The 129,977-nt window shown below is 41.7% G+C and overlaps 4 protein-coding genes and 1 long non-coding RNA gene across 5 annotated transcripts in view; 3 read left to right on the top strand and 2 right to left on the bottom strand.

Moving 5' to 3' along the window:
- The window catches only part of LOC133954194 (uncharacterized), an 8,788-nt gene extending 933 nt beyond the window's left edge, over positions 1-7,855 (top strand). Inside the window, exons 2-4 of the long non-coding RNA XR_009920759.1 lie at positions 2,067-2,167; positions 5,936-5,986; positions 7,080-7,855. This is a non-coding gene — a long non-coding RNA (uncharacterized LOC133954194). The remainder of the gene's footprint in view (positions 1-2,066; positions 2,168-5,935; positions 5,987-7,079) is intronic.
- Positions 7,856-20,956: 13,101 nt separating this feature from the next.
- Positions 20,957-56,745, top strand: LOC133954520 (sphingosine kinase 1-like). The gene is made up of 5 exons (XM_062388981.1): positions 20,957-21,395; positions 34,075-34,224; positions 42,325-42,419; positions 42,847-42,962; positions 52,615-56,745. The coding sequence occupies exons 1-5, from the start codon at positions 20,981-20,983 to the stop codon at positions 53,501-53,503; spliced, it is 1,665 nt and encodes a 554-aa protein (XP_062244965.1). The 5' UTR covers positions 20,957-20,980; the 3' UTR covers positions 53,504-56,745.
- A 1,104-nt stretch (positions 56,746-57,849) lies between these two features.
- Positions 57,850-90,516, bottom strand: ube2o (ubiquitin-conjugating enzyme E2O). Its single transcript, XM_062388562.1, has 23 exons — positions 89,878-90,516; positions 72,293-72,352; positions 71,770-71,880; positions 71,385-71,482; positions 71,200-71,263; positions 70,624-70,767; positions 69,920-70,029; positions 69,523-69,673; positions 69,356-69,413; positions 68,942-69,104; positions 68,237-68,392; positions 67,035-67,189; positions 66,620-66,732; positions 66,328-66,456; positions 65,785-65,874; positions 65,398-65,695; positions 64,615-64,982; positions 64,318-64,498; positions 63,751-63,887; positions 63,191-63,394; positions 62,350-62,407; positions 61,164-61,998; positions 57,850-60,782 (listed from the first exon to the last, which is right to left on the bottom strand). Exons 1-23 carry the CDS (start codon positions 90,292-90,294, stop codon positions 60,755-60,757), a joined length of 4,128 nt encoding a protein of 1,375 aa, XP_062244546.1. The 5' UTR covers positions 90,295-90,516; the 3' UTR covers positions 57,850-60,754.
- Positions 90,517-92,301: 1,785 nt separating this feature from the next.
- Positions 92,302-95,172, top strand: aanat1 (arylalkylamine N-acetyltransferase 1). Its single transcript, XM_062387315.1, has 3 exons — positions 92,302-92,680; positions 93,197-93,351; positions 94,151-95,172. The coding sequence occupies exons 1-3, from the start codon at positions 92,533-92,535 to the stop codon at positions 94,454-94,456; spliced, it is 609 nt and encodes a 202-aa protein (XP_062243299.1). The 5' UTR covers positions 92,302-92,532; the 3' UTR covers positions 94,457-95,172.
- A 477-nt stretch (positions 95,173-95,649) lies between these two features.
- On the bottom strand, positions 95,650-123,255 carry LOC133953404 (inactive rhomboid protein 2-like). The gene is made up of 19 exons (XM_062387314.1): positions 123,090-123,255; positions 117,906-117,984; positions 112,390-112,539; positions 110,919-111,070; positions 110,258-110,441; positions 109,112-109,333; positions 108,513-108,641; positions 108,158-108,267; positions 106,860-107,078; positions 106,408-106,519; positions 105,822-105,896; positions 105,060-105,221; positions 104,644-104,729; positions 104,455-104,518; positions 104,247-104,341; positions 103,533-103,608; positions 103,357-103,457; positions 102,764-102,917; positions 95,650-97,936 (listed from the first exon to the last, which is right to left on the bottom strand). Exons 3-19 carry the CDS (start codon positions 112,525-112,527, stop codon positions 97,505-97,507), a joined length of 2,511 nt encoding a protein of 836 aa, XP_062243298.1. The 5' UTR covers positions 112,528-112,539; positions 117,906-117,984; positions 123,090-123,255; the 3' UTR covers positions 95,650-97,504.
- Between the last annotated feature and the right edge of the window lie 6,722 nt (positions 123,256-129,977).

Here is a 129,977-nt window from a genome sequence, read left to right as displayed (position 1 = left end):
TATTCCCGTTGTGAAAGGTTCTTCTGTACGTGACAGATTTTGGGGATTTTAAATACAATGACATACTTTCAGTTTGTCAATGTATTTAAAATCCCCCTAGATTTTTTCCCCCTCTGGGGAATAACATTTCACAGAATAGGTACATACAACAAAGCCAAGCTTTTGTTTTGACATTCAGAGAGAGAGATGGAAAAACATTTCTTTTTTTATCAGACATACAACCATAAAATAACCCTGCTGTCTTTTTAATGGATTCTTTCCACACTCAGCTAACAATGCCTAATTAATTTAATTACATTTATATATAGGCTAACTCTTTAACTATTTTTGCACCACCTAAATGTAATTTGAGAATATTGTAGTCCAGACATAATGTTCAACAACACATGGACACATTTTCCCATAGTACCACATTTCTCATCTATGATTTGTGTTTATTGTAAATAAGAAGATGTTACTCACGCGCCACCACCACCACGATCAGCCCACACGACACAGAATCCGCCACACTGGATCCACCACCTCGACCCCCGGTGCGCGATCAACAAACCGCAATCCATGGTGCGGCCACAGAGGCCCTGGATCTGCGGGTGATAAAGCAAAGGGATTCCGGGTGAAGGGGGATAGGGATGGAGAAGAGGAAGGAGAAGCTGGAAAAAGAAGCTCCGTGTGTCATGTGTCATAAAATAGAACAAGTAACGTTCTGCCGCACTAATTAGCTCTAACTATAAGCTTTACCAAAAAGGAAGGTTTTGAGCCTACTCTTAAACGAACAGATGGTGTCTGCCTCCCGAACTGAAAGTGGTAGTTTATTCCACAGCAGAGGAGCTTGATGGCTAAAAGCTCTGGCTCCTACTCTACTTTTAAAGACTTTAGGGACGGCAAGTAGGCCTACAATTCTGGGAGCGGAGTGCTCTAGTGGGTTTATAAGGTACTAACAGCTCTTTAAGGTAAAATGGCGCCATATTATTAAGGGCCTTGAAGGTGAGGAGGAGAATTTTAAATTCTATTCTAGATTTAACTGGAAGCCAGCGTAGCAAAGCTAACACAGGAGAAATGTGCTCTCTTTTCTTTGTTCTCGTCAGCACACGTGCTGCGGCATTTTGGACAAGCTGTAGAGTCTTTAACGACTTACTGCTGGAGCCTGATAATAATGATTAAGTTATGAATCTTAGTAATCTTAATATTACATATTATGTTTTCAAGGTATCATATTGTTACTATTTAATAAATACCAATACAATAGTTATAATATAAAGATATGATATAAATGTGACCTTGATAATTCTAACAAGACTAGGAATCATGAGAGCAGTCTGCAGTAAATCCAGCTAGTTAGCTCAACAGGTATAGGGATTACCTGGTATAATGATTATGCATGTTATTAATATCATCCTTTGGGGACAATGAATGTCTACATTGTTCATGGTTAAAGTTCATTTAATAGTTGAGATACTTTTGGTTTGAGCAAAGTGACCCGAATAGATATGATCCATAGAGCCAAGCCACAAGTGTGTCTTTAGAACTGGCAAAATATTTGTAACATTCTTAAACGTGTATTTATCATTTATGCAAAAAGTTCCTGTTTGCTGACATGTACATCTACAACTGAATATATGCGCCCTGGCCAAGTTATCAGTCCAGCTCTAAAAACTAGTTCAATTTAATCTCTCAAAAGACTCAGCAGTTCATTGTAGTGAATTTAAAATAGAAAGGGCTCCTTGAGTAATTGTTATAATCAGCCAAGTCCTGCTACAGAAAAGTCATAATGCAAAGAACCCAACTTCTAAACAGGGGAAATGAAGAAACATACCCTGAAACCTCCCCTACCCCGCAAACACACTGTGATAAAGTGTGACTCATAACTCTATTCTCTCCATTCAGCAGCAGATTACTGTCCCTGACTCGTTGATAATCATTATCCCTCCATCATCCCTCATCACCTTCCCTATTGTTTCTCGTTATCTTCTCTCTTATTAAAATTTTCATAATCTTAGTAATGTTTAGCTCTACCCACTCTCCACTCCGCTGACCTCTCCCTAACCTCCATCACTTTCTCCTCTCAGCTTTCCAAAAGGCTTGGGGGAGAAGGAGGCGTCCCGGGTGCAGCAGAGCAGCAGAGACTCTGAGAAATGAGGCTCAGTGTGTTACCAGGCATCCATCACAGGTATACAGGATAATAAATATAGTGTTTACTATTTTTGTGATGAGGTTGGAATGTCAAAGTCGACTCTGGGATCTGTTGATTGTGGATTAAAACTCTGTTTTCTTTCAACTACTTGATCACATCACTCTCTGGTCTTTTAAAGTCTGAAAAATGTTGATTGTTGAAGAGACCAAGGGGTTGCTTTCTCATAGCATTAAATAGACTGTCAACCTTTTATTTAAGGATATGTAGTTATAAAAGTGATTCCTCTGTGCAATAGAGACATACACGTGAATGTTAGAACCTGGTTATGTTTATTTGATAGAGTTTCTATTCTTGGCAAAATAATAAAATCATCATCCATTTGGTCAGTACAGTTATACTGGTGCAATGGGTGAATAGGGTGACTTAACACTATGGGCAATCCAATGCAACCCTGTACAACAGCCCCCTTCCCTTTTCAGCTTTACTTGAATTAAGAACTGGAAACCAATTCAGGAAGAGACAGCACTGCAAGGGTAAATAAAAAAAGAAGAAATTCAATTTAGTGTGTGTTGTCTTTGGACAATTTCGTGGGTATAACTTTTGGTGGCTGTAAGATGTTGATTATTTTGTCCAGTCCCTTTTCTTTATAATTTTTTACCTGATGCGGGGATTCTGCGTCTGTGTATGTGTCTGCAAACTTAACTTGTGGTTTCATGGGGTGAAAAGCAAATCCTCATTAATTAAATCACTTTAGGTTGAAAACATTATGCTTATATTCAGTTCCAAAATGTAATTAGCATTATTACTTGAAAAGATTTACAAGCTCTTATGTTCAGAAAACACACCACTTTCCTAGTATTGCTGCAGCTCCTCTTTTCAGCCTCTGTCTGAAATGCTTGGTTTTAGCTCCTGTCTCTTTAAGGCCACCCTCCTGACAAAGCTCAAGCTGCTCTGATTGGCCAGCTGCACAACTCTGTTGTGATTGATCAACTGCATCTAGCCCATTTGGGAAATTGTGGGCCTCTGCTCATGTTTGACCTGGCTTCGATGGTGGGCGTGCCAGGCTAGCTGCTGGGAGTACATTTGGCTAATGAGGGGTATCATGTTGTCACATGACATCGCAATGATGTGGAAGTATCGGCTGGACTAGTGATGAGGCATTTAGGAGCTCCCTTTAAAACAGACTTTGGGCTTCTTCATTTTGCAGACCTTTTATAGACACAACAAAACTATATGGCAAATGAGAGGAAAGAAAAAGAGAAAAACGTTGTTTCCTTTAAAGTAAGGGCATGTTTTATGGTTATGCAAGTGGTGGTTGTGGTTAGGGTTAAGTATTGTATGTCCTCTAAAGTGATAGAAAGAAATAGTTTGTTTGTATTTATAAGCCTGGTTGTTATTTGTCTAATGTTGATATTTAAACATGTTACCTGAGACTTTGAAACTGAGGCATGAAACTGAAGGTACATTTTGCCACCTGAATTGTCTCTGACATCTTTAGGTTTTACACAAAACATCTGAGGTATTTTTGCTAAAACTTAAATAAAATAACAACGTGCACATTCATAACAAATGCACAACTGAGGAACTTCTAGCTCAAATATACTGACGTCCCATTTAGACACGATGTGAAAAAAACCAACACCCTGCACACAGGCCTTCTTTTGTCTACAGCACAATACCATAAAAACAGCTCCCATTTATCAGAAGCACGGCAGTGAGAGGTCATGGAGACTGAAAAATGTATATTTTTCAGCCTTTATTGAACTGATAATGGGACTGGGTGATACCACTCTCTGCTAACCTACACAGTATCTTACCGTCAGGGGGATTTTTATCCTGCACACAGTGACCACCCACAGTTCTGCTTTGTGTTGAACAGTATCAGTTACTAGAGTTGAGTTTCATTAGAGGAAACCGAGTTGGACACTTGAGTGGGTGGACGTTGTCAGTGTAGTGACCCGGCACACAGGCTTGGTGTAGGGGGGATATCATGGCTGGCAGGGGAGACAGCCGGGCAGCTGATGCATGTTTGCCGGAGCATTGGAGGGATGTGCGGGAGTCAAGCATAGAGAAGAGACAGCACCACAGAGTAAGACGCTTACTGCACACGCAATGGCCCGAACATTGTGCGGCCTTGTTTTCTAGGAACTGCATTTCTTACAGCTTGTGCACATTCAAGTGCGAACAGGCTGAAGTCAGAGCTGCGTGGTCTGTGGCGTTTTCTCTGAGCGCAGTCAATACTAAGTCATTTAGACAGTCTGTTATGGGCTATTCTATGTACAGCGCCCCTGGGTAATTTCCAGCTGATCAATCAGTAGGAGTGCACATTTACTTATCTCTAAACTGCTGTATCTCTTGTGTAACAGCTCCATTTAGTGTCTGTACGTTTTTACAAAAATGAAAATCATACGTGACCTGAGTAAAACATAATGAATAATCACTGCTGCACATACCTGTTTGACATTTGAGTCCAATTGCAACTGCTGTACGATGTTTGCTCATCACATAGATTTTTTTACCCAAAGGAATAAACATACATGTATCTCTAACTCCCTCATGCTTTGTTATAGATAGTTAATATCAGACCTGCATAATAATATGTACTAGATTATATAATAATTAGCGAACTTAGTGAATCCATTAGCACAAATTATTGTGTTTATTAAACCATAGTGATTATGAGGCGACAGCTCATCTTGCATTGCTAACAGTACATATTACAAAAAGGAGGACAAATCTGCCCGTCGGCAAAGACTCATCTCCAACAGGGTGTGTGTTTAATTATTTCCTGGAAAGTAAACACCCAAAATAGCATAACGTCTATCCATCTGAGTAGCTGACACGCAGAGATCATGTTATCCATAAGCTGACATGGCTGCCACACAAATTATTACATATTGATATAAAACTACCCCCTTGACTGTTTTTTAAAATCCCTTTTATAAAACCAATATCATGAAATATTCAACATGTAAGACATCATCACGTTTAGTGACATTGGCTGAAAGATGACAGGGTTCCATGACAGAATCAGGGGTTCACCAAATATCTAAGACAAAGTATTAGAACCACTTGAAGAAAAGTAAATCAGAGATTTTGAGAATAAACTCACAATATTACTTTAATGAATAGAATATATATTATATCTTATGTCTATTCTCGAAACCTCAGAGGAGTTTTTCCTTAAACACACTACTAAGAGTTTTTACCTGGTTATGAAACGGTCTAATTTTAATATTGCTGTCTGTTATATGCTCAGTATTATGGTCGGGTTGGAGCAAACAAAACACATTACAATTCATATTGCAGTTATCAATTATACAGCAACAAAAAGATACATTACACATCCTACAAAAGCTGTCTGTCTTTTACTCCTTCCAAAGCTAATGTACATTCTGACTTCACCAAAGTTGTTATAACAGGTGACTGTGAATACACAACAGTTTCTTGCAGGGGCTTTAATGTGGCACCACTGCTTCGTCTTAAACATCTGTCCAGAAGTAAAAGACAATTTGTCTTCATTGACTTTTTAGGCTAGTCTGTGTGTTATAGTTGTTACATTTATTAACAAAGACTAAACTCAACTAAACTAAACTAACTTCCACTCTGTTGCAGCAAGGTTGAGTACTTCCTGGGGGCTTGATTAATATTTTACAAACCAAAGTGTGAAGTGGCCGTATTTACTCAGAAGTGGATCTGCTGTGATCAAAGGAAGCATGAGCCAATTCAACTTTGCAACCTACCTCTCTAAATGATGAAATACTTAATATGTCCCTTTCCTTTAACCCCCTCTCCTCTACACAGATGTGGGTTTTAGACGTAGAGGCTGTCCTCAGGTCCATGGCAAGACAGCTGGTGAGTTGATCCAAGTCCAACAGGGACCTTATTAGAGTATTTTTCTCTTTCCTCCTGTGTGTTATATAGGTTTTAGTAAATGTAAAAGGTCTGAAAGTTCAAGAGCCCAAAGTCTGGGATAAAGGGATCTCATGTCCGCAACAGAAAACGCTGAAGTGCCCAAAACACCTCGTCAGTATCTCTGCATTATTGTGATGTCATGTGACTGCATTTGCATTATGCATGCCTAGTGGGTTGTCTGGCACGGCCCTTAACTAAGCCAGTTAAAGCCAGAGCTGACCTTTCCTACACGTACTTGAATATGTTGCCCAATCAGAACAGACTGGACCAGCTGCCCAATCAGAGCAGACTAGGCTTCTTCATGAGGAAAGCGTTAAAGAGACAGAAGCTAAAACCAAGCATTTCAGACAGAGACTGTAAAGAGGAGCTGCAGCAATGGACAGTGTGAGGACAGTGATGTGTTTCTGAACACTAGAGCAAGTAATAACCCAAAATAAAGATAAGAACCTGAATATGAGCATAAAATGTCTCCTTCATACCTTTTGCTATATGATCAAACTAATTATCAAATGCATTATAATATACTGTAGTATAATGTTGGTGTGTCTTTTCAGCTAACAAGTCATGGCGTTTCACTTATATTGTGTCTATCTATAATTAATGTGGTTTAAAGAAAGTGAGCTTGAAAGATTTCACATTATTTATCATAAGTTATCTTACTTAGCTGTGATCACAGGCAGCCTAAAGCCTTTGATCACACTTGTTAATTTTATGTTTTATTTATATCACATATTTTATGTAACAGAACTGTAACAAAAAAATATCAAAATACCAAAGAAGTTTAGTCCTTGTTTCAATACACTTTTAGACAACATTTCAGTAACATTCATTTCAGACACAAATTAATTTCATCTTATCAATTAAAACAAATAGTCTTGAATTGAAGCTGTAACAGGGTCATTACAGCTTCTAATTACATGTTGGCGTTATGTAGAAAATCCTTTTGTTAAAAGATTATCAGGTAGAGCCTTATTTTTCTGGATTTATATATTTTTTCATGAGCAATGACCTTAACACATTCTCTTGTCCACAGAGTGCTTATCTGGCCAAATATCCTCAGTGTGAAAGTGGAAACAGTCCAGTGCGTCCTTCTCCATCATCTCTACACCACAGCAGGTCTCACTCCAATGATCCACAGAGCCACTGTTAGATGTTGATCAACTATTTTACAGCATAACTCGTGACAAATTACAGTTTATACGCCCAAACAGACACACTGGTTTTGACCAATTGTTTTAAATGCATCAAATAACACTATGACAGTGATTTTGGGTGACACTGGCTTTGTGTCATTAACACCAAAACTAAAACAGACAACTTTATTTGAAGCCAATTTTCTTTGCAAACCTCACTGCCTCACTGACTCATGCAAGGATGATGATCTTCTCTGAACTAGAAGGTTGATTGGAGAGTGCACACTTCTGCGAAGGCTAATGGGAATCACCATGTTAAAGAAGGTGAACAAATAAATTCTCGGTTCCAAAAATGTAAACAGATCTGCTCCAAAATGTAATCCTTTCTTTCTTAGGAAGTATGCCCCACCCCTCAGCAAAATGCCATGAGAAGCGGTTTAGTTTCGAGAAATCCTATTGACAGTCACACAAACAAATGGCCATGAAAACAAATTCTTTGCTGAATGTAATTATGCTGTTGTTTGACCTTCAGGAAAGGAAGGTACCTCACACCAGAGTGAATCATTTCTCAACTGCCTCATGAGGAATGAAAAGTAGTTTCCACCTCCAGGCTGTTAAGCATTTTGTCATTACCCTGCTGCCAGACTAGAAATAAACAAGTTTTCTTTGCTTCGTTCATTGTCGGTTATGTCTTTATTTTGAGGTAAATCCACTTCCACACACAAAGAAACACGCCACCATTGTTATTCTTTTATATAATTTGACATTTTACTCTGTGCATGCTGATGACACCTTCATTCCTTTAATCATCCAATGAAATGACAAGCACAGTCATATAAAGTCACTATTTGGCCCCTGTGTGCAGGATTCCTGCAATCGATGCTGTTTTTTATGTCTTCTTATGAGCTGGATCATTTCCTTTTCCGACAAATGTGATCTTATTATTTCCTCTATGATTGAATCCTTGTTGATATTAAGTCTGTTTTCCTGTTTGTTGTCCCGGGGACACTAGTGTGTGCATTCAATCTACATTCCACTGGCACGACACAGGATTATTTTTGAAAAGGGACCAAAAGCATGATTGTGACAGGAATACGGCGGAGTGTCATGCATCTACTGTATTAAGATCTCCATTATTGTATATGTCTCTGTTTGTCGTAACTGTGCACCAAATCCTCCAGCCACAGTAGACGACTGGCAGAAGCCGAGGAACTAATGTGCCTAATATGTCCTTTGGAATATGCCCATGCCAAGTGTGCACTCTGAATCCGCCTGTGTAATCAAGGCGGTGTAGGGCACAAATATCTGCAGATAGTGGCGGCAGCACTTCCACGTCTCGCTGTTGCCTCCTGCCCTGATGTCCCCATCTGACTCAAATTACAAGGTGAGAGCGGGGCTTATGTGTGCTCCCCAAAGTAGAGCAGCTTGGGTAATGAGTCTGGTCTTCCTGCACACTATGGCAGAGCATGGGAGTTAATCTAATGATGGGGGAAAGAGAGCTATGATCCCTAATGGCCTCAGACAGACAGAGGAGCAGGGATGTAGGGACTGATGGAGACTCTAATACAGAGCTCACTTTCTTCCCCAATCATTGGCAGCACTGTCATACTGCTTTGATATAGAGAGAACCCAGAGTGAGGACTGGCAGGACTCAAAGAAACAGAAGTAAACGTATTGGCTCTTGAGAAGCTGATTAAAGTCGAGCAGATGGATGCAGGTCATTTAAACATCAAGTCAATATTGTGAACTGTTTTAAAGTTACCTGTTATGAATCATCATAGCCAACAGGCATTGTTTAATGAATGCATTCATGATACTGTGCCATACAGCAGGCGTCAGCTATGAGGTTTTACCATTGGTCAGTTTTGCCAGTGTTAGTTAGTTAGTTAGTTAGTGTTAGTGGAAATGTACATATTTTGTTCATATATATTAATGAATTAAAAATCTAGATTCATAAAAAAGTTTTAGGACAGTATCTGAGGTCAGGCGTCATTTCCCCTAGTAGGTGACTTACAGCCTATGTTATATGCTCTATATAGCACCGTGGACATGTTTTGATGTAATTTCATACATGATAAACAGTTGCTAGGTATTCAAGATTGTCTGCTAAGGATGGATTTGCTTGCTAGCGTCCTCCATTTTCTTTACCAAACAAGGTATCATTACCGGCTTACTGATACACGGTCAAGCTGAAAGTGAGCGTCCTCCCCTGGATCACGAGGATAACAACTTATAGACGGTCTGATGTGCTTCTATATTGTTAATGTGAATTTGAGCAGGTCTTCACGGTTCAAACATGTTCGCCCACATTCAAAGGAATACTAACATTTTGGCTAAATGGTGACAGCGCTATCAAGTATAGTTATTCGAGAGATATTTAACCTATGAAGTAGCAGATGGACCATCATTGTCACCCCAGAATAATTTGTATCACATTACATTACATGTCATTTGGCTGACGCTTTTATCCAAAACGACTTACAATTAGTGTGGGGGCCATTTTTTTAGGGGTTCAGTATCTTGCCCAAGGACACTTCGGCATGCAGATGGGGAAGAGGGGATTGACCCAGCAACCATCTTGTTGGAGGACAACCACTCTACCTCCTGGGCCACACCGCCCACGCGAAAACTGTAGTTACTTTTACTTCCCTCTCTTCAAATGTTGTAATCTTTATTCTCCCTGTGGTGTAACAAGTAATTTGTTGATGTGTCAATTAATATAGGGTATAACTGAAATAAAGTACGATAATTAAACATTAACTAATCTCATCAACGCTTAGCGACTTTAACGTTAGCGTGAGCGACAGGAATTAATGATACACTGAGCAGTAATCAAATCATGGTGACTCATGCATGAGTTATGCTTGACATAAAGACACAGCACTGCCAGCATGAGTTTTGCACATTTAAGTAATGTGTGTGCATGGTATAGCTGTAATGTTAGTGTGATATCCTGATGACTGCTCTGTAATCACTCACAATAATTGAATGATTGTGCATATTTTTTGTATAAAATGTGGAATATCTTCTATATTAGCTTCCCTACACTGACTTTCTGTTAAATCTAGAATAGAATTTAAAACTTTCCTCCTCACAAAGGCCTTTAAAAAACACATAGTACAACATCACCCCCCTAGAGAAGCCTGTGTTGTCCCCAAAGTCTCTAAAAGCAGAGTAGGAGCCAGAGCTTTCATCTATCAAGCTCCTCTCCTGTGGAATCATCTCCTAGTTTCAGTTTGGGAGGCAGACACCCTCTCTACATTTAAAGAAGGCTTAGAACCTCCTGATAAAGCTTATAGTTAGAGCTTGCTCAGGTTTGTCTTGAACCTGCTCTTAGTTATACTGCTATAGGTCTAGAATGTCAGGTGACACATGACACATGGAGCTTCTCTTTCCTTTTCTCTATCACATCAATTTCTCATCAATACATGTTACTGACTCGATTTCTTTCCGGAGTCCTTGTGCTTTATCGTTTGCGGATCCAGGATCCAAGCTGTGGCCACATCGTGGATCATAATGATGGATCGCGAATCAAAGATCGTGATGGCAGCTGATTCTGGTGGCTGCTGTTCATAGACTCATAGAATTTCCACCAGACTGCTTGATATACAATATGTCCACCCATACACTCCTGATCAAAATCTTAAGACCAGTTAAATAATTGCATGAATTTGCATTTTGCACTGTTGAATCTTAGGAAGGTTCTAAGTAAAGTTTCAAAATGCAAAAAGAAGAAATGGGAGCAAGAGCCCAAAAGTTGTGAGCAGGCAATTTATTGAAAACAACAATTTAACTGAAGTAGGCTGTTCATCAGCTGATTAAAAGTTTAAGACCACAGCTAAAAAAAAACAAAAAAAATCCTAAAACAGAAATTAAAGTGTCAAAAACTGACTCAGTAATGAGTAGCTCCACCATTATTGTTGATCACTTCAAATATTCGTTTTGGCATGCTTGATGCAAGTGTTTCCAAAAGGCTAGTGCGAATGTTGCGCCAAGTGGTGAAGATGGCTTCACGAAGGGCTTCCACTGTCTGGAACTGAAGTCCATTTTTGTAAACTTCCCTTGCCATCCATCCCCAAATGTTTTCAATTGGATTAAGATCAGGGGAACATGCAGGATGGTCCAAAAGAGTGATGTTATTCTCCTGGAAAAAAGTTTTGGTCAGACGGGCATTGTGAATTGGAGCGTTGTCCTGCTTAAAAACCCAGTCGTTACCACAGAGACGAGGGCCCTCAGTCATGAGGGATGCCCGCTGCAACATCTCCACATAGCCAGCTGCTGTTTGACGTCCCTGCACAACCTGGAGCTCCATTGTTCCATTGAAGGAAAAAGCACCCCAGATCATGATGGCGCCCCCTCCACTGTTCCACGTAGAAAACATCTCAGGTGGCATCTCCTTGTCATGCCAGTAACGTTGGAAGCCATCAGGGCCATCAAGGTTTAATTTTTTCTCGTCAGAGAATAAAGCTTTCTTCCACCTTTGAATGTCCCATGTTTGGTGCTCCCTTGCAAAGTCTAAACGGGCAATTTTGTGGCGTTGAAGATGTTTCTTGTTTTTTAAGCCCTTCCTTCAAAGATGCCGTCTGATGGTTATTGGGCTGCAGTCAGCACCAGTAATGGCCTTATTTTGGGACGAGGATCGTCCCGTGTCTTGACGGACAGCCATTCGGATCCTCCGGCTCAGCGCCGGTGAGATTTTTTTGTTCCATAACCCTGAGGATCTTTTAAGAAATGCAAAATGAATGACTTACTGCGTCCAACCTCAGCAGCGATGGCACGTTGTGAGAGGCCTTGTTTATGCAGTTCAACAATCCTACCACGTTCAAAGACGGTGAGCTTTTTTGCCTTTGCCATTAAGAGATCTTAACAGTGTGATTACTTGACAGGAAATGACATGGAATCCAAATTTTTGCACAGATTTTGGCTTTTGATCAGCTGATGAACAGCATATTTGAGTTAAATTGTTGTTTTCAATAAATTGCCTGCTCACAACTTTTGGGCTCTTGTTCCCATTTCTTCTTTCTGCATTTTGAAGCTCTACTTAGAACCTTCCTAAGATCAAACAGTTAAGAGTTTGATCAGGAGTGTATACACCATTACTGACACTAACCTCAATTCATTTACTTTCCATTATGTTACAAACCGTTTCGTCTAATCAATGTTGTAAATACTGTTGTTTTGCTGAAGTACTCAGCATCTCAGTATCTTTTACACTTCTGTTTGTCCTGGGAGAGGGATCCCTCACATGTGGCTCTCTCTGAAGTTTCTAAGATTTTTTTCCCCTGTTATTAGTTTTTTTGTGGAGGTTTTTCCTTACTCTTGTTGAGGGTTAAGGACAGAAGATGTGAGACAAACAGTGACTTGTGACTATGGGCTATACAAATAAAAAGTGATGGATAGATTTGATTTAATATAGAGTCAGATGGCAGTGTGGGCATCTTTGTGTCGAAGCAACATCTCTGTTCCTTTTGGTGCCTGCAAATAAATTAGCTTCTGAGGTAAAGTGCACAGTGATGGGAGCGCCTCATAATCAGCAGCAGGTTGATACAGCAGCCTCCCGCAGTGAGAGCCAAAGTCTGACAGGATTCCACTCAGAGACAATTAGCACACACCAGCAACAATCACAGCTAACAACCAGCCCCCTCAGACATACACAGTTATAAACACCTATGCACATGCACGCAAGCACACACATACACACAGTCTCGCTTTCTCCAGTTTTCTTTTACAGGTTAGGGTTTTGTTGGGGGGTGAGTGGGTTGGAGAAGCTGTGAGGATAACAAGGTGTCCCCTCAGCAAGCATGATACAGTATGTTTGTTCTCTTCTCTCAGCACCACCAGGGCACCACTTCAGGAAATGAGAGGTGATATACAGAGCAGCCACTTCTGAAATGTCATGTACAAGCATCATGAGACCTGACCCTGCAGTTGACACTGTGGTGGAGGAAATGAGATGATGGCGCCACAGCAGCGAGCAGCCTGATGCATTATGGCCAAAAATAGCTGATGCGCTGCATTAAAGATTTTTCACAGGGAAGAAAACCTTACTCAGTCGACATTTTAAGACCTTTGCACACTAGATGCTTTTTGAGTGGTAGTTTGCAGGCTATTGTTATTCGTTTCACCTGTATCCAGTCAATACAAACGTTCACATCAACAATGGAGTATGATGTTTTAATTTTTTAATCAAAGGTGGATTTTTCCAAGGTTGTGCCTCTGACATGTACACGTCTAACCAATCATAATGAGTTGTTGTCAACATCACATCTTGAAGCAGCAGTAATAGAAGAACAACAACTTCCTCCTCCTCCAGTCAGATATAGGATTTATCAACATTTATTTATTATATTGTCACTTCAAAAGGATAATGTAGCTAGGATCAAGCTACAGTCGACTGTTACTCAAGAAAAAACTATGACCTTTGTTCCAGCTATTGCACTAGTTAATCAAACTGTCCGATGGACAAACGTGTCAAGATGAAAAACATCTTGACACGTATGTCGTACAGTTTAATTTCCAAAACCAGTAAAAAAGGATCTCTTCATCAATATTAGTGCACTATGGAAGCCCTTAACAGACATGGAATCATACATTATATTTCCTCTGTTTTCCCGTGATAACAAGTTCATTTTAGTTGTTATCTTGTGCTAACGAGATAATGAACTCGTTAACAAACCTTTCTTTCCAGAGATAACGGGATAATTAATTTGAGATCACAATCTAATATTTGTCAGTCAACGACTGATGGTCATTTGAACACCAATTTATACGGGTAAGCCTATCTCTTCATTCATTTTGTGCTTTATAAATGCTTTATCCCGAATCAGATTTTGAGTAAAATATTAAGTAGTTATCACAGGAACACATAGGAAATAAAATGTATGATCCCTTGGTCGTTTAGGGCTTCTGTATTGCATCTCAGTATTACCACCAAACTAAAAAAAAAACACAGGGGGGAAAACTTAGAAACCTCAGAGAGAGCCACATGTGAGGGATTCCTTTCCCAGGGTAGACAGAAGTGCAATAGATCCAACTTCAGGTGAACATTTCAATTTGTAACAACATTCCCAAGAGCCTCACCTTTATGTTGCAGAAACACATGGATAGGCCTACAGGTCAATAAATGTCCGACAGTGTACATGGAGGCAGTTGACTGCTGCATCCCAACAGATTACACCATGTACAGCACACTTGACTACATCTCAGCAAACACAGCCCCAGGACACGTCAGTAAAGCCCACTGGCAGCGATATACAGTTTATATCTACAACCACGCTGCATTTCAAGAGTTACATGGACTCCCTCTAATCGAGTCAGGCAACTTGGTTCAGTCATTTTGCAAGAGTGCGTATCGCCCCCCGTGACACAGATCAGTGCTCATATCATCATTCTAATCAAGTTGGCCCCCAAACCATGCTCCAACAACCAGGCCATGAGAATGGAGGTGACCTAATAAACCACGTCTACTTATAATGAGGAGTGATTCCCCCACACTGCAGAGGGAGAGGTCTGGGATTTACCCCTGTCTCATCCTCTTTGTATGCCTTCAGTTCAACGAGTGACTCAGCCCTCTGGTTGTCCCGTGGCGGCGGCGTGGCAGCTGAGAAAGTGTTCACTTAAAGATGGCGTGGTGGGTCCTACAAGCTGCTAATCTTCTTTTTGTTTGGGGTGATGTTGACATTTTCGGCTTCTTTTGCTGCAGGTCAAACAGGTTGCAGGTGTGAAGATATCTGTCCTCTTAATAACGCCAAGATACGGTTAATGTGACATTTTTAATTGATAGTTTTTATATGCATCATCCATCCACCCATTATCTAAACCACATCAGGTCATGGGCCAGGTGGAAGGAGCCAATCTCAGCTGACATTGGGCGAGAGACCGAAGTATCACAGAGCAACATACAGAGACAAAAGCCCCTCCCCCCATATGTGACATTTCTGTCTCAAATAAGTTTATCAATGGACAAAAAAAGTCCAATTAAATTAATGAATCAATCAATCATTAACATTTCTACTAAGGGTTTTCTGGTACCACCACCTAAAATGTGAATATATGATAGATGTCAATTTGGATAACGTTGGGCTCTGGACGATTAGTCAGACAAAACAATTTAAATTAAAGCCACAAGCCGCATTTAAGGGCCCTCAGTGCATATTGCCCATGCCAATTCAGAACCTTTATGATCTTTGGGTTCTTCACAAGGGAGCAAAAGGTTTTGTTGTGTGAATGAATCTGCATGTGTAGGGGTTGGTATTTAGTGCCAATCGGCAAATGTTAGCATGCCAACTTGCTACATAAAAATGAACATGAAGAACAACATACCTGCTAAACATCAGTATATCACATTGTGATTCTGTGGGTTCAGTCTAATTTAGAATCACACTTTCAGTTTTCATAGAAGTTCTAGAGACGGATTTTGCATGAAATTACAGAAAATGCTATAATTCTCCATGAAGCAGCCTGGCAGTGACAACTTTATTAGTTTTAGATGACAAATGACAATATGCGGCTGAATATTTGTCATGCTCGTCACCATTGGACCTCTCGTTTCAGAGCTTGACATTCTTTCGTTTGCCAGCCAGAGACAGGTTTGCATAACTCTTATATAATTATGGCAGCGCCTTGAAACAGGGGGTGGGCATCTGAAGAAACAGAGCAGAATTAAGGGGCAACTGAAGGAGAGCCGGGCAGAGAGGCGAAACCTTTCTGCGAGCCATCAGTGCTAAGTGACCCAGATGGGGAATCTGTCATGTTGTGATGCCAATGCTAACTAAATGCTGAGGTATATGACATTCCTTCCTCCCACTCAAGTTATCTGTCAGGGTGAGTGTGTCAAGGGTGTGGGATGGCAACGGGCTCAGCAAGTCCCGTGTCTATGCTACATAAACACATATGAGGTTAATGTAGTGACTGTATTTATATGCACTGAGTTGACATCTGCGCTGCGTCTTCCTAACAACTGATAATGGCTGCTCATCAGTTATTAAGCTTGTGTCAATAGTCTCATGTTGAGGAGATGAAACCAGATGGTGAGGAATGCCAGTGACGGCAATTAGTGCAAACTGGGGCACGTGTGCAGAAAGTATGCAGTGAGAATCCGCTTGCTTTCATTGCCCCTCCGAGATGAAACCTCTCGAAGCTACACGCTCAAGCACGTACGGGGGAGTGACAGCGATGTCTCCTAAATCCCGATGAAAAACACCATATGTGGGGACGGCCCACTTTCCCCCCTTCATGGCCAGGCAGCAATAGAGCTCACAGCTGGAGAACGGTGGAAGTCTACTGTCTCCATTCATGGCTCCTCTCCCACTCCTCAGCTGTGCCACTTCCAATCAATAGCGTTTAGGTAATCAGCATCTACCCTGCAGTTTGAAATGAAAGGCCTCTTTTGTTGCCAAGCTGAGCAGTGTGTAGAAGGATCGCACGCTGAAGAAACATGCATGTTTTTCAGAGGCGTTTTCCTTCCATTGCAGCAAATTACATAATGTGTTCATGTTTGAAGTGAGGCCTGGAGAAACGCTGCATTCACAGCCCAAGCAGGAAATAAAGGCGATGCCTACCTAGCGATCTCCTGGTGTGATTTGGATGCCAGTACACTTTACACGCACAAGGCTTGCATGAGAATGAGATCATCTTGTTTCCCCTCTGGCTCCAGGTGTTTACTGGGACCACTAATTCCCATCTGCATATATGCTTACCTCCTCCTCCTCCTCCTCCTCCTCCTCCTCTCTGTGGACTGTGTGCCATTGCCTGGAGGTGAACAAGAATGCAAAGATGACTTTCATTTGACCAAGGAGAAGTCAGACAACTTCTTTCTTATTATTTCTGCTCTGATACATTGCTGTTTCAGTGATGAAGAAAAATGATGTTACCAGTAATTAATTTGATAATGGCACTGATGATAAAACACAGAGATATGGTTATAGTGCACAATGTACCAGTCCAGGAAAAGTAATCAAATCCTTGACTAGGAATAGAATAATAGTTACAGACAAAGTGCCCAATGGAAACAAAAAACCCTGATATTGTTGAACGTACATGTGGTTTAAAGTTACAAGTAGTGGAATGTGCTGACATTCAAGATTCTGTGACTATATATTAAAAAGAAATCTTAAAATAAATTGTACTGACATAAATCTTTTAGTTTTTTTACGTAAAATACAAAAGTTATATTGATCAATTTAGCAAAGCGTCATGTGTAGTGAAGCTGTTCTGCATTTCTGTTTGGCTAGAGTAATTGAAAATACATCCTGAGGTTGTGGCAGGATGCGTGTGAGCGGCATATTTCTAAATCCAACAGTGACATCTGCTGGTTGACCAAAGCACCTCCTCCATTTACACGATAACTATTATGTTGGTTTTCTATGGTAAAATGATCAGCAAAATATGTTTGGAGTTTTGACACCAATATATAATTATCCTTTTTAAGTTCTAGTTAATGTTCTTAAAATAACAGTTGGTTAGGGAATCCACTGAATATCTGTAATTGTAGTGAACTTTTAATTCAATTAAATAAACAGTAGACTATTGTAACATACAATATACATATTTGTGTAGATGTGTTATATACAAATTAGACATACATGCACAGTATATAATTAAAAGCATTTGCTGTTTTGAAGATGATGTTTCTGTGCGCTGCAGTAGTAGTCGTTCTTCTGGATTCATTCATCATGTGCAGCTGGATCCCAGCACATTCATATCATCATGCCAATCTGAGGGATGAAGCTGAACTCAACTGCAAATCTTTGTAAATCATCACTTGATAAAATCATGATTTCCATTCCATTCATGCATGCTAATGTGGAAAACTGTGTGTAGTGGTTTTCAATGACATCTTTAAGGACACTGACATAATGAAAGCTTTATCACACTTTTTTTCTCATCCCAGTTCACACTAATCAAAGTGTATACGTAGTCATTTATCACTGGCAGGCGCACTCTTTAATGATCTGAGGTTATTTGCAGCTGTAGTTTCTGAAAAGATTTTATATTTAATATGCAACAGTCATCTCAGACAAAGTAAGACTTACTTACTTGTGTCATTCATTTAATTTCTGAAGTGAATTTAATTACTGTCTATTCTGATATATGTCAATTGAATATTTAGGAAATAGGAAATGAATGATGTAATTTAGATTTGTACTTGTTTATACTGTCTTGCGCAGTAATACATGCAATATATAATATGATAATACTAATACTAATCATTATTAGGGCCCGAGCACTGACAGACACTGACAGACAGTGAGGCCCTATTGAAATTGTAAGGATTTTTTTTTTTTTTTTCATGCAAATGAATTGACTTTTTAAGGGCTGTAACATGCATTGTATTTTCTACTTTACTACATATATCTGTCGGCCTTACTTAAAAGATACTTTTATATTTTTGGATTTTAGACACTGGATGATTTAACTGGCTTTCAAAACCTATTGTTAGAGAATAACCCAGTAGTTTCCAACCTTGGCTTCTGACGCCTTACAAGAATCACATTGTGGGACACATTTAATTTAATATAATTCTGAAAATTCATGCAAAACCTTCTAGTTTATATTCGGTGATTAAGGGTCCCTCATTACTCATTAATCAAATCAAACCTCCTGCCTACTGAACTTTTACTTTGAAGGTGAGCTGTCTCTCCATCCCCCTCTGGATGTCCTCGTTCAAGTTTAGCTTCTCAGGTTGACTTCCACTTCAGGCACAGACCAGGTGAGGCCTCACTACTGCACAAATCTACTACAAAAACAAATTCCTGGATCTTTGCTGCTTATTTTCCAAACAGTCTGCTGCTGCTTTTTTCCATGTGATGTCCTGAGGCTGCCCCCTGCTGTCCTTGCTTGTTTTGTGCAGCTTGTCCATAAAAGAAAATCTTTATTATCCTTCAAGGGCAATTGGATGTACAACCAGCAATAAGTGCACGACAAAAATAAACCAATATATACAATGCAAATAAAACACAATATAAAAACCCTATAGACTAAGTTGCAGGGGAAATTTAGCTTTTATTTAATGTGGTAATCATATAGTACTGATTTGATTGACTTTATAACAATGCAACATATTTAGTATTATATGTGTTTTCAAATTGAATTGTGATATAATATGTAATAATATAATTGTGCTGACAATCAAACACACAAATCACATACCAATGCACAGGGGTGTAATACATAACCTACCTAGTCTAGGCAACTATTTTAGCATGACATTATTGGGTACACCATATTACAACAGCAGATTAAATATCACCATAGGTTTAATTTGATAATTTCATTGTGCAAAACTAGGCCATTGTCCAAGTGCCACTGTTACTGCTCTTATTGATACCTGTGTTTTCTTGACAGTCAGTGTCGGCTGTTACTTTACATTACATTTCATTTAGCTGACGCTTTTACCGAAAGCGACTTATACACTAAGTGCATTCAACCATGTGGGTGAAAATCCAAAACAACTGTGAAATAAATCCCTTATTACAGTAGTATTACAGTTGCTCATGTTACTTTGTTTGCGTTTATAGATTCACAATTGAGTTCTCCTTTCACAAGCTTTCAGAAAAGTTCCATAACAACAACCATAACTGTATTCTGTCATGGCAGAAGAAAACCCTCTCCATCGAGTTATTTGTCGGTTGGTTTGTTTATTAGCAAGGTTATTAGCACAGATTTCCATTAAACTTAGTGGAAGTGTTGAACGTGGGCAAAGAAAGAACCTGTGCAATTCTGGAATGGAAAAAGGGTCTATTCCAGGATTTTATTTCACCATCTTTAACATCATGAAATAAACCTTTTGTTTTTAACTTTTTACCACAGGGAGGCAGCATACGGCCTCTTTTGGACGAGCAGCGATAGAACCACAGTGAAGTTAAGTTTCATCTGCAGTCCATTGCAAATGCGTCAAGCCACCAAGAGACACCAACAGTCATTCTGGAAAATTGGGCGACCTTGAAAATAAAAGCATGAATTTGTCAATTTGCGAATTGATCTATGTTAATTATGGCAGTATATGTAAACTATATTAAAAAAGACAGTTTGGAAATGGACTTTGAAACAACAAGAACCAGAACAACAACCAATGAGCAACCTCTGAGAGGCCCCAGGACTCCAGTGACTGTAAATACTATATGGCTTACAATGCTTCAACTAGTTTCTACTAATTTAATTGAAATCCTTTTTTGGAACATGCATCAATAATTCTAAATATCCACTTGCTACAGATTACATAGATAGCGGGAGAATTGACTTGGTCTAATTGGGATACAGCAGCAAAAATACAAAAATGTTGACATGTAAAGTTTATTATTCTTACAAGGTATTATCTTATCTTATTAAACTATTCTGGTTTATTAAAACACCTAACCAAATCATCATTTTATTTGTTTGTTAGTTAACAGTATCAGGCAAAAACTACCGGACAGATTACCATGAAACTTGGGGAAAGGATTAGGTGGAATCAGGAATCAGCTTTTAACATTCTGATGAGGACCTGGCTAGATCAAGTGGACCCTGGATTTATTTTTCCCTTTCTTTAATACTTAATATTAATAGATTTTCGTTGATTTCTCAGATAACGATTCCTGGATCTTGATGAAGAAAACATTCATTCCACATGTCAAACTGCTGTTTCTCCGCGCACTTCTCTTATTTTGAAATGTAGCCGGAAAAGGTGCAGTCAATTTCTCCACCTTGTCACCGTCCCAGCAGCAGACTGTCAGTGTCAGTCCGCTCCACTTTGCTCGCATCCTCCAGGCGGGGAGCTATGTGACAGTGTGGCCGCGTCCTGGTCTCCCTCAGTCCGCTCAGGATGGACCAGAGGAGCGCTGAACCGGACCCAGGCTGCCCGGTCACGCTTTACGGGGAATTCACGGCCATCGGTTCCCGAAAAGTCCGGTGTGCCGTGAACCTGACCGAGAAGGAGCTCATCGTCCAGAGGCTCCCGTCGGCACCTGTCGGGCGGAACAAGGTGGTGCTCAGCCTGAAGGACTGTGTCGGCTGCCGGGCTTACCGGGAGGATGACGGTGGGGAGCCGGCCGCCTACCTGTCCGCCTACTTCTACCCGCTGAAGCGGCGCTGGCTGAGCTCCGGGGTGTCGCGGCAGAGAGTGGAGCACCGCTTCCGTCTCACCGCGCTCCAGGACCCGGGCGTCAACCTGGAGGAGGCGGAGAAGTGGGCTCGCGCCGTCCGGGAGCGCTCGGGACGGCACCAGTATCTGAGAGACGGTGAGTGGTGGGTAGCAACGAGAGGGAAGAAGTTTCCTGTTAATACAGGGACGATGAGCGGAGGACGCACAACACTCAAACCACAACACACACAATGCAACGTTTCATCCTGATTCAACTGTTTCCTCAGGAGAACATTAGAAAGACTGAGGACACTTTTACACACTGTGAAAATGTTTCATTTCCGGGGAAAGCCAACTGGTGTGATGGTTTCTCCTGCTCTATGTGCACTGCAGTAATTAGTTCACTATAAATGCTAAACCCGCAATAATGAGTTGATTTATCTTGATTATTATTTTGGGTTAATTGATATTTCCATGGCCTGGTAATAGTTCCACTTTGAGCAAAAGTCCAAAGTCTCACACTTTATATTTTGTTTGGCATCTATGACAGTATGACATTTCATACGGGATGTTCCAGGGCTAAACTTTAATTTTGGACATTTCATAGCTGAGGTTTCACTTAAGACATTTCATAGGTACATATATGACGTTTCATAGCTAAAGATTCATATCGGACCAAATGCTGCTGAAGCCCTACTCACACCAGAATCAGGTTTCTGAATCGGGTTTATCACCCAAGTAGGTTTAAATAGACATGGCTTTTGCTGTGGTGTGTTTGACAAAGATATGTCTTAGATCTGATTTACTATTTTTCTTATAGAGGGGAAAACCCTGGCCCCTTTTAACTCACCTTGAAATTTCCCCTGACTTCAAGATACATTTACTAAACTAGTGATTATACGAGAAGTTACAGTGGCACTCTCCTTAAGAGATCTAGCTGGAATAAGATCCAAGCCAGTTGCTTAATTTGTGGGTAATGTGGATAGACATGTCCTCACCCTTTCCTCTGAGACAGGACTAATCTCCAATATATCCAAGGTCATTTTAAAACCAAACAGGCAGCGACGGTTGTACAAAAACTATAAAAATAAGTAGCAACCTTCCATTTGTCAAAATAGGTCTTATCCTCAGTGACCAATGTTGACATTTTTTTTTTTGAAACTGACTAAACTAAAGTCTTAAGTATGTAACTAAAGTAAACTCTTACTTAGATGTAATAACACGTCCGTTAAATCTCAATCCATTCCTTCTGCATACAAAATATATCACTTTTAATACCACCCTTTTCTAAAAGTTGGTCAATCTGTTGCTTAGGGGGTGTGTAGCAAACACCAACAATAATGGGTTTTAGTTTTAGGGAACAGGAGTTCTAACCATGCTGTTTCCAAGGCACCTACCTGAAGGTATGGCTCACGGATTGAATGATAGCTCGCTCCTGATAAACAAACATACCCCTCCTCCATTTCTGTTGCGACCACACCTGTAGATGAAGTAACCGGCGAGCTCCATTTCAGCGTCTTGAGTGGAGCTGTCAGGCCATGCCATTGACCCTACAATCGCAGTAGCTTGGGAAATAATTGTTGGGTGCTTGATCTCGTCAAGCTTATGTAGCAGGCTCCTTGCATTTGTAAGAAAAAAGTCCTCTCCGGTTAAATAAAACATTAAGTTCCTTCCATGGATCAGGTGAAACATCCTCCAAGCAGCAGGTCATCTTCTCTGTAGTACTGTCAATCACATCCGAGGGAACGTCTGAGCCACTCGTCACTACCGAAACACAAGCTCTTTATGTCAAATTTCCACATGTTATGCGACGAATATATCACTAAAGTCACAAGAAACAGCACAACAACAACATTAACACACTAATGTGAATAGTGTGTTTCCCGAGAATGGCTTTAAAAGAATTTTCAGATTAACTTTGTCCTTTAAATAAGAAAATCGAATTTGTAGCCAACAGTATCAATATGAGCCTGGAAAGTCATAGCAATAAGCCAGATTCTGAGATAAGGAATGCAGTTTTGCCAATTTAGCTTTTGGTCACCTTTTGTGCTGGAGAAAGTATTAGTATTGAATTAGTATTTCTGTTTGGTAACCACAGAGTTTGAATGCAGTTTGGAGCTAAAAGTCTGATTTAAACAAGAAGCAATTACATACATCTGCAAAACTTAACATTAGACAAGTGAAAAACACAGGGGAGTATTAATTCTACTGAGTTCACGTCTAGCATATGGTATAGCTGGTATAGAACTGTATAGACGTGCCTTTCACCTGCTGCTTATCTGAATAGAACAATAGGACTGGTGTGGTGTCCAGAGAGTGTCATATATCAGTAAACAAACCACATTTACAATAAAGACACCTGAGACACAGGGCAATATTACTGGTGTTGAGTTCATGTAGTGCCAAGAGGAAGAGTCACTCCACTCTGGAACTTTCTGTAATTGGAGATTTCTAAAGATATGTTCTCTCATTAATTGTCGACCTCACAAAGCTGTCCTGGCTGGGTGAGAAAAACAAACAAACCAAAAACGCAATTCTATGCCTCACACAAACTTTTCCTCTACACTGTGACCCAGATAGCGTTTCTTCATTTGCACAAAAAAATTTTAACGAGAGAAAATATGCAGCCATTCTATACCCTCCTGTCAGCATCGGAGGAAGGAACACAAGACTTTTAGTAACCCGAGACAGGATTATTTGCTTCGAGACATTGTTGTTAGTCAGCTGCCTGGGACCTAACCTCAGACAATGACCCAACACCGTTTCTGTAATACACCTCTAAATCTCAATCCAGTATTCATCTGCAACTATTTTTGTTAGATCTTGTTAGCCTGCACATCGACGTAGTTGCACAACTAGAGTATATTTTTCACACCTGTCTGTGTGTATGTGTGTGTATTTACTCAACAATGCATGGACAGATTGCTAAGGAGGGTATCTCCAAAGGACAAACTAACACATGGTCTGAAAACAAATTGCCCTCGATATCTGCAGTCCATAGGGATAAAGAGACAAGATAAAGCTTATATGGACCAGAATATTATTCCTTGTCATATGGAGTCGTCAAGAAGTCGTTTTGGAAATGGCATCACAATATAAAAAAGATAGCATTGCCTGATTGTGGTATATACAGAGTGCATGCAGCGTCTGTATCACCAAAATTAGGCTTCTCTTTTGTAGCCGACAACCCGTTTTTTCAAAATCACGTTCAGGAGCTCTGCATTCAAACCATTAGTCTAAATGAGGTCAGTGCCGTCCACCTGACCTCTCCATCAATACTGGTGTGTGTGCCATTTACCTGATTCAGAAAACATCAGTTTTCTCCAGATCCATTGACTTCTGACAGCTAGAAGCCTGCTGATAATGGTTTCTGATTCTTAACACGGCCGTAAAAAAATAGAAGACTAATACAGTTTTGGATTGAGATGTCTGATATAAAGAAGGCATTTCTAATACTCTAATCTTGACACCTCCAAGCTTTAGACAGTAGGATCGACTCAACCTTTCTCTTCATGGTATCAGTCAGTTTCAAGCATCTTGAAACTGACTGATATCATTACAAAAAACTTTGTGATGAAATAAGCCGTCAGTTTGAGCATCGCTTGGCTGCCTGTGGCCTCCTCTGGCCGGCCATTTTTCTATATCTTTCACACTGACAGGACGCAGACCACAGACTGGGGATGCAATACAAAGCATGGGGACATTTAAAAGACAGTTTTTACTGACAAAGGTGTGAAACGAATAATGTGCCTGCTTTGTCTGTCTGAATTTTTTTTGCAGATTATACTGCATGTCAGGGTCAGCTGTCTGTCAGCTCGAATGTTTGTGAGGGTTTCGAGTGCAGCTTTTAACAGAAGATTTGAAGTGAAAGAAGGTTTCACTTCATCTTCTGTCTCTTTGCCTGCTCTACATCTGTGTAATCCGCCTTGTGTGTCACAGTTCCTATTAATTTCACCCCCGCTCTTGACAAGTACAATTGACAGTTGAGATACATGGCCTAGTATTTCCTAAACACTATTGATCCAACGGTTTCAATAATTGGATTGGATTCATCATTATCATTTGTCAAGTGATAGCACCAGGCAGATAGAGAACCGGCTCTGATTAAATCAATCACTCTGGTTTGACATCTGGTCATAGAACTGACAGTGACAATGAATTAATTCACATGACCAGATAATGATAAATTAATTCAGGTATATATCTTATTAGTAACTCAACACCTGGCAAATGCAGGCTCAGTCACAATCACTCTGGTCAAGCATTAGCATTAGCAATTAGTAAGAAAGTGTATCATTAACAATTTGAAGGCCACACTACCGTTATGATGAGGAGCCATTGTGACATTATTTGTAAGTTCTATGTCATCTAATGGGTCGATGAATTCAGTAGAAGTAGGATCTGCATTATTATGAAATTCATTTGAATGTTAATGCCCCTTTTTAAACTATTCTATTATTAGTGATATCTAGACTATCCAAAATATCCCTTGACACCAACGCTGCCGCCTTGTGCATCTGGAGGGGGGGGGGTGGGGGGTTGTCAATCATGACGTTTCACCCAGTGTAACTATTCAAAACCAGACTTACGAGCACACGCTGTTGTGTTAAAGCTAATTAACTCTAAAATCCAAAGTTGTTGTTGGGATTCAGCTTGTGTGGGAAAGTCTGTCTTTGGACAATGTGGTGACAAAATTCAAGCTCCCCTTCCCTACTGTCAGAGAGCTGTAGGTGCTGCTTGTTCTTCCTTGCTGCAGTTACACTTTCTATCGGACAGACTGGAACTGGGCTGAGTTTGCATAGTTTCATAACACAGTCAGTCTTTTCATCATCTCAGATTCAGTTCAGATTGGGACACGGTCAATTTATAGTTTCCTCAACCATTTGAATACAGTGCATGATTGAAATTCTGCTTTCAACCTTCTGCTTTCTTGTTTGCTTCCCTGTGAGACCTTGCTAATAGTAAAAGTGTAAAACCATGGAAACAGCAGCGATGAAAGTAAGATAGACTCACCTGCTCAACATCCTCAGGAGACCAGTGTTGCTCCTTTTTGGCAGCGAAACTTAAGCTTCTCTCAGCCAAGTCCATGCTATTACTAATACATTACCTCTGGCCGACAGAGAGGTGAAACTGGGACAATTGTATGTATGCTTTGTTACGCACAATCTCAGGAGTGCAAACAGAAAGAGCAGGTTTATATTAAATGATCTGATCATTTGATTCTTTTAATATTTCTCTCACCAAATAATCCCTTTTCATGGATGTTTGAACCTGATTGAATTGTCAAATATTTACATAATTCTGTAGAATACAATTTGATCCACAGCCTATAGTACTGACTTTTTCAATCTACCTGTGTGAGTGTAAGGAGGCTATAACAGATGAGTAATCTGGTTAGTGATGCAGCTGATACCATTCAGGATCACATTCGTTTTCATGATCAATGAAACTTCTCGATTTGCATACAACCAGAGTTTCTGCAGGGTCTTAAACAGTCTGAAGTTAAATAATCAGAGCTTAAGGACTTAACAAGTCCCAGTTATGTCCAAATATTATGTTAATATATTAAGCTCTTGGTAGGTTTCGGCATATTATATTGCACTTTAACTATTTTTTCTAATGTTTTGGCAGCATGGATGGTTTTGGTCATGTCTCCTTCTCAAAGACATATATCAGCACGCTGTAGAACTACAAACAATGTTGAAAGGATGCACCTACAAATACCCTGGCTACAATACCTCCTACCTCTTCTCCATAAAAATGTGATATAACCAGGTTACAATTAGAATATCAACACAGTGCCTTGTACATTTTCTTGCGAGAGGTTTTTGTGTGCGTGTGGTCAGGAGATAGCAGCGGTCCTCTCCTCCCTGAGGACTAGACTGAGATGGAGCGTGACGTACTATCCAGACCTCGGATCCAGCCTCCCTGGAGCCGTTTCTGGCTCAGGGGGTGCACACTGCAGCTTTGTGTCTGCAACGATGATGCCCCGCCCTGTCTGTCTATCATTAATAAACTGAAAGACTGGAGGAAGTGGACGAAAGCTGCACACTCAGACTCTGCTTTTTGTATCAAAATATCTCCATGTGAAAATCAATGTTGACTTTGTGTGCATTATAGCACCAAAGCATAAAACACATCCAGTGCACACCCAGTTTGTGTTCTCAGGAACAGCCTCTATGATACGCTGACAACAGCAACAACCACTAAATGACCATTCAGCCTATAGAGCAGCTGCTTCAGAGAAGGTTCCGTGGTAGAAGAACATGTGGTTGTGGTTGTCTTATGGTGGAAAGTCCATTTCCTCCACACACACTGGCACTTACTGCATTTTTTTATGTGTAACGTTTGCAGCAGTGATCTCATATTTTGCTCCCACAGCTTATATTTGTTTGTACTGAAAACTGCATGATTAATACCTTTTTTACACCAGAATTAGCAAGTATACTTTGGCTTTTTCAAAATAAATCTGAATAAACAAGGTGATCAACTCCTTTCCGATTGCCAGCAGAAAGTTTGCATGTTTTTCATCCAGTGCGTCATGTTCAACAACACGAAGGCACCGAAAACTCACCTTGTGTCATCATTTTTTTACTGCTGAACACAGCCAGAGCCGATAATAACCCATGTCTCCAGATTGATTTGACCCGGGAGAGAATTCACGTTTCAGACATGTTAGTGGGGTTATTGACCAGTTGAAAAGGGTCTCAATAGTTTCAGGAAGTTAACTCACAGTTGAAAATGCCAACTGATCTGATTTTAGATGAGAAAGTTATAGTTCAATTTAATATACATCTTATGTCAAACATTAAATTGGTGGCTGACTTTTGGAAAGTTTTTGCTTTGGATATTTTGGTTCATGCAGGGGCCTAACCTCTCCTCCCTAATCTGACCCGGCAGCCTAAAATAACCGTGAGGGACGCACATCGTTTCACTGAGTGGCAGACGGTGGTTACATTCTCTCCTGTCTCTCAGCACAGGGCTTAGGATACTGCAGGGACAGTAACACGACAGGCCGCGCAGGATGATTTTAATAAAAACCTCAATGTCGTAAACTCTCCGCCTTTCTTTATATAGATCGACAGCAGGCTAACCACCAGCACCACCTCCTCCTTCCACACCCTTTGTGGTTCTGGCACAGCAAAAAAAAAGTTGGGGTGTTTTTGAGCAACTTCTTCACTGTGATTTACAAACAGCAAACAAACAAGAGTTATCACCTTGCTGGCCTGCGAGTAACTGCAGTTTGGTTTTGTGGGGTGAGGGTTCTTTAATGGTTCCAAAATATTTTTGCATGATTTAATCATAATGGCATAAATATAGTGTAATCAAATACAAGTAATGTATGTGTATCACTTCAGGTCATCATGTTCACCATCTATATACAGTATATAAACTTAAAATGAATTTTTTACTACACAAAATGTGGTTTTAAAGTGTTTGACAATGTATTTGTCAATCACTATAAGTGGTGAGGATGATGTATAAAGAATGCTGGGTAATAAGTGGCAGTCTCTTATGTACAATTTCCAACAGGTGAGATGTAATATCTTTTTATGTTCAGATATCTGCTCATAACTGCTTTTACAGTGTGTTATTTTAGCCTTTATTAATCTTTGTCAAATCTAATTTACTGGCTGTGAGGGTACAGGAACCCTATATCAATTAAATTGTATTTGGCACCAAATCACCACATAAATGATCTCAACGTACTTTACATAGAAACCCAACAGTTCCCACAAATAACAAACACTTGGCCACTATGGAGAGAAAAACACTACCTTTTAGCAGAAACCTATTAAAAGAACCATCTGCCTCGACCGGTTGGTGAGATTGAAAAGAGGGGAGAGAAGAGAGAGAGAGGCAGAAACGTAACCCGTTATCTGCTGCATGGGAGGGCCCCTGGAGCGTTGGAACATGGTGTTTATACCGACCCTTTAGTGTATTTTTAGTATAGCGAGCTGCATGCATTTCTGGTCTCAATGGCCAATCACAACCAAGTTAATTTGCGTTACCTACTGTAAAAGTCGTGCACAGCAGTTTAATCAACATGTAATTAGCCCCCACTCACTTTACCCCAGCACTTGAGTCCCAACTCTGTCAGTCAGGCAATTTTTTTGGTTTAATCTATGAAAATGTGTGAATGTTTGACCATGAGTTGCTGCATCTCTAAATTGTCGTCACGAAGTTACAGCTGTTATTTCGGTCTAGTGGCAAAACATTGTGCTGCTGTCAAACAACAATCCCATTTCTGCTGAAAGGGAGATGTTTTCAGGAATTCAGCAGAGCTGGCCAGATGCAGATGCTAAGTTACAAGATAACATGGACACAATGTAGAACAACTCAATAGTTTAAGTCCTCTTCAGTGCCTCCAAATATACATGAGATGCAGAGTGCTGTATATTAGAGAGTGTGGCTTTTGCCCTCAGCTGGCCTGTGACAAAGAGACGGAACGTATCTGTCATTTTACAGAGGGCAGGGAGAACACCAGTACCAGGTCGAACACATGTTAATCCATTAATTCCTTTAATGTGGAAACTGGATTCCCTCCTAATGGGTGTTTGTTAAAGCTTAAAGCCCACATCACTACTGAGCAACACATGAAACTTAGGAGCAGACTTCATGGGACCCTGATCTGTAGGTTGGTATGTGGCCATGAGATGGGAGTCCTCTGTTGCTCTGCTATAGGTAACTTTATATATAAGAAAAAAAAGTGTTTTAAGATCCATTTACTACTTATAAAAAATGTTTGCACTCTCATTTTTCAAAATCCTTTCAAATTTGTTACATGTGTTAATTAAGACTGATCGATTAGCTGGTTAGATATGGGTGTTCAAGGTCACAGTGGCTTCACAAAACAGTTGTTTTGCCTCTTGAATATAATATCTCCGGTCTGCTTATGTGGAATTCATTTAAATTTTGACCAGTTATCACTTGGAAAGATGAAAGGATTAGTATTCAGTGGTCAAGGTCATGATGACCATATGACCAACAAAAGCAATTGTAGATTGAATCTGCCCTGTTTGACAAAGACATAAACCAGCAGTGGGCTAATTCAAATTCAAATTTTCCTTTAAATTCCCTATAACCCGGATCTGGGCAGAGTTGGGTTGGTCTCATCTGTGTTGCAAATGAATGCCGGCTGCGTGCTGTGTGTCATGGCCTCGGCGAAGCGTTGTGAAAGCCTGGTGATTCTGCAGTTTCTAGAAAAGTCAGTTTGTCCAAGATCACTGCTTTGTTCCCTAATGACGGTTACTGCTTGGTCATGCTGTGCTGCTTACCCTGATTTACAGTAAAGGAAGTTGAGAAACACAAAATCCTGACTGACGGATTCATGCACAGGTCATCAAAGTGAGTCAGTGTGAGTCGTCAAGCAACAATGATGCTTCGGAGAGAATGAGTGACCATACAAGATCATGAATTATAATGGTTGTATTTTACCCTTGTCCTATTTCACTAAAAATGTTTGGTCATTAATGTAAATATCATCCATGCATCCATTATATCCCTTTTATCCTGAGGGTTGATTAGCTGGAACCAATCCCAGCTGACATTGGTCGAGGTAGAGAATCGCCAGTCCATCTCAAGGCCAACATACAGAGACAAAAACCATTCACAATAATATTCACACCTGTGGTCAATCTAGAGTCTCCAATTAACCTAACCCCAGTCTACATGTCTTTGGACTGTGGGGGGGAGCCAGGGTACCAGGAGAAAACCCACAAGGCAGAAAGATACAAGGAGAACGTGCAGCTTTGCACAGAAAGAAAGTGAACCGGGATTCGAGCAAGAAACATTGAGTTAATATCATGGCACTTCTGTATATATAACCAGAAAGGCACTCAGTAGAGCGCATACCTGCAACAGTCCCCTTATGAAACCAAATTTAAATTCACTAGATCCAGATTTCTATTTGGATGCACACACACACACACATTCGTATACATCAGTCCCCTATACATGCCATGAATTATTCGCTGAAAAATCAATAAAGGTTGATGAAAAATGTCTTAGTTTGCAATGTTAAAGAAAATGGTATAAAGGATCCTGGATCCGTGCCCTGATCAAGAACTGCACCAGAATGTATTGGGTTCTTTCCTTACGCGTACAGCTGTTCAATGTGTCCAGTAGATGTTTTGTATTTTTACTAAGAGACAAACTAATGCAGATGAAAACAATGTGTCCTTGGCGGAGGGAAAAAAAAGTAATACCAATATAAATCTTTTCTTTGGTTGTGTTGAGAATTGAACAAACGTAAAGCAGTCAAAGAAAGTTGCTGCTCCACATGCACCCAGATAGCTATTATAAGACGGAAAGTGTGTTTTTTCCGGCTCCTGGGTTTTCCCCCTTTCATTTAAGTTGTCATTTCCTATGGCAAATACCTCAGTAGTGATTATTCCATTAAGATCTGGGACAGTTCCCATGGTCTCTATCTATCTATCTATCTATCTATCTATCAATCTATCCATCCATCCATCCATCCATCCATCCATCCATCCATCCATCCATCCATCCATCCATCCATCCATCCATCCATCCATCCATCCATCCATCCATCCATCCATCCATCCATCCATCTATCTATCGATCTATCTATCTCTCTATAGATCTGGTAGGGTTGTAAAATGGATTTCCTCTGGGTTTCCTTTAATCTGCTGTATGTTTGATCCAGAGTGAGGAGAGACGGGTAGAAAGATTGTGGCCTCTGGAATGTTTTGAGAAGGGGAGGGCAGCACACAGGAAGTGGCGTGGGTTAGATATAGCTAACAAGAGCTGTTGTGTGGGTGTTTGGGCAAAAGGACAGCAAGGTCAGGGCCTTGCCAGCTGTCATGGCAGCTGATTAATGAGGGCAATTTGTTGGCATTTCAGTTTTTCTGATTTTCAAATTGTTTCATTTAAATCGATGAACCTGTTTAAATCGTACAAGAAAATGTGAAATTATTTATTTAGCTTTTTAAGGTATTCATAATTTTTATTTACAGTTTCTGAAATATTCTGTAGCAGGTCTGAATTGATTCTCGGTCATCCTGATGTTTCACCTCTCATCAGGAAGATTAGCACCATGTTTATACTCAAATAAATTACTGTCAGTTCTAGCATAAACACGTCAACAGTTCTCTCACTATCTCATCATACTACTAATGATGAAATGAATTCCACGGCACGTGAACTGAAAAGCAGGCTCAATAGAGAGATAGACACAGAGATAGAAAACCTGAAATACTGAAATGCAGCTCTCTGGAACAAACATCATTATTTGAAGTTGATATGAAGTGTTTGGAGTTAAGCCTAATAATTAGAAGTTATCCAGGATCATAATTGAACAAGAAGCCGGGGACACTGAAAAGTTCCTCTCAGGTCGAACAGACTAAAGTTGCGTTAACATTTTTCAGACCTGACCAACTGCATTCCATCAGTATCACTGGAACGGCAGCAACCATTAAAACCCAAAACCTGCCACTTAGGATCTAAACCAGTCAGAAGTGTTTAAATCCTGCAAGCGTATTCACCTAGGTGGTTCACGCCCATAGTTACTCAGTTATTAGCTGTCAAACCTGTTTGGATGGTTCACCTCCCTTCACCCTCCTCCCTTTTGATCGTTGAAAAAAGATCAAGCAGGCTTTTTTTCCCCATAGTTTTGCTACTGTGAGTCAAATGTGGCTGACGGCTTCTTGTCACACTTGTTTCCAGCAGAGAAAAGAAAGAACATTGTGAAAGCAGTGTGTTCTCACAAGAATCAACATTTATTACAGGAATCGTAACCTATGAGATACCATCCCCTTAATTTCCTGCTTCCCTCCCTCTCAGAATGACCAGTTTCCTATATGTATATTTCTTTATTTCTATTTTATATAAAAGTGTTTCCTATAATATTTTATCATTTTGGTAAAGCACAGTCTTAATTTATCTTCCTCAGGCGCTGTGGGACAGAGAGTCTAGCCCAGCGGCTTCCTCTCTTCGTTAGGCCCCTCGCTGTGTGTGTGTTTTTAAAAGATCAGTATTTGTCAGATCTGTGTAAACCTCTGAAATCTATTCGAGCTCCCAAGAGATTTAAAAAACTTAATTTGCATTAACCCTACCACTTATCTGCTCATCCATCTTTAGAAGTATAGAAGTGGCAAGAAAGCATTAAACAGAGTATAAATTATAACACAGTTGACCAGGCAAACAGGACTGCTCGTACTTGTCACCTCCAACAATATGTTTGAATGAAGGATGTTAATTTTGCTGGTAGTTATACCATAATGAAATAACAGGGTCGACAAAAGTGAATCTGTTTATTCAGTTTCATTCATCAAACAGAAAGACAACTTCTGGCCGAACTCACAACACACATCAGACACACGCCTATCTGCAAACCAATCAATGTCGAGTAAAGGTAGATGTTGCCCATGCAGGTGATGACAACAGGAAGTAGCTGTGACATACTTGAATCAACTCACTGAATTACAATATGAAACCAAAACTAATTGGATCTAATGTAAAACATGCAACATAGAAATTAACCACATGGTTTCAGTTCAAGGAGCAGAATTCCAGGAGTGAAAAGATTCCCTCATCTCCCGCTCTTCTGTTCAGCATTTAAAGATCGGCCTCTTTGTCTTCCTGATTGACCTCCTTCCTAATTTAAAAGGCAAAGTGTCTGTAGCTTGGGTTAAGGGCGCATGTGACTCACTGAAGTAAACTCATTTACTGGCAATGAAAGGAGCTAATCCCTTTTTTAGTCGCCTTACCTGTGTTTCAAAAAACAGCGTTGAGTAAAAGAAATGTAAGACTAGTCGAGGCGTCCGATTTAATGAGATGAGCGTCTCAAGCTCTTTCCTTTCTCTCCTCTGCAGGGTTGATGGTGTGGGATCTGGCTGATCCGGGCCGAATGATGCTGCTCGTGAATCCACAGAGCGGGAAAGGACAAGCGCTCAGCCTGTACAACAACCACATTCAACCGATGCTCAACGAGGCCGGTGTCCCACACACTCTGGTCATAACTGGTGAGCTGACGTACTCACTACATACACACTCCAGTTTCAATGTATTTTTGCGCTTCTCAATGACCATATGGTAATTAGTCCGTAGCCACCGTCACAATCAACATTGATCATCATATAATAATTGATACTTTTCTTTAATTGGATTAAACTTTCTTCAATGCTGAGCTGTTCATTCATCCAGCCCCTCCTGATAATTTGGTCTTAAAGGGCAGAAATGACGTTCCTGTGTATTTGTATATGGAGCGGGGAAGTGAGACCTGGACACACATTCAGAATGCATTTCAACGCCAGTGAGCAGATGAACCTAACTCTGTCCACTGGTGATCAGATTTCTCAGGACAGATGTTAATACCAGGTCTGATCAGGGCCATAGATACACAAACTAAGAATACACTCATTATTGTAAGCAACAGTTACATCTTCCATCATGTCCCACACATTTTCTCTCCCAGTCCCAGTGCCCCTCCTCTGGTGTAAATCCCTTGCATGCTCTCCTGCTGTCACTGTCATTATGCTGATCAACTGCCTCTGATCCATATGCATGCAGAGCTTTTATGCAATCGATATGTGTACACTCAGTCAGACACACATATGGATAGAGACGCATCCGCAAACACGCACATTCACACACAATCCCAATTTTCCAGGAATCGTAAAGGTATAACTTGTGACGTGTTCATAGTCGTAACGGTAATCTACATACACTGGGTGGTGATGTTTATATAGCGCATCACTGGTCATACTCATTCCATACTGTTAGGAGGACAGATGTAAATGCCCTCAGCCGGATCACGTCGGTTACTCTGAAGTTTTCTTATCTCCTTGTCGTTTATTTTAAAAAAATGGGTTTGCTCATAAATCACTGCAGTGTCAGAGAGAAAATACAACTTTCATCACAGTGGGAAGTGAACACACTGAAAAAAGAGGGCAGAGAGAGAATCACAGAGCGGAAGACAGACAAAGAGGCATCTCACAGGGGCTGTGCTAAAAAACACAAAACCCGTGCTTGACAAGATTTCTGAGATGTACTTTTTGACATGTTAATCCTGGAGAATATATAAGAATAGATTTAATCCTCAAATCAACATCTGTGAAAGAGCACGGCCATTCAGGGTAAAATTTCAGCAACAGTAACACAGAATCTCCGACTATGTTTGAGTATTTTATTTATTCTAAAATAAATCTTTCTCTTTAATCTCTCCAGAATGATTTAATCCCAAAGTAATGCCGCACCAGAAGAATATTAAATGTTTGTTTGGTTGATGTGTAGTTAAATAGCTCCTCAACAATCCTGAGTTTAACAGTCAAAAGAAATAAATATATTTACACAATTTGATCGAAATTGCACATTTATCTATCTGTTCTAAAGCAACTGTGTTAAATCTGAAACCTGCGGCATTTGTGATCAATAGAACATATTAGTATTATGTCTTCTGAGTGGGAGTTAAAGTCTGGAATGTTTTCTGTTGAGAAATGTTGATGGTGTTGGTTGGGTCACACCCGTCTTTCCCATCTTCCATTCTCCAACCTGCAGTGAAGACTACTTTGTTTGTTTGAGGATTTCATTATGTTGTAGAGGTGTTGAGCATATTCTAGTTTAATAACGTAATATCAGTCAGTTATTGATTAGTTATAATATGTTAGATGATATATGATTGGCAATAGATTTCCAAAACAGCGTGTCTATGTCTTCTGTTGTGTGTCGTTCACATCTGTGTGAGGCATATGACTGGAGGATGCTAACAGAAATAGACAGACTCATTATAGGATGCTGGGCTGTGTGGCAGCTGTGGGCAGTGCCAGGAGTGGAGGACAGATGAAGAATGACTGCTCTGCTGAGAGGCTACATTACAGACACCAAGAGAGAGTGTGCGTTTGTTATTGTGTTTGTGTATTTGTTTGAGTAAAGAGGGCACACGGATTTCAATGCTCAAGAATCCTGATATTGATCTGAACGTCACATCAAGCTCGTCTTCCTCTCCTGATTCCTCAAGATACAGATACCCTCGAACAACCTCTCTGTGCTACTCTCTTTTTCCTCATGTGTTTTATTCTTCTGTTCAGGTCAACAGACCTAATGCAACCTTTAAAAGAATAACTCTCGGTTCTTATACTGTGTTGAAAACCCTTTCCGTCCCTATGAGGATAATAATTAGATAGATTTTACAAAATATTTTTAAAATAATTTGCTAAATAATGTCACATTATTGTGATATTAAGTGTCAAGAATTCTCTTTGCTCCTGAGTACAGTTTGTCTTTATGAGAAGACATTGACAAATATTGGTACAAATCTGAGGTTGATCAGTTATGTTTATAGTGATAATTATTGATTGTTTTATTGGAAACATTTTGGATAATGTAGGTACACAAGTCAACAAAATAAAGAACAGGTCTAGTCTAAATATTTCATATATTTTTACCCTGGTTAAATATCTCCGATATCTTGACTTGTTACTAGATTAGGCATATTTATCTGCGACCCTGAACGTCTCACTGACCCCAATTTAAAATCTCAGCAGTACAATAAGCATTACTTGTTAGTCTTTATGACAAAGAAAGGAATGAATCGTTAAATATTTGTATTGAAAACTTGAATTGACAGACCGAATGGTTCAGTCCAACTTCCAACTGATGAAATTAACAGAATCAAGTTTGGAATCAGGTCCAGGAAAACTCACTGCAGTTTAATTCAGATGGAGCAGTTTCTGCCCTTCTCTTTAATTTAATTTTTTTCATATAGCATGGCCCAATGGCAAATGTGGCCCGTGAGACAACACAAGGCCTCTCATGAAAAATTAGATCTGGCCCACAAATGCCATAATTTTTTATATGCAGCAGTGAAGCGTAAACAGTGCGTCCATGTTTCAAATTTTACATCTAACAGTTCGGCCTAAAATTATAAACAGCGCTTTGATTTCCCATGGTGCACCTGGCAGAAAAATTTCTCTTTCTTAACCATAAAAAAACTAGGCTGATGTGGAGCAAAGAAAGAGGTTGAGTGAGTGTAAGACAATATATTATTTAACTGGTATTAGATCTGTACTTGGGTTTGGTCCATACTTAAAGTCCAGGCATTGAAATCAGGAAGAAACAAACATAAATTTTGTTTGTTTCAAAAGGGCAGCTGTGTTTATAGACATGTTCTTGAAATCTGGCTTTTCTCTCCGCTGCCACTATGTGACTCAAAACGATCGTAATTTCCAGTACTTGCTTGTTTAATGTGGTTGTTACCACTTCATATTGTGTGAATATACTTCCAAATGTTTAACCATGTTGTGATCGTAGGTACTTTCCCCAACTCTCAGGATAAAGAACAAATGGTTTAGTTTGTTTGTTTAAAGTCTTGGTAAATATTTTCATATTGAGGACAGTGTCAGAACAGGACGTGTCGATTGGTTCAACCCACTGGAGATGTTTTTTTACTGAAGTTTTCTTTTTTCTACTTTAGTCTTAAACAGCAGGTTAGTGGCGAGAAAGTAGATTTCCTTTTTATGACAAATCTATGCATGAATTTTATGAGAAGACAACTCCTATTAAGGCTTCATCCATATTAATACATTTTTATTTTAAAATTGTCTTTCTTCACATTTCAGCTCAGTAATAATCCCCGTGCCTACTAGCACTCCTCAAAACGAATATCACATGACCTTTCATGTACAGTGCACTTTTGCATTCATCGCTTACAGACAAGGTGTGACTGATATGAACCAATCAGGAAGCGAATGCAGTTGACTGAGTCATCCTTTCCAAATATCTGTTTTTTTTTCTGTTCACACTGCAACACCCAGGAGTTTTCAGACCAAATTTTCAGTTTTAGGTGCTTGAAAACGATGGCGGAACTGTGATGAGTTTTTAAACTAAAATGTTATAGTGTGGATGTAGCCTCAGACTGGATTAATACATGGAGACTCTGGAAAAGTGTACTGAGCAGCTGGTGCTCAGAGGAAATGAAAGACAGGCAATGATTTCACTTTAAACCAGCCATTTAGTCTCTCAATTGCCAAATAAAGCCAGTCTGAGTTTGTTATATGCAATTGATGGTCAGGTTATCTCAAAGATATTACAGCCTTGAGGACGACTGAGCTTCAGTTAGAGACTCATAACATAAGTACAAAGTCACTGACACATAAGTAACAGTATTGTCAGAATAATTCTGGGTAAATACATCCAAACAATCATTGAAATGTCAGCGTGAGGCCCATTCAGACCTGGTGTGTTTGTGTATGTGTGTGTGCATATACAAATATGTGTTTATCTGTCTACGCCCACAGGCCTGTGAAATGTCAGTGTTTACAGTGGATCACAAAACACACACACGCGTATATATAATCTCCTGCTTTCATGCTGGTGAACGGTTGCTGCTTGAAAAGAACCTCTGCTATGATGTGTGACGGCTGGTTGGAGATTCTTGCTGGATCTTCCTTTAGCACAGCGACGTGAGGTCAGCATGAGGCCAGGGCTTCTTGTTACCTTACATGTCCTCAACCTGCCATGATGTAAACATTAGAAAGCTGCAAAATGTAATGTCAGGCAACCTAAGTGGCTGTGGCAGAATGTCATCCATCCAGAGACGGGTAATGCTCAAGATTTCCTACACGTTAAAAAAGTTTTTCCTCACCACAGTTCTTACCAAAGTTTTGCTCATGAAGGAATTTAGGTAAATTATCTCACATTGTGGGTCGAAACCCACTTTATGTTAAAAGCGTCCTGGAGTAACTTATGCCATGATTTGGTGCTGTATAAATGTCTTCGGCTTGACTAACTAATGAAGCATTTAATATGTAGAAAGAAAATACATTTGGAGCTGAAATCATTCCTCATCTATTTACTCGCCTTGAGGAGATTGCCCTTAAATTAACAATAAAGCTGCTTTCCGACATGCACTGAACCCTGGAAAATCGGAATTTATCCGGGAGGGGCTTTGTGCGAGAAGTCCAACGTCTGAGTCAGAGGCTCTGGACATTTTCTGGAGTTCTCTTGGGAGGGTAAGTCATCTCTGCATCCTTCTGAGGACATTTTGAAAGCACCACAGTCCTGAAGCTGTGACCAGAGGCCAGTAATGAAGCAGAGATCTGCATGACTGTAATGACTCAGTCACAGTCCACTGCTTTCACCCACAGGGAGAAACTCAGCTGGACAAAAGAAAATCCTCCCCTCATCCCTGATATTTATTTAACCACATTGCTCCACTTTACCATCAATCTAACTAATGAGTGGAACTGCATACTAAAACTGCTGTTAGCTCCCCTCCCTCCGCACTGCAGAGCTCCTGCTTTGTTGCTGACTGGGGCCCTTCAATCCTTTTAGTGCTCATTCTCTGCATAGATAAGGGAAGCAAAGACGATGTGACTGGACTGATGAGGAGGAATCGATTCCTTCCTCCGGCAGAGTTTAGGGAAGAGAAGGTAAGAAGAGAGGCAGAGAAATCAGATCCCTCTCCAGAGATGTATGTGTGTGTGTGTGTGCGTGTGTGTGTGTGTGTGTGTGTGTGTGTGTGTGTGTGTGTGTGTGCTGGATGGGGTAACATTGCCGTTCTTCTCGGTTAACATAATAACAGCGTTAAAGGAGAGTCACAAAAGAGAACTAGAAGTTTTCAGGTACCGGCTCCCCACAGGTTTTTGAAGTTTGGTTAGTATAAAATGTTTTGGTGGGCCTTAACAAGAAGCTAAACAGTCATGAAATACTTTTTTACAATTTATCTTGCCAGGCTTGGCACAGCTACAGCTACTGACAGTTTAAAATATTGCACTGTCAACAGCTTGCAGGGTGTTACAGCTACATTGTTTGTTTCTAGTGTGATTTTTATATATATATATATAAATGACTTTAGGACCAGTTAAAGGAAGTTGAGACAATATAAAAAAAAAGAAGAAGCAGAAGCATCTTTGCTGCATTTGGCGCATTCAAAAACAATTCACAACGGCTGAAGTTGTGGATTCTGGTTATAATACCATGATGATATTACAGCATATTATCAACTTTTGCTGTAGCTGACCTTTGTTTTTTTCTGTGAATAATCAGGACAAAGACCTGGAAGTTGTCAAGAACAGATCAAGCTGCTGTAATACTGTCATGAGAGTTCACCTGTCCATCAGGAGCCTGAGAGTCTAAAGGGTTTTGTTGCTCGAGCTGTGTGAACTGTGCTATCCGAGAACCTCAGCCTAGATACAAAAAGATCAGTCCGGTGGTTTCCACTGTTCTCACGTACGAAACAAGAGAAGCATTCACTCTGATAAACCAGTACTTCTAATGGACTAATACATTCAAATAAAAAATACACCTGCAGCTGCTTCACCACCAGTGCTTCATTGCTGCATGGCCTGGTTTTCATCATTCTCATGTATTGTCTGTATTTTCTTACACCGCCTTCCTTTGTGTGCTTCTCTCACAAAAGAGACAATAGATACATATGATATAAAAACATCTGGATGTTGTGAAAGTGAACGAGTAATGTATGGAATGAATGGTGCTGAATATACAGTAGAAAAGTGTTACTGAGCATCAGCAAGAGAAACAAAGAGACGACACAAACTGAAACACATCTGTCTATAGACACAAAATAATAAATATTCAATACGTGATTCCAGAGAAACACACCAGACTGGTGCAAGCATGACTATAAATTAAAATATGTTAAGCAAGAGGTATTTATTTGATATTTGTATATAAAACAAGGTAGCTTCCTAAAAACAAATATGATTATGAAAGAACTGATCTTTTACTTCTCTGAATAAATGTTAATCAATTGATCCATTCTTCAAATGAATTTAATTATAATTGCCTTAGGACATATTTTTTGTCTAACCTGCTTTCCACTGAATGAAGGCTTTAGGATATGCATGATATCAATAACAATTAACTAAATTAAAGGCTCTCACAATGTTTTCCCAGAAAACCTGTTGAAAATTAGTAAATGTTTTTTATATCACACACACACACACACACACACACACACACACACACACACACACACACAAACACACACAAACACACTCCCACTCTCCCTCCCTCTCTCCCTCTCGAGTCAAAAGTTGTCGATCTTGTGCCGTCCGACCTCATCAGACTGCACTGTCCCAGATTAATTTGACAAAGTGCTTCTGGGTAATTGAGCTGTTCAGATCTTATTGTTAGTGTGGCAGACGTCTCATTTAACACCATATATCAGCTTTCCGTCCCACACTGACACTTTAATTTAGAAACTGAAGGCAAGAAAACAAGGTCACAGTAAGAAGGACAAGGAGTCTTCTGTTGATCTTAACGTTTGTTATTTGTTATGACTTCCTAAGTTTATCTCCAGCCTTGGATCTGTGTCACTTCATTGCTTTTTAACACACACAAGCCAGTTGTACTCCCTCTGGATCATAAACAGGTGCTGAAAAGCAAACACCGATGTTCTTGTCTAAAAACCAATAAAAAATAAAGAGCCTTTTCTGTTACTGCTCTAGAACTGTCTCCTGTTTCACATTAGGTATTAGGTCTATACTTCAACATTTAACTAAATTTATGTCTTTTAATCTTGCCTTCAATTCACCCTGATTCTGTTTTATGATAGTTATTTTTGTCCCTTATCGTCTTTCTAGATAGATTTTTTTTCTTATCTGATGAAGTCTGCATTTATAAAGCGTTTTTCTAGTCTTGATAACCACTCAAAGCTTTACGGTACAATTTATCGACATTCACCCAGAGCATCTTTGGGCAGCACTTCTTCTATGAGGGGCAATTCAGGGTTGCTTGGGCCGTATCAAGGACACTTCGGCATGCAACTATGTTCTTTAACAAAATCTGATTTTCCCCAGCAACACGTGACTTTGACACAAAGCATTTGACAATTTTGACTGTACCATCCAGGGCCTGAACATGTTGCTATACTTGTCAATATGAATATTCACCATATCAAGTGCGATTATGGAAGTCTTGGTTTTGAGACACAGCGCTGCAGTTTGTCACATCTGTGTTAGAGCTGACCGTGACCTCTGACCTCTCTGAGGAGGGAGGAACCAGACAGGACGGATCCTCATTTATCAGAGCAAGGACACCGTCATGAACACACACACACACACACACGCACACTCACCTTTACTGTGTGCGTTTTTTTACAGAGCGGCAGAATCATGCCCGAGAGCTGGTGAGAGAGGCCGACCTGTCGCAGTGGAACGCTGTGGTCATCATGTCGGGAGATGGACTCCTGTACGAGGTAAAGAGACAAAACAATGACTTTTAAACCAAAATGTCTGTCTCCTGCTGCTGCGTATGAAGATGAACATCAGCAATTATGGAAGCTTGTTTCATCCTCAATGAAGTCAGGAAGCTGTTGTACTTTCTGTTCTTGAAATCACCAACTGATCAGATAACCAAGTCCATGAACTAAACAGCATGTATTGTGGGTATTTTAATTATAAACCTGTTCAAAGTATAAACCTAAATTTAGATTATTATAGACCATTGTAAAATGTACTGGAAGCCGCTGAGTTTGGCTGCTGATTATAATATAAATTAGCATGACTGAATTTCACCGGCTCTCACTACTTGTCAGTCTTTGTTACTCTCCATAAAAACTCTTTGCTCAATAGCATAAGACTATTGATGTTGGATAACCAGCGTGTATCTTTCCTGTGTGTCAGGTGATAAATGGTTTGCTGGAGAGAGCAGACTGGGAGGAGGCCATTCAGACGCCGCTGGGTTTCCTTCCTGGGGGATCAGGCAACGCCTTGGCTGCGTCCATACATCACTACTCTGGGTGAGCTACTGCAGAATCTAAATATTCAAGCTAAAGGTGTCTTATCGGTCACCTTTAGCTTGGAGGACCCAAACGCAGGTGACAGGAGCTGAGGCTGGCCGAGGTAAATTAAGTGAGCAAAATAAATTCAACCCACTCACTGTCTCTGGTGACAGGAAAACAGAAGTTGAGCATGAGGAGACTTAAACTATCGGAAACAAATCACACATAGTTGTTTTAGAGATCATTGAGATACAGTGCTGTTTCTGAGACTGAGCCTCAAACACACACACACGCAGACGCACACACACGCACCCACAGTCCTGCTTCCTGCTGCTAGTAAGTGTAAAACACACTCATCTCCACTGAATGAATTATTAATGATTTGCTCATTTCAATGACTGTTTGCAGTTCGTTCAAGCAGAGCAAAGAACAGGAAGGAGAAGTTGAAGGACTGAAAGAAAAGAGGAAAGAGCAAATTAATGAGTGAACAATAAGTCTCACTGACGACAACCTTTCTATAACCCTTTGTGCTGCACTTTTGGATTTATTTTCTCAGTTGACTTCTTGATAGGTCAATTTCAATAACTGATTGATGAAATGAAGGAAAACACGGCGTTCAATCATCCATTATATTGCATTTGCCAATCAGCTTCTCATCAAACAATGGTCGTCCACCCACAGCGGCAGCAACAATGAGAGGAAGAGACCAGACTCTGTATTGTTTACCCTCCTCTCACACTCCCGGGGCATCCAGAAAACATCTCTGTGTGTGTGTGTGTGTGTATGTGTCTGTGTGTGTGTGTGTGTGTGTGTGTGTGTGTGTGTGTGTGTGTGTGTGTGTGTGCGTGTGTGTGTGTGTGGTTGGTCCTGGCTGCCCTACAGTGGCCCTGGCCAGAGTGGGTTTGGTATTATTCCGAGCTGAATGACGGGTTCACCGAGTCTACGTTGATCAAACAAGTGACAGCTAGAATGTATCTGTTATTATGTAAGGCAGTGAACAGGTTCGCTGAGTGGGGCTGTAACGCGTCTTCCCTACACAAACATAATGAACAGGAGCTGAAACATCATCTGTGAGGCTGAATGCTGAAGTGACAGGTGTGACAGGAGTCTCCCTCACCTGGTGGTTTTCAGGTGCATACATGGAATTAGATGGATAGACTCTGAACCAGTAAGAAGCTTTTCTAGTAAGACAGTAAAACACCCTTTACTTAAAGCAACACTATGTGACGTTTACTGAGCATCAGCGCCCTCTGCAGCCAGATGTGAGGATTCACTCTCTGGGGTCTGTGTCCAAACGATGTCTTCCTTTAATGTAGAGAATAAAATCTAAGCTCTGACTGTCTAGTCCCACTCACTGAAATGACACACAACGTAACGGTTGAGATTCCTGAACCAGAAGAGCTGCTGCAGTAACAAATACAGAAAAATATGTTTAGGATTCGAGATATTTTAAAGGTTTACTGACTGAATATTGGAAATAAATTCAGTTTTTTAGTGACGTCCAAGTCTTTTTAAGTGATCTACACTTCAGAATGACTCTTGAACCTGCGTGGCCTGGTTGTGAAAGAACAGGCGTTTCTTTTCTCTGCGGATACAATGAAAGAATGCGGTTTCTTGCTGGAAGCAGGTGGTGATGAAGGTCAGTTGTGAACAGCTTCCACCAGTTAAGATAGGAGGTTTGAGGCCGGGGCGCTAGCTAGCTGTTAGCATGTTAACTTCAGTAGAAGCAAAGAAGCAAAGAAGGTGATGCTGTGATTTCCACCACTGGAGACTTGTCCTGATGAGTAGAGGAATAAACATTTATGCTCAACTTGCAACAGTCGTTCTAAACTGTTTATCTTCACTTCTAAGATTTAATTAATAAAATGTTTCTAGAATTAAACGATTTTATTGACCTCTGAAGATTGAAGAGTGTATTTAAATGAAACCAGTGAAGTGAAGAGAGCAAAGCTTTCTAACAGTAGACAACTGTAACAATAGGTTTCAAGAATGAACATTGCTTTTTTTATATCTTGAAGAAATCTGTAATGTTTTATAAATGTATTTTATGGATAATATTAATGCTTCATGTACTTAGTTACTTTCCATCAGTGAGGTTACAGATAAACTATGAGTGGAGGCAAGTTGGAGAACTTATAACCTATTGACCTTCTAACAAGTGGATGATTGAAATGAAAGAGAGCAGTGGAAATGGAGATGAAAGTGTTTGTGTCCAGTCTGAATTCATTCAGGATGATGAATATGGAGATACATGTATCTGCAGGGCCACAGCCACTCAACTCCACTGAGACACCCAGTCATCACTGTAATTGGCTGTGGGAGGTAACAGCAGGCAAGTGTGTGTGTGTGTGTGTGTCTGTGTGTGTGTGTTGTAGTGACCCTCCACCCCTATCTCCATTCTCCCAGATGGGGCTGTCTTTGTTGTCTGACTGACCTGTCATGTCTGAGGGCCCGTGAGCTGATTGTGTCCCACCTCCATCCAGCTTTAGAGGCTTGGCCCCTTTGACTCACCCCACCCCCATCCCCACGGGGCTCCACCCTTCACATCCACCTCCTCTCTTCCCTCTGTTTTCATACAGTTACACTATAAGGTCACAGATACCCCCGTGTTGTGTAACACTCCTCTCATAACTCACCCGCAAAACACACACAGACCTTGACACACTTCCTAACCCCAAAATATAAAGTGCACCTTCCTGTATTCATTTTGATCTGCAGCTTATTTTTGGCTCTGGGTTTTTAACTGTGTCTTTTTTATTCCAGCTTCTGATAATGCGTGATTACTTCTGTAAATCCAATTTCTGTTGGTTTTGGGTTTGACAGAATATAAAGACATCAAGTTACATTTAATAATCAGCATTTTTTTCTGACAATTTTATTGTCTGATTTATCTGACTAGCTCATCTCATTATTAATTAATCATTAATTAGTTCCATGCGGTGCTGCATTTATCTCTGCCGAGTAAATGAACAATTGATTTAAGAGCCTTAAAGACGACCTACTTTAAAATGTAGAGGCTTTAAATACAAAAACCTGTTACACATGCAAGTGCATTTGATCAGAAATATCAACTCAACCACAGGTGAAGTTAATCCAATGGTTACTGTTATTTAATTTTAAAAACAAATCTTCATGTAGTTACTCATTACTACTCAGATTTAATCTTTCTTTCTATCTTCCTTTTTTGATACCCTCAATAAACTTTTTTTTTGTAATATGCTTTGTCAAAATCCTCCTGTGTCCCAGTTAAATAATGAAAACTTTAAATCTGGATGAGTTTTCTCATAAAGCTCGAAAAATATGTGATCATGGAATAAACCAAATAAGTCTGACCAGCAGCTTTTGAATAATTCATTAAACTTGAACAATATTTTGGTTGACTGTGACGGTGCGCTCGGCGACCGTCACGGCAGTTATACACTGCCCCAAGTACACCGCTACAGTTTATACACCTTTGTACCCATCAGTTTTCCGTTAAAATCACCACTCCACACAATGTCTTATGTTATAAATGTTCCGTTTATTTAGTTTAAAAGGTCACATTAATTGCATATTACACAGCGTTGTTTTACCGTGGTCCGCGTCGCGTCTCTGTTCGTTTGTGTTGAAAGCGAGCAGCCCGCGACGCGGAAGTAAATAGGCGTTCGACTTCCGGGTTAGCCGGAAGCGAACCCGCGGACTATTTTATTTTGTTAATGCTGGATATTATTATTTGGCTATACCTGCAGGGAGCAATGGTATGACAGATATGTTGTGAATTTGTTTTGCACACCTAAGGATTTTTTGGGATAAGCTGATTAAAGCTTCTGGCATGGCCTTACCTGTGACACCCCTGTGTATGATGATATGTTGGACTCTTCCAATTGTGGGGTGGAGCTAGGTGACATTTAAGCCAGGCGGTTCAGTCTGCAAGGGGGGAAGCTAAGAGAAGGACGTAAGTTTGAGAGCTCCCCTTGAAAGTGTTATGCTGAGAAGTATATTAGGATTTGTGTTGTATTGGGCCCACGTGCCGCTTTATTTTTTTTTATTTGCAAGTGTTTGTTTTTTCTTGTTTTTTTTTTTTATTATATATTTTTCAAGTTAATTCTGCCTTGTCGGCCTTATTATGGAATAATAAATAATTCCCTTTATTCTCCTTCATCGCTGAGTCTCCCTGAGAGTTTTTTTCCACCACGCTCAAACCACTCCTTTACATCCCACCTTCAACATTTGGTGGCAGTGGTGGGATCCAGTGACCGCGAGCGGCTCTCAGTGAGTATAGATGGAGACCAGAAGTGGAGTTACGGCACTCCCTGGGGCTGACTCTGCAGGAGACCCGGGAGCAAGACCGAAATCTGCAGCGGCGTCCAGGACGCACATCCCAGTGGTCGTAGACCGGACCGATCGGCTGGAGCATATTTTGAAGTCGGTGGTGGACTGTCAGCAGAGGCAGCAGGACCAGTTGGACGTGGAGGCACAGCGCCATGATCAGCGGTGGAAAGCTATGGAGCATCAATTTCACCAGCTACAGAGGTTGGTGAGAGGGGAGACGGCGCGACAGTCCCTCATAGAGCTGCAGCAAAACAACCCGCCCATCTCCCGCCCCGCTTCGACCCAAGGGATAAATCCCCAAGGTTCCCCTCAGGATGTACCCGCTCAACAGCCACGTCCAGCGTCCGGACTACAGAGCTCCCTGGACTCCACTGGTATCGACCTAGCCACACCTCCACACTTCAATCCGGGGTGGACAAACCCCAAAATGTCCCCATATGAAGAGGACGAAGACATTGAGCATTATTTAAAGACATTTGAAAGGCTCGCGGCAGCCAGTCAGTGGCCCTTAGATACATGGGCATTGTGTTTAGTGCCCTTATTAAAAGGGAAAGCCAGAGCTGCTTTCGTAGCAATGAACATTGAGGACAGTCGTGACTATGTCAAGGTGAAGCAAGCCGTTCTCAGGAAATTTGAGATCAACGCAGAGACCTATCGCCAGCGTTTCCGCTCCAAGACTATCCTGGAGGGAGAGACGGCGAAGGAGCTCCATGATCGCCTCAAAGACCTCCTGGGTAAATGGCTTGACCCAGAGACCAAGTCAAAGGAACAGATCTGTGACCAGATCATCCTGGAGCAGTTCCTGGGGATGCTTAACCAGGAGCTACAGGTGTGGGTGAGGGAACGCACCCCACACTCCTCGGCTGAAGCGGCGGAACTGGTGGAGACCTTCGTGGCCGCCAGACAGTCCGGACGGTGCTACCAGCTGAGCCCACACGACTCCTGGAGAAGACCTCAGCAGACAGCCCAGCATGAGCCGCTGAAGACACCGGTCGGTAAGTCTGTGGGTGGTAGTGGTCGTGTGTTCAGCTCCTCTAACAGCCCCTATAGGCCCAGCCCCAGTGTTAAGCCCGCTCCAGTTAGTTCATCTAGGGTCCTGATATGTCACCACTGTGGTCAGCAGGGCCACATTAGACCCCATTGCCCTGTGATGCAAGCCACTGATTCAAGACTGTGTTATCCCTCGGGCCCTAGTAAACATATAGCATTCACTCCGGCTGATGTAACTGTCCCCGTCAGGATAGGAGGCAAAACGCTGCAGGCTTTGGTTGACTCTGGTAGTAGTCAATCTTTTGTTCTTAGATCTTGTTTAAAGTCTAATTATCAGCCAGTTGGTAGCGTGAGGGTTCGATGCATCCATGGAGATGAGTCTGTGCATCAGACTAGCGAGGTCCCCATTGTAATCAGCGGTCAAAAGTTTTTGCTTACTGTAGGTCTCTTGGATAAGTGTCCCTATCCTGTGATTCTAGGCCAGGATGTGCCAATCTTAACAGAGTTGTTGCAAAATGTTAACACAGCTTCTGGTTATGTTTTAACGAGGGCACAGGCCAGGAAGAAATCAGAACCGGATTATTTAGCGGAGTTACCATATAATTGCCAAGGTGGCAAATGTAGAAAATCCAAGGCAGAGAAGCGTAGAGCTAAAGTGGCAGGTACACCGTTGCCAGAGAGTCTTTCCCTACCACCACTGGAGGGCAGTGAAGTCCTTGTGCCAGATTTTGGTAAATTACAGCAGGAAGACCCTACCCTTAGCTCTAGCTTCGCCTCGGTGAAAACCCCAGATGAGGCTAGGGAAGCCATAAATGAGGGAGGGGTTTGTTTCATAATGCATAATGGGAAACTGTACAGGGAGAGTGCAGACAAGGAACAGTTGGTGGTTCCCGAGGCTCTGAGAGGCCGAGTATTACATCTTGGGCATAGCATTCCGTGGGCAGGACACTTAGGCAAAGAAAAGTCTGAGAAAAGAATTGTCAACAGGTTTTACTGGCCTGGTTTTCAGAGGGACATAGCAGAATACTGCAGGTCATGTCCGGAGTGCCAATTAGCTGCTCGCTCGCACAGAGGCTTGAAAGCGCCTCTCATCAGTCTCCCCATTATAGACGTGCCCTTCAGTCGCATAGCCATGGATGTAGTTGGTCCCCTAGAAAGGAGTAGGGCGGGCCACCGGTATATTCTAGTGATCTGTGATTATGCAACACGTTACCCTGAAGCTTTTCCCCTTAGGAATACAAAAGCTAGGCAGGTAGCCAACTGCCTAATTCAACTGTTCTCCCGTGTGGGGATCCCCAAAGAGGTCTTGACAGACCAGGGCACCAACTTCACTAGTAGGTCTCTGAAGCAGGTGTACTCTATGTTAGGGATCCGGGGTATCAGAACCACACCCTATCATCCGCAGACTGACGGCTTGGTTGAGAGATTCAATCAAACCCTGAAGTCTATGCTAAGGAAATTCGTGTCTGACTCGGGGGCTGACTGGGATCAGTGGCTCCCCTATCTGCTCTTCTCCTACAGAGAGGTACCGCAGGCATCCACCGGGTTCTCCCCCTTCGAGCTCTTGTATGGCCGGGAGGTGAGAGGCCCACTTGACATTCTCCGTGAGAGCTGGGAGGGGGATGCTCCTCACCAGCCGGTAAACATCGTGAGCTATGTCCTAAAGATGCGGGAGAAGCTGGAACAGCTGAGCTCCATGGCACATGACCACCTAGCCAAGGCGCAGACACGACAAAAGACATGGTATGACCAGACTGCACGCAGCCGCTCTTTTAATCCTGGAGAGAAAGTACTGCTGCTGCTACCTTCATCCGAGAGCAGTCTGTTGGCTAAATGGCAAGGTCCATATGAAGTGCTTCGCAAGGCCAGCGAAGTAACCTACGAAATTGCCATGCCGGACAGACGTCGCTCAAAGCACCTCTACCATGTCAACCTACTGAAGAGATGGACAGACCGCCCGGCGGCCGTCCAAAACCAGCTGTGGGCGCGGACCGTGGTGCAGGAGGAAGAACCAGAGGAGCTGTATTTTCCTACAGCTGGTGGTGAGTCTCCCTACCCGTCCGTCACCCACCTGGCACCTGAACAGCAGGAGGACCTGCTGAGCATCATCCCCAGAGGCCTGTTCCGAGACCAGCCAGGGCGGACCGAGGTGATCACCCATGACATCCAGCTCACGTCTCCAGGTCCCATCCGGCAGACTGCTACCAGGGTTCCAGCGCGTCTGATATCTACGCTGAAGCAGGAGGTACAGGCCATGCTGGAGATGGGGGTGATTGAGCCTTCGCGCAGTGAGTGGTGCAGTCCAGTGGTCCTGGTTCCAAAAAAGGATGGCGGGCTCCGCTTCTGTATTGACTTTTCAAAGCTGAACAGCATATCGACATTTGACCCCTATCCCATGCCCCGTGTGGACGAGATGGTGGAGCGGTTGGGGAGGGCAAAGTTCCTCAGCACTTTGGACCTGTGTAAGGGGTACTGGCAGGTGCCACTCTCCCCCCGAGCACAGGAGCTGACCGCCTTCCGAGCTCCATCAGGTCTGTACCAGTTCCGGGTCATGCCCTTTGGTCTTCATGGCGCCGCAGCAAGCTTCCAGCGTCTCATGGATGAGGTGCTGAGGGGTGCTGAGGACTACGCCGCGGCCTATATTGATGACGTCATTATACATAGTTCCTCCTGGGCGGAGCATCTTCATCACCTTCGCGATGTCTTCCGGCGGATCCATCGAGCAGGGCTGGTGGTGAACGCCAGCAAGTGCCAGCTCGCCAGGTCTGAGGTCTGTTACCTGGGCTACAGCCTGGGTGGCGGCAATATCCGACCGCAAATCGGCAAGGTGGACGCCATCCGCGATTCTCAGCCGCCCTCTACCAAAAAGGGGGTGAGGTCTTTCCTGGGGTTAGTCGGTTGGTATCGACGGTTCATCCCTGACTTCTCCAGCCGGGCTGCACCCTTGACGGACCTAACTCGCAAGACCAGTCCCAACAAGGTGGTTTGGACAGCTGAGTGTGAAGCAGCTTTCCAAGACTTGAAGGAAGGCATGTGTCTGGATCCTGTGCTCCAGAGCCCAGACTTTTCCTTGCCCTTTACAGTACAGACAGACGCCTCAGGCCTTGGCCTGGGGGCAGTGTTGTTGCAGGGTGAGGGGGAGGACAGAAGACCAGTGCAGTACGTGAGCCGTAAACTGTTCCCTCGTGAGACTCGCTACTCCACTGTTGAGAAAGAGGCTCTGGCTATTAAGTGGGCCATTGACACTCTTAAATACTATTTGGTGGGCAAAGACTTTGTCCTTGAGACAGACCATAGGGCCCTGCAGTGGCTTCATCGCATGAGGGATTTTAATTCAAGGATTACCCGTTGGCACCTGTCGTTGCAGCCCTACAAGTTTACTGTGAAGTACAGGGCTGGCAAGGACAATATTATTGCGGACTTCCTTTCGCGTCATGACATGGACGCTCTCTCTTAAGGGGGGGGTTGTGTGACGGTGCGCTCGGCGACCGTCACGGCAGTTATACACTGCCCCAAGTACACCGCTACAGTTTATACACCTTTGTACCCATCAGTTTTCCGTTAAAATCACCACTCCACACAATGTCTTATGTTATAAATGTTCCGTTTATTTAGTTTAAAAGGTCACATTAATTGCATATTACACAGCGTTGTTTTACCGTGGTCCGCGTCGCGTCTCTGTTCGTTTGTGTTGAAAGCGAGCAGCCCGCGACGCGGAAGTAAATAGGCGTTCGACTTCCGGGTTAGCCGGAAGCGAACCCGCGGACTATTTTATTTTGTTAATGCTGGATATTATTATTTGGCTATACCTGCAGGGAGCAATGGTATGACAGATATGTTGTGAATTTGTTTTGCACACCTAAGGATTTTTTGGGATAAGCTGATTAAAGCTTCTGGCATGGCCTTACCTGTGACACCCCTGTGTATGATGATATGTTGGACTCTTCCAATTGTGGGGTGGAGCTAGGTGACATTTAAGCCAGGCGGTTCAGTCTGCAAGGGGGGAAGCTAAGAGAAGGACGTAAGTTTGAGAGCTCCCCTTGAAAGTGTTATGCTGAGAAGTATATTAGGATTTGTGTTGTATTGGGCCCACGTGCCGCTTTATTTTTTTTTATTTGCAAGTGTTTGTTTTTTCTTGTTTTTTTTTTTTATTATATATTTTTCAAGTTAATTCTGCCTTGTCGGCCTTATTATGGAATAATAAATAATTCCCTTTATTCTCCTTCATCGCTGAGTCTCCCTGAGAGTTTTTTTCCACCACGCTCAAACCACTCCTTTACATCCCACCTTCAACATTGACCTTTGACCTCGGCACAAACACACCCACACACACACACACACACACTAACTCTCCTCTCTTCTCCTACAGAGCCTCTCAAGTCTTCGGTGAGGAGCTCCTGATCAGCTGTGGTTTCCTGCTCTGTAAAGGCCTCCTGTCTCGTATGGACCTGGTCTCTGTCCAGCTGTCCTCCGGCCCTCGTCTCTTCTCCTTCCTCTCTCTGGCCTGGGGCTTCGTAGCGGACGTGGACATAGAGAGCGAGAAGTACCGTCACGTTGGAGCTGCCAGGTTCACTGTGGGCACGCTGGTGAGGCTGGCTTCTCTCCGCATCTACAAAGGTAAGCTGGCTTACCTGCCCGCCTCCAAGGACTGCAACACAGAGGGAGGTTTGAGAAACAACATGACGAAGCACTGCAGCAATCAGGCTCCCTCTCTGAGTCCAGCCTCTCAGCTGCACCCCCAGACGAGAGACTCTCCCTGTCAGAACACCCTTCAGAACTCCTGCCACTCCAACAACTCCCTCAAGGTGCGGAGGGCGGAGAGCACGCCCCCCAGAAGCGCCACCAAAGGTCAACCCGGCCCCCCTGCCTCCCGGCTGCTGCCCCTGGACCAGCCGCTGACCAGTGACTGGGTGGTGGTCCAGGAAGAAGACTTTGTCCTCATGCTGGCCATGTACCAGTCCCACCTGGCGGAGGACCTGATGGCAGCACCGAACGCCACCTTGGACGACGGCGTCATCCATCTAACCTACGTCACAGCGGGAATATCCCGCAGCGCTCTGCTGAGGCTCTTCCTAGCTATGGAGAAGGGCGCACATCTGACCTCTAACTGTCAACATCTGGTGCACACTGAGGTGCAGGCTCTCAGGCTGGAGCCGAACTCTCCCAAAGGAATAATAACAGTAGACGGAGAAGTGGTGGAGTATGGGCCGATGCAGGCTGAAGTGCACAGAGGTCTGGCAAGATTAATCACTGGATGAACTGAAGAAACAAACACCAGCGGCTTTTATCTTTGATATGTATGGCTGATGATGTTTAATTGATCATGTGTACCATTTCAAATCAGAAATGGAAAAGGTGCAGGTACAAATGGATGTTACACTCGTTCACTTTTATTCGCTGCGTTCTCTGTCAGTGGTACGCAGAAAACCAGTACATCGTTTTTTTAATGAAAATACTTTGATGTCCGATGGGATATTACAACAAACACGTGCTGTTTATGGAGATGCAAAGTGTCCAATATTAGATAAACAGTTGAATAAATGCAGAGAAAAATTAAAAAAATATATATATATATTTATTAAGCACTACTTCACAATAAGAGGTTTTATTGTATTTATTTATTTTTTTGGCAAGAATAGGTTTATAATTTCACAACTCAAATAACTGTTAGAATGCTTATACTGTGAAAAGAAAAAGTATGATTATTTCACTCTTTAATTGAAATCTTGTATTTATATTGAACACTTTGGGGTCTCCATGGCGACAGTTGATCATACTGTGGTAGATCAAGTCAGCCTCACAGACACAAACACGCTTCCTCATCATCATCATGATGAAGTGTTTATCCTCCGCAGTAGTAGATCCAGCCACGTCTTTAGCCTCCAGCTTTCATGTTGTCTACTGCTGCATGGTGCGTTTCTTCTGTCCTGGATCCACATTCTCAGCTTGAAGCAAATTCATCAGGAAATGATTTATTGATTTATACCTTCATGGCTCCTTGTCACTAGGATGAAGACCATGTTTTTGTGTGTGTACGTGTAGTTATTGTGTGGTAGTGCAGATGTCCTCATGGAGTCGTTACCCTGGTTGGAACTGAGGTCATCAGGCATTGTGACTGTTTCTGAGGCGATGGTGCTACTGAGTCATGTGGAGGAAGGTGAAAAAAGCAAATGGCATCATATATCATTTAATATAACTATTTATATTTCATTATATTTAGTTGATTTCCTCATATTAAGACTGTATGACTGTACACATCTGGCTGCAGAGGGCACTGATGATCAGTAAACGTTACATAGTGTTGCCTTAAAAGCTGCGTTCAGGAATCTCCAGGAAGGATTTCTTTTTTGCATCACCAGCTTTTTCCAGCCTGACTGTTGCATTATGACCGACATGAAGCCGCTGCCGCTCGGCACCACGTAGCTATGATGGTCACTGACGCCCAACGACTACTGGGACAGTTTCGCCAAAGAAGCATCCACTTGTTGGATCCTTAGATAGTCGGGAATAGAAGGATGCGTTTGAAGGAGCCTTAAAAATGGAGCAGCCTGTGAAGCCATCTGGCTTCACTGCTATGGTCCTGTTAGCTTTGTCCTTGTTTCATAAACAAACCACAGTGACAGAACAGATCTGCATCCGTCAGACCACTTTTATATTTCCATTTCTTTCTGAGGTCTAAAGTCTCCAGAGTGCTGCACAAACACAGTCACAGTGAAACAAATGTGACCAGTGAGAAGTCAACACATTCAAATGGTCAGTTCACCATTCACCACAATATACCATTGAGATTGGACAGTGGTCTCACAGCCGGATATCAAAGCTGCTCGAATAAAACCAAAACCATATACTGCACGACTAGATAACTGGAAAGGAAAAAGAAAGTGGTGGGTGAACTGACCCTTTAATCCAGCTTCTCATTGTTAACACATGGTTCCTTTTATCACCAGCAACCACTTCATGGGAACTAATGTAAGAAATCACTGAAGTGACATCGACACAAATAAGAAGGTGAAGCTCTGAACCAGGACGAGCTGGACGTCCCTGACCGATGATGTGACCATGTTCAGGTGGCGGCAGCTCTGGTCCTGGTCTGAAATGTTTTACTGCCTCCACTCCCTCCATCCATACCACTCTGCTGCTTTCCTCCATCCATCATCCATCTCTCATCTGCTGCTTTAAGAGCACTGCAGTGTCTGCAGAGCCACCACACCGGTGCTTTTCAGACATGCACACGCACGCACGCACGCACGCTCACACACACACACACACACACACACACACACACACACACACACACACACACACACACACACACACACACACAGGTGCGCTAGCAGCAACTGTAACATCAGGATATCTGATGTAAAAGAACCATTTGCTGGTGAAAAGGATCGCTGTCACTTTCCATGTGAACAGTAAGAGAGGAGAAGGCAACATGGCTGCATTTAAATTGCAAAAAATGTCATGCTTCGTGTTTTAATGCCACGACTACGTTTGACACTGTAAACAACAGAATAATGAAAAGACCAAAACCTCAAAAAACCTTTTAATACTTTTTCTTCGATATGTTTGCACAGTGTACGTTTGTTGCTCCTTCCACCGATGAACTAGTTTAGTATAACAACATCTTTTGACAACAGCTGCGTATGGACAAGCCTGTGAGATGGAAACACTACTTGAAAAAATGCGTGTTGCACGTTGCCGTCGTTTGAGGAGACAAATGTGGTTTGTAGCAACAAAAGCTCCAAGTTTCACCTGCTGTGATTGTTGCATATGACAGAAATAGCACCATAAAGATGGAAGATTTATAAACTCAAGAGAAAGATATTTTTGCCATTTATCACTTTTTTTTGTCTATGCAAAGATTTCAGTTTGTTCTGCGTTAACTATTTCATGTGCCTTGACTGTGCCGCCTCCTGGTGGTTTGAACACGGTGGTGCTTTCACCTTTTCATTAAGTGCAACCAGCTGAATTTCTTTTATATCAGCTCATCAGTTTTCTCACCACTATTTTTGAAAAAACTCTGAGATGGAAGAGACAGAGTTGGGTTGAGTGTCGTCAGGTGAGATAATAAATGAAAGTCATCAGTAACGTCTGTGCAGACCTTGAAATCTTGAAATAGGAACGACAGAGTGTGGTTTCTGTGTGATTGACAGTCAGGTCGTCCAACTTTCATCAAACTAATAAAAGATGAGATGAAGGCGCTGATGAGCGTTCTTCTGACCACACCCACGTCTGACTGTTGATTTGCTGCTCGTCTTTGCCTGCTGCATCAAAACTTTTGTCCTTTTGTGTGATTTCATGTTTATGGTGAAGGGAAGAATGTTTTCTTTTTTTCTTGCACACTGAATATTGATTGGTTCTTTATTCAAAGAGAGATCTATTTTTCCATTTTGACAAATGTCTGTAATTTCGATCATGAAATCGAACTTTCTGCTGGAGTGTTCTTGATTGAAAAATGAAATAAATATGACAAACAAGCCCGGGTGAGATTCGGTTCATGAAAATGAGGTGGAGTTATTTTATCAGTTTGGGGATTTTATGCTTTTTGTCCACAGCTGATAATTTATATCTGAATGTTCAACCCACTGAACTCTAATCATTAACAGTAAAATCCGACATCTTTAAATTCAGAGAAGACTGTCGATCCTCTGACATGTTGCATGACAACACTCAGCAGTTTTGAAGCTATTTAGGCCAAATGCAGGATAATGTTTCAACGGACTAAAAAGTCAATAAACCCATTTAACTTTCGAGAGCATTTTTTCTTCAGTGAATTGTGAACCTGGCTCAAATGGAGGAGACAATTTGCATCGAATTAGATCCACTTTAAAACAGAGAAGCAGCATTGTCAAGCAGACAATGCATCCAATGACAAAGACTTGTTTCCTGAAAGCAGAGTTGGTCTGGTGTTAAACATGAAAACTGAATCTATCTTATTGGACTCATCAGTCTCTAGTGGTGCCTAAACGTGGCTCAAATCTAAGTGAAAGATTGATTTGTTCGGGACTATTTTCATCTGTGGATTAACACTCATTTTGCTGCTCTAGTGAGAAATGCATTAAAACACAGCATTAAAAGAACACATTAAAGCATTTTGTGAGAGGCGGTGGTCTAGTGGCAGAAACTTGGACTATGGGCAGAGAAGGTCTCTGGTTCGACTCCACGGAGAGACAACAAAAGACAAACCTGGATTGATCTGTCCAAAAATCCAAGAGGATTCTCCCTACACTGTCTGTGGCCCCTGAGCAAGGCACCTTACTCCCACAACATCGGCTCCCCGGGCGCCGTACATGGTCGCTCACTGCTCTGTGTGTCCTGCACCAGATGGGTCAAAAGCAGAGGTTAAATTTCCCTACCTGCATGAGTGTGCCTGTGTTTGGGACTAATAAAAGTATCTTAATCTTAAATCAACATCAGGTCTAGGCTCCACAGATATGTTTGTGTGTTGGGTCAGGTGTTTTCATGGGATTTGACAAGAAAACATAATTTTTTATAAAACAGATATATACACCACCTTAGCCCTTCTTGTAATTGTGATGAAAAGCTGCAGTCTATACAAGTACTGAATGAGAAAAAAAAGAGCCACAATGTCTCTATGGTGCTGCTTGTAAAGTTTTAATGCATCACTATACAGCTGTTTGAACTCAACAAAATGAAACCATTAAAAAAAAATGAAAGAAATCATAAGTACAATACACACTCAGCATTTTGTACATATATGCCCCAAGCATCCACGTGACTTGTTAGAACTCAAGTTTGTGTTAAATATATATACTGTATGTATTTATATATTTCATTATAATCATGACGTCTGTACACAGGGAATCAGGCTACAAATCTTTTTTTCTATATATATATCAAGAACAGGCCCCTGTGGAAATGTAGACATCGTACAGTCAAGTCTTGTGTGTAGTTCATTCAAAAGGCTTAAAGCAACAAGTAACATGCTTTGGCTGTAAAACAAACTTCTCGCAATAATAATAATAATGATAATATTAATTATAGTTTAATTCTGACTAACAAACACACATACAGAAAATTGTACATAGCAACATGTGCTTGATATCTTGTCAGGGTTTTGCTTTACAAGACCTCTAGCAATAGCTCGACATTTTTCCATTTGTGTGACAGTTGAATGAAATGAACGAATGAAAGACGGAGCAGTTCCGTCTCCTCTTCATTCCTGGAGGAGCAGAGTGGGTTTGTTTCTTCAGAACACCATGCGGCTCTTACTTTCTAGCCAAGATCTGACCAGTGACACCTTCCTCTGAGAAATGTGAAGGGGACGTTTAACAAACAGCAACGTTTGTGTTGGGAGAACAAAACTGAGCAAAGCAAACAAGGCTACATGCTACAGCTACAGCAGCAAGTGAAGACGGCGGCACATTCTCCCTCTGTAGCATTCAAGGCAGTGGAGAAACAGGGATGTTTGGTAAAATCTTGGAAGAGGACAAAATGTCATGGATGCCCGATTACCTCATCCGATACAGGAAAACCAATGTTCAGTTGGGAAAGGAGAAACAATTCATGGAAGACAAAGCAAAACTATTGACCCCTCTTTTATTTTTATTTGTTAAACGCAGCATCTCTTGGCTCAGTTTCCATCCTCTCCCATCCCTCCCATCTTCAGGTCAGCACAGTGTGCCCACTCACTCAGAAGCTCAATGCTCTCATTTGGCCTTCGCACTGAAATTGTTGTTTTCCAACAATAACAGAAACAAAAATATCAAGCAGGTTAATTATGAACAAACCCTCAGGATCACACTGTATGTATGTCGCACTCTATCCTGATGTCATTAAACTCTGCACGTGCAAAAAGAAGAGGAACATCAGAATAGATCGCTCGTGTTAAAGAACTGCTAAAAGTGGGAAACTGATCACAGATCTGCACTTTTAAAGGAGGAGATCACTGGAGCAGGGATTTAGTGGTTTTTACCATGTGGTTCTGTCTGTGCAGGTTAATGCCTAAACTATGACACAAGCAGCGCTGTACACAATGGTCTGAGATCATTAAGAACATTTCAGAAAGGCAACATGTTTACATGAGATGACGGAATGGACGCTGAATGTTTTTTTTTACATTTTTTTATTTTAATTTTATAATTATTTATAAATTGCTTCATTTGCAGCGACGTCGCCTTTGTCACAAAGAAGAGGAGCATCATGGGTAAAGGCTCCACTTTGAAACAGTCCAGCCTCTGTGAGTGTAACAACCTTGAACATATCGAAACACCAAAGAACAGATTCCATCTTAGTGAACAGCTTTTGCCTAACTCTAGAGAAAGTAAATGTTCCTGTTGTATGTTGAGGCAGCAAATGAGTTTAAGGGGAATTTGGGGATTTTCCAACCTGGGCTGTTTATACATGTGTGTGTGCAACAGTGGCTACAACAGAACAAATGCACCAATCCAATAAATGTCCACTTTGTTCTTTTTTTTTCCAAACAATAAAAAGGCTCAAATTGTTATTCTGGCAGGAGTCTGGTAACGTTACACACATCTCACTCAATGAGACGTCTCACTCACAAACGTGCAGCAGCTCGTGCTTCCCTACCCCCCCCGCTGAGTCTCCCTCCAAGTCACGTGAGACTTGGGTTGTTGCAGGAAGACAGAGGTGGAAACCTATAGAGAAACTGATTCTAAAAGTGTTTTGCAAGTACCACACATTTACACCCACACTTATGAACATCGGGCTCAGGTTGAAAGATACCAGGATTCTCCTCTAAGCTTGAATTAGAGCACAAACACGTTCACAGGCAGCCTCTTCCCTGTCGCCCTGCACCTGGCCGGCTCCTCTACACACCAAACAGCTGCAGCAGTCTGACCTCCAGACGGGACTCGTGTGTAAACTTTGTCACTCGATGTTCCCCGCGTGCTTCTGTGCGAGAGTGATTGGCGATGGAAAGTACCAGCGAGTGTGGTGGACGAAGTGGTGAAGCTGTTGTGGTTGGCAGTTTTACTGACATTCAGTACGTTCTACTTGAATATGTGTGTTTGTGTGTGTACAGAAATTTGGCAGAAAGCGTACAACCAGTGAATTCTACAAAAAAATAAGGAAACCTCTCGTTCAGTGTATTTATACGTCACCTCTTGCACACCAGATTGTCCATTTCTTGGTTGTAGTGCAGGAAGGTTCAGTAATAACATCAGAAGTGCTACAGGGAGCCGCAGTGAGCCCAACAGCCAGGAGAGCTGGGATTTGCAGTTTTTCAGTGCAACCCAGCCGATCACCAGTCTGCTTAATATTTCCCAGTCTGAGTGGTTATCCATCAAGTCCCCGCCCATATGGTAGGTGCTTGGCAGAGGCTTGGTGAAGGAGGGGGGTGGTAGGGGGTTCATGGCACTGATATTCCATCTCATTTTGTCCATTTTGCATCCACACCACTGAAGTCAAAGTCCTGCTGAGGCCGACAAAAACTTTGATCTCCTCCAATAAAAGCTCTGTGTTTTTACCTGCCTCCATGCAAAGAGAAGTGCTTCTATGAGACAGGGGAGCTCGACTCATCTTTATCCAATCCACTCATCGGCTGGGATACTGAGGGGAAAAAAACATTAACATCAGGTTGCATCCAAACCTTGAATTTGCTCACTCTCCTGATCAAAGATGCTCCCCTCCTTCAGTCGCGGCCGATCGAGAGGGTTTATGGGGAAAAGAGGTTAAACGATGTGGAGTTGGGGCAGCAGGACCTGAACAGACTTAGAAATGGAGGTAAAGGTCAAAAATTTGGGCAATGCTGGGGGCACAGTGCAGCTCTGGGCAGGAGTACAGGAGATTGAAAAAATTGTAAACTCCCCCCAGAGAAGTAATGGATCCTCCTCTACAGCTTGAGGCAGATGAGAAGTTAGAAGAGACGGGGGAAGAAAAGAGCGGGAAGCAGTGCGGAGGTGTGTCGGGGAAGGGCGAGGAGGCACTTACTTGTCCTCTGTGTGCTCAGGGATGCCGGCAGCGACCATCGCAGCTCGGTACTGCAGCAGCACACCTCGGACGCTCTTCACAAACCCCTTAGAGAGCGGGAAGAGTGGAAAGCCGATGTCCGGGTAGCCGGTGCCTTCTGGGAGGAAACTCCGGTAGCTCTTTCTCCTTTTCTTTGGTCGCACCACTGGCTGGCTTACTGTGGAGACTACCCCTCCTCCGCTAACCGTGATAGAACCTGATTCGGATGACCCACCACAGACAGGGCCAGGAGCTGTGGAGGGGGCCCTGCTCTCGCCACACAGAGAGGCGTTACCCTGGCTGCTGTCACAGTCTGAGATCTGGCTCAGCTCTTGCTGAGAGGCTGCTGTGGTGGAAGGACTGAGCCCTGAATCCTCCAGCTCCTCCTCCATAATACTGGTAACTCCTCCTCCTGCAATCCCCTCCTCACCAGGCTTACTGGGGCTGCTGTGGGCCACCACCAGGGGCCCTGATCCCAGGGGCAGCTGCTCGTCAAGAGGCTCCACTGATGGCGGTCGGTCTTTAGAATGTGAAGCCCTGTAGGACACGTGTGCTGCATGGCTCCTCTCGGTGGCGTCGCTCAGCTCGAGCCACGTCTCCAGACGGTGGACGAGGCGCCAGCCGTTACTGACAAAGTGCTCCTGGATTTCCTGTTTGAAAACCTCCACAGGATGCTGCAGAAGTTGCATCATAGACTGGACCATCTTGATCAGAGCCATCTCATTGTAACAGCGGCTGTTCTCATACCCTTCCTGAAGACCTCGGTCACTGTCGAAGCCAGCCTCGTTATAGTAAGGCTCATTCACCAGGATAAGGCCTGTAGGGAAAATACACATGTACGAACACAGACGAAAGATCAACACCTGTCGATTAATGTGTCAAACATGGCAGAGCGGAAAACCACAGGCGGAAAAGACAAAAGTCGAGGAATGATTTTGTGTAAAAGGTGTTTAAAAGGTGCCATATCAATAAAGCTGCCTTGGTTTGCCTGTAACGATTTCTGATATACATTCATATAGAGTTTGGTTTTATCAACATGCATGTTGAGCTGTACAAACCACAGTGATGGTGTGCCGAAGATATGTAAACATATTAAATGTGCTTAATAAGATGAACGAGACTTATTGAGCAAATTCAAAATAAATCCTGCGTGCATGTGTGTGCGTACCTTGAATGGAGATGAGGACTTGCAGCAGACTTGACTTACTGGTCCACCTCTCTGTGCCCTGTGAATCACATCACCAAAAATGAAACAAATCAAAACAAATCAACAAATCAGCACAGATTCTTAGGAATGTTTCTAATTAGAAGAAAGAGTTGACAAAGCAAAGTTTCTACCGCATTTCATCCTCTATGACGTAGTTTCAAAGCATAACTGAACGGTCTGGAGTTTTTTTTCTATCCTTTCTCCTGCTCGCTCATTTTGACACAATCATTTTCCTTAAACCCTTTCCCCTTCTCATTAAAAGGCCCCTGCTCATGTGTCAGAATGTTTTTCTGAGCCCATTGACCACTGTATCTCTTCACTTGCTCGGCTTGCATGTTGTGTGTCCCAAGATTCAATCCTTGATTCTTTTATTTTCCGCCTGTCTTAACAGCTTTCAAATCTGGATCTCAGCTAATTTCCTTCAGCTTAACATTGATAACATGACTGTCCTCATCACAGGCCCTTACAAGGAACACTGTATAGGTTCTTTATCAGCTAATTTTAAGATATGACATATGAACTTTAAAAATATTCATATTATGTTTCCTCTTTATAACTATCATTGAGATAATGTTACCATCCCCCATTTCATTTAACTACTCAGTTTATGACGAAATAACCAAAGACGAGTTGAAAACACAGGTCCAGGTCTATTCATGTGTGCCGCACCATTTGCGCTGCATTCCCATTTAAACATAACTTCAGCTTTCCACTTTAACTTTTGATGACAACTAAATTGGATCAAAATCCATCACTATAGAACTCTAGGTTGTCACTGTGTCTCTCTGTACTCTTCACCCACCTTGCCGATCCAGGTGCCGAGTAGACTGACACAAACTTTGCCGTTGTCGTAGAGGTTGGGATTGAGGCGGCCGCTGCAGTGTGACAGGTAGCGAAACAGCGGTGGCACAGCTGGGTAGATGTTGGGCAGCTGGATGTCAAAGAGGAACAGACCGTCCTCATAGGGCGTACGAGTGGGTCCTTTGATCAGAGCGGAGAGAAGGTCCTGTGTAGGAGACAGAAACAAAACGTTTGACTTGATGTGTGTCCACAATGTTATGTAAAGATCATCTGATGCACAACACTGAGGTTAATATCAGAGACTATGGTAATAAAGCCATGAATATCATAGTGGAGTATTTTACATTCACTCTAAATCCCAGATGCTTTCTGACACACTCAGGATACTAATGACTTGCCTGACCCAGAGAAGCCCACAGATTCACAAAGATTCAAAACAATGTCAAACCTGGGAAACTATGTATAGGAATCATTTCTGCATCACTTACGTGCATGTAGGAAAATGCAGCATGAGAATTTGTGCATTTTTATGACTTTAAATGAGTTTGACCAGAAACCCACCATGCGATCTTCAAATGTTTTGACCATGATGCCGTCTGGTAGAGACGTTGCGAGCAGAGCCATTTCCTTCCTCACTGTGCTGAAGAACTTCCTGGCCTCGGCCGGTTGAAACTCCATTTTCTCGAAGGAGTGAGTGTCTGAGACAGAGATGAGACAAATGTCATTCCAAAGCAATACAGAAATCAAATAATTGTACAAATACAACTCGACTTGTGTGGGATGGGAATTTATCGAGCTGAAGGATGGGAGGCAGCCGTTGTCGCCCGTAGTAATGTAGTAATTAGAGTTGTGGGGTCTTTTGTTTGACAACGAAAAAGGTCTGTTTGCTGAAAGTGTGAGTTGAACCCATTTAGACCGTGACAGTTGTATGCAACATACGTCTGTATCTGCTTAAGAGGCGGATAGATTTCAGTTTTTGTAAACACTGGCCTTTCTGTCAGCTCTTCCGAAAACCCTCAGGTTGTAAGGGATCCTTTTCAAACAATATTATTATAAATTCATTTGGTACCTGTGGTTTTAATAGGTTCAATAAACCACTAAGACATACTGTAAACCCTGATATCTCACCTGGTGCCCACTCCAGCACAGAGAACACCTCTCCCTTGGCACTGGTGAATGTGACGCCGGGCTTGCCGCCGCTCTGTTGGCACAGTACTGGTGTGTCACTGAGGAACTCGCTGGGCCAGTCTTGTCCACCAACCGGTGTCTGAGGCTCCTGTTGGGGCTTCTCCTCTCCAGCTTTCTCCACCTGCACAGTAACACAGCAGCAGGTTAAAAAACAATACAACAGCAGTTGCACTTATTTATTTTGATTACACTGGAATGAATCAACTTTGCCATGTGGTAATTCCGTTTAACACAGACCTCTGTGCCCGCTCCTCCACTCCCGCCTGCCTCCACCACAGCCTCCATCTTCTCCTCCTCCACGATGGCCACGTTATCCAGCGTCTTTCTCAGGTTCTCCTGCAGCTTCTTGATGTCATCCAGGAATCGTTTCTCCTTGGTGGGCTTCTCCGGGGCAGTGGGTGTCACTGTACTCGCTAGGTTAGTGGTGGAGGCTGGTTCGGCTGAGGTCGGAGACGTTGGCGAGCCGGTGGTCAACAGCTGCTCCACAGTCATGTTCTTCAGGCTCTCCAGGATTCTCATGGCTTCCTTCAACTCCCTGAAGCCCCGACAGGCTCCATCTTTACTGGGCTTCTCGGCTCCGTTGACAGTGCCTGCCGGAGTTGTTCCTGAACAGACAGATATAATTAGTGTTTATTGTCTTTATTAATTCCACATCACCATCACTCAGTAGGTTCATTAGAAAACCTACAGTCTGTGCTGTCGGTAAACCAACGTGAACAACACAAATGATAAAACAGTTATGTTATTCTGTGAAAAGACAAATATAATATATAAAAAGTGTACACTGTATATTTTCTCTGGGCCACTCATTCTAGAGAGTCAGGGGGTTTCACCTATTTACTCAAAACAGACCTTTGTCTTCAAGTGTATCTGTTGAATATGTCACAAACAAATAAATATAAATATTTGCAACACCTTCTGTGCCAATTTCAAAGTAAAAGTACTGTAGCGTTTCTGTTGACTGAGAAGAGAAAATTGACACTAATCCCTCGAAATGAAGAACTAATAAATTAATCCCACCTCCTACAGAAGACGGACTGGCCACAGCCACTTCTCCCTCCTCTCCAGAAACGGCTTTAGTGGGGCTGGTGACGCTGCCCTCCTGTGGGGGGATGATGAAGTTTGTGGAGCCAGTGGGCGTTGGGATTGGGGTCGCATCGGCATTGTGGATGTGGCTATCATCCTCGGTGGTGAGTCCGTTATCCGTCTCCCAGCTGTCGCTCTCGTCCTCCCACTCCTCAGTGGACAGGACGCTGCTGGTTTCCTCCACGGAGTCGTAGTCCGTCTCTTCGATCTCAGATTCCACATTGTAAAGGTGCTGTGTGTGAGTTAGGAGACCATAAGCTGCAGACATGTAACTTCTAAAAGCAAAAATGACACTGAATTGTTTGTAGGATAAACTTTTACCTGTGGCAGGACGATTGTCAGTGAGTTGTCTGCCCACACCACCTCCACTTTGCTGCTCACATCCACCCTGGACACCTGGCCCACTGACGTCTGGGGGGAGACAAACAATACTAATCAACAAATAGAAGGTTTGGGCTTATTAATATGTTTATAACCCACAGTAAAATGAAAGAGAATAAATGATGTCTTACATCAAGCAGCTATGAAATAAGTCTTTGCTCAAAAGAGCATGACTCAAACAATTTGGACAAATAAAGTATTTAGCACAATAAGTACTTTCATCAATCCGCCACATTAGGAGGTTTCTGACCACGATGTCATTGCTGTTCCCTGTACATCACTGATCATAGAATGGGCTTCTCACAATAGTGTTGTTTATGTAGACGAACATTATCATCCATTCTCAAGGGCCCCCCCCTTCTCGGCATAGGGCCCCACACAATAGGGTTCACCGACCTTGTTGCAACACCCCTGCTGTAATGTAATAATGTTTAATTTGTGCTGAAACAGACATGAATAACAGGTTGTATTTTCAGTTCTCACTTCATTTTCACAGTCGTTCTCTCCATTCTCTGAGTTCCATATTCTGATGACGATGTCAGTGGTGCGGAAGTGAAAATCTGGGTGATCAGCGATATCGTACACACTGACATCCTCCTCCAATCCGATAACCTGGATTAAAACAGACAACCTTGTATCAAGACAGACCATCTGCTAATACCATGTAATGAAGTTACTATGGTTACCACACACCAGTTCACATTCTTCCCATCTCTAACCAAAGCATTTTCTGACATTAGAGCACAAACGGTATTGTCTTGTGCTGCCGACTCACCTCCACGTCGTCACTCGTGGAGTTGAGTTTGATCCACTTGACGACACACGTTCTCCCCCTGTGATCACCCGACTGGATCACACCGTACACTCCCGGGTCCTGGAGGGCTTGGGCTGAGGAGAGCAGCCAAACACATGAACACAATTTAGAGAGCAAAACAAAGGAAACAAATCACACCAGATACCAAGAAAAAAAGATTTATCTGGGAAAAGGATTTGTCTGAAAGAAAATGGAAAACCTATCTGGCTGTAAAATTGCTCCCTTTTAATATTTTCGGAGCGACTTAGACAATTTCAGCACATGACCTACATACTGTCAGTACTAGGTGGCAGAGCAGATTTTATAAAACCCCTCATCACAGTTCACAAGTCGAATCCTACGTCAGAATTTGTTTTATGGAAACATTTTTCCTTACATCGTTTGTCTACTACAAAGTCCCCGGGACAAAACTCATGGCCGTCGAGGTGCTGGATCGGGATGAGGTCGTTTGATCGGATCCCCTTCTCCACCCGCCCGTCTTTCCACATCACATCAGCTGTGGTCTTAGAGGATACAACTTCTACTGCGACCCTGCACAGCACACAGACACACATTAGACCTGCATGTTGCTACAGCAAGATGATCCAGTTTATAGATTTTAGACACTCTGAACAATTTAAAATCGTTTAAATGATGTTTCCTAACTCCTCTCACCTTCTGTTCAATCATCACGAAAAGAAAGAAAACAGCTCTTTCCCTCTCTTCTCATTATCCTCTGTACCATTTATCTTCCCTCGACACATCTCTGTGTTGACCATGTTGGAACCACAATCTCCCCTCTCATTGTCCCTTTCTACTTCAATACTTCCTCTCATCCCTTTAGCTTGCCTCACTGACACCCAGCTCTTTACATCACTCAACATTACACCTGCTCCCAGACCAAACCACTAGCGAGCTCTCAGAGGAGGCAGACAGCTTCTGGCTATGTCTAAGAGGGCAGGACTTGGGGAGCCAGCAGCTCCTGAGAGAGGTTTGCTCTGAGGAGTGTCAGGGAGGCCGCCCTGTTCACTGCCCTGCCGCTAGGAGATGTTTGTGAATCCTCTATGAATGGTGGTCCCTGTCTGATAATCTGCCACCAAACCAGTCCGTATTCTGTGTATTCTGATGCTTTTGTTTAGGGCGAGGTCAGACTCATCTCTTTACAGATTAACACCCTTAAAACTAGCAAGAGTGTGTTAGTGTTTGTTGTCGCTTTTTCATGAGCTGAGGTTGTGTGTGCGAGTTTGTGCTTGAGGCAGTGACCTGACCAGTAGTCCACTGTGAAAGACTTGTGTGTGCATGAATGCTTCAGCGTGTGCACGACTGGACCAACAGGGGAAAAGCATCTATTGGTTGATTTAACATTTGGTAACTGGTGAAGTCATTGGTTTAATGTGTACATGGAGCAGCAGGTGACGTCACTTTACCAATCAGCCTTATATCAGAGACGCAGTCATTTTATTCTTCAATTTCCTTCGGGACCTATAAGGTATAATCGATATCTACAGTATGAAAGAGCTTTAGTTTGAATAGATACAGGGAGAACCAAAGAGCCCAAAAAAGGCCAGAGGGAAATGTGTTCCTCTGCTGTGCACCCACCGGTCTCCAGGCTTGAACTCCCGGGAGAACTTGGTTCTCTTCTTCTTGTGCTTCCTCTTCAGGTTGCGAATGGAGAGGGGGATGCTCTTCTTTCGATGTGTTCCCAGCCCGCCGCTCTGAGACGAGGCCGTGGAGCTCGCAGACGACGTCAAAGAGCTGCAACCACAGTTCGAGTGCAAGGGTCATTATTCCGAAATCTCATTGAAATCATATAAAAAATACCAATACCGGATGCTTTTCATGTTGCAGGTTAAGGATGGTTAGAACAAAAACTACAGAACCTGACAGTTATTTGTATTGCTGTTCTTTTTTCTTGATTAACAGACTATACTGAAATGTTAAGGTAAAACTAGACTCAGCGTCCTGTGATACCATTTGTTTGAAGAAATTCCCTCAAGGAATTCTTAAATCATCAGATTCACCGGTTTGAAGATTTGTCTCCAGATAATGACGACTTACAGTTAACAAACTATGAAACTGTGTTATAAAATGAAATCTAGAAACGGACCCGTGATATTGACTCTGCTCATTAAGCTTTATACTTGAACGCTTTGAGATGGTGGTTCAGGTCTGTGGTTGTGTTTTGTTAATGCAGAGAATGCTAAGCATAGAAACGGCTTAGCATTAATCTCCACAAAGAAAGTTTTTGTTGCATTGTTACAATCACAATGACGACACTTTGGAACAGAGAACAATCAAGCAGACCTGGTGTCATCAGTGTCCTCTGCAGCCTCGTCATCGGCGTCCTGTTCCCCGTGCTCAGCTGGGGTGTCAGTGTTTTGGGAGTCTGGGGGGTTTGGGATGGACACCACGGGACCGTTGTTGTTGTTTGGGTGAGACGGGTCTGTCTGCTCAGATTTGTGTTCAGCTTGTGATGGACAGAGAAAAAAAACAGATAAATGGCCAAGCACTTTGTGCGTGCGGATACATTTTATACCCTCTTTATTCGTATCTTTTCTCATCTAAACCTCTATTCAACTGCACTGGCTCTTATGTCCATCTCACTGATACAAGATAGTGAGCTCTAGACAAATACACTGATAACATCAAGGAAGAGGTGTGTGCGTGTGCTTACAGTGTGTTCCTCTACTGGTTTGTCTGCAGTGTGTTGTTTTATACCTTGTGTGTCGGCATTCTCTATCTTCTTTCCTGAATCCTTCTTGAACATCCTTTTCAGCTGCAGGAAGCACACACATACATATAAATATCAAATGGGTTTTACAACAGAAAGCACAGTTACATTTTCACCTAAACACACATGAACAGATAGCAAATTATATCCACACCTTTCTGGCCACAGGGTCCTCAGGCAGGACAGGTGCACCCTCGGGTCCCTCACAGGTGATGCGCGTGGCGTCCCCCTTGGCGGGAAAGACGTAGAGGGCCCTCTCTCCCAGCTGCCTCTGGGTGTGGTCGTAGTAGCCCAGACGTCTCACCCTAAGCATTACACCACAAGGAACAACACACAGTAACAGTTTCTTCTGTTATTCAGAACTCAACTCAAACTGAACCCAACACTGAGAATATATGGCAATACCTGAAACAAAAGCATACTGCAGCTGTCTGATAAATTAAAATTCTTAAAGCTGCAAGAAAACAAAAGTTAAAGCCATGATTAAACTTAAACTCACAACTATGACTAGAGGAGGGTATGCATAAATAAGGACTGAGATTTGAACTGACCTGCAGAGATTCTCCTGTGTGATGGCGGAGGGAGGTGGATAAACGCTGTCAGAGCCTTTGGGGGAGTAGCTCTTGGTGATCCACGTGACCTTCAGTTCTACCACCTTTACCTGAGGGAAACACAATGACACCACAGTTATCAACAAGAGAAGAGCTGTGCACACAGCAGTCCATCAAAGTTACTAAGAATTTCATGTATTCATTGTTTCCCTCCATCTTACACAGACCTGTGTGTCCACGCTCTACAAGTCAGAACAGTAGCACTTAATGCTACTGTTCTGCTACTTAAAGTCTAAACTGATTTTGTTATCCTGAAAGCACTGTAGTGCTTTTAATCCTTCTTTGTCATTTGCTAAAACAATGAGCAGACACCAGTGTACAAATACACAAATAGGAAAAAAAGGACAAAATATAAGACACACTAATTTTAAGTGGTCACAGTTCTGATTTGCAATGCACCAATTGTTTGGATGAGTCTTTAAAGTGGGATATGTAGGCCATTCACATTCTGCATGTAAATAGCATCAAACAGTTTCCTTAGTAGTATTGACTGTCACATTTATTCATTATGGAAATTCTTCCACTGTGGCTAGAAGAGATGAAACCTCAATACAATGAATAGATGCTCTGAAATTGGTTGTTCTTCATAAATATATGATGGTGTAAATAGAGTGCGATATATCATTGTCATCTTGTTTTCTTACCTCCTCTACCACCACCCTGAACTTGCACTTCCTGCTGAGGACAGGTTTGACCCCTGACAGCCACTGTACATTAGAGAAGACTTTAGCCGGCCCGATGAGGACCTGGCCTGGATAGAAACCATACGCCTCATCGAAGAACAGACCCTGGAAAGCAGCAGAGTAACAAGCTTTTAACAAAAAAGAATAAAAAGAATAACTAAACATTTCACTTGATGACAGGTCCTTAAAAACACATATGGACCTATGTGATTCAATGCAGTATATACATTTTTATCTTGCACTTCTTCTGTACAGTATTGTTTAGAAAATCCAAATATAAAAACTTTTAGGAGAAAACTCATGAATTGCAAACAAATAGAAAAGCGATGGAGTTAATTTTAGTCATGGTGGACAGCGGGACTTAAACCTACAAATAAGTACTATACGTGAATAAAATGTATCCCAGAAGAACAATTATTAACAGCTTCTATCAGAGAACTAATTTCCACCATGTCTCCGTGATCTGACTTTCAGCAGAAGAGAATTTCAAACAGGACGTTTACCTGAAGTGAAAGATAAGAGCTTGTGGCTACGTACCGAATCACTGACATGTGGACAGACGTCGTAAAGCTTGGCACCGTCCTCCACACTCATGGAGCACCTGCAGGGAGACACAGAGACACAGACAGCCGGTTGACATCCAGTGATGAACGTGTGCCAACATGTGGCAGACTAACACATGGTCACAGTGCACGTTTCATAATCTCACACACACAGTCTACCTGGCTCCATTGGAGAGCTTGAGGATGATGTGATTAGTCAGGTCGTACACTTTCCCCAGCCAGAAGTCATAGGCAATGTAGTCGCCATACATGAAAGACTTGAGAACACAATCACAAGAGCACAATGATCAGTTTTACATTGTTATCAAACATCAACAATTATTAACACAATAACTTTTCTCCAAACCAAGCATTTAGTTTCATCCGAGGCTGATCACCTGATTGCTTTATAACACTTTGACCATATCCCAATAAAAAATATAAATGTATTTACATATGCAATAGATTTTTCCAGTGAAGCAATTAGAAATGACAGGTTTGTTAAATAAAGCACTACTAAACACTTGATACTCATTGGTTTCAAAATAAAATGTTGGTCTCTTACCCAGATGTGCTGCAGGTCTTTGCTGTTAACTGGATACAGAACACAATTTGTTCCCACTAGTTTCACTGCACACTCGATGTTAATGTTGGTCACAATACCACACTGGTTGTCCTGTAATGCAACAAACACAGGCTCAGCAACGCGTCATCATTATATGCATTATAATATCCTGTACATCAACGGACACTTTAAGGTATCGTTTGTAAGCTATTAAATCTTTGGTGAACAACACTTTGATCCATAAGAAAATTAAAAAAATGTCATCAGTTTTTAATCACATGGAGTGGTTGTACTGTGTTAACACAAAGCCTCTGTTTAGTCCTCTGTTAGCATCAACCTGCAGTTGTATTCCAGTCATGTCTGATGCAGCAAAAGGAACGGAGCGGCGAACAGTGAAATGACTGACAATGGGAGAGAGCTGATTGAAAAAGAGCGAGCAAGGTAACCAGACAAAAGGAAAAGGTGAAGTGAAAAAAGAGGAGTCAGAGACAAAGAAAAGATGCAGACTGAGGACTTCACTTACATTGGAATGGTTCCGTCGTACAATGTCTCTGATGACAATAGATCGATCTTCAAGCTTCAGCTGTAAAAGAAAGAATTAAGAAACTTTAGATTTGCTGAATGACATCACCTTTAAGACGTCCTACACCAACACAAGCTGCTGTCACTGAAACTCATTATTATGGCCCTCACTGAAGATCAGTGACCCGGTGCTGAACTGCACACACTCGGTCCATGACGATACAACTGATCGGATTTGTCACACCCTTGTCAGAGCCATGAGGACTGCGACATGCACAGTCAGCAGAGCCAAGATGTCCCCCGAGAGGAGATGAAATGGTTGTCCTCTAAACAGAGACACATTTCACTGAATTGGCCAGCATGAATCCAGCAGCATGATGACCACTGAAGATGTCAAACACATTTCCACGATAAATAATTCATCAACATGGGTCCTGAAAATAGGATCTGGAAAAGCAGACTGAGGGACAGATGAAGCCAAAACCGGTATTGATCAAGATTTACAAGCCCAGAGAGAGGGAAGGAGGGCAGAGAGCTGTTGAGCTAAACTTGGCACAAGCTCCGCTCCCTGACGAAAAAAATGTGTTCCTGTGAGCAAAGTTTCAGTGTGTCACACTATGCCTGATAGCAACTGTTCAGACTGAAGACACAGAATTAAAAAACAGAACTAAAGCATGCACATGCCTGCATGAGTGTTGTCCATCTGTATATAGAGATGGACGACACATCTTCACTTCCCCGTACTGTCCAGAAATGAGGCCAGAAGATCAGGATAAGAAAGCTGCCATCTCATATCAATACCTCATTTGGAGCCAGAGTGGATATTGAAGATATATAACTATTTAGAGCAGTGTCGGATTGACGGCTGCATCACACTGCCTTCTGGTAAAAATCATTTCAACACTGCAGCCTTGTGTTCTCATTACAAAGAAATGGGGAGTTGTGTTATATTTCCGTGCAAATCTGTAGTCTGTCTGAATTTGGCAGATGAGGAAATGCACCTGCATGTGAAGCATAAAGACTAATAATCAACATAATTATAATAACTTCCTGACATTTTCTAAAACTTTCAACCACTTATCATCATCTAGTCGACATCAGTTTGCTCGGTGTCCATAGTCAATACTTAAGTTTCACACTGAGCTAATAATTAAGCTTCAGGGTCTATTAAAGCAAATAATATGTTGTACATTAGCACTATCCTGATTTGGCATCCAAAACCATCAACTACATGATACACGAAGGCTCACGCCCTATCAGTCATGGGAAAGAGAGATCGATAAAGATCAACCCATTTTTCTAGATCCACTTCCAAATTCAAAGGGCTCATCATTGGGGCATTTCCCAGCTCACACATTTTGTAAACAGACACAAATAAATAAAATCATTATTGTAATAATAAAAATGCAATAAAACAGTTACCTTCTCAGGAGAGGCAACCAATACAGTGATCCTGCTGATCTCAGCACTTATCTGTACAAGTTATATAATATGATGTACAACAAAGGAAGGTGTAGACAATCCCATCACTAACACATTTATATCAAGTCTACTTTACTTGAACTAATTATATTTAATAGAGTACACTACAGTGTTGATTCTCTCATGCTGAATCAGGCACAAAACAGAGCCTAGGTTGTACAGAGCCTTAGGTTTTACAGATCTACTAAACAAAAAGTGGTGAGGTCCACAGCTCTACTGAAAGTCATCCAGCATTCACACCAATATATCATCCATTTACTTTTCAGCACAAATTACTGCTGCTATTATTTCCTCACAGCCTCTCTGCAAGTCATCAACTTTTATTGTTTTCACTGCTAACTCACGATCTTACCCAAGAATGTACAGGCAATCAAAGTCACAGGGGCACGGAGATCAATCATTGAACAGGAGGGTAAATCATGATGTTCTTATAGCGTTTACAACCTCTACAATTTCAATATCAAGTTCCCTGATTAACTAAACTTTAAACATCTATAATATTATGAATTAAGGCAGCTGATTGATGTGGGTTAAACATGTTCATTAACTGGTTTACCCCCCCCCCCCCCCCCCCCCCCCCATTACCTTGATTCATGAGATTAACTTGATTTGCAGCTTGGTTTCATTACTTTGTCTTTACACAAATTGTAAAGACTTCACTCTCTACAGCACTTTGCTTTAGTCAAATTAAGTAATTAATTACATTTAAAACTAATTTCTACCAACAGATAAGAAATAAATAATGGTTGATGTTTAATTATATGAAAAAGATTGACTATGAATTCTTCACTCAGGAGCAGCTCCAGAGCATCAACACAGGACAAGAGAAAAGCCTGTTCCAAACAGGCAGGTTTTCAACAAGCACTGCACCAATCTACCTGTAGGAGGCCCAACCTCTACACCGTGAGCTACAGCACAAGCTGCTCTATTGGCAGAGCACTCACAGCTCAGGGGGAGCCAGAGCCTCTGAGTTTGGGCAGAGACATATGGAGGTAGAGGAGGAGAAAGTAATTAGGAGTAAAGAGATTGAAGAAATTTAAAACATGGGGCCTGCTGCCGACTAAGTAATGACTGGAGAGGAGAGGAGAGTTTCAATATAATGTCAGTAAAGTTGGGAAAAGTGGAGGATCACATGTTGGCAGACTGCGGGGCCACTGATGATTCAATCTTAAAATCAGGAATGAGAAAGCAGTATGAGGGGGGGAAGTTTTAGTTTTAGCTGATCGAGATGTTATCATAGATTTTAACTGTGCCGTCACATCCACCTGGTGGTAACGTGAGCTAGAGTGATGTAGATAGAGGTGCAACACTGGCAAGACAGCAAGGTGTTTGATGATTTGACCTCTGGAGTGTTTGTGTCGTATAACATGACTCACCAGGAGAACATACAAACAGAAAGAAAAACTCCTCTACAGACAAAAGGGAAAGGAGTCAATCACCTTTCTTTGCAGGTTTTACCAAATGTGTGAAAACGATAAGTAGAAGTAAGCTCCTGCAAGTCATATCAACTCTTGAAATGAGACTGTGTGAAGACATCCAATTATAGGAGTGATGGACCTGTGAGCACATTGTCACACTCTCTCCCACACACACACACGGGTCACTGGCAGCTTCTGCTTTGCCTCACTGTAACCCTACTCCACTGAATTCTGGAAGAGGAAGAGTGTGTGTACGATCGATGAGTCGCCATGTTCCCTTGTAATCTATTAAACAGCAGCCTGTCTGCTCCCCATGTCTCTACTGCACGTACGCACACACATCTCTTCATTAATATTCTCTCAGTGCATCATGCTGCAGTGCAGTACATGGGCAGATTTCTTCACTAGATCGTAAACATTCTTTAAAATCAATATATAAATACAACATTAAGACACCTTAGATAACAGCTATATTACTGAGGACCTCAACAGGACCTCTCGAACAGCTGTTAGTGGTTGATTAACAATGGCCTTGCTGGCTAATATTGTGTAACTTTAATTTCTCATGTAGAGATGATGGATATCTTGTAATTGTATGATGTAAATTACTAATTCTGCTACAGAAGTCTCTGCAGTGGGTGTGATTCCTCTCCAGATAGAGAGGAGCGAGCAGAGAATGGCGCTATCCCACAAACCATAGTGATGAAAAAAGCTGGATTTTCCAGTTTCTATAACAGTTTTCTTCATAGTGGGAGGGATGTCAGTAGTCTAATGTGCTGCTTGAACAGAGGACTGATAAACTGACTGACGACCTTAAGTTTCCAGTGCAGTCTTGTCTTTGGTTTGATCCAATTTGGGATGTGACATTTACAGCACAAATATGGCGACGCCTGTGAGCTAGTTCTGGCAGGCAACTCGAGCTGCGCTGCGCCAATCATGTTACATACATCATGTGACATACATCATGTGACATACATCATGTGACATACCTCAATCTCCACAACCATCTATAATACACACCCACCTTATCAGGTGGTCTATTTAACCAGAGAGACATTTCCCATCAACCCCTCTTGCTCGCACTGCTGCTGCAGTATTGCTACCTGTTGCTTCAGCCCCTCCACCACCCCAGCATCCACCTTTAGGCTCCAACGTGGGGTTACAAGTATTTGCTCATCACTCCCATCATTCCTGTGTAATCATATGGGGGAGTGATTAAGTTGGAGCCTCTACGCCAAAAACTAAATCTGTTGTAATAAATATTGAACATTTTTTTTATTTTTCCTGCTCCCTAAAGGAATCTGTAATTTATAAGTGAAAAGTGAACAGTGGATTTGTCTCTGGCATTTGCAGTACGTTATGTGGATCCTTCCAAAGCAGAGACGGCTACTGCCACTAATGAATTGTCTCAGCAGTCCAGGAAGAAACCAGCTTTAGTGGATTTCCAGAGTATTTACTGCTCGTTTATGCATCTTCACTTTACTTTCATTTTGGAATGAAGATTGTCTAAACGTTAATGATTACGCAAAAACTGCCTAGGTGATTTTGTTGAAACTAGGTGAAAGGAGGAGGTAAGGGCTGAGGAAGGAACCATTAACTTGTGGAGAAGATTCTCACATGCATGTTTTTTTTTGTGAATTTCTTGATGAATAATGCAGATGAACTTTTGGTGGTTATCTGGATAATGATCTGGATTTTTTTGTGGGTTACTGTAGGGTAACAAATATTACTATACCATAGCTAGGATATTTTGCCTGTGTTTAACATAAGAAGATGGCAGAACATTTCTGTGTACATGGTTTACATGTGTCTGATCATAATACATGTATTTGCAACATGGTGATAAAATGGCCGATCAGCCTTGGCGGAGGAATGCTATCTCTGTGGGACCTTATTTTTTGGTTTTGGTAACTAAACTAATTGATACAACTCAAGCTGAGGAAGCATCTGCCATCTTGGTAGATAATTATGAGAGCCCTGAATAGGGTGTTAACATGCCAGATATTAAGGTTTCTCAATAAGGGATTACCTAACCAGGATAAGGCATATCAGTGTGTGTTATGTGAATCACTCGTTCAGGGGGAATTTACAAATTTGTGCAAAGGTTTTGGTAAAGAAAAGATTTTTTTTAACCTGTGAGAGCAACCTGGTGACCTTTGATACCTTTGTCTTGGGCTCTTTGATTCACAGAAAAGGGGACATTTTTACAGTCTGCAAAAGAAGCAGCTGCTTGTCGAATGGTAGGAGGCTTCTTCATGTTACTCACGTACAAGGCACATTGAAACAAAGATCTATCAAACACATGCCCAGACTTTATAGCTGCAGATATTTATGCAATTTCAAAACACCTTGAGTTGTAGTCACGTGCACTCTATACACAGTACATCCCTCATTAAAACAGGACTCAAACACTTCCCCTCCTCATCCGCATGCATCCTCCGTCACACATAGCCACCACATTACTGCAAACACAAACTGAACAATGATGAGCGAACTAGACGGCTTGAGTACAACAAAGCAGCTGACTGTTGCTAAGGCTCATGTAGTGATGATGAGAGGAGAGGCGGTGAGGTGGTGGTGCGCAAGGAGTCAGACAACAAAAGAAAAAGACCTGCCTATTTGCACACATAGATACAAGAGTGTCTGTGTCTATTTGTGTGCGGTGATGGAAGACAATGTTTCTCCATTCAAGCTGCATCGGTAGAAGGGCCCGGACTGATAACAAGAATCGATGGAGGACGGTATTTGCTTGGACTTCCCGGCCCAATTAACACAAGTCATTATTCAGGTGCTGTACGAAGAGGAGGAGGAAGAGGAGGAAGAGGGGGAGAAAGAGACACTGCAGAGGACTGCAGCTCAGGGCCACGCCTGTTCTCCACACAGATAGTTCACAACGCCAGGCTCGCTCATTCTGGCTTCTGTCTTTTTCTTATTATCTTCATTTCTGTACCAACAATCCTTCAGAGCAACACGTCAAGTCAAATGGATTCAGAAGTAACAGGTGCAATACTAGGTTTTCTCGCCTCAAACACACATGCCTGTACTCAATGTTTATCCTATGAGAGATTCCACTCACAGATCTGTCCAGTGCAGTCATGATGACAGCGCCACGCCCTGCACCTCTGCCTTCAACCTCTGACAAATCAGATCAAATTTTTTTCTCCTACGGGAGAACATACCAATTCTTTTCAAAAAAAGACTGGGGCGAGATGTATATGCTGCGAGTCATTAATTGCCCGGTCTACTCCAAACCGATTTGAATCTAATTTAACTTAGACACACTTAATCCTGAAACTCTCCAGCCAAGAGGGGGTGATCACTCATTCAGGAACTACGGGTTGTCTAAATCCTTTTTCTGTAGCCTAATAGTGAAATAATATGAAATAACATTTATTATTAATTTATAGCATAAGAAAAGGGATAACAGACAGTATTTGTTTGGGATGAAAATGTGCAATTCACAAATTTGTTTGTATTGCACTGCAGTTATATCCCTGTGGCAACCAGTGCAGTTTATGTTTTCAGCCTTTCCCCCCAAGATTCATAGAAGACGACTGTGACCTTTGACCGCCGAAATAGAACCAGATCTTCTAAATCCAAATTAATGTTTGTACCAAAATTTAAGACATTTTCTCGAGGCAGTTTGAAATATCACTTTCACAATAATGGGAAGGCGTCAACCCTGAAAAACAATGCGTCCGGCCAAAGGCTGTGGCCCACACGGAGGCATAAAAAGTCTGGGATACGCCTCCTGGTCCAGAGCCGCAATTCCCTAAACCACTGCAGAACAATGCACTTCTCTGCTTTTCATCCGTTTATTCATCCTCCAAATGTGGTGATATATACCGTTACAAAATCAATACTCATTTACAAAACTGTCCAGAGTGGGTGTGCATCGGTTTACCCACCTGCTTCTCTTTTAATGGTGCTGCACACTGCACTCCCTGAATAAAATGTCTACCAGACGTCATATATAATTTTAGTTCTATTTTTAGTTATAAAACATATGAAAGGACTTACCTGATATTGTTTCTTACTACATAGCCTTTTTATATAAATATTACAAAATTATTGCAATTAATCAAATGAGGTAGATTTCCTTTAGTGTGGGGAAGCAAAAAATAAAATAAAAAAATCCATATCTAGTCTTTGGAGCCCTGGTTGATATGGCGATAAACAAGTGAAGCATCAATCCTCTCACCATGACACTTTCTTCTTGCTGCTGCAGGATGGTCTGTCTGACTCAAGGCTATTGATTGGGATGCTTAAGGGTGTGTATGGCTCTATTAAAAAGAAAGCAGGCACATGGCCTTTTTACCCATTGAGACCATGGGGGAAGGTCAACGGAACTAATAGCACAAGGTATATATGACTGAACAGTTGCCTTACTGTGTCGTTTGAGGGATGATGCACCAAAAGTCATAAACAAGCAGAATATGGAATGTAGAGAAGAAGCAGTCACAAAGAGGCTGAGAATATAAGATGGAGAAATGGAGAAGGAAATACATATACTTAAGAGGGGCAATCATGAAGATGAAGAAATAGATGGAACAGGTGAGGGGAGAAGATGGTAAGAGGGTGGAGGGTGCATTGAGAGGAAGACAGGGTGTAACGGGAATAAATGAAGGAGCGTTGTACAAGGCACAGAGGAGACAGCAATCAGAAACCCAGAAAAAGTAGGAGATAGAGACAGATCACGGGGAGAGGGAGAGGCAATAAGCAAAAGCAAAAATAGACGAGCAAAAAAAAAAAAACAGCAGAGAGAGAGAGACTATCTCCCAACTGGGCAGGGCCAACACTGCAGAGGAAAAAGGGTGGATGAAAAGATGAGGGAGAGAGAGAGAAGAGATGCAAGGAGAGATGACTAGTGGGATGGGTGCGGGCTCCAGCAGCCAAGTCACTTCAGAGTCTGTCTATTCCTGTGTGTGTGTGTGTGTGTGTGTGTGTGGTCTATACAGAGAGAGGATGAAATGAGATCCATTATCTCAGGGCAGGAACAGAACGACCATCCAGTCATGAGTAAGAGGTTTACGGGATGGGTTCGGAGGAGAGGAGACTGTGGGGGGCAGGGTGAAAAGATGAAGCAGGGTAAGAGAGGAGTGACACGACAGTGGTGGCGGAGGAGAAGGGAAGGAGGAAAAGGTGGAGCTTGCTGAGGAGAAAGAAAGGGAGCAGAGAGGAGGGAGCAGAGAAGAGGAACAGAGGGATAAGAAAAAAGGGAAGATAGAGGTTAAAGTAGGAGCACACAGGGGTTAAAAGAGGAGGAGAGAAAAGCAGTCATGTGATGTCCATGTCGTATCAGATTTACAGGAAGTAGAACATGCTGACATCATCCTCCAAGTCAGGGGCGTTTCTAGGATTGAAAGAAAGGGGGGATTAGCCCCTAAGGATGCTGAATGTTTGCGCGTGCAGCGCAATTGAGCCCCAAATCGGGCTCAACTGGGCCCAATTTCATGGGCTCATTTGGGGCTGCGGATATCCATTGTTGCAGACAGTTCATAGATTGGTTCAATCACAAAGTGTGTGGTTCAATCACAAAGAGTGTGATTTTTCTCTGTATCTTTGCTTACATTCATTCAGTATAAGATAACAGAAGAGACAGAATTTCAGGGTCATTGTGAAATTTGACAACACAAATATGAACTTTTCTCAAATAGAGAGAAATAATTTTCCTGCTTGTAAAGGAAAGACGGATATACGAGTTTTTATATCCACGTCCGTCCCAAATCTTAATTCTTAAAGGGACCAAACACAATGGATGCAGAATGGACCAGCCAGTGTAACAATCGTTAACAACTACAGATAGCCACATTCTTTAACTACCTGTACTTACAATTTCACTCTGTGCATCATTTACTATCAGCTAAACTCCTTGGCTGTAATCCTGCTGTCTTGATGAGAGACATTACTTGGCAGAGTGAGAAAGCCAGCGCAGCAGTGATGCAGACTCCCCACGGTCCTAGTACCCGGTCTTTTATTGTTAAGTATGATGAGAGGCTATTGGATTGAAATTTGAAGGGGGAGAAAACATACAAACCAGAAACGCACTCACAGAGGTAGCATGTTGGAGTTATAAATAACTTGTCCATGTGCAAAACAATAGTTTAATTGAAAAAAAAAAAAAAAATCCCAATAATTACTTGGGGGGGCTGACGAACATTTTAGGGGGGCTTCAGGCCTAACGACGCCCCTGCTCCAAGTGGTCCGAGTGGAAATGCATTGATTGAATCATTCAGATGTGCATCAATCAAAAACACATATTTAATCAAGACACGGCCACCCCATAAAGATCACTGACTTTTATGTCAAGAAAAGTGGGCTCCACATGAACAAGTGCGAAATGATGCATTTAAAAGCATCATTTGAGCACAACAGCTGTTCCAGAAGAAAAGATTCCTGTTGGTTTTCTCCAGTGACATTTCCGAAAATCCTTATAAAAAGGGTCGACCAGCGTCAAAATGAATCATGACCATTAAACGAGAGGCAAAGGTACAAGGTACTATGCATCCCATTGCAGATTATCCTTTTCCAATGACTTCCATCGCAATTCAGTGATTTTCACCCATTGTAGAGTTTTTATCATCTCTCAAAAAAATACAAAGCTGAATGATCCAATCTTGGCAGACATGATTTTCAGCAGGAGCAAACATTGTTGTTCTCTTAGGAATCTTCTGGCGTTGCGTCCAGGGACTAGCCAGTGAAAACAGAGTGTTGATTGGTTGGTTTCACACAAAAGCCAGACGGACAAAACAATCTCCTAAATGTGTGAGGGTGGCAACAAATGACACGTGTGCCACTCTCTTTTCATGAGGTCATAACTCCTGTAAATCACAACACTGGGTTTTATTATTGCCGAATCTAGAAATATTGATTAAGGCACGCGTAAGTGTCCTTAAATTCTAGACTACTAACTTAGAACAATGCCTCGAGCCCTTTATATTTTGGACAGGGATACTTTAATGACTATGATGATTTTTAGCTGGAAAAAAAATCTCCCCTGAAACATATTTCAGGGGAGAGAAAGCTAGAGTAATGTGTTATCCCGAGAAGGGAGGGAGGATAACGGAAAAATAGGATCCCGGAGATGAAAAGTACACAGAGAGCCCACCAGTTTCACAGCTTGTCCCATTTCACACTTGGATAAGAAGTCAATTTCACTCTAAAAGCCCAGAGAGGAAAGACTAAAAGGCGAAAACCTGCATTTCATCTTGCATCTTTCCGCTGCCGCGCCTCTTCCCCCACCCGCTGAGCGGAATCATCACCTCATCACAGTCGACAATGACACAATCTCAGCTGCCTATAAGAGGGCAGAGCGTGCAACAAGAGGGAGCAAGGAATCAGGCGACATGGGTGCAACAGAGTCACCCTCACATTTAGTAGCAAATGTGTCTGAGTCACAGAGGTGGAATAACTGGACAATTTAAAACTAAATGCAAAACTCACTAGAGAGCATACCTCCGATGAGGCCTAGAAGTGTCCTTCAATTAATACAAGACTTATGGCTATAGGCCACATAATGTTTCTCAGCTACACATTGGTGGTAGTTAGAGGTTTCTATCCCCATTTGTTACTTTATCATATACACTATATGAAACCACATTTAAATCCACTAGAGCCAGATTTTTACACTTAATCGATACAAACCCCCTGAATAAGTCTGACATTTTTTCATCAAGATCATATTTCATATGGAATCAACAAAGATGTAAAACTCCAAGATCCGCCCCTATCTAAAATTGAGTGGGTTCTTTCCTGACCAAAAGCACACCCTTCCACCAAATGTCATGCTAATCTTTCCAGTAGTTATTGTATAATCCTGCTAAAAAACAAACAGATGAAAACATTACCTTAAGTGATAGTAAATGTTTCATTAAAATAATGAAATGCATGACTAAATCATCAAGTATATGAATTAACTGCTGAAATACATAATTTTTTTATGATCAATGGGCAGCAATGACTGAATTAGAACCATCAAAATAAATGCAATTAGTGCATGGTCGTTGAATTTCACTATTTGTGTGGATAAAGGATGTTAGCAGGGATCTACTCAGTGCGTTTCTGTACTGAAACAGCAAAGAGGAGTCTCAGTTTGCCTTCTTTTGTTGGTCAACTTTAAGTGAGCATGTAAAAACAAAAATTATTACTTCTATTATAAAAAAAAACTGACTTCTTAAAGTTTTAATGAATGTTGTACAACAGAAGAAGTCAAACATTCTGCAGGCAGAAAGTATCGCAACAGGCAAAAGCTGCCAACCAGGAACTAAAATAAGACCTGTGTGCACGTGTGTGTGTGTGTCTGAAAATACAGGTTAATGTCTTTCCCTCAATTATAGTTGCCTGAGCTTTCCCTGCAGTCAAAAAGCTTTGTTATACAGCAGCTGGTGTTGAGCAATGTTTGCATTAATAATCCATTTATTATGTGAGGACTTCAGTCATGATTGTACAACAGCAATGCAGCACTGTAGCTGGTTCTCCTGTTTTTAGAGGCCAGGTTTAGCTGCTCAGTGGTGACAAAACTAAATGCCTAGTGCCTCTGAAGCGTGCGTGTGCGTTTGTGTTGTGTGTTTATTCCTGGGCCTGCCTGGCACCTGCACAAACCCATAACTAAGGCTCTGTGTAGCAAAGCGCAGTTGGGCGGGCCTTGGCAATGACCACATGTCCCAGATTACACCAACGTCTACCAGCTTACCTTGAGCACCTGCAGAGCGATGTATGAAATCAATCAACCTTATCTGAGGGCATCGACGCTGCAGAATGTTCAGTTTCAAATATCTAATCGTGACCGTTTTCATCCCGGGAATTCCACCTGACAATAAATTTGAATTCTGATCAGATGCTATGTGCGATGTGGCAGGTTTACACAACAAAATACAAGAGCAGTGTGTATATTCGAAAGAGAATGGTGTGCAGATCCACTCTCACACAATAAAGGCTTAGCTGCTAAGTTAATTAGAACTTGCAGACTAAGGAAACAGAAATCATTAATGTGATCGCTCTAGTCTGCTCTTAGGAAACTGCTGTAGCCAGTGCACAACGCTGACAACCAGTTCAAACCACAAACACACCGACTGTTCATCTAAAAGCTTGTCTGGGTGAGAATATAGGGGAATGGAGGATATAGACAAATTAGGCATTTATTCTTTGAAATCTCTTTCTTAAGATGCTTCTTTTGATCAATTTGATTCCCCCATCTATGCATATTAAATGCATTAATCAATCAGCTACAATTTTTTTGAAGAGCCAAGGCCTGGATTTGATACTTGCAGGATGCATGATGCTGGAATAAATCTGTGTATTGAAGTATCTTGAACATTTATGCAGCAGTCAAACCTTTTTGGACAAAAGGGGTTGTATTCTGTGGGTCAATGGGGGTGTGACCAGAGGTCTGCAGTTGGAAGGATGGGGGTAGGGGGCAGACATGGCCGGACTGACAGATGGGAGTCACCCTGCTGCCAGAGCACTCAGCAACTGCAGTGTTCTCCCATTTTTTTTCCTCTATTATTAAGGAGATATATTTTGGCAGTCTCAAATATATTATCGGTAAGTCAAGTGAGGCAAACAATGTGCAGAGCAGAACGGACATTTTCCCTTTTACTGAATGAATTCACACACAGATTTTGCTCCAGTGTAGATAGGATAAAAAGCCAAAGATTGATGGATGACGTATGGCATCATGCTTCTGCATGGTAAGGACAGTGGGGGAGTAACACAACAATGCACAACATATCTGCTACTGCAGCCGTTAAGAAACCACAGCAGCCGTTTCATCTCTCATCACTGTTCTGTTCTGACTGTTTTACTGAACTGTACAGAAAGCCTCCCTAACTAACTGGTTGGTTTCAAAGTCCAACTATGGACCAGGACAAAGATAAATGCAGTAAAACCACAGGAGCCTCCTACTCACTTCATAAAGCATTGATGTGGTTAAACAGACAATAAAACCATATGAGAATCAAAAGTTCAACTCTCCAAGCTCCTCTCCTCTTGTTGTTACCGAACAATGTGACATGGCTACAAGCTGTGATGATCTTTCCCCCCAAACACTGACAGCTGGATAAATAGCCTGCAAGTGGAATTTACTAAACCAAAAAAAGAGAGCACACACCTTCGCTATTGTTCAATAGTCCCCTTAAATTCAAATCAAGTTGTGAATTCAGATGAATTCTTCCCTGACCCCTAACAAATCTTTCCAACAAGTTGCGTGGTAATCCATCTGGTTGTTTTTGTCAAACATACAAACCAAACCAACCAAGAAGCGAAAACAGGGGTGAAAACATAACTTCCTTGGTGGAGGTAGTCAGTCTGGTGGTTGCTGCATTGAGGAATGTGCTGCTTCAGGAGTACAAACCAGATTGCACTGAACCAGCAGCAAAACTCAGATTTCTCTCTGAGACAACAAGCCATAGAGGACTGGAAACTTTAAATGGATTAGAGAGCAGGAGGTGGGAATTTAGCATTTCTATTACTGAGAGCCTGCCCACATTAACAGCCAGCTGGTACTGAACTGTCTGCTGATCTCATTACCTCCTTTCCAATCAGGATTGTAGTCTCATTTTGTTTTCATTCTCCTCCTGGTTTCAACATAGAGGTGATATTTTAATTGTTTTTTCGACACTTTCCTTTCCCTCCGTTCTCACTTCTCCTCCCTCATCTTTGTCTGCAGGGCAGTCAGCAACAGTGGTTCTTGCTACACCCACCCTCTCATCATTTAACCACATCAGCCTCCTCCTCCACCCCTACACTCCCAGAGCCCACCTTGACCCCTGTGACCTAACACAGCAGATAAGACCTGATGCATCATGTCATCACACCATATGTACCGGGCGTTTCCGTAAAGTACATTTAGGGACTTAACAGCGCTCCCATTGGTGTTTGAGTTACCCAGTAACTGATAGAAGCAGGGACATCTCAGGCTAAGACTCAACTGCTGCTGCCTTGGAGTGTCCCACTGCTGCACCTCTGGGCTTGGATGGAAATTGTGTGTCAGTTGTGCTGCAGCATCGGGGCTCTCTGTGCGTTTGTAACTGACTGGTGACCGTGGCAGGCCAAGTGCAGGAATAGGCACAAGGTCTGTTAGTTTTTGTCTTTTTTTATGCTTACATACGGTTAATGTTTTAATCTTTAAATAATAATGGATTTACAATTTTAACCACAATGGCACTCAGAGAAAAAATACCTCTATCCAGCCGCAAAAAATGTCACACACTCCTAGATATTATGCCTCGAAGTGTGCCTGATGTTTTCAATAAGATCTCTGTATTATTTCATAAAAAATTCACAGAGTGAAGGAAACCTCTATCTTGCCAGATTAAAGAAAGTAAAAAAAAAAGCATAGACCTGCACCAAGACGTAATGGCTTCTTCCTTGACCCACATCTTATCCTTCCACCAGGTTTTGAGGTAATCTGTTCAATAATTTTTGTGAAATGCTAACAAAGAGAAACGCTAATGAAAACATCACCCCCTTGTTATATAGGTATAAATTATCATTAGTATAATTATTAAGCAAATCAATATAATTCCAATAGAAAAAATAAAACACTGAAACAAAAACAATAAAACCCTAAATTGAGGGGGAAAAATCTGATCGGGTGCCATAGCAACCAAAGCTCTGCGATGCACTGAAGTACAGAAAATCCTGTGCTACACAAGCTGCATGTTAAAGAGCACTTCATCACCTTCAGCTGTTACATGTCATGTCAGCCCACTTATTTAAGGTTTAAGCTACTCTTAACTTAAACAGTATTTCTCCACATGATGCTGAATGAACTGCATGTTCCTACCTGACTTACGTCCCTAATATGCATGAGTTCTTCATGTTTCAATTCTATAGGAGATCCTTTACAGCGCCAGGTAGATGTATGGAGTCAGTGTGGAGTGGACAGCAGCATTAGTCTTTCTGATAACCTGCAGCGACTCTGAGTAGTTTTAAAGTCAGTCAGGAAAAAAAAATCTAATTGTTCTCCAATCTATGACGAGGCAGAGGCAGCGTCTTTGTTCCTATGTGATCATGTCTCTATATCTTCCTATTAAAACACACAGGAGGCTCAGGCGGTTTCACAGTAAAACCCTCTCTGTCCATAAGATTGTTTTGGCCCTGCATTCAATTTAAATATCTGTCCACACTAACACTCCTGAAACACGTGACCACTCACGTACGTACGTTCGTGCCGGTGTAAACAGGAAGGGAAGCACGTCCAGCTCAGGTCCGGCTGGGCACGGGAAATGTCTCGGATTGCGCAAATAATAACTTGTCTCCTATACATGTAAACAGTTGTATAACAAAGACAACAGGGTCAGCGATGATGTAACTGTCCATGTTGCATTCTACACTGGTAGTCGAGGCTGGAAGGGGGTCATGTGATAGGAGCCTTTGGAACCAGCAAAGGCTACGTCGTGACCGAAAGGCTTAATCATCATTTCCAAACATCTCCGGTTCTGCCTGTAGACCCCAGAGTTTGAAAACTAAAGAGGGGTCTACAGCGTTTTCAAATTCAAGCGGCTCTAAAACTCAGGAGCAGTGTGGATATAGTCAGGCACTGAGCATGGAACGCAAACTCCGGCAAATATCTGGAAGTATTTTATCATACATTTTACGTAGCTCATGAGCTGCGGGTTTACTGCACATCATGTGTGAGCTTTCTTAACACTGCGGGTCTGATTTGCAATGACTTCCTCAAAGAGGGTGTGTCCTTTGTTGTAGATGTGTGGGTTGTACTGATGTCACCATTTCTACAGGGTCTGTAAAATGCAGATAAACTTCAGCCACATTTGGTCCAATGGCTTTGGAAAATCACTAAAAATACATGTGGTCACAGTGTTAAGAGAGCCACTCTGTTTACTTTCATTCTATTTCTAATTAGTCGTTGTGTATAAATACGGGTGAAACTTGTATGTTCATGAAGCCACCTGGTGTCACCTCCTGCTTAAAGCCAGACAAAACTCGGCTTGATTTTCATGCAATACAAAGAAGCAATAAAACATTAGGATCTCATTGGCCTCATAGTTTAGGATGGTTTACAATTTGCATCTCATGGCTGCCGCTGCGTTCTAAACTTCAATCATGTAGGAGGAGTTTTGTAGTAGAAAATGCAAGTTTTTTAATCTCAAGAGAAAGTGCAGCAGATTTCCATCACCTGTTCTCTCTCCCTCCCCTTATCACTGCTGAGAAAGAAGACTAGTAGAAAAAACACAAATCAATATATTGAGGAAATATCATCTTCAAGATTACTGCAGGATGTAATTCTGCATTATTCATCAGAATCATCACGGTGCTTTCGGAAAATACGTAACTAAGACTAAGCCTGTCAACACAGGACATGTGGTGCACGGAGATAAGCAAAAACATAGCTACAGAGTGAACCTGTTCACACTGGCAAAATCTAGATCCTTTAGGGACACAAACTAGCAATGACGCAGCATAAAGCCGTCCACGTTCTGTGGAAACAACCGTGTCATTGTTCGCGAGTCTCTGTTGTGAGGAAGGTTGAATGAAGCACTGGCCAGAACTTCACTCATTGAGCCATGAGGACAAAGCAGCGCAGCAACATGGGCGTTTAACCAGGCTCCTTCTGGTCCCATCCTGCGTCTCTACAATGAGCTGATAGGAGCGTGTTCCAGATCCGTCCTCCTTCTATCTCTGTCCCTCCTTCTTTCAACAACGCCCAGGAGAAATCTAGAGAAGTGGCAGAGGGTTCACAGGGCGGCAGGGTTCTCCATTTCTTTACCAAGCTTACAATCGGAATAATTTTATACCGCAAACAACCGCCGACTGTGCCTTTTATAAGAAATAACCCTAAAACCTAGGACCATTCTTACACATATACACCTTTAATACTTAACTCACCTACACACTATTTGCACACTACACTAACCCTTTTCAGATTTTGTTTTTAGAAGTTCCTAGTTGCAGAATCTTCAACATTTTGTGAATATTAGCTGATTTTGTTCGTCTTCCATGACAGTAAGATAATTGTGTTTGGGATTTTGGATAAAACAGACAAGTCACATTTGAAAAGAGATCCACCTGCACCCTGACACCAACAGCAGCAAGTGATCATCGCTAATAAGCTGAAAGCTGCAAATATGTGCTTAAGGCTGAACTCAGCAGAAAATCATTCGCATACTTTACTGATGCATTTGAGCCCTTTGTTCTGCAGGCTCAGAGTCCAGGTGATAGCTTTAGATGAATATTGAAATAGGAGGCAGATGTATTCGAGATGTTAGGTTCGGGGTATTTAGTCGTTTTAATGATAAAGTGTTTAACAGTATTCTAAGACAGAGTCACTCCCAGCTCACACACTGGATTCAAGAGGACCTAACCCCGGCGTGCGTGTGGCAGACAGCGGAGAGCTGCACCTGCCACAGCCCGGAGCTCCAATCCCCGGAGCGGACAGCTCTGTCAGCCGGGTGAAGCTAACGTGCGAGCGGCTAGCTGCACGCACACAGGTGCAATCAGCCTGATTAGCCTGCTCCAGATCAATGACATGAGGGCTACGAGCTACACCGCTAGTTAGCATGCGCGCCTGGACGCTAGCCAGTTAGCCGGTTGGGTTGTGCGTTCTAAGGCAGACGGATTAGATGAACCTTATCCCCGTGTGGCTCACAGCTGTCCTCTGCCCAGGAGACAGTGGGAGCAGCGGCCTCAGCGTGGACACATCAATGTGGACACATGAGTGTGGTACCTTTGTCTCCCTGATGTCCTGCTTGCCTCCCTCGGGGTACCATTGGACGCGGACGAAGCCCCTGCCGAGCGGCTCACTCGGGGAGTCCACTGCGCTCTCAGTGTCCGAACCACCTGGGGCTCGTCCTCCTCCTCCACCTCCACCTCCTCCTCCACCACTGTCGCCGCGTCTCCCTACGCCGTCGTCGAGGTCCGAGTCGGAGTTAAATTCCTCTTCGCCATGGATCATCCGTACGAGGCCGAACCGGACTGAGCCGCGGTACCGCCCGGAGACCAGGTCGTGGGAGAAGAGCAGCCGCTGGGAGCCGTCCGCCGTAGGGGAGAGAGCCAGGGAAGGGGGCTCGGAGACCGGGCTGGCTGCAGGAGAGAGGCCCGGGGTCGGGGATGCTGCCGCATCCGATGCTACGGGCTCCGCCATCGCTGCTGTTGTCAGGGAGTGATGCTGCTGGAGCGCGAGGACGACGATGGACACAAGAAACAGTTGAAGCAGCACGTGTTTACGTCGCTGCGTAACTAACGTGCTGTGCGTAACTAGTGCATTGTGACAGAGTCATCACGCAGTGCCGTTTCTCACCACTGAGCGGCGCTGTGAAATCAGGTAAATGGTTGGCAGCAAATGTAGATGTATCTATAAAGGAGAGAAAACACATAGTAATAGAAATTAAGTGTGCTTATAGAAGAGAAAACACTCAATTAATAACAATAATAATAAATAAAGAAAATAAAAGCATGTTTTTAAGTTGCTTTATGAAATCAGGTTGACAGCACATGCATGTGTATATTTAGTAGAGAAAATACATTTTTATTATATAAATAAATAAAGAGAAGCCTTTAAATATAACCTAAAAACAAAAGAGAAGAAGTAATGTGTTCACTAGGATGTGTACTGAGACTCTTTAAAAGCTGTTTAACATCTGGTTGCAAATTAACTTGCAGGTTGGCTGCTTACAGACCTTCCCTTAGACTTTCCAGAGGGGCTTTATGTGAGAACATACATGTTTGTGTCAGTTGCTCCAGAATATATCCAGAATTTATTCTGCCAGCCACTGTTCTGAAAAAGGTCCTGGTAAACCCATGTGAGAATACAGCAGGACTATTCTCACCAAGCAAGATGTCGTTGATTACATGTTTATCATGGGACTGGGCGCAATACTGGAAGACTACAAATATCTCAGGAGGAGAAGAGGTGTCACACACATGGAAGACACTGACATTCATGTAGACTTGGAAAGACAATGAGATTAGAGACCTTTTGGTGATAGGAACTGACACAGGTGTTGATGTGCTGTAAAATATAAACACTGTGATTTCTGCCAGACCCTCAAATGAGGGCAAACTTTGTTCTGAGTTTCTTCTCCAGTCAAGAAGACTTTAAAGCGACATGAGCGGACTGAAACTTTCTTATTTGGATATTACATGAAAGAAAATTAAATTATAGTTTGTTCCTAATGTGATTATGATAATTAGCTAAGGTAACTTAGATAATGTCTCTGTCTTTGAGATAAACACATGAACTATTTGTGGTTTTGTCAGTTTGGTGAAGGTCTGATGATTGACTGTGTATATGAACACTTACAGATTTGATTTCACTGGGGCAAACGGATTGGCTGACATATTGGGATTCCTGACAGGAATGAAAGCGTGCACCATGCAGGAAAGGCTTTGCACTTTTGAAAAGCTTTCGTGTTTATCTGAGATGGAGATTACTTCCAGTCTCGTGACCCTTACACAAAGTTCACCTGCTCTTAGTATCAGTTGGCGCTGACTGCTCAAACTCTCACTTGTCTCCTTAAAACAGATCTGCTGCTATTGTGTGAGATTATAGAAAGTGGTAGAAATAAACTATCTTATGTCCATGGATCGAAACACTATTCTGAGATTCTTAACATGGTTTATTTTAACAATGAAGAGGTGACAAACAGACCCTTACACATCATATGCCCTAATCCTCTTACAGATCATCTGGAAAATAAAGTGTGGGAAAACGTGAACTCGACTTAAGGGAACAATGGAAAGTCTCCTGTCGGAAAATCACATGAAGAGTGGTAAATCCAGTCTTTAAGGTATACCCCACCACCACCCCACAAACACACACACACACACACACAGCAACATTATTCATCGATACTAATATTGTAGTTAATCAATCAGAATAATTCATACTATCTGAGCATGACTGGTCCAAGTGAGTCTTTGTCTTCAGTGTTATCAGGCACCTGGAGTCAGGCTCATGATAATAACCTGGTGATTTGTTGTTGTGGGAATTCCAACACATGATCAGTAAAATCTTAATCTGCTGTGGGTCTGATGGTGGCATGTCGAGGATCATCCTCAACACACAAACACCCCGCCTGACCTCGGCTAAATATGTGGATTGTTGTTTAACCTGCTCACGGGTGAGTGTGCATGGTGTGGTCAGCTCGCTCCAGGATTATAACCCAACCAGCCCCCGAGCGCACCGAGGCTATAAATACTGGACGTGCCTCTTTCTGCGCTCAGACTTAACGCGCCGCGGAGCTGGTTACGCACGAGTCAAGCTGTTGGAAGAGCGGACGTTTTTACTTATAGAACAGACCAGCAGCAAGTCCAAGATTTAAATCTTAGCATCTCCGTTTTTAATTCACTTTAAAAGGCGTTTTGAAGAGACGAGACGACCATGTCAGTGGTCAGCGCGTTGCCGTTCATGAGGCCGCTCCACATGCCCTCTTCGGTGCCGCGGGGCCGCCGCCACACGCTGCCGGCCAGTGAGTTCCGCTCCCTCAGCCCGGAGGATGCGATCAGCGTGTTCGAGATAGAGAGAGAAGGTAAGATGACTGTTTGGATTTGACTTTGCCCTTGTATTTATCACTTGAAATGACTTCCACTTTGACTTTAGGACAGGTGTTGTGCGCAACTACGCACACAGGGAATATTTATTGATTAATTCATATACTCATCCACTCATCCATTCATTCAGTGTCATGTATCAGCAGCCTCAGAAGATGGTGATTAAAAATGAATAACCCCAATTCTCTGGTAATGGGTCATTACATGACCTCAAATTACATTTCCAGATGATTAAAGCTTCTCTCTTTACCAGTGATCTTTTATTCACATTTTCCCAATACTGGTTGTGTGGCCCACAACCACTATTAAGTTAGATATGTGATTAACGTTCTTCCCCTATGAAAAGTTAATATATTTGATATTACAGTAGAAAACACCCTGCTCACTTTCAGGCATTTAGTTCAGGTAGTGATCACTGACTCTCCTCCTCCTCCTCCTCCTCCTCCTCCTCCTCCTTCTCCTCCTCCTCCTCCTCCTCCTCCTCCTCTAAACAGCCTTCATCTCAGTGTCCGGTGAGTGCCCCCTCCACCTGGATGAGGTGCGTCACTTCCTCACCCTGTGTCCAGAGCTGTCTCTTGGCTGGTTCGAGGAGGGACGCCTTGTGGCTTTTGTCATCGGCTCTCTGTGGGACCAGGAGAGGCTTACCATGGTGAGGACACCTTGTGATTTACCTTCAGGCTCACTGGCCAGGGCAAATACAAGACACGGTTCAAAAGAGATTCACAGCAAAGTTTTAAGTGGATTTCTCTGGTAGAATGTATTCGGAAATTCTATAAGTTTAACATTAGAACCTGTGATTCAAATATCCCTTGAGGAGTGGATGTGAAAAGCTTACACTAAAAAGTTTTGTGCAACATGGTGCAACAAGTCGTGTCACAAAAGTACAAACTGTATAAAACTAACATTTTCAAAGATTTAATTTCACACAACATGCAGTAAAATGCAGGGTGTTGCACTCTTGAGGCCCAACATGCAAATATGAGTGGCATGGAAAATAATATAGAAAAACACGTTGTTGTTCGACAAACTTAGCCAGTGAGAAGTCCGAGAATAATAGTCACCATAAACTTTATGGAGAAAATGAAGCTGCAGTAGAAAATCAAAACTCCCACCTATACTAAACTAAGACTAAACAAGGATGTGTAAGATGAAAAATGATTTTTAGCCCGTGTGATCCATGTGCAACCCGCAGCTCCAGAGGATAACAAAGGGCTTTTAGGCTTAAAAAACACAGTGTAAAGGACCTCATTGAACTCCAGAAGTGTTTTGTGAAGTCAAACACTTCACCCGCCCCTCCGTCGGCATAGTAGTGAGTAGATAATGAGTGGATTCTCCTTTTTGGGTGAACTATCACTTTAAACATTTCTTTTCAAGTCCAACAAATTACATAACAGTACCATATATATATATATAATCTCACAACTCTGCTCTCCTTATCTATATTTCAGGATGCCCTGACTCTCCATAAGCCTCACGGCCCCACTGTGCACATCCACGTCCTGGCCGTCCACCGGACCTTCCGTCAGCAGGGAAAAGGCTCCATCCTGATGTGGCGCTACCTGCAGTACCTCAGGTGCCTGCCCTACGTCCGCCGTGCCGTGCTCATGTGCGAGGACTTCCTGGTTCCCTTCTACCAGAAGTCGGGTTTCAAGGTGCAGGGCCCCAGTAAGATCACAGTGGGGCCCCTCACATTCATCGAGATGCTGTACCCGGTCAGGGGCCACGCCTTTATGCGACGTAACAGCGGTGTTTGAGGAAATACGTGAAGTTTCGTGGATTCACCTGTGGTTATCCCTGTGGGAACAGTCGAGGGAACGTTTGAGCAGCCATGTTGTTCGTGAGCGATGGACACAGTGGTTGTGTTTGTGAACGTCACTGTGAGAGACACTTGTTCAGCACACGGTGTGGTGTGTCTTCTCACTGGGAGTCTGCACAGAGCCGAGAGCAGAGCGCTGCCGTCCAACAACCGGCAACAGCTGTCTGCAAAAGTCTTCGGAAAATAACAAAACAAAATCTCTCTTTGCTTTTTAGTCTATTTAGGACATATAAACCAAATCATTAGAGCAGGACTATAAACCCTTATTTCAGTTCTCGGCATGTTTTTATATAAAACAATTTTCTTTGTTATGATAAATGCTGGACATTTATCATAGTCACTAGAACGAGCTGCCTTGTTTTTTATTCTTGTTATTTAACCAGTCTGTAACATGGTCTCTGACTCATGATCTGTGAGGGTCACAGACACCGGCTTATTTTCTTTTCTTTTTTTTCATTTTACTTTATATAGTGATGGCCACTGCGTTTAGAGAAGAAGCCACAAGGATCATTTTGAGACAATAAAACTGGTATATATCCAAAATATAGCCTGTAATAGAATGTTATAGTGTATTTCAATATCCTAAATATATGAAAATATATAATCTCTCCTTTAGTTTCCACTCGTCACCACCTCTGCCTCCCAGTCTTGAATCAAGACTTTGATTTTCTATCAATGTTTTGCTCTGAAAATAATAAAGATTTTATTTTTTAGCACATCTGCTCTTGGGTCTTTTTATTTACCATCTATTGGGAAGATCAGTCGCTATTCCAATCATTGTAGAGATCCACAAAATCCATTACTAGCTGTTCTGGAGCTTTCAGTCCCATAACATGGTCTTCATCAGCAGATGCGGTTTGCATTGGCTTCGTAGAAATGCTGATGTTCCACTTTTCATTTTTTTTATTTTGGAGAAGTTGAAGGATTTCTTTACAGCTGTAAACAACTTTTCATCACATCACATGATCTTACTTTTAATGTTATATAGTGTTTCATGTTATAGTTTAACAGAGACATAAGACAAAACTTTCACTTATTTAAATTATCTTTTAGTATTAAAGCTCTCACTGGTGTAGATTTGTTGAAGAGAAACGGATGATGGACAAAATTAAGCTTCACACAGAGACACACTTACTTCATTACTAGGGGGGCTTTTATTTTGACATTTACTCTTTATTTTTGACGCTTTAGCACACATAGATTTTCACATAAAAAAACTGAATCAAAACAGATGATGACCTTCACCACTCCCTTCATTTAACAATTATATTTCCCTTTTTATTCCATTATAATAGAAGCAGGTGTGAAATGATTTGGTCCCAATGCAGACGCAGGCACGGTAGTGTAACTGCTGAGTACTGTTGTGATTGAGGCTGTGAGTTGTTGCAAACATTACATTCCCATGCTCACATGTCCAAAGGCACAGAAAGAAGTGGATATCGTTGTCATACTTACTGTATGAGCGCAGACTCATATGGCTTAAAACAGTCTGACCTTTACAGAACACAGTGGTGTTAAAAAGTAGTTAAATATATTTAAATTGTCCAACTAACTCACAAGATTATGAGTGAGTCAGCCCCTAAATCCAACTCACGGGTTATGGACCACAACCTAAACAAGTTGGCTGTCTGGTTCAGACAGAACATCTGGAGAAAAAGTGGATGTTTATAGGGACAAGAAAGATGTCCTCATTAAAGCTATAGTTGGTAATCAAGGAAAACCTAGCAGGAGCAGGAGTCGCTTTGAAAAAATGCAAATTACAGTCCTGTGAGGGCCACAGACACCGGCTTATTATTATTTTTATTTTTTTCATTTTACTTTATATAGTGATGGCCACTGCGTTTAGAGAAGAGCTAGACTGAAAATGTTTCCTTGGTGTTGGTGACCTACATAAACAAACTAAGTGACGGTGGCAAAAAAACATGCAAACACAAGCAGCATGTGAAGTAGCTTTGGTACGTTCGGGTCAGACACATGTTCATCATCATCCAGGAGGCCGATCACGAGCTGTAAGCTGAAGAACAACCAGACATCTCTAATTTGGTAGTCTGTTTAAGGCAACTAGTGGGTTTAGATAGAAATCTTGCCTTAGGAGACCACTGATATTTCCAGCCAAACAGTTAGAACTTGTTATATGTAGCACGTGTTTCACTACTCCATTGAAAATTGACATGCCGATGTACAAAAGACGGAATTAACAGCTTTGACTCCGTTCCAAACAAGGAGGGGCAGCAGCAGTGACTGACGGTCTTCATAGTGTTATAGTCTTTGTCTTCCCATTGATCATGTATGAAGTGATGAAGACGTACAAGCCAAAGTGCTGTGGTTCTCCAGTGTTGAGCTGTTTCCGTTCCTTGAGACACACTAGACTAATTCAATCCCTCCCTCCAAGGCCATGTCAAATGTGTTAATGTGGTGATGATAACTAGAGTCACTGGAGGGAGGAAACTGATTTATTTCAATTCACCGGGAAACAGAAAACGTTACTATGACATGGCTCTTCCTTTATCAAACTTTCTTGCCGTCCACAGAATTAACGGAAAAGCTGACCTGAGATGACCATGTCTTCTTCTTTCCTTTGGCTTTTTTCTGTTGTTGTATCCTTACATGAAAGATAACAGATAGATGGATGCAGGATAAAGACACTCTGTTCCTCCTGTTGATCTTTTCCTAATGGTCCACCCAGCTTCATGCAGCTTTGACACCCTATCTTTTCCTGTCGTCTGGTTCCGGGAATCTTCAAGCTGATTAGTAAATTGAAATGCTAGACTTGACTAAGGTTAAAAAAATTACAGAAGTAAGCACATCAGCATGCTGACAAGAGGAGACTGATTCAGTTTCCATTCTCGTGAAATTGGACCTGGTCGTTTAATGAGTAAAAAACATGATTGCTTGTTCAGAATAATCATGATTGCTTGTTCAGATTGCTCTGGATATTGTCTAGAAACTAGTGGGCCAGTATTAGACACCATCAAGAGCATAATGGCTAGTGCACCACATCGTTAATGTCATGGTCTATGTCGTAGTTTTCACAGAACTTGCTTGTGAAGGGCAGGCAGGTGAGATGCTCCAGCCAGTGCCAGTTAATTGGGTAAATGTAAAACCAAACGATGAGGGATGAGAACAGCCCAATGTAGGCCAGCATCGAGACGGCGATGAGGATGCGTTTCCGGTACATGTCGAAAGTCCCGAAGGTGACATAGGGCAGGAAGGCGAAGGAGAGCAGCAAGCCACTGATGAAGCCGAAGATGTGGGCGATGTTATCGATCCACGGCAGGAGGCCGCACATGAAGAGAAAGAGGACAATACCCAGCAGCTTGTTAAAGGCCTTCCACGGCTTCTGCAGCATCTGCCAACCTTGAAACAATTCGACGAACAGGCAGGCGAGGAGACCGAACTGAGAGCCTGCTGGACCCACCTGGAGGGAGGAAAACAAGCAGAGCATTATCATCTATCACAATTATTACGTTTAAAACAACAAAGCACAGGTTGGTTTTAGTTCAGAGAGGAAGCTGAAGGAGTTCCTCGTTATGTAAAGGCTCCAAGGAATGAAATGTATTATCATTTAATTATTTTATAGCCAATAGAAAACACCCTGCAAACTGACTTACATGTTTGACTGAGCACTTGACACATGCTTGACACACATAATCTCTGATGTGTGCTGGACATCAAAATATACATCCCATTACTGGTGACACAGGGCTTCTGGGTAACCTCTATGTGAGCTCTCAGCACAGCTGCTCAGCTATGTTTGATTCAAATTAAAGAATTATTATTCTTAAACCAGTGGTGGGACGTTACAAAGTACATTTACTTAGTAACTGTACTTAAGTACATTTTTCATGTGTCTGTAATTTTGTTATGTCGATTTATTTTCAGGTACATATATCAGCAAATATCTGAACTTTCTACAGGATCACATTTTTACAAATCATTGTATTACATGAAACGATTATTTTAGATACTGTTAAGTCACTCCTGGTGACCATCGCTAAAAGAGATAAGCCTGACCTGTACAAGCCGTATCAATTGCTAATTAATGAATGTAGGGTGATCCTCCCAGGATCATCAGAGTGATTACAGGTTTTGGGAGTGTTGATGTCGTTTGCATGAAGCTTGATGTTGTCCGTGCTTGCACATGAAGACATCCACTCTTGGGTAGAGGTGCAATACGAGCCCTGGGTCAGGCAGTAAAGGTGAGCAGATTAGAGTGACGTCAGGGCTGAGTTCGGAGGCTTGGCCTGGTCTGAGACAGATGGCTAATCTGTGAAGACATTAAACTCCTGCAAACGAGGAAGAGCATGGCTCAGCAGTGCACCCACACGCCCCAGAAACACAGGCGGACACGTCCCTAATTTGCTAGTCGTCACTCTCTATTGGCGGAGATGGAAAATATTGAAAGGGCGGAAACAGGGGGGGCACTTCTGTGAGCCTGTCAAGACCATGATTAACTTTTGTAATGTTACTTCAGGATGTTTATTTATAGATTACAATACTTTAATGTAAAGTTAATACATTTGTTAACATGAAAAAGTAACATAACGAAGTAGCAGCTGTTCAGCCTCTTGTTAGCTCACATTTCCAGCCAGTGTCCATTCACACAGAGTGTCCACCAAGAAACAACATCAAATTACTTTCAATCAAATCGAGAGTTCACAGCTATGAATTGTTGATGTTTCTGTGGGATATAGAAACTGAAGTTTAATGTACTGTAATTATTCTTTCGATCTGTGAATTATAATGATGCCTTTCACCGCTGCTGTTTGAGTCATGTATGCTGGAGCCACAGGGTCTCCTTTACTCAACACTTAAAGGATAATCCACTTAAACCCTTAGTTGGGCCTCCCATATGCTTCCTCTGGTTATTCCTGGTGTATGAAGATCTGTGAGCTGGTTGGTGCTAAGAGAGCTGGGCGGTGGGATTTCTGACTCTCACGTCAAGGTGCGTCATTCTGAGAGTCACCTCATGTCATAATTTGCAGATGAAAGCAGTGGGGGTCGGTTTATGAAGAAGATAATAGATGTCTTGATGACATCAAGACAAGAAGGCTAACAAAATTAACTTTTCAGCCAGTTAGTTTTATAGTGTAACGTTTTGGCAACTTAAAAGTAATTTATGTAAGCTATTTTATTTAGTTGCCTTATTGTGGAAGGCTGGTCAGTGAAGTTGTGTTTACTGTCATCATAAACAGTGTATCGGTTAGGGACTTTTATTGTGAAGGGTCATCAATGGCGGTGTTCTGTTTTGGGTGCAAAGTCTTGACTTGTTGTGAAAAATTGGCTACATTTGTAATGGTTAATAGGAAGAGAGAGATAGGGTGTGTGTTAGTGTGTGTGTGTGTGTGTGTGTCAGCAGCTCCTTCAGAGCTGGTCAGAACTGAAATCAAAACAAGGATTTCTCCTCTCGCTGTGAACTCCTCCGAAGGAGTTTTTTGTCCAGCGCTGGTAGAAATAAGGCTGTTACGTAAGTTCCCTTCTCTCAACTAACGTTTCAGTAAAGTGCACCACACACACTCAAGACGTTAACTGCGAGAGGCAGGACATCATAGTTACATATCTTAGGCTTTATAACTCTTACGGTTATGAAACTGTGATGTTATAAAACCGCGGTTATCGTAATATTAGTTAATCGCGAAATCCTTACTTGGGGTCTTCAGCCGGAGAGACAGACACTGTTGAGCTGAGACGATAGCCAGAAGTTTGCGAGCCAGTCACAGAGAAGTAAGCTTCTAGAAGTTGACAGGCTGTGTGTGTTTATCCGTTTTTGGGGCATTGCTTTGACAAGAGAGCCAATGGGTGGGCGGATTGGAATGAATGGATTCTACCGATCAATGCATTTCTTTATTAACTTTTTCAAACTGTAGCCTGCTCCTGCTATCTCTTCCAGGATTGCCAACCCGAGTTTTAACAGATGAGCAGATCCATTCCGTTTCACTATCTGGAAAATCCCTTTAAAAATGGTAATCTGGAAAGGTGTAAACTCACCTGGCTTTTAAAGGGAATAAGAGTTAATACTCTGATTTGTATATTGAATTCCATACCTTGAAATACACATCCATCATTAAATACAAGACCAAGTACAACCTTTTTGAACAATGGGCCTAGTAGCTTTAAAAAGTGGATTTTGAGTCACTCTAAATACACTTGTGAACTTAGAAAATTAAATGATTAAACATTTTAAGTGGTTGTTCAGGTTTACAGACTGGAAGTGCCAAGCGACAAATCTAATCTTTGCAACAATTGTCTTTGTTTAGAAGAAAAAAATTAACTAATCCCTTTCACTAAACTCTGTAGCAGTGGCCTTTCTAACGTGTACAATGGCATTAGGCTAATCTGTTAAAGGGGAAAGTGAGATTTACAGACACAATAAAGACAACAGCCATGCCAGTAGAAAGTAGGTAATCCAGACTGTCTTCTTTTCACATACTCAGTTATTTGTATCAACATATCAACAGTATGTTTTCAATGGATCTCCTGGTGTTTGCTTCTGTATGCCTCCACCAACCAGTGCAGTTTCTGTGTATATTTTTCTGCATACTTTTTACATATAAAGGTCACCGTAACCATTAGCTTTCACAACTGAAACACACTAACATGAGGTCATTGTGACCTTGACCTTTGATCTCAGGCACCAAACTCTTATCAGTTCATCTTTGACTCAAAGGGATAGTTTGTACCACATTTTAAGACTTTCAATCAAACTGATGTTAAGATATCATGTAAAAGAAAAGAGAGAATAAAACTCACTCTTAAAGAGTGATTTAAAAGCACCTACAGACATCACTGAAGAAAGCAAGGAACTACAGTTGACGCACATACGCACACACACCACACACGCACGGTTAATCTTGTAAACCGAGAGGATTGATTGCTCCAACTTTCCTTAATCACATCCAAGAGGACATTTAGTTATGGGGTGGATTAACAATGGTTATAATGTCCAACTCAGACTTTGAAAGTGTAAGACGGATTTATGACACCACCACGTTTAAACCAAACTGACAACTGAAGTTAACCAAGGAAACATTTCTCCCATTGAAATCTTCTAGTCTGATAATCAAAGTTCCCATTTGTCTCTTCAATGCAGCAAATATTCTGAAAAAGAACAAAGACTGAGGATAAGAATGTTTTCAATTGATACATGTTTAAGGACCGAAACCCTGGTTACTAGCCACAGACATAAACTATTATCGCCTTAAAGGTATGGCTCCAAGTATATCCATGTTTTTATTTATTTATCTGAGTGATACGTTGTGTTCTGAAAACCATTTGATGAACAGTGCACTTGCCTTTCACTTCATTGGAATGACTCAGGTACATTAAACCCATAATGTGCTGTCAGCTTGAGCCGAGCTTTTTCACTTACTTAACTCCATGAGGTGTTTTCTTTGCCCCCTCCAGACTTCTCGAGATGGTGGGCTCTAATAATCCCCAGCAAGAGAAACGCCTTCAGTAACTGAGCTGAGCTAAGCTGAGCTAAGCCACTGAGTGAAAACAGCACATAAACAAACTATGGATGCAGTGGAATTATATACTGGAGGTGTTGAGATGTTTTTCCTTCATCAACATTTCAAACATCATCAACAAAACTCCCATAAAATGGTAAAGGCTGTCTTTACCCATGTTGTATATTCACATGATAAGTAACAAGGAACACATATATATATATATATATATATATAGGTAAAGTTCAGAGGAAGGGAGGATTTATCAATCTGTCAACAGCCTGTTAAGTTATGGATCTAAATCCATTGGAGGAATATGAAAGGATTTAATATCTCACCTCTCCCTCACGGATCACCACCCCTGATGTTTGACCAGCTCACAGATCAGGATGACGTGTGTATTTGACCGTTTGAAAGCACGCGTATGTGCAAGTGCTTAAGTAATGAGAATAAATCTGCTTTCCTGGCAATCCTGACAAAGGTCAGTGTAACACAAACATGTTTGGTCTGTACAGGTTAGCCTTTAGCCTAGCCTGTAGCCTGGCTCGCCTCCCCACTTCTGTATCCTCCACCATAACATTGTCTTTTCCAGCCTGACCGTCGTAAATCCTTGCTCTGACTTCACGAGTAATCCGTCCCGGCGACAGACAATGATCATTTCTCCCCGATTTGTGTCAGTTAAAGATCATAAAGAGGCAGCAATATTCAAATAATCCTGTTTCATGACCAGTTAAAAACTCCTGGTATGGGCTTTAACACTTCCTTATGCAAAAAAGGAATTCATCAGAAGAGCTCACCTCAGCTCTGTAGGGCAGGAACAGGGCAGAGGCGAGGTTCCCAGTGATGCCACTGAGGATGTAAATGATGCAGGTGCGAACCCAACCTGCCAGCTTCTCCACGTCTCTCAGTATTGTCATCTGGAACACCACCGACACCAAGCAGTGCAAGAGCCTACAAACAAACACGCATAGAGTCTAAAAATGACATATCAATGCAGTCTGCTGGTATTTCAGCCCATTTCTTTTTCACTAAGCCCTTTAATGAAAGCTCTTTTATCTGCCCTGAAACTAAACCTGAGGGATTGCCCATGTGCTGAGTGTTTGCACGTAGTACTAAAGTGCTTCTGCGAGTGACCAACTCATGAGCACTGGGGGTTAATTTCGAAATATTTCTTCAGGTCTGAATCCTGAAGGATGCTGACAAAGTGAAACCACCCTCTGTTTTCATAGCAAACGACTAAAACAGCTCATTGCCTCAACATTATAATCACTTAGTAATCACTGCATATGACACATTCCCTTCACTCAGCTCAAATAGCCCTTTACAGAAATATGTATGTAGAAATTCGGTCTTTGTTTCAGGATGTTTGTAAGAGGTAAGTGGTGTTTACCCTGCATGGAGGAAGAGGGAGAGCCACAGACGGTAGAACTGATCTGGAACATCAGGATTTAGGAAGGGCAGCAAACCGCACACGTCGTCCAGACAGTTGACCTACACAAGAGTAATGCTTGAGGTCAGAAATACACAAACACACCAACACACACAAAACAGAAGCACACAAACTACCTGTGAGCAGAGTGTGGCGTCTTCATGGAAATAACCGTGCATGAAAGTGCAATACTCTCTGGTGGTGATCTCACATCTATAGGAAGACAAAACAAAATGCAATTCAAATGAAGTGAAGCAATAGATCAGGTTGACATGTGCAGGGCTTGACCGACACAAGGCAAGAAAACCAGAATTGAAGGCTGTGCACCTCCATGAATCAGTGCAGTTTCAGTCTTGATGGAATCTGATCAGTTAATCAGGGAATCGAGGTGAACAATTTGAAAGGGTTATCAAGAGGTACGCAGGATCAACTTTTGTGAGACCTTTGACCTCCAAATTCTAATCCGGTCATCCTTGAGTCCAAGTAAATGTTTGTGCCAGATGTAATACAATTCCCTTTAAATGTAATGTTATATGATATCACTTTCACAAGACCATGAAGTCACCTGACCTGTAACCAAGTAAAGGTTTGTACAAAATTTGAAGAAAATACCTCAAGGCGTTCCTGAGATGATTCCTTCACAAGACTAAAAATGTATTTAGTGGGGTCATATAGACATTGATCTTAAGTCCCATTGAATATTTAAACCCAATTTTAAGAAATTCTCCCAAGGCGTTCTTGAGACATTGTTTTCACAAGACTGGTCTGTACGGACAGACAGACAACCCGAAAACAAAAAACCTCTCTCACCAGCACAAAGGCATTTTAATATATCAGTCTCTGTGTCTCACCTGCCCTTAGTTCCTATGCAGCATGGCCGTCCCTTTATGTTACAGTCCATGTGTCTGTAACCTGTGTGGTTCGACTTCTTGGGAAACGTACACACCTGGAGACAAAATGAACACAAACACAGAAATACAATAACATTGTTAAATTAGCTCCAGGAATCGAAGTGGGTTGTGAAAATAAATTTCCAAATGAGCGGTGGTGTCCCCTCACCGGCCACTGGGTGATGTCATCTGGCCACGTATGAGGCGCTGCAGACGCAGGTTCTTCACAGACTCTGATCACAACAACATGGAGCACAAGAAGGTTTAAATAGATTCACTAAATTTAAAACTATTTTTGAGAAGAGAAGAATTCCTCATCTCATGTGGCAGAGTAATCACATGCTGCACATCTCCTCACCTGGGATCCTGGTGACAGACAGAACCCGAGGACCTGCTGATGTCCACATACTCCTTGTTCCATTTAATAAACGTGGCCAGCGTTTCCTGCATGCACACAATAATGTTATATTGAATTGAAGCATTTATCATTAAACATTAAAGAGAACAGTCATTTAAAACAATAATAATAAATATAAAGACATTTTAAGAAATGTTCCTTAGCTTCATCTTAATGTGTGTATTGAGAAAGATGATTTGTTACGTTTAAATTCAAAATTATTTAATGAAATATACTATATTACTATGTTATTTCATTTAAAAAACCCAACAAATTTTTACTTTGATGTAAAATAGAGAAACTGTATATAGTAACCCTACTTATCATAATAATAATGATAATGTGCTTTGTATGAAAGTGCACGTTAAACAACATACAGAGCAGTCGGAGTTGTGGGTCTGCACACATCCAGAGTTGTCATTCTGCACGCAGCAGCCAGACTCTCTTTCCAGGTCTTTGGCCTTCTTGATCAGATTCACTATCTGTTTGTCCTGACGGATACATGGTGAGAACTTGGCCCCCAGGTGAATCAGGTCATCCTATATGGTAAAGTAGGAAATAATGGTAATTTTGGTAAATAACAGATATACAAGCTGGCAAAAATAAGTAAATGTAAAAAAGGATTCTATACATGCTTCATTTCTGCATGTGGATTAAGCCTTAATGCTGTTTAACAAGTTATAAATAAGAGTTAATTCTCTCATGTTCCAGAAAATACAGACACCTCTGGGTTCAGCTTAAAAATACTGAAACTTTACTCATTCGACATTTAAGGTTTAAATGAGTGAGATCAAAAAGATAATCTGCTTGACGTTTTTCATGCAAGTAAACAGATTCACACATGTAAAAGTGAAGGAGAGGGAAGGGGTTAGAGCTCAGAGTGGTCAACGTTAAGCAACAGGAAGTGCCTTTCGTGATGAGGTAAGAAAGTCACAAACTAATGATGGTGTAACGCTTCACCCAACAAAGTAGAGCGTGTCTGCAGTCGCCCACAGATAACAATACATGTTGTGAAAGAGAAAGGTGGGGATCCTTCATTTTTGTGTGACCGTTTCACACTATGGTCACAGCAGATCACAACTTGTCATGTGTGTCTGTCTACGTGTGTGATAAAAAACACACAGAAGCAAGATACTCACAGAGCTCGGGCCAATCCAGAAGTTCTCCTGCTCGATAAACTTGACACTCTCATAAATGCCTTTGTTCTTCAGCACCTAGAGGGCAACAGAGTGATAGGGTTGGAAATGTAACTGATAAACATGACAAGAGAACTTAAACTTTTAAAGCTTTCAGAGTTAGCTAATGATTTTACAGTGATACATTTTCTTTTTTTTATTCATAAACATAAATAAATTCAGTCTTTTAAATTCATCTTTTGCTTAATACACAGCGGGATAAAAATAACTTCACTTAAAAGTCTATTTTAATATGTATTTCTCTCAAACATGTATGTAGCCAGGTTTAACATTTGGGTAATAAATATTCTAAAATGCAAAAATTCAAAGACGTAAAATATCTGATATTATAATGCCTTTGTGCTGGTGAGAGAGGCCTTTTGTTTTCGGGTTGTCTGTCTGTCCGTACAGACCATTCTTGTGAACACAATTTTATCAAGATAAAAACATCAAATTCTACTGTTTCATGAAAAAACACCAGTGTATTTCTGAATGAACAGAGATTTGTCTTCTTATAGTTCTGTGAGATTGGACCCAGTTTAGGACTCACCAGATCAGTTGTAGAATGTTGTGCAAACCCCACAGGGGCAAAACCATATGTACCACAGGCCAGCAGTGTGATCACGATATGGACAAACGTGATCCAGTAGGTAAAGTACGGCCTGATCAAAAAAAAAAAAATCACTGTTAATAAAGACAAGGGTTAAAAGTTTAAAATCATGGCTTACCAATAAAAACTGTCAGACATCACAACACAGTGGGTATGGAAATAAATCTTTCCTAAACATTTCTTACTGCTCGACAGATTACTATTGTTTGTATATAACTGTCCTCTGTTTCTCTCTGGAGGTTTTACATCACTTTTTACTGTTAAAATAAAACAGTGAGGCAGATGATTTCATTACTTTTCTCTCTCTGATTGAGGACCACAAGTCAATTATTTAAAGTTTGTGAAATATCCACTATTATGTTGGTGAGCATTAGCATCTACGCATTCCCAACCTGTGGCTGTGGAAGTCGTCCAGTTGCTTCTGGACATTGCTGCTGATGCTGCGTCGGTAATGCCGGTTCAGCCACTTCCCCACAACGCCCATGCCGTACTGACGCTTGTGTTTGTCAAATGCAAAGTGCTTGACTTGTGATGCGATGCGACGCCCACGACGAGGGTGGCTCTTTTCGGACAATGCTATTGGTGTCCTGGGCGTCCGAGATATGTCCTTACTGTAGAAAGGAAACGGGAAAGAAGAGGGTGTGGCAAGAGCGGTGGTAAGGAAGAGGAAATAATATTGAGATGCAAGAGTTAAATGCATACATATGAATAGCAATTCAAAGAGCTCAGGAAAATGGATCAAAAAAGTAAAAGGTACGCCGGTAATAATTGTCAAGTTTGCCATTGTTACACAGGTTTGAGTTACTACAACACCTGGGCTCAGACTACAGGAATTCCTTGTCAATATAAATCCCTGATTCAGCCCCCGAGAATCTGAGGAGAAATCTGGTCTGGAATCTATGTTGGGCCAAGATGATCTGGTAATGTGAGGCTTTACAAATGGCTTTGAAACGTTAAATCTCCCCAAATGGGGGTCCCAATCATTATTAAACCCGTTTGATAATTGGATATAAAATCAGAACAATTATGTCCGTATACTTTCTGAGCTGAACCACTAAGAGACGAGTCAAGCTTTTGAGATGGAGATCACTGTTGATGAACTGACAGTTCAAATCTCACCTTCAGTTCTTGCTGAAGAATAGATAGGCCCCAAACATTTTCTCACCCCATCATCTTCTGTCTTCTACCTTCATTTGATGTTACTGCAAAGCATTATCGCCGAACAACTGTTGCACTATGGCAGTCTCCATACTGTGTGTGGTTAGCACCTTCTTCTCATGAGATCACATCAGAGGAGATGTGAGGTGGTGCATCACTGACACTGGAGCAATAATCTTGATCATAACCAGTAGTGTGTGATGTTGGTGAGTCATTATTTTCTAGTGTAGGCGTAATAAAGATTATAGAGAAGAACATCTGTGAAGATTCTCCTCTAGTGTGCAATGCAACCTGATTTAAACAAAATCACTCATGTTCTTAAAAGTCTGAGCCCAGCTTTACTGACAAGTGTCAGATTTGTAACCTCTGAAGTTCCAATAATATGCAATTATTTTTGATGAAAACCTGGATAAGGAGTTGGATTTACAATTTGCTCATAACGTTTACTGAGAGCAAGACTGGAGGACTATAGGATCACTCATCCTTCCTGAGACTGCTGGCTGACTTTGACGCAAATTATGTATTTACTCACAGGCTTGGGAACTTCTGGTCAGGCTGCTCACAGGGACCGAAAGCTGCCGACATGGGTGGAGATTCAAATACATCATCTGCCATTGATATCATCTCATCGTGGGCATCAACCTGAGCAGCAGATGTGATAGAGGTCCCAAAGGAAGCAGGAGAGCAGGACAAAATAATGTGGAAGAAAGATAAAAAGTCGGAAGATGGGGGAGAGCAATAATTCATGAGAAAGCGAGGCATCCTATGTGTTAAGACAATCGATTGCTGTTTCTGTTGTAGTGGACATTGTTAAATAAATACAAGTCATTCCAAATAAAGTTGAAACAAGGAGAGAAAAGAGGAAAATCAAGAAAATGGCCGCTGACCTTGCTGAAAAAAAGCGACTCAGATGCGTCTGCAGAATCCACAGTGTCCTCATCCATCCAGCTGGGCCTGGCAAAGCTCCTCCTGGGGAAACTGCGACCTCCCTGGGAGCCTGGCAAACCACTACGACCCTGGACAAAACACACACACATAATAAAGGGATTTCAAACATCCAAAAAGGTTTCTTTGACCAGATCTATAAATATACTGTTTGTGAGACATTCGTTCAATTGTGGTTAAATTGTATTTAAAATTGTATTTATTTTTCAAACTATGATAACAAGTATATAAGACGTTGCATTGGAGGCTGAGTACTGTACATTTATTACTGTGGAATATGAAGTTATTCATGATCACTATATTAAACGTTTTCTAAATTTGATCCACAGTGATTCCTAAATGATCTGCTACTTGTTTTTTACAGGATACAAAACATTTAACAGCAGCCGTCGAGAAGAAAAAACTGAGAACAACAACCAAAGTTTAAAAATCATAACATGACTCAGTTCCGTTGATAATTCTCTGACCTCTCCTATCTGGAACACATCCGAACACACACAAAACACACAATTCACACAAGGTCACTGGGGACCCTACGCACCTTCAGCAGGTTGGATGCAGCTCGGATGCTCATGCGGGCCACAGACTCCCTCTTGCGCTTGGGGAAGCGGCTGTACCCGGACCGCTGGCTGGTGAAAGAGCTGAGCGAGGTGACCCCGGGGGTGAAGGGACCACCCTGAGCGAAGTAGGGCGTCCTGGGGGAGCGACTGTCAGTCTCATCTGGGCAGCGGAAGGCTCTTCCCCGTGCCAGGGGATCTACAATCTAGGGGAAACAGAACAGGAGAATAAAGCTGATACAAATATTTGAGCTACACCCTGAAACTTGCTCCACATGTTGCAGGTGGTGAGCAGAAGACACGAGAGAAAAGGACACTGAAGTCCCAACCGAGGACTGTACATAAAGATGAACAACATGACTGCTCCCCCCAAAGTGAAAGTGTCTTGATTGCCACCTGGTGGTTGGCTGCTGAACAGGTTATAAGCCCCTCCTCATCCATGTCAATGGCTAGGAACGGAACTAAAAAAAAGCGTAGTACAAGTACATGTTTAACACAGTTTTTTCCTTGTGACATTGGTTTTAATTGCAATATAAAGGGTTCAATAGCTTGAGTGACAGCTGAGACTGACTCTTGATGCTCAGGCGCATGTATCAGCGGGACATCACCACAGCAGCTCCATCCCCCGACTAAAGATTTTACCCACAAAATGTTGTCAATGCTGCAAGATTAACGTCTCGATAGTGGGAGGAGGTAGAGACGTGGCGTCCATCTTTATGTAGAGTCTATGATCCTGTCACTGAGAGAAATTAGCTTTGTATCTGTGTGTGCATGGATTTTGTTTTCACTGGTCTTCAAGATTAGAAAAGCAAATAGCAAAAAATGAGATGGTGAAGAAGAGATGAAACACTAAATACTAGATGAGTGACTGACATGTAACTAGAGAAGTGTCATGATTCATCTGGGACACAGATGGTCCACGTCTGTCACCATACAAGCCTCTGCTTTGTTAAATTCAGGCACATTGAACACTCTCCTCTACCATTTATTTTTGGTGCTGTGCCTCATCTTGCTTCTTTGAGCAGTCTGTGTAACACACGTCCATGGTAGGATATTTTATTCCACTCATGAAATGAGTAGAGTCAAAGCATTGATTAGAACGTGTAATAGTAAGTGATAGCCTACAGTACCTTTGGCATTTTGTGTGCGGCTGGAGAGTCGAGGCCCTGGTCAAAGCTGGTGGCTGTGTCGGGTTCTCTGTACTGGGCCTTCAGCTTGCCATAGCGCTGGCTGCAGTGGCGCAGGCTCTTCCTATGCCATACCTGTTGCTTGGTCTCACAGTCTTCCCCTACGCCAAACCACGTGGCTGTATTCCTGGAGGAACAGAAAGAAGACAGGGACGTCAGTGAGACATAATAATATATTGTTTAACACCGGGGGTAGATGATGCCAACCTTACACAGTAAGAGAGCATAGAGTATGAGCTTGAATTATGTTTGCAGCAGTTTTACTTCTAACATATAAAGCAACATGTAGGTAGGTAGGTCGATCTATATACATTTAAATGATTTTGATGGTACACACACTTTAAATAGGAACATCGCATGTCTCTCATTGCCATAGCACTTCCTGGACACCTGGAACTGCACAATGTAACGCTGCCGTACCGTCCTGGAACTTTACGACCTGCTTTACAGCATTCGTTACACACCAGAATCCAGACCTCAGAACTAGCAGCAGGCTATAAGAGACCACTAGCTCAGTGGATATGTTGCTGATGAACACTGATAATAATGGGTCCGCTACTGATTTGTTGATTTTGTTATAATGATTCCAAAGAGAAAATGTTACCTGCGGATGCTTTGAGACAGCGATGTTTGTCGACCTAACTTCGCCCTCCTGTCTCTGGTCAAGAACCCTCGTTCTGCAGCTCCACCCATGCTGTCTGACACGGAGCCGGTTGCTTGACCACCCTCACTTTTTTTCAGAGACGGTCGAAGCGGCTGAGTAGAAGAGAAATAAAGAAAGAGAAATAAAGATTTGGCTTTACAGTGAAATAACTATAAAAGTACCTGTACAAAGAGGAAAACTGAGTTGCAATTCACTACGTCCACCAAGGCACCTTTATTGGTTGGTTTTCTTGGTCATAAAAACATTACACTATAACAACTAAATGAATCTCCACAAAACTTAGGGGGAGAGTGGGACATGTGCCAAGAAAGAACTTGTTGGGCCCTGGCAGTATATACGCTCTACCGAGTGCCATTCTACTATTGTAAATGTAGGAGTATTACGATGACCTAAATAAAGCGACAGCATAAAGAGCCAGGCAGAGGACACATACATTACATTCAGACCTGGATCATTACAAAGGACTACAGGACTTTACTGGTAGTAGTTAATGGCCACAATATTTCAGGATCAGTGACAAGTTTAAATTCAAGTATTGAGATATTTGGATGTATTTGCTTTTCTCTAATGTCCAATGCATGTGGCTCACAGCCTCCCATCAACTTAGACCGTGGATATCTCCTAAACTTTAACTCTCTGGTGCATTAGGTTTAAAGATAATGAAACATGAGTGTATAATGACAGGAAGTGATTTTAAATACGTTGTTGTTAAGTGGCAAAACAAATTCTAAATGATTATCTTTTAATTTTGTTTAGTAATGTAAACACAGGCCTAGTTGTGTGAGTATTTGGGGCCTCTTTCTGCTTCTTCTGCTTCCTCTTTCTTGTAATAACAAAGCTAAAGTACATTTCCGCCTCTTCCTACATATCATGCCTTCACACTATATTTGCATGTTTACTGCACCACTTGCTCTTCGGGGTGGGTTTAACTGTAGCAGGCTCAATTAAAGTTTGACTACGTGCTACTTTGTGAGGCTGAAATGTCCTCATTTGTTTTCTGAGCACGGGGCCCACAGGGGGAAATGTGTGGCCTTGTACCCATTAACTGAGGGACTGCTGACCAGACGGCCTCCCTGCCCGAACAAATTGCAAATTCACAGCCTCAGAGCCTTCAGCCCTATTAGCCAATATCGTAAGTAATTTTAATCTGACATATTTAGGGGACAAACATCTATGAGTGTTTGTAATTCAGTGTGTGTAATTTGGCGCAGATCCAAATACTAAATCTGGATCTAGTGAATTTAAATCTGGTTTGGAAACTGTTAGGCCTTGGGGGCTGCAGTCTACTGAGTGTCATCTAGTTTTTTTATGATGCAGTTTCCCTGTTGTTGGATAATACTTTCTGAATATATTAACCAGTATAATTATGTAGACAGTGAAGGACAGGATTAAGTCAGAACAATCAGCCTACCTGTTTAGCAGGGTTGTGGGACATCATCACTTCAGGTGGGGGGATGGCTATTACAAGGCTGGGCGGCTTCTTGCTCTTTAGACGGCTGTCTGATTGGCCTCCATTAGAAGGAGGCGCCTCCCCCTCCTGTGATGCCATCCTGTCAGATTGCTGCAGGTGAGAAAAATCACAAACATAACTGGAACAATTATGCCACATAAGACGGTTTTATCGCAAAAATATATATGTATAAATATACCTTTTTTTAAACAATCCAAATTGTAAAACATCCCAAAACAGGCTTTTTTTGGAGGATCCTATAGATATCAACAAATAAATTTTGATATCTGTAAGAATTAAGGGAAAATGGTAACAACGAAACATGGTAGGAGATTTATTTTTATTTTATTTATATTTATTGATTGAAAATATCATGTCATTTTTTTATTTCCCCATGAAAACATACTGGTTTCTAGCCCATAAAAGAACATATGTGTAAGGACTCTTTAATTTTTAATTTTAATAGTTAATCATTATCATTGACATTTTTCTGGAAATTCATTCATTGACAAAATGATCAGATGGACATGTATCACTTTGGCTAATCCAGTAAACGGAACACTTCACAATCAACTTTGAACAACAGCGAGGGAACACTCCTGTTTCTCTTTTGTTCCCACACCATCATACACTGCAATCTCTCACTGGTGTTATTTTCCTGCATCAAATGATGTAACGCTGCCTAGCCATTTGTTGAGGAAGAAAGTAGGGGCTCTTGTATTGATGAAGCTGATATCACTAATGAAAAGGTAGCAGAGACATTGTATGAAGGGTAAGTCAAGTTTGTGTTTTTATTGGGTTTAGTACAGATATATATATTTTAGTGATAGCTATCTTGGCATAAACTCACTGGAAATATCTATAAGTCTAACAGCATTATAGAGCACCACACAGCCCAACCACACTTACAAATAATTATGGGGAAGTGGTCGATAAAGTATAAATCAATGTTGCACCACCTAATGTTAATACCAGAAACGCTAATGAAAAAGCAACTGATACAGCAGCTGTTAGGTTGCTGAGAGTGACATCAGGTGACAGCAAATCAATCAAGAGAGCTCTCGGATCATCATGCATCCTCAAGGTGGTTACAGATCAATATGCTGTTTCTCTGCATGTACTGAAAACAGCCTCGCACTTCTCTATGTTGATATTATGTTATAGTGGGACTAGTAATGCCGAAGTAGAATACTGGTTCTACTTCGGCATTACTCATAGTAATGAGATCATCAGCTTAAGAATCACAGTACACACAACTATTTAAAAAGTACTCACTACCAGTAGCTTGATGCCCATCAAGGTCACTGTCTTACAGTCAGTGTTTACAAACAACACATTAATAGAACGATATCACATGAGCGCACATACTGACAGTTTGGACCACACAAATAGCCCTACATATAATCCCATCCATGGTCGTCTGAGTTGTGTTGATATACTAACTCATTACTTGTTTGCCTGCTCATGGAAGGAAAAATATCATTAACCTCATACTTCATCCGTCTTTACTAATCATAGTCAACAGAGGAACCACCAGCCAGTCTATTCCTGGAGCTCCGAATGCCTTGCATCATTATAGTGTTTCGGGAAAATTCCAAAGCCTTGCAGACATAAAACCGATAATGTCACATGCCTCGGCCAACACGTCCATTATGTCATTATGGTCTTGAAAGCCTTGAAGTTGGCCTGGAGTTACAGTTGAAAAAATCAATATAAGACCCTGGGTGTCTGCGGTGGGAACGGCAGCAGCAGAGAAATCCGACACCGTCTCAGTCAGAAGCCTAGTTTCCACTTCAGAGCCAAAGCAGTTAGACAGGTCTTGACATACAGTGTGTGTCACTTACTTTGCCCTCAAAGCTGCATTTCTATAATACTTTTATGCTAATAGGAATGTAATTGTTTTAAATATTTGGGCAGCGTCCCTGACTCACTCCTCTTAAAACAGAGAGGAGGCTCCTGGCAATCTAACCTGTGGTTTAGTGGTGTAGAGCAGCGTCTGGGCTGGAACTAACCCACTTTGATAATGAAGTAGAGAATGGCTAATGGACGGAGTGCTGCTGACCACAGTCTATCAATGTAGATGGGTAGTTGTTAGGATCCACCCAGGAAAACTAAAAGGCAGACTGGAGAGAATATTCTCCAGAGGGAAGATAATAGAGAGATAAACAGAGTTACAAGCCAATGCATGTCTCAATGTAAACACATGTTGCACTCAACTCAACTTGATTTCTAAGCTATTCATAATTTAAAACTATTTCATATTTGCAACCCAAATGTTTTATTTTCCCCAAGTTTATAACATAAACTGGATATAAATGGACGACATGACAGCTCCCCAAAAGTGAAGCCAAAGTGTATCCATTGCCCCCTGGTGGCAGGTCCCAAAAATAAATCTGCCTCCTCCAAATTAAAAAGTAAAATTATACTTCAAGTAAATTTTCCTCAAAGATGACTTGTTATTTTAGGTTGTTGTCATCAAACTGGTGTCTAAGTGTAATTTTGTTTGGCTGTAAATACTTATTTGATGCTATAAAAATGGCTGAAATGTCAAGATTTACAGCTGAGACAGACATGTGATTGGTTCGAGCGACCTCAATACCGCAGCTCTACCGTTGTTTCGCAGGCTGGCTATAAATTAAGTCCGAGCAGGATGGCAGCGTTGCGTAATGGATGTTTTTGCTTAAGTTATTGGGGATTTTTAGTCGTACGCCAAGGAAACCAGGAAAATATATTCAAAATGAGTTCAGTTGTTTTCAATAAATCCATGACCATGATTTGTCAGGAAGTGACAGTATGTCAGCGAGCAGCAGCACCATGAGGGCATGTTTGCTGAATAAACATTGATGATTTCTAATCATTAACCCCCTTGCACTATCCCTCATGTACCGTCTATATATAGTTGATGTGAATTTTTTTTTTTTATGTAAAAACGTTAGGGTTTTGGGTATCAATGGGAAAAAAAAAAGTTTAAAAAAAGCTTGAAAATGAGGAAATGTTGAGAGAGACAATTCAATGATTCCCCAACCTCAGATGTGTGGGGGTCGAGTTGTCAACTCACGCACTGAGATTACTAAGAGTCACGTACCAGAGCGGGGAAGAGGCTTGTCTACAATGACATCATTCATAGCTAATGTGATCACATGACCTGGAACAAGGGCCCCTGCATGTCTGAGATTGTGGTCTAATAACTCACTGGTTCATCTAAGCAGCTCCTCACTCCACCATTAAACCAGCAGGACTGTACGTTTTGCATGTTTCTGTGTGTGTGTGTCTGTGTATGTGTGTGTTTGTGTGTGCGTGCATCAGCCACATCCACTCCCTTGTGTTTGGTGATATCACATGTTCCTCTGAGAGGGAGTCACCATGGTTGAGTCTCCTCTCCCCACGGAGAATCCTGCCCTGAGAATGTGCCACTCTGTTTATGTATATTCCCATTTCCCAGATGTCCAAGGCAGTTGTGTGTTGTTTTCCTTTAAACCTGAAGAAAAGCCAGGCTGTGCTCATTCAATCAGAGCTGTACAGTTTTGGAAATATGCAATAGCTTGTAAATACATTCAGGGTAGATTCTGCTTATCTTACAAGCACCATGCATAATCCCTGTGTAGGGGTGTGGGGAAGAGATCATGTTTCAATTTCTGCCCCACTCTCTATGCATAGCAGTGAACCCTCTCCACTTGAGCTGACACAACAAGGGAATGCTGCATTAGACAAAGGTGCAAAACAAGGGTGAGCGTACTGTGGCTGTACTGTTCGACAATGCAATCAATTAATGTAAGATTCCAAAACACATGAAGAATGTAAAACACAATGATCAATTATCAGTATTAAACATTTAATTAGATATAAACTATTATTATGAAGGAGCCTTTAGTTAAAGGTACTCTTTTCTTCCGTGTATCATGTACTGTAACAAGCAAATGAACTATGCCTTCTTCAAAAGCAGCCAAGCGTTCACTTCCTGGGTATTTTTAGTATTCTTCTCACATCTGAGCCAGAGGGGGTGGTTGAAAAACTACACTAGTATGCACCTCCAACAAAGTAAAAAGCTAGCTGTTGCCACTGCTGCTGCTTCTTACTCTGTAGTGAGAAGAGTGAGTGTTGTTGAACTTGAGCCAATCTCAGTCTTTTTTTCTCTACTTTTCCATTTTAAGCAATTACATAAATCACCAGAGCAACTTGTATTAGTCGAGTGGGATTCAAATCTACTTAAGCGGTGTGGATATTAGCAAGAGTTTAACCCAGTGCACCAGATACTGCTTATAGAGTTTTAAAGTGCTGTAAATAAGACCTCCGGATAAAAGAGAATTTTTCTCCTCACATAAGAGGAAATCTAAGTTGACGACGATTCTTTATTATTAATGAGAGAAAAGCTACTGATTGAATACAGGACTGTTCAATAGTATCTATGTATTGTAGTAAAACTGTTACACTATTTAATAAAACTCAAAATCAATGATCAAACCCGCTGAGCAAGGATTTAATCTTAGGCGTCACTGAGCTGTATTTCATTCAAGCCTTCAACTTTGTGATTTACTGGTCGGTAAATCATCTCACAACACACCAATATGAGCCTTTTACAGACTTTGTGAATAGTTTGTCATTTTATAAACTCAAATTCTGTGAATGTGGTTGTATTCCTGTTTTCTTATATAAAAAAAAAGGAATTAGATAAACCGTAAGATTTCAGGCCTCAATTACCTTTATCTGTCATAAGGGTTTATGACTTCACTGCGACTTATTCTTGACATAATATCATAGGAGGGGGCATTATTTTCTGATCAACATATGCTTCAGATGATCTTTCTAAACGTGTAAATTACAGAAATACAGTTTTTCTGACAATGTTCTTTATTTACCATGCCCTTTCACTGATCAGCTCCAAAAGTTAGTCATCTGGAGATACCCTCCTTAGTAAAATTCACAGTAAGTAAGGTGACAATCCACCCATGCATTACTAAGTTATTTTTACACACACACACACACACACACACACACACACACACACACACACACACACACACACACACACACACACACACACACACACACACACACACACACACACACACACACACACACACACACACACACACACACACACACACACACACACACACACACACACACACACACACACACACACACACACACACACACACACACACACACACTTTTTGACATGGTGGTGCTTCTGACTGGCTAGATGTGGGATAAGAAAATGCTTGAGCATCAGAGAATATGACGCAATAACATCCTTCCTTTTCTCACAGACACTGTTTCACACTTTCTTTAACTACAGTATTCATGATCATTTCCCTCATGATCCCTGTGCCAGCACACTGATACAATTCAACAAACAATGAGTCATTGTGAGATCAGCATTTGGAACTACAAGTATGTCATCCTACTGTGCAGAAGCAGTTGTTATGGTCGGTGCATTGGACTGATATTCTGAATCTCCTAAATGAGGAACTGACCTTCAGATAAACTTGTCATCACTTCTTCTTCTTCTTCTTAACATCCATCAAGGCTTACAATGCAACTTCTTTATAGATCCTGCAAGGACAATACACAAAAAAACATGTTAACCATTGGTTTACCACAAGTGCTAATGAGTCCATGAGTACCAAAAACGTTATAACCTCAAATGCTGTTAGGTTTTTAAAATAAATGTCCCTTGACCTTAGAAAAGGACATTTACGCATGTACACAGTAAATCCAAAAAACATTCAATATACCTTCACTCATGCAGTTACCAAGAGGTTTTGAGTATTTCAGTAATGTGACATAAGTTTATAGCTAAACTTCAATATAAATAAAATCATCATATCTGTTTCACTGCTTCATTTACATTATCAAAAGCTGGACAACATATATGGTCCGCCTGCATTGTTGCTAAGGGTGTATGGTTATAACAATTCAAAACTGATCAGGCAGTTGCTAATGCCAGCAGGAGCTTCATCAGTAAAATGCTACTGAAGATGTAGGAGAGTGTGAGTTTCATTGTTGCCTGTGGGTTTGTTTGCCTCTCAACATTCAGAGCAATGATCGAAACTGCCCACTCATTTGTCAGTTCCAACCACGAGACCTCTCGGTGGTGATTCTCTCTGAAAAAAACATTACAAAGCCATTTGAACACAAGAACTCAAGTTTACTATCGAGGCATCATGTTGGAGAGGGGCCTTGGCTTGAACCCAACCATTCCAGAAACAGTTTTGACACCATTCTCCAGCAGCCAGCATGCCCAAACCCGCAAAACTGTGATCCACTATTGCACATACCTCAGCAACAGCCTTGTTCCCAGCCCAGGAGTTCCATTCAATCAACTAATGTTCATGCAGCGTGTGCACAGACAAAACTATGGGTGTTTTTCTCTCTGGTGCAACATGTGCGCACATACATGCAAATGCTGAAATGTGAAACCCAAAACAGCTTCTGAGGGTTTTGTCAGAGACAATTTTGGCAACTTGCCCAGCTTGACTGTTAGAGCTGAGACAGACAAAGCAGTGCACTGTAGAAAATTAACCACGGGGCCAGACAGAACTTGAATCAAGACTTTTTGTTCCCTCCTGGATCTTGCAAGAAATAAAGGTAGAGGAAATTAGCTTGTCAGATGCCAACATAAATACAGACGGTCTCGACAAGCTCCGGGGGCTCTATGGCAAAGTGCATCCACAGAAAAAAAATATTTTATGGTTTAAGACTCTCTGGGTTTCAAAGCATTTCCAGTGCCCCAATATTTCTGAAATAAGTATGGTGCACTGTGGAATGAGGGTTGGCCAGGGAGTGCAGGAAAATGTCATTCCATTCCATCAGCCTATCCAGCAGCTAGATGCTCCTCTTACTGAGGCGGGATGTTAGTATAAAAGAAAAAAAACAGACATGGTGTTTTCTGTGCATGTTGAGGCAAGGCAGATGAAAACAGATAAGGTCATGGAAGTGAAATTCTTAGAAGTGATGAGAGAATGTGATTGTGTCACTGTGGCAAAGTGGAAGACGCCCAACGAAATTGGACAAGTCAGAAAGGTTTTATTCTATAGATCAGGGGTCTTCAACGTTTTTCAGGCCAAGGACCCCACACTGGTGGAGAGATGGATCAGTATATTGTATAAAATGTTGTTTTATATATTAAACTGGGCCTAGTGCCATGTATAAAACATAGCTACCCTGTTACTGTGCCTTCAATACTAAGCTATTCAAATATTACACGGGTTCACATATTCATGTTTTTAATTTAAACATGTGCAAGGTACAGGGTGACCATGCCACGGATATGTTGCAACCCCTGTTGAAGAATTCTGCTATGGATCAACATAGTGGCGACGTCTATGTAAAATTATCTGATTCAATAAGGTTCAAGTTGAAGTCATTCATTGTGCCAAACCACACATCATTTTAAGACGCATGAATTTAGGAAATTGTACCTTTTTCAAACACAAAAAAGGACTTCTGACAGGACAGGGGGACTTATTGGGCCAATCAAATTTCCGCTGGGACCAGAGGCCACCCCATGTAGTCTCTGTTACTGTTAAACAGTATCTAACCCTACCGGCACATAGTACTTTGGTAATGGAAAGGTTATAATAAAGAGACTGCAACCTCTGAGCAGATGTGTTGTCTGTTATTGAACTCTGACCTCAACTAAAAGAGGCAAAAATCAATCCATTAAATCACTTCACAGTTTCTTGGGAGCCTTCAGAAAATCCATTAAGGGCCCTGATGATCACCCGATCTGAGCTGGGAACCACTGGAGAAATCGACTGCGCCTGTTTTAAACCAGCTGTGAAAACAAACTAAATGTGAAATAGGTAATCCAAATTTAAAATCAAGACACAGCTTGCTCACTAATGCTAATGGAGTGTGACATTTGCCAGTCACCCCCCATCCCCAACCCCAGAGGGATGGATGTTTAACGTTTTGGTTGAACTCATTAACTTGTATTAACAATTTCAAATTTTCCCTGTTTTCTCTGACAGTCGTTTAAGTCATGACAGATGCACAGCTGGCTCAGACATGTCGGAAATACCGTTTATATGCAGCTGCTGCTGAGCTGCATGTTGAACAACACATGCCCCGCCCTCTGTGCTCTGTGCATACGCTTCCCCTTTTTCTGGACTGTTTTCTCAGCAACACCAACAAATCATGAGGTGCTAAAATAAACTGCAATGCAAAAGCCATTGAACTTCAGTCAATTATTCACCTCTCCACAACATGATGACAAAACATGATGACTACTTCTGTCTAATTGTTTGTTTTTGGTAAGATTAGCATATTATATGAAAACTAACATGACAAACTAACAGTATTGTGCAATTATGAGTTCCCACAAGGATACTGGAATAAAGGGTTGAGATCAGTCTAATAGAATATAGAAAAGAGGACACCGTATTAAACAGTATAGTTGATTTATATTGAACGGAATGTTAACCTGGGTTTAAAAAAACATAATTGACCGAAGAAACTGACCTATACCCAGGTACAGTCTTGCAGTAATCCAGCCTTGAGGCAATTAATGTGGCGGTACAGGATGGACATGTTTAGCAATGGTCAAAAGAGTTAAAGAAATCAACCTTTCACCACAGAGTCAAGCTAAGTTATTTTGTCACAAGGGCACTCTTATAGTTTACAGCCTTTGGGCAAACTCGTTAGGTTTCCTAGGTTTCTGTTGTCTCTTATTCACTGAAAATGTGTGACAAGCCCCTTCCCCAGCATGTCTGTGTGGAGAGTAATCACAACAAAAGACTGCACCTATACTCAACATAACAAAATGAATTATGGGCTAAACACAACCCATTGCTTTAATGATGTAATCTTTAAAGTTAGTAAATACCATAAGACAAATACTGCAGTAATGCCGGAGTAGTTATTGCAATGATCATGTTGTTCACACTGCCCACCACTGTGAGGAATTTACTGTACTTTGTCATTATCATCTGTTGAAGGAACAGGTATATGATAGAGCCTGACTGATAAACAAATATGAGCCTTTCACTGAAATATTTGTGTCTGTATTTGCCGATAGGATTTTTTGCATTCGTTTATATTTTAAGTTTAATTCAACTTCTACATATCTGGCTGTACTTATTTTAATTTATTGTTATTTGAAATAACGTTTAAGGTTAAACAGTAAAATAACAACATCTTGAGACTTATTTATGCTGAAGATTTGGACACATGTACAGGTGCAAGGGAGGGTGTTTTTTTTTTCCTTAATATTTTCTCTGATTTCCCCAGGGAACAATTAATGGATCTTGCTGAAAAACAATCTGGCATATTTAGAGGAATCGATTGAATTTCAGGGGACTACTGTACCTTGGCACAGGTTAATTTATCTCTAGTGCCATTCTAGTTATATATTGGCATAAACATTGTTATCGGTATCAGCCTGTAGGCCCCTAACAATCCATATTGGTCTGGCTCTTGTATACACACATCAGTGATAGCTGAAACTCAAGTGCACTCAAGTGACGTTCCTACATACATCCTGACTATTTCTAGTCAACTACAGTTATTCATTCAGCACGTCGGCAATAACAGGTGACAGCTGGGTTGAACTGTGCTGAGTTACACTGATCTACATTTTCATTGTTCAGAAATTAACTGACAGCCACATCAACCTGATCTGCTCTGTGAGAACAGGTGTAGCCATATTTAGTCCTTTACTTTACTCCTGCACATGTTTCTACAAAAAGAAACTTCTGATAAGGTTTTTATGCTCAACACACACATTCATTTAATGCAGCAATTCACATGTTCACGGGCCTGTTTTATCTAGTCGAGACTTCTGCTAGTTTGTGGTCCATTGGTATGAAGGCACATGTTGAAATAGACAAGATAAGACTTTACTCGGTTTATTTATCATAGCTTCATCCCAGTTTGAGTCAAACTCTGGGAAACTGACAATGATTTGCAGTGAATAAATACCCAAATCCTACTTTGTCTCTACAGGGGCTTTTCGAGTTCAGACATCATGATGTTTCCTTATATGATTGAATTGCAGTATATTGACTATCGCAGATTATCGGGACGTTATCGTGCGGCATCGTATCATGCGTTATCCTGCCATTTCCAGTCCTGCTGTCAACTCCATGCGTTTAACAAACCCACCAGAACTAGGAGGTTTCACTTCACTCTATGGAGCTAAACAACATGAAGATTATTTCCGTTAGAATTCAGATAAGAATGCCGGTTTCGGTTATTACTCGTTGTAAATTCCGCAGAAATACGACGTGTGAACACTCCCTCCCAAGAGCTATAAAAACACATGGAGGGCTGAATGGCTGTGGCGGCACATGGGGACTATAGTGAAGTGTGGACGGATAACAGGGGGGGGGGGGGTGTAGAGGTGGGATATGTATCCGCCTGTACTCGTCTCCCGGCGGGCAGAGCAACAAAGGGCTTGCCGGGACACGCTGCCTGCTCTTCCACCGTTCAAACTGTCACCAGCCTTTTTTCTTCTTCTTTTTTTTTTTTTAAAGCCTTTGAATTAGCTTTACTCAAGGCGTGTAGTTAAGGTCCCGTTGACAGAGTACTCACAAGAGGTCAGTTTTACATTATCTATAGTTATTTAAAGCTTTAACTCGACAGTGACAGCGACCCCCCGAGCAGCTCACTTTGAACGCTTCAACAACACAACTTGTGAAGAGTGTAGTTCCACTCACCTCCAGGTCCGAAAAAGGGGCCTGTTGTCCCCGAGCAGCGGGGATATGAGGCTATTATGTCCGTAACGCTTCACCAATGGAGTCAATAATCCACCGGTGTCACCACTTCCCTCTTCCTCTGTCTCTCTTCTTCCAAAATCCTCCAGCGCAGCTCCACGGAGGAGCAGGGGGCGGAGTCTGCACCGAGCTCAGGCCCGGTCCAGCCCCCTGAGGCTGCCGGGCCCCGCTCCGGAGCTGCTCTCAACACTGCTGCTGGTCTGTGGGGGGGAAACAGTGCACATAGTGGTGTCTTTATAAAATGTTACAAATGTAAATAAGGCCTAACTGGTTTTGATTAGGGCGAAACAACTGTTGCACCAGTTGTGTCCCCAACATTTCAAAAGAGAGATTCGCCATCTGGACTGTATTCAGAGAATCTTTTCAAATGGAACCGCGCTGTTTGACTCATTACGGTAAAACCAGCTCTGTAACTTAACTTTCACAATTCGATCTTCACGCAGTCTTTTTGGTTCGTTTTATTTTTAGACATTTATCACTCAACAATTTGCAGGCCCTTTTCAAAAGCACAACTGAATGCACCGTCATCCTGGGGATAAATGTGCATATTTTCAAATGTTAGCAGTCTAATAAAGTAGTTCAGTTTACAGTTATTAAACTGAGCATAATTCCACCTTTCCTTAAAAATAGGATAGGTGGATTATATACTTTCACATTTACCATTCATCACAAAAATCGAAACACAGTTGTATCATGACAAGACGAACAGAAAAGTCTACAGGCGCAATTTGTGCATCTTCTTCCTGTGCTTAGTTTCTCATGGGAATGAACAGGTAATCCAATCCTTAATGTCAATGTCATTGCTAAAGTTTGGCAGACTGTCGTTCTGGCAAAATATATATTTAAAAAGAATATATAAATCAAATTAGATCAAATTAAATAAAAGTAAATAAAATTAGATAAAGTTAGATAAAAATTAAATAAAAATTAATTAGTGCTGTTAATCGATTAAAATTTTTTATCAAGCTAATCACGTCAATAGGCTGTGATTAATCATGATTAATCACACTATTAAAATACTACTATTTACAAGTACGGTGTTTGAATAAAGAAATGTATGACAGACTGGTTAGGGCTTTTTAAAACTTTATTTTACATCTCAGCCAATTAGAATATCTTAATTCACAGAGCAACAACACCCATAAAATGCAAACTTAATTAGCAGACAACCAGATCAAGTACAAAAATAACTGCTTGCCTGTAAATAATTTGTAAAATGACATTTTACCCAAATGAATTTTACGTTGAGTAGGCTTAAGGTTTAAAAAGAAAATGAATGCCATTGTGTCTTCGAAGAGACAAAGTAAACATCCCTTTTCAAACTCTACAATGAATAACATTACTTGATACTTGTGAACTTGTGTCAATTACTGCACAGAGGTTTAACTGATTAAAGTGCCTCATCATTAGAATGAATACAAAGCCTCATGGAGTGCTTGGCATTGCCCACAACATCCATAATGAACTGCCAACTTAAATAGAAGATAAGCATATGAGAAACTGTTAACTTCTGCAACATACGTATTTATCTTGTGTTTCTGTTTTTATTCTTTCTACCGCAATATTTTATATTTTATTCTATTGTATTGTATTTTATTGAATTCAAATGTACCGGCTGCTATGACGAAACTTAATTTCCCTTCGGGGATGAATAAAGTAATCTATCTATCTATCTATCTATCTATGTACAAAGTAAATATAAACAGCTTGTCTGTAAACTTGGGGAACTTTTCACCCAAATAAAGTCAACATTACATTGAGTGGGCTGAAAGCTGAATTATAAACTGACTGTCATAAGTGTCTTAAAAGAAACAAAGTGAACAGTACTTTTCACACACTTATTTCAATAACAATGACTGTGTGTAAACGTGTTGTGTGACATGACTTCAGTCAACCAATTCATCGTCTACTTTTCTTTTAACCAGTTACTCAGGCAAACTAGCTTGCTAACATTAGCAGATGACAAAGCTGACCTCTTCTTCTGTACAGTGTGGCCTGCCAAAGAAAATAGTCTCTCACATGGCACTGTTGAGGCAGGTTTGGCCAAGTACTTTTGTGCAAGATGTGCCAGCCTACCATGGGCACCAGTGTGTGCTGACCACCACTGAGGTGAACATGTGTCTATGCTGACACTGGGCTCTGCCCTATACCTGTCCAGAGTTTTGTCATTAAAAATTGCATCCTCATCAGACTCTGACTCTGACCCCAACAGTAGGAGAGACACTTTCTTCTTTGGTGGCTCTGTTTCAATTTCATCGCTGCAGGGATGTGATTCAGTTTCTCTGTCCTTCAGCATCTGACTCAGCTTTTGCCACACCTCTCTGCTTTGGGCAGGCACCTTAGGGCCTTGAATCTGGGATCTAGAGCTGTTGCTAGCTTTAACCATGACAGGTTTGTGTTCTCCTTTCGTGTGTTGAGGTCCCCTTTGAATGCAGCCTTGAAGTGCACTATGTAGGCAGGGTCAACATCTGAAATCTCCATTGTACGCAGAAGGTGGCACAATGCAGGCAGGACCACAGAGCAGGACACATATTTGTCATCCCCAAAGAGCTCAGTAACATACCTTTAAACACACAAACAAGACAGAATTATAGACTACTATTTTCATTCATAACACCCATATAGTGGAAAGGCCTAAAATAGCAAATAGCAAATATTCAGCTGAGGTTAGCGTGGCCAAGTTGTGCTTCTGCTGGGCAAGTGTTGCCTTCAGTGGCTCTTTGTTGTGCTGGATACGCTTTATCATCTCCAGTGTTGAATTCCAGCGTGTGGCTACATCCTGGATGAGTGACTCTTCTGTCTGTCCATGGGAAGCTTGCTGAACTTTCAACTCCGCTGTGTTTGCAGGACTGTGTTTAAAATGTCCAACGATTTTACGGCACTTGGCTAATGCACCGATGTCACGGAGAGACACTGTGATCGTCTGCTGTATAATGTGCGCTACACAAGACATATGCTCGAATGGTAGACTCCTGGCTGCCGCTACCATATGACGAGCACTATCTGTTCCAATAGTTATGACCCTGTCCGTTATCCCCCACTCTTTAGCAACGTCAAGAAACTGGCGAGCGCATGCTTCGGCGAAATGCATTTCCTCTGTTTTCACTACACCTAACGCAAACGAGTGCAGCTGCCAATTATCAACTATTAGATCAGCTGTTATGCCGAGTTAGTTATGGTTGCTTACTGATGTCCAGTGGTCTCGTCAGTGCAATAAATGAAGCTCGTGCCAGCTGCTCCACTTTCGTTGCCTTTTCACTTCCATAGAGTTCATGGATTCTTGTGACAATAGTTCCCCTCGAAGGCGTTTTGTTGGATGAGTCCCCTGAAGCGATCTGGATACTGTCTCGAAGCCCCTTGTCTTTAATGTTTACGGGTCTGCAGTCTATTGCGACCCATTTAGCGATAGCATTAGTTAGCTTAGTTGTTGACGTTTTGTTGACAGAGTCGGCTCTGCTGCACTCCGCCAGTGTAGCTTGACGAGCATGGCTAGATCTCCACTCGGTTTTAGCGTCTGTGTTAGCAAAGACGTGCTTTACACGAGGATGGTACTTTAGACTCGTTGTACTACGGTGGAAAGACAGTTCACCGCTGCAGTATGTACATACAACTTTGGTTTTATCTGAACTCTCATTCGGAAGCTTTTTTAATATAAATTTGCCGTTAAGCACACCCGGGGTCCGTCTCCCCACTAATCACTTCGCTTTTTCTTCACCCACTGGCAGGTATCCGCGCTGGTGGCAGGAAATTGTGGTCAGACTTGGCGATGTGATTAATTTGTGTAAAAAAAATAATTAACGCATTAGGTTTCCAGATTAATCGCACGCGTTTACGCTAAATTAAATATACAATTTTTTTTTAAATTCTTTTAAAAATTAAAAATTAAAAAAAAAAAAAAAAACTGCACGAGCACATCCTGCGCAGAAGCCCACTGCGCACCTCATGCGCACATCCTGCAGAAGCCCATTGCGCACATCCTGCGCAGAAGCCCATTGCGCACATCCTGTGCAGAAGCCTACTACGCACCTCATGTGCAGAAGCCCATTGCGCACATCCTGCGCAGAAGCCTACTGCGCAACTCATGCGCAGAAGCCCATTGCGCACATCCTGCGCAGAACCCCACTGCGCAGGAGTTGCGTGCAGTTTTTTTCAGTTTTGATATTTATATATTAACTTTAATTTACATGGTGTTAGATATTCTGCAATTAGTAGGAGATTGAAATTCTGGCAATACTAGCAGTTTAGCATACTCTCAGAATGAAGAAGGGAAAGAGTGGGAGACGAACCCGAGTCCCCTTTATAAAACGGCCACGCTACCGACTAGGCCACACCGCCTGTAAATACTCATGAGGCACTAAGCACAGTAAGAAACTGGACAAATTATCGTGTGTGTCTGTGTCATTCTATGGTGCTTTTGATACACACTTCAGAGAAAATATTTTGGATTTTAGATACTGGATGATTTAAAATGGCTTCAATAAACTATTGTTAGAAACAAGAAAGTCGTTTTCAATCTTGTCTTGTGACGCATTACAAGAATCTCAGTCTGCTGCTGCTGCTTCCTACCATTTGATGTCCTGAGGCTGCCCCCTGCTGGCTGCTGGGTTCCTCTGCTGCTCATGCTTGGTTTGTGCAGCTTGTGTTTAACTAAAGTTGTCCATAAAAGAAAATCTTTAATATCCTTCAAGGGCAATTTGATGTACAACCAGCAATCAGTGCACGACAAAATTAAACCAATATATAAAATGTAAATAAAACACAATATAAAAACCCTATAGAATAAGTAGCAGGGGAAAATGAGCTTTTAATAAATTAATTGATAAGTCGACCAACAGAAAATTACCTGTGAACTATTTAGATATTCTAGAAACATTCTACTTTAAATTTCCTGTTGTTTCTTATTATTATTAATGTCGGTGACATTTCCTTGATAAATGGGTGGAGGTTTTATTACCACTGCAAAGGAGGTTATGTTTTCATCTCTGATTTGTCAGGCAACAGGTTTATGTTATTAACTACTGGACCAATAACACAAACATTTTTAGAAGGAAGCTGCATGGATTAGAAATGAACCTATATGGCTCTGTTGAGCTCTACTGAGTGCCTGCCTAGTGAATGAATCTGGAATCTTCTCTCAAAAAACATTTCCCCCCACAGGGTTTTTAGTGTGAAGCTAATGAGGTGTTTTATAAAGATGTGATCGAAAACCTCAGACCAAGTGAATCCACTTTATTTCAGCATGAACAGAAAAAAAAGAGAGAGTTTCATTTCACCGTTAGCAGCTCAACATACAATCTCATACCATGAAGGTTACTCTATCTCTTCAGTTACTAATAACGCTCTGTTCAGTTAGACACACAAGGGGATATAAGAACTAGGATTAATGAAAATGCAAGATAATTCAAAACCAACAAAAATTAGTCCTCCTTAAGTTTTACTCAACCTGCGTCCCTGAAATTCAAGTATGTGTCCCTTCTGTATTTCCAAAAACACTTTTAGCATTTTGACACAAAACACTGGCATGAAAATGTATTAAACATGGACACTACAGGGGTTTATCAGGCAGTCCATGCCCAACATACTATATTGCCATCTTTCTGCAGCACGAACCAGAGAAACGAGAATACATAACACATCAGTATCATTACTTAGGTTTCCATGGCTGTGACCAAACAGCTGCACTCCAGCTGATGTCCTGAATGACCTTTGTTAATGACAGAATACTGCATAGTCATATGCAGTATACGTTGAGAGCACAGCATCCTGGTTTAATTGTTACTATAAACACATCTCCATTGGTACTCTGTGTGCAACAAGTATACTCTGTCAGGGTGAAAATTAAAATTAATTACACTGCATACAGAACAAGCGACACAAAAATGTATTAACATTTTTATTTAGTATGTTTTAGCATTAATAGGTGAATCATTGTGAGCTGTATAGCCAGTTACAGTTTTTATGTTGGTCGCATCAAAAAGTAATTTCAAGTAAAGATGAAAAAAATAATAAGATCAAACTATTCACACAATGTGCTTCTGTGTCAATATCAGCGAACCGCTCCAGAAGGTTTTGAGGTACAACCAGATACTCTGAAGGGACATTAAATGGAGTGATAGTCCAAAGGAAGCGAAGAAACAACACATCAAGGCATAGCATGAGAGATGGATGGAGTTGATGTGCTAATAGTCCAATAAAACCAAGTATATTTCCTGTCAGCTTCCCTCTTTAGCAATGTGCAATATTGAATTAGCTTGGACCCCTAAAGAATGTTTGTATTAAACTATGAAATGGTCTCAATCTCCTTTTTCCTCCCCCTCTCAAAGCAGCAAAATGACAGACTGGAGGTGGGATCACATCAGATACCATGCAGCGAAACAAGCCAGAGCAGCGTTTTCCAAGTCGCAAACAGAACCTGTCCCGTCGGGTGTCAATTTGAAATCTCGCCTAGGACGCCAACATTGCCAGGGCCGCCCTGAGTCACAGTACAGGTTTTGCGTTGGCAAACTAAGTTGAGTACATTTTTTCACTCGATTGTCTTCCACTTTCTAACAGTGCAAAAAAAAAAAAAAAAAGGGTGTGAGTACTTATGCAATCTTAAAGGGAAAGTTCACCCAAAAATGAAGCAAACCACTCATGATCTACTCTCCAGTATGTCGATTGAGGAGTGGGCGAAGTGTTTGGGTCCACAAAACCCTTTTGGAATTTCAGGGGTAAACAGAGTTGCAGGGAAATCCAATACAGTTTAAGTACATGGCAACCAAATCTAACAAAACATCACTAAACTAAACCAAACCAAGTGCAGGGTAGAGAGAGTTCTTCTTCCCCCTAGGG

The sequence above is a fragment of the Platichthys flesus genome, chromosome 5, assembly GCF_949316205.1.
Source record: "Platichthys flesus chromosome 5, fPlaFle2.1, whole genome shotgun sequence".
Taxonomy (NCBI): domain Eukaryota; kingdom Metazoa; phylum Chordata; class Actinopteri; order Pleuronectiformes; family Pleuronectidae; genus Platichthys; species Platichthys flesus.
Note: the sequence above shows the minus strand (reverse complement) of the source record. Positions and strands in the feature narration are given on the sequence as shown.

What these genes read in the sequence shown, in the direction of transcription:
- aanat1 (XM_062387315.1), top strand. Translation starts at nt 92,533, where the DNA reads ATGTCAGTGGTCAGCGCGTTGCCGTTCATGAGGCCGCTCCACATGCCC. An exon ending in GTTCGAGATAGAGAGAGAAG is followed by an intron (nt 92,681 to 93,196) that starts GTAAGATGACTG and finishes TCCTCTAAACAG; the next exon opens with CCTTCATCTCAGTGTCCGGT. An exon ending in ACCAGGAGAGGCTTACCATG is followed by an intron (nt 93,352 to 94,150) that starts GTGAGGACACCT and finishes TCTATATTTCAG; the next exon opens with GATGCCCTGACTCTCCATAA.
- LOC133954520 (XM_062388981.1), top strand. Translation starts at nt 20,981, where the DNA reads ATGGACCAGAGGAGCGCTGAACCGGACCCAGGCTGCCCGGTCACGCTT. An exon ending in GCACCAGTATCTGAGAGACG is followed by an intron (nt 21,396 to 34,074) that starts GTGAGTGGTGGG and finishes TCTCCTCTGCAG; the next exon opens with GGTTGATGGTGTGGGATCTG. An exon ending in GAGATGGACTCCTGTACGAG is followed by an intron (nt 42,420 to 42,846) that starts GTAAAGAGACAA and finishes CCTGTGTGTCAG; the next exon opens with GTGATAAATGGTTTGCTGGA.
- LOC133953404 (XM_062387314.1), bottom strand. Translation starts at nt 112,527, where the DNA reads ATGGCATCACAGGAGGGGGAGGCGCCTCCTTCTAATGGAGGCCAATCA. An exon ending in GTCTGTCACCAGGATCCCAG is followed by an intron (nt 104,519 to 104,643) that starts GTGAGGAGATGT and finishes TGTTGTGATCAG; the next exon opens with AGTCTGTGAAGAACCTGCGT. An exon ending in TCCTGCCCTACAGAGCTGAG is followed by an intron (nt 97,937 to 102,763) that starts GTGAGCTCTTCT and finishes TCCTCCCTCCAG; the next exon opens with GTGGGTCCAGCAGGCTCTCA.
- ube2o (XM_062388562.1), bottom strand. Translation starts at nt 90,294, where the DNA reads ATGGCGGAGCCCGTAGCATCGGATGCGGCAGCATCCCCGACCCCGGGC. An exon ending in AAGACCTGCAGCACATCTGG is followed by an intron (nt 71,483 to 71,769) that starts GTAAGAGACCAA and finishes TGTGTTCTCAAG; the next exon opens with TCTTTCATGTATGGCGACTA. An exon ending in TCGGCACCTGGATCGGCAAG is followed by an intron (nt 62,408 to 63,190) that starts GTGGGTGAAGAG and finishes TGTGATTCACAG; the next exon opens with GGCACAGAGAGGTGGACCAG.